Consider the following 144,179-nt stretch of genomic DNA (forward strand, 5'->3'; position numbering starts at 1 on the left):
TAAACACGGATATCTACACATATAATGAATTTGTCTTGTCTGTTGTTGATGGAGTAGTTGATGGAATAATTGAAGTAGGTTAGAAGTTAAATTCATTCTTCTGCAGGATGCCAACCAAACACGCTATGCTTCCCTAGCACATTTAGCCTAAGCCATTCTGCAATGAGAATGAAGTAGAAACTCAGCTTGAAGTGGCTCGTCTACATTTCTCGCCAGAGTGTTGTGATTCTGACCATAAGGGAAAATGCAGGATAAACATGGAGTGAAAGTATGGAAAGGCAGGATTCCATAAATTATACATCAAAATGAAAGGAGCTAAAGTAGGAGAAGGAGATACAAGATGAACGATAAATAGATCATGTCTATTAGGAAAATTTTTAGGGAAATCAGGTGTAGCAAATAATTTTTTGTTTCATTTCAACAGCAATTATCTGCATAGTTATGTTGGGTCAGTTGAGGTTATTCTGCTCATTATTTTTTTCCTGATAATAGTCTTATTGAGTTTGGTTTTTGGTGGGTTTTTTGTTGGTTTTGGTTTTGGTTTGGTTTTGTTGTTGGGGTTTTTTTTGTTTTGTTTTGTTTGTTTGTTTGTTTGTTTGTTTGTGGGGTTTTTTTGTTATTTATTCCATACAGGAGAATGGCATAGACTAGAAAAAAGGAAGAAGAAAATAATGCAAACAGAAGGGATATGTCAAGTCCAGGATATACAATCTAAAATAGCAGCTGGCTGAGACAATATTTGGCAAGGAGAAGAACAATGCCAGAGATAGGCATCTCACTGCTGGGTCAGGATTACTTCATATTCAACTGCAAATCTTTTATAAATATTTTACCATTTCCTTTAAGTCAATAAGGCACTGAAAAATCATCCATCAATGCCGGAACATCTGCTATTTCTATGCAATGTCACAGCAGACAACTGAGAAAAATCTGACACTGGCAACAGTTTTGGATTTTTGTGTAGGGAAACAACCAAAGAAACATATGGAAGAATTCTTCTACTTGAGGTGAGGGGCAGCATCACCTCGAGTGCTGGGGGCAGCTTTGGGTGCCACAACACAAAAAAAACATTGAGCTGTTAGAGAGTGTCCAAAGGAGGCCATGAGGATGGTGAAGGGCCTTGGGGTGAAGCCGTGTGAGGAGTGGCTGAGGTGACTTGGTCTGTTCAGCCTGGAGGAGACTGAGGGGAGACCTCACTGCAGGTACAACTTCCTCCTGAGGAGAAGCAGAGAGACAGGCACTGATCTCTTCTCTGTGGTGACCAGTGACAGGAGAATGGCATGAAACTCTATCAGGGGAGGTTTAGGTTTGATATCAGGAAAGGTTCTTCACCCAGAGGGTGGCTGGGCACTGGAACAGGCTCCCCACAGAAGTGGTCACAGCACTAAGCTGACGGAGTTTAAGAGGGTTTGGGCAATGCTCTCAGGCACATGGTGTGATTTTGGGGGTTATTCTGTGCAGGCCTAGCAGCTGGACTTGACTATCCTTATGGATTGCTTTCAACTCATGATATTCTATAATTCTGTGAATATATTTTAGAATTACTCCATATGGCCTGAAATTCCTTAAAGGAATTTCTGTTGCAGTTAACACTACTCTGACCTATTTTCTCTCTGAATCTGCTGACTGTGTTCCCAACCCTCTTACACGCCATTATCAAATTCTCACCCAGTCACACCAGACCCAGTAAAATCTTTTCTTACATGTTTTGTATATTTCTAATTGTGCCTTCCTTTTCCTGCTTTCAGAAATCCTTCCACTTCCTTGGTTTAACCTGTGTTTGGAAAAAAATTGTGAAGTCAGCCTGTAAACTTGACAGGTTCTGAGAGTGCAAATTCCACAGCTTTTCTTAAATTGTGTGGCTTCAAATGGAGATGCAGGATTTTGGCACACATCAGTGTCAGATCACAATTGCTCTTGTTTTGTCTATTTTATCCTTGAAGTTCACAAAAATCCTTTTTAGCAAAGTCACAGTTACCTCCATGATCTCCAGTGCTCAAACTTCCACTTACATTTTATTTTTGCTGGTATAAGTAATAAGGGAAAGAACTAACTTCACATCCTTAGGTCTGGTTCTAAACTTTGCCTTTTCATGCTTCACTAATTAAAACAGATATCCAAAAGCAGTAGCTGGCAAAAAAAAACCCCAAAAAACAAACAAAAACCAAACCAAACCAAAACAACAAAACCAACCAAACTAAAAAAGCACCTTGGGATTTTGGCTGGCCAGGAGACAGCCTGCTTTGGCTAATGGAGCCATGACCATGTGAGCCTTCAGGCTTCATAACTGCAATGTACCATACCTGGCCTGAGATAATCTCCCAAAGACTGAGGCATGTGATAGCCTATTGATGTACAAATTCTGTACAGATAGAGCATCTGACTGAGTAGGTTTCTGGGTTAAACTCTAATTTTTGGTGCAGATTGTCTGAGATGTTCAATTTGGTCTCATCAATCACACAAAGGGGTGTGGGGGAAGGAGGGCTGAATAGCTTGGTCCTCATGTTGATCCAAGGCCAGCTCCCAAACCATTTTAAGTGACCAAAACATATTTCTAAAATATACCAGCTGATAGTAGCTCTGGAGGAAACATTTGCCAGCTTGGCATATCCCAGTGCAATCATGCCAGCTTGTAGTTCTTGGACTGGGATGACAAATTGTTTATAAGGATCCACCTAGATGCTAATATAAGGCTTCCTTGGAAATTAGGAAATTCTGTTCTGGTAGGTGATAAGTTTCAAACCCCTTGGTAATCCTCTCATATTGCTAAGAGTGTAGGAGATGATATAATTTCACATCTTCATTTTCCAAGCTCTCAGGAGGCTAAGTATTCTTTTTTTCTAAGGATTTTTTTTCTCATTATGTAGGCACACTGCAATAACAACCAGTATCTAGAACAGTGGAGTTGTCACAAAGTGCAGGGGCTGGTACTTGCATGATGGCCCATAAGCAGGGAACATGCTGCGAAGAGAGATTCAAATAAGTCAGCTTTCTTCTGGAGAAAAAAAAAAAATTGGAACCTGTTTCTTTGCCATTTCAAATAACAATAATATATCAAGGGAAAAGACACGAAAGAGGAGGAGAAACAGAAACAGCTGGAGAAAAGAGAAAAATAACACTAGTGTAGTACACAATACTAGTAGGACAAATACAAAGAGAATAGAATACTAGGCAAGATGTGTTATCATTGGCTACTATTATCCTCCTTATGACATATTGGAAGGAAGAAAATAAAAGATCAGAGTTGGAATCTTCACGGGTGTAAATCAACATCATTCTTCTTTGATTAGAAAAGTTATGACAATTTAGAACAGCTGTTATTTGGTCCATATTGTTTTTAGACTTTTTTTCTGGTTTTATTTTTGTAAATCACAGCAATGATCACAGGACAGAGGATGGATTGACAATACGAACTGTGGATCCCATGGGACATGACTGCTGTTTCGAGTTTTCAAAGTCTTTTGAATGTTTAATACAATGCTACTTGAATAAGTAACAAAGTTTTCTTTGGCAAAAACCCTATTTGGTATCGAGCAACTAAATGATGACTCCAAATTATAATTACCAAATTGTGTTATTGCTGGTTCATAATTGCATGTGTGAGTGTTGGGAGAGGAAAAAGTTGGTTCTGTGTTACTGACCATGTGGGGAGAACTTGTATTCCAGGTTTAGAATCCTGAGTTTGGAGAGATTTAGTTAGACTTCAGTTCAGCTTGTGCTCTTCCTCATGAAGAACAATATGTTGTTTCTTAATTAGGTTTTGATCTATTTTACCCACAGTCTTTATCTTCTTGTCAAGGGTACAAGGAATACCATAGTCTAATATGCCTTTATAAGTGTGATTCTTTTATGAATTATTTATTGCAGACAAATACTATTTAGTAGCAACAACAGAGTAGTACAGAAAAAAGAACATAAATTGTTTCTTCTTTAGTTCCCCATACTTTAAATAGGTATTCGTTAGATATCAAAGATGGCAAAGAGATAGGTAATAACAACAGTGGAAGAAAACAACAGTGAATAGAACACAGAAGAGCCAGAGGAAAATGCTGTCTGAAATAAGCTTATTTGTAACTGCCTCTATACAAGGTAAGAAAAGCAGGTTTTCCTGTGGTTCTGCCCTCTCCTCTGCGCTGGTGAGACTCCCTGGCATGCTGCATCCAGCTCTGGGGTTCCCAGCACATCTACCTGTTGGAGTGAGTCCAGTGCAAGGCCACCAGGTTGATCAGAGGGATGCAGCACCTCTCCCACATGGAAAGGCTGAGAGAATTGTGTTTATTGAGCCTGAAGGAGAGAAGACTTCAGGGTGACCTCACTACAGCCTTCCCTTACCTGTAGAGAGCCTAATGGAGAGGAATGTTTTCCAAGAACATGTATTGACAGGAGAGGGGATAATAGTTTCAGATTGAAAGAGGGCAGGTTTGGTTTAGGTGTTAGGAGGAAACTCTTTGCTGTGAGGGTGGTGAGGCACTGGAACAGGTTGCTCAAAGCAGATGAGGATGCCCTGTCCCTGGAAATGCTCAAGACTGGGCTGGATGGCCCTGAGCAACATGGTCTAGTGGGAGGTGTCCCTGCCCATGGAACAAACTAGAGGATTTCTGAGGTCCTTTCAAACCCAGCCCACTCTGTGATTCTGTAAATGTACAGAAATCAGCCTGAAACCTGATTTCATGACCTTAAAGCAGTCAGGTTAAGTCAAGATTCACAAGACATCTCCCCTTTTCCAGTAGGAATGTATAGTAATATGTAACAGTCTTTAATTCTAAATGTTAATTATGGTAAAGGAAAGCAGAATTCTCCCATGTATTTCTTTGTTCACAGAACTATTTCCAGTCTTACAGATGGAAGCTCAGGCAGACAGGTGGTTTTAGTAAGCTCTAGTAAACACAGATTTGCCAAATAAGAAGTCATGTGAATGGGAATTTTTATTCCTTATGTGAACATTAATGTTATGAGCATCTTGTCAGCAACTGAGAAGGTGGAAACTCTCAACATCTTATCACAGCAATGATCAGATGCTACAGGTGAACTGGTCTTCTTCCAGGACAAAGCAGCACCTTTACCAAAGGTGGCTGTATCCTTGTGTTGACGCTTGCGCACAAAATGCCTGTACTCAACCATCTGTGTAAAATGCTACAACTTTTGCTGTTATGTCTCTCCATATATTGAAACTCTGTTACTATTTTTACCCAAAACAGTGCCTTTGATAATGAAAAAAGTCTTCTGGGAGGTTAAGAAGGCATCACAATAAGAGTGGTCTGTAATGGGAGTAGTGTGGCCACTCCTTGCACCTTTACTTTTATAAGAACCAAAGCAGACCACTGTATATTCTCATTTGTTTAGCTAACCCAGCAAATGAACCCTCTCTTCTAAGTGAACTAAGAAGGATAAAGAACTGATGTTTACTTTCCAAGGAATAATTTCAGGACTAGTTTTAGCTGTCATTGTGTCGAGCTCTTTTCATATAGGTAGATATGCGGATAGATGTGTGTCTGTGTGCAACTGCATGTCTGCACGTGCTGCCTGAGATTCAGTGAGACAAGAGAACACCTCTTACTGCTTAGAAACACTTTGTTTTCCTCTGTGTCCCAGAGCTCCCTCCACAGACAGCTATTGTAGAGCTCTTCAATTCAGCAGAGAAGTAACAGGCCCCGATAGACTGGTCAACCCCCAAAGTTGAAGGTTTTCTGCCCTAACTTTTTAATGGGAATTTGCCTTTCTTTTAGGCCTTTATTATAGTCAGCTGGTTTACAGAGTGTTTTCTCTAGAGTGTTTTTTAATCATTATTTTAGCAATTACTTAAAGACTGTTTGAAATGTCTTGCTTTGATCTAATTCAGGAAATAGAGTCTTCTGCCAAGGGATTGACAGTAAGCACAGATTTAAACTTTCTCGAAATAGTGTTATTAATTGGGGCATCTTCAAAACAGTCAAATCAGTAGTGGTGTACTGGTTAAAGCTATCAAGTTTTTTATTAATTCACAGGGTTGCTGTGACCGGAATTCACTTCTGGCTCTTACAATAAGTTTATGGCGGTACAGATTTTGCTTGAGGCTCAAGTGAAACATAATATTTGGTCTTAATCCAAGTTAATGTGTTCCCCAGTCAGGATTTCCTCTAATGACTCATTCATATCCCTAATGAATTGAAAAGGATATGTGTAAATTGACATTGAACCTAAACTCCAAGGCTTTTGACTTTTTATCTTATCTCTGGATTGGCACCATACAACATATTTATATTCTAATCACATTTAAAAAAACAACTCTTTTTCCTTGTTTTCCTTGCCTAATGAGGTCACATCAGGAAATGCGTGTCGTATATACAGGATGGGAGAAAACTGGAGTGTAATTCTGGACAGCCAACCCCACATATTCCCAGTCTAAAACAGTAGCCAAGTAATCCCACAAAGCTCTAATGCTGTAAGATAATGCAAAAACCAGTTGGATTCAGCTGCTTTGTGGGGTCTGCTTCTGTGCATGCTCTCATCCTCTGAAGAGTGCAAATTCACCCACCCCTTAAACAGGAGCATTCCCCTAGCAAGTGATCTGGCTTCAGCATGGGAGGGAGAAGGAGCTACACCAGGGCAGTTATGGAGCAGATATGTAATCCCTTGCTTCAAATTCTGTCTTGTGGCAACTTGCTAATGCGGCCATATTCAAAGATGGTCTTGATACATAAAGCAGAGGAATAATGACACAAAAAAAATAGTAAGATTTATTATTATCTGTAATTTGTTATGAGGATCACACTTAGAAGCTTTCCAAGTTGTCAAAATTAATTTTCAGAATGAAAATCTGTGATGTCAAATATTCACAAATTCAAAGTTGTGGGCTTGTATTACTGTCAAAATATCAGGGAAGTTTTAAGAAATTCTTTATAACCTGTCCAAAACACTTTTTGAAGGGGGCTGGAAAACATACTGTAAATGATAAGATGCATACATAGATGATAAGAAAACCTATGACAATGTACAGCTTCCTATTTATATTGGGCAAAGTCAGAATCTCAAAATTCAAACAAGCTGAATGAGAAGATGGACAAAGCATACATAATTTAACAGTGAAGCCAATGATCTATTACAACTACATTGTTAGGAGTATAGTAATCAAGATTAGATCACTTTCTGAAAAATATTCTCTAGTTCAACCAGGAATTGTGGGGCTTTATGCCAGAAATCATAGTAGCTGATTATGGTAATTGTCCCTGACCTTTTGATGCAGTAATGCAATGTGCTAGCTTTCCAGCCATACATACTATGTTCAGTTCTCCGGCACAGCTGTGCCAAATGTGTGAGCGAGACCTTGGATGTCACATTGTGAAATTCTCTGTGTGATTTATCCAGCAGAATAGATCAAATAAATAAGCATTTAATAAAGCCCAGGCTTGAGTCTCCTCTCCTCCCACAATGCTGCCAACTAAATGGCCTCTTAAGATTGCAGAAAATACTTTCTGCCCAATCCCAGAAATAAAGCTTTATGCACTGGAAGATGGTTTTGAACTAATTATTTCTGGTTTTGTAAGCCTCTCTCTTCTTATGGATGAGGAACTGATCTGCATTCTTTTCAAGGCAAACTCTTGCTTTCTGAATTCTGCTGATGTGAGATTGGCCCACTGTGGGCTACCAGATCAGGTTCAGGCATTACAAGCACTGAAAACAATGCAAAAACACAGCAGAAAAACAATTGTTTTATTGCAGTCCTAGCTATGTAGTCTCAATTTTACTTCAGATGTAGCAGTTCCATGAATCTCAGATGGTCAACTTACTCATCAGCATATGTGTATATGTGTTTTTCATAATCAAGGTGAAACAGTAAGTCATTACTTCTAGCAGTCTGTGAAATATTATCACCATTTTCTCAGTCTAAAAGAATTGTGCCTATACCATTATTTGCTATATTCTTACATGCTTCTAAGAATTAATTTTTTTTTCCAAATTGAGCAAAATATTTTATATAATTATGGCAGGGTAGACTAAAGGTGGGAAAAATTAGGAATGATGCTTTTTGAGAGTTAGATGCAAGGTTGACTTGATCTGTGTCCTGTTTACATCCACTCAGAATCTGAAAGGTGAAGCTAGGAGCAATTCACCTGGTTTGGACTCACTCCTTTGAAATCAGTAGATAAATTCTGTCATGCTCCAAAAATGGTATTTGCTCTTACTGATTCTCAAAGCTAAATGTGTTTTTAATTTTTTAATTTTTTTTAAGAGAACATCTAAGTGCCCCGATGACTTCTTTGAATGACTGCGAGTCATCATGGTTCATCATTTGACCGTACTAAAGCTTGTTCTTTGTTATTTCAGGAGATACTCTTACACTGTAATTGCTAGGTTTTGCTAATATGATACTGTTGGTGATGTTCCTTGGTGGAGATATTATACACAGCAGTCCTAGGTCACCATGTGGAAGTTCACAGGCTCCCTGTATGTATTAATTGCATAAAGTCCCTAAGGTTACCAACTGTTAGAGTTACCTGTACAACACTGACTCCCAGCCTTAATGCTGTGGAAGAAATGGCAATGTACTGTATGCTGCTGGGCTCATCTCTTTCCAGGCTTCTGCCGCCTTTCTGTTCCTGTCTACTTTTTGCTTCACAAGACTGCTGCACATATCCAGGAACAAATACAGAGACAGTACCATTGGTCTTGCATAGGAATAGAAAAATCTCCTGCAGGAAATGTCTCCATGGGCTTTGTGCCTTAAGTATAATGTGGTCATGTCTTCATGAGCAGTGTCACCAAGCACCACACTTTTAAATGTCTCAAATTCATCTATTAGAAGAATTTCAAAAGTTTTGTCTTGTGTTTATTAAAGTCAATGTATGTGGCCACTGATGGATGCTGTGATTGCTGCTGACAGCCACGGGCTCTTGATGTGAGCCACAGATCAGTCTGTTCTCATGTGCATCCAGCCATACTCTGCAGTTGACACAAATACTGGCCTTGGCTTCACCATGTAGGAATACTGAGGAATACTGAGGTTCAACAAGCCTCTAAATGATCCTGCAGAGACATATTAGAAAAACAACAGGCAACATATTTTTTAATCACTTTACTCCATTGGGAATAGGATTATCAATGACAAGCTTTTCACCGTTTCAGCAAATGTTTGTATCTGCACACACAGCAAGAAGAGAGCTAACATTCTGTGATTTTATTTTAGACAAAAAATAATGAGGGGGCCATATAACTGGCAGTAAAAATCCATCCTGAAGTTCTTACAAGAACTGAAGCTGTGTATAATAATTTAAGGGTTTTTTACAGTCATACAGCCAAATCAGCACTTCTTATTTAAACTGTATTCTCAGCAATGATTTCAGAAGTACATACACAAACAGGGTTATCACTACTAATTGAGACACTAATATATAATACATACAAAGACATTTGGCAAGCTTTTATCTTACATGTTGTATTTGCATATGAATGGTATTTATAGACTCTAAATTAGAATAAGATTTTTTTTTCATCAACACTGTTTGTAAGGCAGGTCATACTCCTATATGACATTGTATTCTGGAGTTGACCTGCATTCCTTTCAAACCATTTAATCACACACAGCTGACCAACATTCCTGGATAAAACCACCTAATCAAGTGCATTACAAATACCCCAAATGGCTACTAATCTCCATATATGTACAAGTGTGAAATGTGCAGTATCCAAATATCCTTTTCCTAAAAAGGAATTACATAAAAGCAGAAGACCTGTCCAAAGCACTCCTTTCTCCACGTTCAATGTGTACAGGTGGTTAAGATACTATTGCACCACATTGTTGTCTTTACACATAAACACAAGAATCCATCACTGTAATTCATATTCAGATTTGTTTTCTACATATCTTAAAAATGTAATTTAAAAAGAAAAAAATATAACAGCTTTCCACTTCTGGGCAAGTGTGTTAAATAAACTGAAAATGCACAATGGTGCAGCTCCTAGAGAGCTCAAATAATGTATCATGGAGGACTGGACATTTCCTTTCCTGTCCAAGTTGCTGGGTTCAGATGACAAGCTTCTCAAGGTTGTTACTGTCTGATAACTTTGTCTCAGGACTAAGCAGAATGAAAAGGAGGGGAGGAGGGGAGTTTAGGCACTTTCACTAGAAATCCCTGCAGGAAGAACAGAGACCTACTTAGCTGGAGACTAGAGCATTTTCCCCATTTCCAGAGACACTCATCCAGAGCAGTGCTACGTGCTGACTGATGTGGGCATGCTTGTGGTAGTGCTGAGTGTGCTCTGTGGGCAGTAGTATTCCACAATGCAAACTAGCATAAATTCACTTATATTTCATATATGCATCTCTCGGGCTTTTGCACTCCTCACTTATCCAAGCAAATGAAATTTAAGATGTTCTGTGTTTGAAAGGTAAAAGCACACAAAAGCAGTGGAAGGTGCAAAGGTATATAAAGGGATACAATTTAAGACATAGGATGGGAAATGTGCCTATGAAAAGTAAGGTGGAAACAAAACAGGCAAAATCACAAAGAGGAAAATCCAGCCAAAAGGGTTCATTTTCTGCTCTCCTCGTGCTGCCACCAGATGCCTGGGTGGCAGGGCATTACTCGGGCTAACCTGTTTGGAGGATCCTTTCTTCGTGCACCCCTGCAGTGCCTGAGTGACAGCCGGCAGGTTTCTGTCCAGCTCATCAAGCACCTGCAGCGGCGGGGTGCAGTAGCACCTTTAGCAGCACTGTCTGAGAAAACGCTGGTTTCCTGCTAAGGCGGGTGGGACCAGCTCGAAGGGAAGGCGTACAAGGATGCCACCGCCTCTGTCCTCGTGAACCTGCGAACAAGAGTGAAGCAGCGAGGCTTTCCAGGTTTTATAGCAGATTAAAAAAAAAAATCTACCCCAAATCCACCGAGTTTTATTTTAAACAGATGCGAGCGGACCGAACGCGGCATTTTCAGGCTCGAGCTCTGCATTTCCATTATTTTTAGAGCAGCGGCGTGCCACGCGCTTCGCATTGGTCACGCCGGAGCAGCGTTTTCAGACGCCGCGGGCAATCGCTCCCGACGCGCGCAGGACCCGCGGGGCGGTGGCGGCGGCGGCGGGGCGGCGGCTCCGGGGGCAGCGCCGCGGCCGGGGGCGAGGGCCCGGGCCCGTCCCGCCGCTCCCGCCCCGGCGCGGGGTCCCGCGCAGCCCCCGCGCCCCCGCCCGCGCCGCCGGTCACGTGGCAGCGCCCCCCGCATTGTGACGCAGCGGGGCCGGGCGGGGCCGCCCCCTCCCCTCCCTCCGTCCCTCGCTCCCTCCTTCCCTCTCCCTTCCCTCTCGTCCTCCTCCTCCCGCTCCTGCCGGCCGCTACCCGGTGGCAGGGCAGGGGCGGAGGGCGGGGCGGCGGGAGCCGGGCCGCTGCCGGAGCGCTGCCTGCACCGGCGGGGAGTGGCGGGGGGCGGCAGCCGAGAGGCGGCACCTGGGTCCTTCCTCCGTCTCCATCACCCCGGCCGCCGTGGAACGGCCGCGGCCGAGCGGAGCGCAGGGGTGAGGTGAGCAGAGGGGAGCGGAGCGGAGCAGACGGGGGCTTTGTTGCCGCCGACAGCGCTGCCCCCGGGGCAGTGGGAGAGGGGGCGCGGAGCCGAGCCCGGGGAGCCCCGCGGGTGGCGCTGGAGGCGCTTCCCCCGCCGATGCGTTTCCGGGGGCGGCGGAGCGGGGCTGCCGGGCGGCGGGAGACGCGGGCGGCAGCGAGCGGTGGCGGGGGGCGAGCCCGGGCCCCCGCCAGCCCGCCCCGGGGAAGTGCTTTCCGCATGAAATCAGGGCTGAACGTGGGGGGTTTCGCTGGGGCTGAGCACATACGTGATGTCAGCCGCGCGAAGTGCCGCCGCGAAGCCCTGGTAGCGCAGTGTGAGCCGCTGACACTCGTCCCCGCCGCAGATCTGCCGCTGCTCTGCTCGGAGCCGGGCGTCCGGGCGGGCGCCCAGCCGCCAGCACCCTCCTGTCCCGCCGGGCAAGCCGAAATCTGGAAGAAAGTCAAGTAGGAGTTGCATGTTTGTAACTGTGGGGAAACAAATGCCAAGTTGTCTGGTAGAAACATGCTCCAAGGCTTGTACTTGGGTCAGTCCGAAATCGTGTTTTTGCAACAGCGGGGATCAAACCTTTTTCGTACTCGCATCCATGAGTGCTTTATGTGAGCAGATGTAATTTATACAAAGAAGAGCTCGAGGATCAGGTTCTGATGGTACTGGATGTATAAAGAACATGGTTGGCTTAAAGCCGCATCTCTTACAGAGATCAGTCATAACTGGTCCCTGAAAAGTCCCCTCACCCCAAAACCTGCCAAAAAACTGCTGGTGCTTGTGTTTTCCATGGAAAATCTTAACATCCTAGCCTGGTTTTATACCTTAGCATTCCAGTAGCAAAAGATAGCTGAAAAAATGTTTTAAAAAAATAATTCTGAAGCAAATCAGTTGACTGTTGGACCCTTTTCTGTTATTTAATTGACTGAAGAAAGATACACAATCATACCTTTGGGAAATCAAAATAATTTTATATTTTGTGCAAATAGCACTGATCCTGCAGCCAGAAATTATATTGAACAATGTGCATGCATTTAGCCTTGTGAAGCATGCTGTAGCAGACTTTTAATAGTGTCCTGCCCTTACTGAATTTAGGAGTTATGTGCACTGCATGTGCTTCCAGCAAGCCATAAAAAGCATGATCTGTTGCCTTACTGTCACCCATAAACATGAGATTCTTCACGCTAAAATCCTCTGCACCTCACTCACGTGTGAGCTCATCGTTGATAACCTTGGTAAACTACAGTCTTCATACTGCTAAGCCTGCAAATATGCCTTGTGGAATACTGTAGCCATATTTTGAAGATTTAGCAGGTAAGCTGCAAAACTGGTTGCAGGAGCAGGCTTGGGGGATTGCTCAAGAGGTAGTTCAAACGCAATGAGAAGCACTTTTCATCTGAATGAAACAATTAGAATTTGGCCTGTTCAGTAGTCAAAGAGACTTGCCTCATCACTCACTATAGCCCATTTGTGAAAAGGCCTGTAATGAAAAGGCTCCCTTTGTAAAGGGTATGTGGTATAAGACTTGACTTGTGCAGACTGGCCATTCTGCTTAATACAGTCACTTACACCGTCTTAAACTAGCAGTTCACTTATTTTTCATGTGTTTGTGATTTCTGGTCTGTGTCATTGATTCAGTGTGCTGCAGAAAGCACGCGTGTGTCTTGCAGCTTGTTGAAAAAGTGAGTAAAATAAAACTACATCAGGGTACTGGCCCAGTGTATAGTGACCTCCAAATTCAAGGAGACTGGTTAAAAAAAAAAATCTCCTTCTTTTTTGAGCAAGCAGTCCAGTGCGGGCTACTCAAAAAGTTTTTTAAGTGTCATTTTGGAACAAGGAGCTGGGCAGTCTTTCAGGTAAGGAAGTTCTGTAGAAGATAGTAGCTTACGTTAGCTAGAAGCTGCTTGGCTTAATATCTTTTTCTTTAGTGACAGCAATATGGAAAGTTAGTATGTCATTAGTTCTTTGGGGCCAGGTTCCAAGTTTACAAAGAGCTGATGTAAAATTAGTCTGCTTGGATAAGGTGACTGAAAGTACCCTTGAAGATTCAGTCCCTTCCTGGAGTACTGTGAATCAGTGATAAGTCATTTATTTCATAATTGCAAAACCACAATCCCAAATATTAGGTATTTTGTAACTGTTTCTTGACTGGGCATCAACAGAGCTTGAAAAACTCTGAAGTATCCCTCTGCTTCCCAACTGTCCATTTTTCCTGGCAGCTGAAGTCTGTTCCCAGGTGGACTCCACAGGTGCAAGAAGTGTTCATCTGACACACACCTGAGGTGGAACACCACCTGCATTGGCACAGCTCTCTTTCTCACAGTCCTCTTACAGGATGTCTCAGACCCGTACCTAATTCCACAGCAGCTCTGTCCTTGGAAACTTGTCTAATTAGGAGCAGGAAGGGGAAAGCATGACAGCCCTGCTGCAGCTGCTGTAGCTTCTGTCCTCTGAAATGGAGGCACACAAGTAGCACTGCCTCCACGTGCCAGATATGTCAGCAAGAAGGGGGGAGCAGACAGCCAGAAGCAGCTCCGTGGGGTGGCACATCTGTCACAGACAGCAGCACAAAAGTCCTGTTGGCAGTGGTGCCAAGATAATGGTCCTTGTGACATTATTTGGTGTCTTGAAGTGGTGATGCTGCACCTCATGAGCACAAATACAGTAGTTCAGCAGCCTTTGTGGGATGCAGCAAGTTATCTCCCTCATCTGGTGTTCAAATGTTTCAGCTGACTAGATGAGGTGTGTGGCAGAGCTTTATCTGCACCCTTGTCTGTCTCTGATTGTGTGTGTGAAGCTCCAGAGGCAGCCCATGAATCATGACTAAGGAGGCAGGGAACATTTTTTTTTTTCAATTTTACTAGAATAAAGCTGCATCTCTTTTCAGATAGATGTCAAGAGGAGAATATTCTCATCCTTCCTTATGCAGCCATGATAATTAGAATTAATGCCAAGTAAAATAAAGAAAAGTTTATATTTTTCATGTGCAAGTCTGTAAGTCACTATTTGCCAGTGCTTTACTGTGTGTTGCTTAGCAAATCCAGTGTTTTTTTACAGTTGAAATCTATATGATCACTGTCAAAATGAAAAGTATGTTAGAAAAATTTGAGAAACATTGGATTTTGGAAGGGCAAATAGTAATTCTTTTCAGCTCTTGTCTGAATAGGACCATAACTAAACTAAACTGAAGGAAATGGTGCTTAGATAATTGGCAGGAGGACTTGGAGTAGCATTGTGTCTGAGCTCCCTCTTTTTCTGGCAGATCTGTTATTTCTCAAAGGAGGTAGAAAAGATAGGCTTACATGAAGCAGGTGCATAGTAAACACAAGGGAATTTCTCTTTAAATGCAAATATGGTTTTACAATAGATTTACATGCACAGTGGAACCACTGGAAACAAGAAGATAGAATATATGCATCAAATACTTTATTGATTTAAGTCCCTAAGAGAGTTCTAGACTTGTGGGGGAAAATAATTAATTATTTTTTTGTGGTAGAAATATTGTCTGCTATTTACCTGTCTAAGGTGGAACTGTGATTTCATCTTCTACAACAAAGCACTAAGTGATTCAGAGGTCTGAAGGTTATCAAAGAAAAGTACAATTCAGCCTCCACAGTTTGGCTATCAGGGCAATCCTTCATTAGGTATGTTAAGGAGTGTTTACAAAGTTTTACAAAATTTACCAAAAAAAAATTTTGAATGTGACTATGCCTAATTTGCACTTCATAAAGAATTATGAAGCAGTGCTTGAAAGTGTATTTTTTCTGGTTAAAGCATAGCATTAGGTTTGTGAGGTTTGCTGTAATCATTTCCTTTTTGGTTCAATTTCCTCCTCAATTATTGTTTGCAGTCAAACTGCTGGCATTATTTTTGTTTATACCAGATAAAAAAAGCATTGTCTTACTTATCTTTTAAACTCAATACAGTGTACTACATGACCTCTTCTTATATATAAATCCTCCCCCTTCTCCCCCCTTCTGTTTTATTGTTACTGAATCTGTCTGGAGCTTTCCATTTAAAATGAAATTCTAATCAGGAACTTAGCACTTCCCTTCAACCTCCCCCATTTTAACCAACTTGTTTACATCTGGGACTGAAAATCAGGCTGTGCTGCATAGCTTTCTTGGGACAGGCTGCCCAGAGAGGTTGTGAAGCCTCCTTCCTGGACTACCCTGAACATGATCCTGTGCAACCTGCTCTGGGTGAGCCTGCTTTATCAGGGGGATTGGATTCAATGATCTCCAGAGGTCCTTTCCAATCCCTGCCATTCTGTGAATCTGTGATGTGCATGATAGGGGCATGCATGTGATTGTGATTTGGAGCTGTGGTTCTCTGTGTATTATTCATCCATGTAGTTCTTCTGCAGGGTCTTGCCATACTGACTGGCCTCTTATAGAATTAGGAAATACCTTTGACTGCTTATATGTGCCTGTACATTCCTCATGTTCTCTTTAAAGTTTGGATGTAAATATTCTGCCTTTTGAATGCTATGCTGTCAGTTCCAGTTGAGTCACAGTAGTAAATTTATGAAGATCACGTGAGCTGCTTTTGAATAGGCTGAAGATTTTAAATATTGAAGTTGTCAGCCTGTTAAGACACTTATTTGAATATTTGTAAAAGCTGTCTCCAAGATGCTTTTAAAAGCAAACAAAAAAAGGGCCAAACAAAATGAAGCAAAATGTATCTCGGGAATATATCGCACACAGAAGCAGCACAGAAGCAGAAGAGTGCTAGTAAGGTAAATAAGCTGTGTCATATTCCCTGACCCACATTTTACTGTGCTACGTGTAAGTGTACTCATTTCTCCTCTTGTTATGTGGAAAGAGTCTTCAGTTACATGTCCAAATTATATTAATATCTAGGATATTACCATTTTGCAAACTCATATGCTGAGCTCTGGATAAAGAACAATATTTGTGCTTGTTGCTAGGACATGGCCAAAAACTTACCTTGAGTTACAGAATGGAATCACCAGGAAAGTGAGTTACATCATTAATTATTTGTTTCTCATTAACATTGAAACTCTGACAGGCTTGGTGCTGTGACCTCTTCCCTGGGTGAAGAACCTTCACCCTCTGTGTGAAGAACTTTTTTCTGAAATGCAGTCTAAACTTCCTCTAACAGAACTTCAGGCCATTCCCTTGGGTCCTGTCACTGTCACCATAGAGAAGAGATCAGTGCCTGCCCCTCCTCTTTCCCTCATGAGGAAGTTGTAACTATTGTGGGGTCTCCCCTCAGTCTCCTCTTCTCCAGGCTGAACAGATCAAGTGACATCAGCCGCTCTTCACACAGCTTCACCCCAAGACCCTTCACCATCCTTGTTACCCCACTTTGGACACTCTCTAATGTCTTTCTTGTCAGCTCAATGTCTTTTTTGTGTTGTGACACCCAAAACTGCCCCAGTGCAGAGCAGAGAGGGACAATCCCCTCCCTTGCTGGTCTGGTGATGCTATCCCTGATGCACCCCAGGATGTGGGGTGTTGTTCTTTTGTTGACAAGAACTGAGAGTAGTGCTTGTGTAGTTACCAAATTCACATTTATAAGGTAAAGGAATTTGTCCAGGTGCTTGATGCACCCCAGGATATGGTTGGGCCTTTTGACTGCCAGGGCATACTGTTGACTTATAGTCAACTTGTCCTTGATCAGAACCATCAGATCCTCTTCCACAGGACCTTTCATTCCTTCTCCAGCCTTTCAGTTTGTCCCTACAGCCAGGGGTGCCCTGTCCCAGGTGCAGAACATGGCTCTTGCCCTTGTTATGCTTCATATGGATGGTGATTGCTCAGCCTTACAATTTGTCAAGATGTCTGCAGGGCATCTCTTCAATGCACTCAGTAGCTTCTCCCAGTGTAGTGGAATCTGCTGGAATTGCACTGCCTGGTGACTGGAGGTTTTGTTGTGTTTGAGCGCTGAGATGCTCCGGTCCAGACAGCTAATTGGAGCACAACTGTGCATGTGCTCAGGGTTTCCACAAAGAGACAGGCAGCAGCACAGAATGTTTATCCCTGCACCCAAAACTTTATGTATTTTACTAGCTTGCTTCTTCCCATGGTAAATTGGCCTATATGTAATCACTGCTGCTGTGATCCAATTCCTCCCAGGTCTTTAATTGTCTGAGTCAACATTAGCTCTTGTGTGTCTTTATACTCTGCTGATAAGGCAGCAAAATATGCTGAATAACTACATTCCTTCTTAACTTCTTGTTAAGTTAAGAAGCTAAGTTAAGTTAAGAAGTTAAGACAGCAAAATGCACACAAAATCTCTTCAGAGTGAATCATTCACTATGCAGTCAGTTTAAGAACACTCGTGGATCCCTTTGGTCACTTGCTGGACAAAAGATAGTAAGCCATCCTTGAGAGGATGTCGTGGCTTGTTTTTTTGTGGCCAGTCGAGGCTAGAGCCAGTAAAGTAGTTGAAGTGTTGCTGCCATGCAGCGAACCGCTGTTGGAGGAGAGGAGGTCCTGAATTTGAAGGATTTTATCAGCTCTGGATTTTCTGCATCACAGTAAGTTCTGCCCTTGTCAGCAGCACTAAGAGATAAAGGCTTTGGTGTCTTGATGTTCTTCTGAAATGACTGTCCTTGAATCAGTAGGTAGCTAATATGCCTGCTTGGGTTTGGGGTTCAGAACCCAGCATTGGCTCTGCACTGGAATGGAGAGGAATGAGTGCTGTTTACATGTCACAAGGTTTCTCCCAGCTGCCTGTAGAGTGTATGGTGTCTCTTCTGTAGATGGTAAAGCTCGGTGAATTGCTGTCCTGGAAGGTTTAGGTTAATCTGGCCTGACTCTGTGAATCCTCAAGAGAGGATTCAAGAGAGGCCAACCAGCACATGGTACAGGAGTGTAAAGGGAACACAATTCCAGCTAATGGAATTTAGCAAAATGGACCCTCTCTCCAGCATATGTTCCTCATCAGGTCCCATATGCTATACAGTATGCTTCCAGGCGTTTCGTTTTGCAAATGCAGTTTTTAGATGAACATATCTACAGTAGCACTTTTTCTGGATGTGTCTACACTGCAGTCGAGTAGTGTGATTGCAGGACATGCAGACAGCTCTGTAATTGCTTTGATCTGTATGTGGTGTGAGGACATGCCAGCCTAGACTTAAGAGAGGGCTTTCCAAGCCTTCTGGACAGATTATTAAACCATGCTGAAGTCTGCTTTCGTCTGTCTCCACTGCTATTTTTAACTGTCCTCTCTAGATCTGCACTGTTGTGGATACCAGCCTACACATGCTGACATAAACTCAGGACTGCATGCCCACTTCATGCCTCCTGCAGCATTGTTGGTGGATGCTCCGCATCTGGGTGCGAGCCCCTTATTCTTTATACTGAGGTAGTCTGCTTTTCTGTGGAGTTTAACTGACTGTCTCTCTATTTAATTCTTCTCTGTAAGGAATTGTAGAAGGGCTTTAGTGTGTCAGAGGGACTTCTGGCAAATTTGCCCTCCGAAAATTAATTTTATAGTCCTTATTCCAAATTTGATTGTTAAGTTCAGCCTTAAAGAATCATCGTATCCAGGCCATACATTTTTGCATGTGTTAAAATCCAGATGAGAGACCAGGTTAAAGAAGCAATGTTAGAAAGTGAGCTTTTTAAAGTGTTCTCTATCAAAACATTGAATCTAGAGCACATGGAGGGAAAAAAAGTGAAATTATATGAATGATAAGAAGTATTATTAATAACAGTAAGGTCACTATAATATATAAAACATAATCCAAATCTGTTAAAAGGATTTGGAATTATTTGTAAGAGAAGGAATGTGTATGTTTTTTTCAACATTTCAAGGAAGATCCTTGCACTGCTAAGAATTTCTTGTTTTGGTTTGTGGGGGTTTTATTGTTGGTTGTGGATTTTTTTTTTTCGTTGATGTAGTAAGGATTATTTTTGGTTTGTCAGGTTAATTGTTAAATTACTCAATCTGCTTGAAAATGAAGTCAGTGAACTTTCTTATTAAGGTACTATATTGTATGAGTGAAGTTTGACAACAGGTATAGTTGCGCATCAGATTTTAGTAAATTTTTATGCAGAAATTGATTTTCTTTCTACATTAAAAACAATCAACCAACCAACAAAAATACCCCAAAAAACCAACTGATCTGTAACTAATGATATAGTCTGAAAACATCTGTGAAGTGTCTAATTCTTTCACTGTGTACTTTCAATGCTATTTAACAAAGGAGAAAGCATGGCTTAAAAATTAGAACACAAAAGGATTATTTAGTGCAATTTTTTTTTAATGCTAAAAAATATTTCATATAAAATCTGTACTGTCAGACAAAGAGGAATACAAAATAGACTCTTGTTTGTTATTGTGACATGAGATGTGCTGTAGAGGAGTAAGGTGAAACTGAGCTTTTCAGCCTGGTGGAATGCTACAGCTTACTTGTCTGCCAAGAAAATATTTTGTTTCCAGATAAGTGGTTAAACTAAAATAAATAAAATATTCTCTTATCTTTCATCAAACAGTTCTTTAAAAGAAGTGTTTCTTACTCCTGTCCTTGACACCTTTCTGAGGAAAAAGAACAGCCTTAGTTCACTGGATGCTGCACAAGAATGCAAGCTAAGCCTGGTTTCTGCCACACATGGTCTTGAATAAATTATCTAATTCTTTTTGCTTATGAGAATAAAATATAGTAGAGAACTGCAAAATGACAGTAGCAACATCTTTTTGTAATGTAGCAATCAAATAGTGCCTAATATTTTTGTTATGAAAAGGATTAATACTTAATGTTGAACAGCTCCAGCACCTTCAAACTGTGAGGTTCAGAGTGTTGGCACATCCACCACTTCTCTGGGTAAGCTCTTCCAGTGCCTCACCAGTCCCTCAAATTAGGATTTGTTCCTAATACCCAAACTAAACTGGCTGGTTTTTAGGTTGAAACTATTGCCTCTGGTTTTATTTCCACAAGTCATGGTATAAAATGCCTCTCTGGCATTGTTTTAGGCCTTCTTCAGGTACCAAAGACCACAATAAGGTTTCCTCAGAGCCTTCTCCAAGCTGACCAAGCCCAATTCTCTCAGGAGACATGTTCTACCCCTTTTATCATCTTTGTGGCCCCCTTCTGGACTTGATACAGAAGTTGCTTGTCTTTCCTGTGCTGGGACCCTAGAGCTGGATACTGCAGTGGGGTCTCACCAGAGCAGAGCAGAGCAGAGGGGCAGACTCCTCTCCCTCACCCTGCTGGCCACACTGCTTTTGGTGCAGCCCAGGACACGTCTGGCTTTGTGGACTGTGAGTGCCTATGGCTGGGGCATGTCCAGCCTCTCACCCACCAGCACCCCCAAGTCCTTCTCCTTGGGGCCACTTTCAATCCCTTCATTCTCCAGCCTGGATGGGTACTGGGAATTGCCCCAGTCCAGGTGCAGCACCTTGCACTTGATCTTTCTGAACCTCATCTCAAGCCCATGTGCCCTCATCTTGACCCTGTCCAGGTCCATTTGGATGGCATCCCACCCTTCAGGAGTGTCAACTACGCTGTCAGCTTGATGTCATCAGCAGCCTTGCTGAGGAGGCAATTTATCACAGTGGCCAAGAGCTTTCATGGGTTTCTCAGAGGTTGTGGAGTTTCTCCATCCTTGGAGATCTCAAAAGCCGCATGGATGCAGACCTGGGGAACAGGCTCTAGCTGAGGCATGGGCAAGGGGTTGGACTGGGTGATCTCCAGAACTCGTTTCCATCCTCAGCTGTTTTGTAGTTCTGTGAAGCGCTGTGAAAAGAAGAAACATTGTTATAATGAATACACACAAGGTTACAGGGAATAGCCTGTGTCGCTGGCTGTGTGATGGCTTGCGCGCTGCTAAGCACAACCCAAAACATCGCATGGCTGTAGCCAGGAAAGATGTGTGCTTTCTTATTTAGTTTCTGTTCATTAAACCTTTTGGTGACGGGTATATGGGATAAGTGAACTGCAGTGAGCGTCACCTCCCACTTCTGGCAGTCATCAGTACAGTCTGGAGATGTGGACGGATACACAGGAACACCTGTGTGCTCCCATGCTTCTCCTTCTGGCCCTTCTGCTGTGGTTTTCTGTGGCTTCCTGTAAGCCCCTTTGTTTCCAGCCTCTGGATGGGGATAATAGTGCTTTTTTATCCTGTAATACTGTAAGACTGTGAATTAATTGAGGAATGTTTGCAAACACTTGGACATTACTTTTTTCCTGAGTATCCATAAAAAAAGCTGCAAGGATATCTTCCGCTTGCTATAGGGCTTCGGCAGTCTAAAATTTCAAATAAATTTAGACTAGTTAAATGCTGGATGGGGGAACACAGGAAATGAAAATGCACACCTGGTATTTCTGAGTAGTTAGGGTGTGCTCTGTGTAAGACAGATCACCTTTTGCAAAGCATTGAAGTGGGATCCTTCAGTTTAGTCCCTGCATCAAAATCAGTACAAGCAAAGAAATGTGCTCATGCATAAATTTTGTAACATTGTAGGTTTTGATGTAGTGAGGTAGTGAGGTTCATTTCTTTAACATAGTTTCATTTTTTTTAATGAAGGGTTTTAGGAATTGGAAGATGCTCCAAAATTTCAGCTTAAAATAATAGTACTACTTCTAATTGGTATTCTGCCACCTCATCCCACAATTTATTACAGCACTAATAGCTGCACAGCTGAATACTAGTGCTGGTTGTATCTGCTGCCCATAGCATTTTAAACAAATGATATTGGATAGCAGTGTTCTATGTGGAATAGCATTGTATAGCTGCAGAGCTGCAGTTGCAGAGTTGCAGTCTATTTCTCAAATGAGAAAATAATGACAGTTTCAGAAGACAGAATTCTGGTTTCAGGGGCATAGATGTCTCTCAGGAATAGTTTACCTATTTTTCATTGAATATTCCAGTTTCCACCAAACTATAATAACTATAATGGAAATAAAAGGTTCTTTTTTGACAGTGCTTAAATTTACAGTAGTTTGCACTGATTAATTTTTAAGGAGTTTTGCAAATAACATCATAGTCTATAGAATAAAGTATGAAATACTGTGCAGTTTCTCTACTGTCTTAATTTTAATTTTGTGAAAATTAAAATATTAGCATAGATGTTAGTGGTCAAGTGTCATTTCTAAGTCAGAGGAAAGTTAATGTTTCCAGTAGAAATTATAGTATTTTTAAAAATTATTTTCAATCTTTTTTGCTTTAAAAGTAAATACAGTAAAAGTAAAACCTGTAATACATGCATGTAGTATTTGTCAAATTTATTTTATTCATCAAGTAGTCTCAAATGAAAGTGGGTTGGTCTGAGTGACAGGGAGCATAAGTTCTGATTTTTTTGAGTTCAAGCTTTGGTTTGGTTCTTTTGGTCCATGGGCACCATGTGCACAGATATAGGCTCTGTGTGATGTGCCCTGCGTAAGACTGGCTCACATCCCAAATTGATGTGTAATGCTGGTTACCCACTGGTGCACCTCAGCCCTGACTGCTTGTGGAATTCAACTTGTGTCAATGGAAAATTCAGCTTTGTGATTTGGAGTATCAGAATTTGCTAGATTGTAGCTCTTAGATGTTCTAGTCAGTTTCAGGGCACAGAGGGTGGGCAGTGGAACTGACAGTCAAAAATATAGAAGGAGAGAATAAAAAAGGGTGTAGATGGAAGACTGGAACCACAGGAAGGTGGTTGCAGAGAAAACAGACCTCCCACAAGAGAGTAGGACAGTGCATAGGCTTCACACAAATGGGGGATATACTTGGTGTATTCTGACCCTTGAAGCAGAGAATCTATGTACATAGGAGTTTTCCCTTGTCTTTATAATTAAAGCTCACGTGAAGCAAAAGATCATCATGGGACTGAACGCAGGATTTTGGCAGGGAAATGTAAATAAGGCAAGTTCTAAATTTCTAACTTCAAGTACAGCATTTGAATGTTGCAAACTTAAGAGCACTGTTTGGCATTAATTATTTTCCAGGATATTTCTAGAAATAATTGAGCAGGCCACTATGGGGCTACAGGGTGTTGAAATTCTACTGGACAATTACTGAATTCAGGCTGAGTAATTTAAATGGGAAAAACAAAGATGCAAGGAAGTGTTTGAAAAATTCCTTTTACTCATCTATGTAAAAATAATAATGAGTAAAATAACCTCAAACCCTAACGTGACCTAACAGATGTTTTCAACATTAAAAGTATGTTAAACAAAGATATTTTCAATTGCTTGGTTTTATTGAAACAACACTTATAAATGAGATGTGTTCTTCAGCAAAAAGAAAATGCAGCTTAGGAAGATTTATGGGGATGATATACTGATTAAATTGGTTCCATATTTTTCTGTGATCAGTACCTGAAGAAGATAAGGTGAATAAGGATGCAAAGTACTAAGGAGAAAAACTAAGGTGAGGATTCGTATAACAAAACTTAAGTATCAAATAATATAATTTACTTTAAATTATTGCACTGAGCAAAAACTTATGAAGGATTGCTGCCCCAGTGCAACTGCCCCCAGTGCTGCTGCCACTAATTCAGAGAAGGAAGAGAAACCTCAGTTTATGGTTTGAAACAAGAATGCAGTGAGTCACATCTGCTTTATTAAAGACGTTGACACAGAATCCTCCACCTCCCCCTAAACTAAGGCATGATTTGGAAAGGCTGAGTTCTGCTATGCTTGATTTCATCCTAACATAAGTGCTGGAGCCTACATTAGCAGTGGTAGTTGCCATAAGCCCTATGTTGCTCTGTCTTACTTTGGGGCCAAGTATCTGGTTCCTTGTGGATGTGGTTACTAGGGTGTATTATTTTTGGATTTTTACATAAGAACTAGGCTACCAAAAGAAGGCATATTTTTTATTTCTGTAGTTCATGAACTCACAACAGCCCTGCAGATGTTCGATATTCATTGCCTTTGCCAAAAGACCAGAAGTTGTTTTGACAGCACAGTACTTTTCAAATTGTACCTGGAGTAAAAAGTTGTTAAATCAAAATACCGTGCATATTTTTATGTATCAGTTTCTTCTCAAGTTGATTTGGAACCAAATCGAACCATTAATTTCTTGAATGTTCTGCTTAATTCTCCTCAAATGCGCATCTCCAAAGTCTTGCTCAAGTAAGTATAAGGGCAGTGTACACACACGTTTTCTTCTATGCTGTTTATTTACTGTAGTAAAGTATTGTGCTGCTTTGCAGTGGTTCTAGGTGGCACATGTGCTTTACACTTTCAGCCACCATTTAGGATATACTGGTTGAATTTTCCTTTTTTCTGTGTATTTCCATGCAGGGCATGTAGTGGTTGATGTCTTGAGAAGTAGCATATGGTGTGTTACAAAGCCTGATAGGGAATGTAGAGATGCAGAGCAAGACGTTATCAGTATTCACAGAGTTTATTCCTTCTTATTTGACAATGAAAGTTAGTTACACATCTGTGTTTTTTGTGTGTACGTTAGCAGTGTATTAGTTGTGTAAAATACCTCAGGACTCGGTTCAGCTGATTTCCCAGTCCTTGTTTAGCAAGGACTTAAATTCAGGACTGTTGCCTCCTGAATTTAAAGGCATAAGCACTGGTTTTATTGTGGAATGCACTGTATTTGTCCCTAATATTCTTTGAAATAATGAAGAGAGCTCAAATAATCTTGACATGAAATAACACAGCATTTTATGTCTCTCAGTGTTCCAAGTGACCATGACTTGATCCATGTAAGTCTTTGGTTCAGTCTCAAATCTAGATTTAATGAAGGATTTACAGAAATGCTGGACAGCACTTGTACTTTCATATGATTGATGCAGTATTCTATATATATTTTACAGTTCTGCATTACAAATTATTTGATGTTTAAGTATAAAAAACAGATGAAAACCTACAGCTTTAATATTATGTATGCAGAGAAGATGGATACATACACATACATACTCTCTGTACTTGTGATTGTTGAACCTCTGCATATTAAAATGTATTATTCATTTCTGCCAGCAGTCATGAGTCAGTGGAAAATAATGGGTGCAATCATTTGAAAAATGCGCATTCACTATTTGCTTGTATTCATCTCAAAGTTCAGACTGCAGATGTGTAACCATTCATTTTACTGTTCTCAGTGATGCGTGTAAGCCTCCTGAGGATTCACATTTATGAACTTCCTGCATTGGCATTGGCAGAACAGAGAGGTAACATGAAATAAAATTTAGTGATATAAGAGGCAGTTATTAAAAAGAATCAACACTCAACCTGATTTTGTTAGTTCAGCTGCTGAATTTCCACTAGTAAAGTAATAAATTCAATTTGCAGTGGACTTTTCCTAGTAATTGCAAACATTGTATGTACATTTTCTCCAGGGAGTCACACTTTGGAATAGCAGTGGGGTTTTTTTCCTGAAATTTTGCAGGAAGTAGAGAAAAAAGATGAATGTCTTTTAAGATTAGTTTGTAAAGAAAGCTTTTCTGGTCAGATTTCACTTCTAAAATGACTGAAAAACAGATTTGTTAAATTCCTGATGTTCTGCTCAATCATAATTTCCCATGGAAAATTATGTCATACATAATCTCCAGATCTGTGTGTGAATGTATTATTTTAACCTGGGTTTGGTGTTAGCATTGAATTACCAGTACTCAAAGCAAATGTATTTGAAGACTCTTTGGCTAGTTGTGCTTAAGAAAATATTTTTAAAGCTCAGAGGAAGTACAATGAACTAGTTACTAGCTGCACAGTTTATACTTGAGCCTTTGTACATTTGGTGCTACAAAATATATCAATGGCAGGTTTCCCAGTGTTGTGTGTGTTCTGTTTTATTATTGGTTCTTCCAGATTCTGCTTTTGGTCTAATTTAACATTATTCATGGCTAGAGAGGATATATAATTTTTTCCCTTTGCTTCAGTTGCTTGTGTTTTGGTTTAGTCCACTCATTGATATGATATCCTTTATGGTTTTCACCATTGAAAATCAAAGGAAAAAGCCCTTTCCTAGACCCTGACAGAACTGCTTTTTACCTGTTGCTGAGATCTTGCATTTTCTGAGGTTGTGTTGATTATGGGGTAGTACAGTGTGATAAATCATAAATTCAATCATTACTGGAACCTCCATAAGAAAATATTGCACTATCAATTCATCGCTGTAATATTGGCTCTTGAAACAGTTTGGAATTCAATTTTATTTTTTTTTAAAAAGGCTTTTTTTTCTTGTTTTATTGATATTTTAAAACATTTTGAGGCTCATGATTGTGATGGGGGGGAAAGCAAAACCAATGTTTTAATTACAGGTCTGGGGTAATAAAATGTTCCCTAAGTGTATTTTAGATCTCCAACTGCAACGTGGGAAATACAAATTTCACCAGGACCAGCAGAAATAAATATTCTTTTCCCATAAATGGAGTGGTTTAATCCAATCAAGATGCTTGAAAAATTACAGCACTTGCAAAATATTTTTAAAATATTTACAGTTACAATTTTTCTAGACATGGGCTTGCAGAATGGCAATGTAATACATAAACTGTTTTGAGAGAGATGGCTTCCATAAAATTGAGAAAGTGAAAAAATATCCAGTGCTGGTATTTACATCATTGTAATTCTGCAGAGCAAAAGAAGTAACTATCTTTCTTGCATTGTAAACTAAATCTAGTGTACATTAAAAAAAGAGATAGTAATAATTGTTTTGCATCTCTCACTCAAACCCTGTGACGTACTTTAAGGTTCCCTGTCCTGGTTGATGGAAGCGGTGATGGTTTGGAGTCAGCGCAGCTGCTTATAGAGCTTCTACATCATTCACTGGTGAAAGTGAAAGGGTAATCAGTGCTTGCTCTTTTCTAGACTCAAAGGGAGCTTTTCTAATATCTGAATTGAAAAGTACATATATGTTACAAGTTCACTTAAGTTCATTTTTGGAGACTCTCTGATGCAGCAACTCGATTTCATGTAGGTGGGTGAATCTTTTACATTAAGATCAATTCCTGCATTCTTCTTCAGTGTAAATCTGAATTTTAGGTTCTGTGGTAGATTAGGTAGAGTGGGATATTCTGTAGAATTGCTTATTATATTCAGTTCTGGTTTCTATACGTACAGAAGTATACAACAGTGTATTTTCTGTCCTAGTGAGACTGCCAGCTGATTCTGAAAGATCTTGCTTAGACCTGGCTTTCCTTAAGGAAAGAGCCACTCTCCTCAGCATTAAAGGATTAAGCATTTCTTGCTTAAAAGGGCCTGCTAGGGCTTTAAAAAATTTGTACAAGCTTTAACTAACTTGCTGGCAAAAGGAAAGTGCTGTGATCTTGCAGGAAGAATGTAGCTTCCTAAGTATTTTGGTGATAGGCTCTTTGGATCTATCAGTTGAGGAAGAGATTAGTGTCTTTATCACTTGCAGTTCTACAGATGTGCCTGATCTCTTGTGGAAACTCTTTCTAAGCCGCTTAGTAGTTTCTTTGTGTGACTCTCCAGCACTTTATGGCTCTGCATGCATTTCTGCAAATCCTCAAAGAACAGTACTGCTACAAAACTCAGTTTTGCTGGTCTGCACTTGTGACGGTGCTGGATCTGTGAGTGTTTGAACAGCCAAAGAGGCTGAAATTCTTCATTAATGGTCACAACTTTGAGAACTTGGCTCTGAGGGCTGGAAACAGTTGGATCCGGGATTTCAGACAGATTGGACTCTGACAGCTGCAGACAATATACTCTTTTCTTTACCCAGCATGGTTCTGCTGGAATTGTAAGGCATCTCTCTTACCTCCTAAGAGCTTTTGAGAGAGTAACAACTGACTTTTGAATAGCAAGACTACATTTTTTCAAAGTCAGATTTGCTAGATAACAAGCAGCCTAAGGTCATATTCATCAGTAGCAGCTAACTGCTTAAGTGACATATCCGTCCAAAGTTCCTTTTCAGACTATATGGCTATGATAAGTATCAGTGAATCATCTGCGTAATTGAAACACCATATGAACATCCTGGACCACATCAGGTTCCTAACTTTGTCAGTATTCCAAAATTGTATTTCTGGGATTGGCAACACTTTCTTCTGTGTAGTAGGATATACAAAGCCGGAAATCCTTGTTCCTCTTTCTCACTAGATGTAATGCCCCTTTATCTTGCAACAAGTGAATGGAAAGGATTGGAGCTTGTTTAAAAGGAATGATCTCTTAAACAGTTGCAACTGGTGCTGATTTGCTCTGAGTAGTGTTAAAGCTGTTTTCCCTTCCTGAACTATGAGAGATCCTAACTGGTTGCTTGTTTCAGTGTATATATGCGTGAAAAAGAGGTAGTAGAAGTACTCCTCTGTTGGGAAAAAATGGAATAACAGTCTTACAACACTGCCTAGCCAACTGCATTTATTCCCAGTGAAGCGACTACACTTGTACCTTGGTCACATGCCAAGACTAATGATTTGTTTTATAGATGCTGGAAGTTACATTAATAAAACTACAAATTATAGTGTAGTATAGTAATCCACGAGCACAAGCTTTCCTAAGACAGTATTGTTTACTGGAAAACTAAACATTCTAACATTGATTCTTAGCTGTTTGTGTAGATTTTTGAACCAAGTCTAGCCAATCAGTGTTTCTGCTTACTTCTCAGATGCAGACAACTAAATACTTACTTGTCATGCTAAGCTGCTGTTTGCCAAATACTATCAATTTGGGATGGGGGGATTTCTTCTATTCCCAGTTTTTAATTTTATTTTTTTACATCCTCCTAGAACTAGGAGTAGAAATGTTGGTTGGCATAATTTTTGAGTGAAAAAACAAGATAATGTGGTATTTGGCCATATATTCTTTCAAATACCTGTCAATAGATTGTGCTAAATGAAACAGCTGTTCTTAGTGGGCCCAAGAGTCATGACTAGAAAAGGGTTTGAGAGTGTAGTTCAAGCCATCACAGTAGAGGTGGAGGACTGAGGGGGTCTGAAAATGAAGATGATAGTTCAGTGGTGAAAGATCAGTTCTTTGCTATGTATGATAAGTAGTTTGGGTGTACAGCTTATGTATTTTAAATTGCAGTCCTTCTCAGAGGTCATCCTAAGCTATATGTTTGTTTCACTTGTGAAGGCCAGCAGCTAGAAAACAGAATGGGGTATTAGGTAATATAACAAGAGATTGGAATTACCTGGTTTTGGCATGCTTTTGACATGCTTTTCTTGTTGCTGTGAGCAGAAGTCAAAAATGAGGCTACCACAGAAGAAAAAGCCTAATTTCATATCAGTCAGTAAGTAAGTGTGTCTCTGTTACTCCCTACTGGTTTACTGCATGGGCCCTATCTGATCATCTTTAGCTATTAAACATCCTAATTCACTCTTTATAGCTGAATACATGTTTTGGTAGGTTTGCAAATGACTACAGGTTTAGTGAAGTTTGAGTAGGGCATGTAAAAGACAACAAAATATGTTTTAATTTGCATAGACTATGTAAAAAGTTAATAAAATTTCTTTTAACAGTTATGATAGGCTCATCTTTAAAATGTCTTGAGGGGTTTGGGTACATTTGAAACTTTGAGGTCATTGCCCCAATTTTCCATTAATTGGCGACTGAATTTTGTAAATTCAGTTTCATATACTTTGAAATAAAGCTCTAATTAAACTGTTTCAGTAAGCTGCAAACAATTCCTGTTATCCAGCTCTGATTTTTCCTACCGTTGTCAGCCATGTCCATGTATTTTGAAGTTTTTCCAGACAACAAGGCTGCTTTTTGGCTCCTTCATATCCTTTCCATGTGTCGTTGATTAACAGTGACACCCACAGAAGTAGCTAGAGTCCTCTAGGCAGAGCACTTAAAACCTTGGGCTTTAAAGAGTAACATGTAACACAAGAGGAGAGGAGAGGAGAGGAGAGGAGAGGAGAGGAGAGGAGAGGAGAGGAGAGGAGAGGAGAGGAGAGGAGAGGAGAGGAGAGGAGAGGAGAGGAGAGGAGAGAGAGGAGAGGAGAGGAGAGGAGAGGAGAGGAGAGGAGAGGAGAGGAGAGGAGAGGAGAGGAGAGGAGAGGAGAGGAGAGGAGAGGAGAGGAGAGGAGAGGAGAGGAGAGAGAGAGGAGAGGAGAGGAGAGGAGAGGAGAGGAGAGGAGAGGAGAGGAGAGGAGAGGAGAGGAGAGGAGAGGAGAGGAGAGGAGAGGAGAGGAGAGTCTGAATAGTTTCTGGAGAATAGAGTCCTGGATGGAAAGTAACAGAAGTGCAAATGAAAAGTTTTCCTGTTTATTTTAGTAATTTATAGTGTGGAGTCAAAACCAAGAGATAAATTTAAACTTTAGTGGTAGAACATTTGTGGTCTGGTTTCCAACTGTAGTAGCAAGTCATTGTGGCCAACTAACATCCAAAAAGTTAAAAATACTAGTGCAATATTTTTGCATGTGGTGAAGGAAAGCACAGTCATTTAAAAATTAATCTTGCCATCTGATATTTCAATGTGGTGGACATTGGTTATAAGTTTCTGTATGTTCATTGAAGGTCTGACTTTTTTCTTTCTCTTCTGCATTTTCTGCAGCTATTTCTACAAATGCAGCCTAAGTATGAGCATAAAGCTGGTAAATCAGAATAGAGGAGTTCTAAATCCACTTTAGACAGATTTAGTAAATTACACAGATCAGAACTGTACCGCCCCCTTTCTTATCTGTACTGTCTTTTGAACACATAATTTCAAGTTGCACAAATTGTAAAGGTCAGTTTTGTTCCAGTGAGCAGAAGACAATGAGGCATGACTGTCCATCTGTCTGGTAAACAATTCCCAGAAAAACAACAGTTGAAAAAGAAGATGAGGCATGAGACAACATACACAGTAGTCCTGGCAGACATCTCATTGCTACTGATTCTGGTTTTGATAAAAATAGATAATTACACTAGGTGATACTGGATCACAGAGCTTTTCAGAAAGACTAATTGCTAATTGTTTCTGATTTGGAATATCAAAGAAGCTGTATTTAAAATAAAAATCTCCAAATACTTCTTGAATTTTTCTCTGGTTGCCCTGAGATTTTTTCCATGTGTATAATGTGGTCTCATTTTCTCTAACTGAATTGTCTTGTTTGATGCAAGAGGGCAAAAACTCAGTTAAGAAGTAGTGAAGAAAAAATAGTTGAGAAAACCGTTCTGTTCATTTTAGATTGTGAAGAGTGATCTACATTTTTCAAATTGTGAAGTTTATTAAAATTTTCATCAATGTCAGTGTTCTTCATCCAGAAATTTGTGACTTTTATATGTCCTTTATGGCTTATAGATATTTAGCTGAATGACAATTAGTAAGGGAGCTGTATTGGTCTGTTTATGTTCTTTTTGACATATCAGTCAATAGTAATAAAAAAAAAGAAAAAGAAAAAAGTGAGTTCAATTTCAAAACCTCTTAGCAACCACATAAAAATAGCAACTGTATTGATTTCTCTGATAATTGCCCTGGAAGAATGGTTGGAGCTTAGAGGTACAAACATAATTAAATGCATTTATCAATAGTATGTGTGTTGGATAGGCTGCATAGGAAGCCTACAGTAAGACGCTGTCAATAGGCAGTCTCATTGTAAACTTTCACAGCCTCTTCTACAGATTCATGGCAGTGCAGAAACCAAGAAAATAGGAGAGAAAATAAATATTACAGAATACCTGTTGCAGGAGGTAGACATTTGGAAGGAAAAGCAAGAGTAATGTCCTCTTCATTAATCTTGCAAGTTCCTTAAAAGGATGTGAAACACAGTCTGCTCTACATATGTTGTAGATTTTATGTAAGAGACTTTGTGAGAAATATTTTCAGAGCCTGCTGGGATATAGTCAGGATTATGGCAATTTCCCATAAGAACATGTGTTTACCAGCTACAGCTTCCTTCTGAAACACTATTAAAGAATTGCTTTCATGAAGGGTTGGGTTTTTTTCTGTTTAAACAGGCAGAACAAACAGGATATCTTGGTCATAATTAGCAGCATAATGAAATTATAAGTACAGTCTAATTGCAGCTTGTTTATGTCATGATTATGCAAACAATTATTTTGATAGGTATTTCTGTTTCTACATCTGCTAAAAAGCCTTTAAACAGCATTATCACTTCTTTGTTCTTATCTTTGCTAAGTACTTCAATATATAAAAAGGACATGAGAATGAAAAAGCATTGAAACCCTGCCAACTTGAAAAAATGCAAAATTAGTCCTCATCTCTGCTTTGGATTTAGTTCTCAGTGTTGGCTATCTTTCATTACTCACATTATGATATGCTGTGTTTGAAATATAAATTTCCTATTACTGAGTTTCACACACATTTACAAACTAGCAAAATAATAGAAAATAAATGCTTAGAGGAAGCATTTAGTCATTGTTAGTAAAAGCCACCAATACTGTTCCATACATAACTTCAGAGACCTGCTTGAAAGAATCCCATGGGTACAGTCCTGGAAAGAAGACTTGGAAAGCACTTGTTGGTCATAGAATCATAGAAAGGTCTGGGTTGGGAGGGACCTTGAGGAACGTGGGCTGTGGTGGGATACACCCCAAAATAATGAGGGAACTGGCAAAAGAACTTGCCAAATCACTCTCAATCATTTAACAGCAGTCCTGTTTTAGTGGAGAAGTTCCAGCTGACTGGAAATTAGCAAACATAGTGCCCATTTACAAGATAATCCAGAGAACTAAAGCCCTGTCACCCTGTCCCAGGTGGGAGTGGGAGCTTCAGATGAAGCTTTTTAGAGAAGCTGTCCTGTTAAATCATGAGGTGCAGAAAGGACCTCTTTGCTTTTTAAACTCCTCATAAGAGGGGCCTGAGTCCAGCTGAATCCAATCTTAGCCCCAGTCTTTTGTCAACAGTTTAAATTTGTCTCACAGTATTAAAGGTGGCACATCAGATGTATATGTATCAAATGTATTATTTATGATGACAAATGATCAGACAAAATATCTTAATCAGAATCACTTACCACACAGTGTAGAATCTAAAACTACTATTAGCATATAGTGTATGATAGGATACTGCACTATATCAAAGGAATTATAGTAAAGCTAGCAAAAAGAAACCATTATTAAGTAGAGATTGTTGTAACTCACCATACCAGTGCTTGTGGGCAGATCTCTTTCAGCCTTGAGGAGTATCCTTGAAGAGGCATTTCCTCTTCAGAGGAGGAAACTTTATATATACTGCAAGAAGGAATATGTTAGAAGAACCTAACCACATGAGAGTGGACTGGACTTTCATAGTTTAAAGTGATTGATTGATTGATTGATTGATTGATTGGAGTCACATGTCTCCAGTTGCCTCAGGATGTTAATTCGGGTTTCATGAACCAGACTGGTTTTAGCATAATTCAACCCCAAAAGCAGCACATGATTCTTCCTTTCAATCCACTGCTGAGAGCCTTGCAAATAGGGTATTGTCCAGTGGCTGAACCACATGCCAGGGTGGAGCATCCTGCTCACATCCTAACCTTGGTCCTGGGCAAGGTCATGGAAGAGATCATCCTGAGTGCTATGGCATGGCACATGCAGGACAAGCAGGGAATCAAGCCCAGCCAGCATGGAGTTACGAAATGGAGCTCCTGCTTGGCCAACCTGATTCATCTTCTAGGACAAAGTGACCTGCTTAGTAGTTGAAGGGAAAGCTGTGGACGTCATCTGTCTAGACTTCAGTAAAGCATTCTCCATCTCCCACAGCTTGGATGGGTGTATTCTTCAACGAGTGAAAAACAGGCTGGATGGCTGGGCCCAGAGAGCTGTGGTGAATGGAGCAAATCCAAGTTGACAAAGTTGTCACTTTGTCCCTAGCAGTGTTCCCCAGGGCTCAGTTTTGGGGCCAGTCCTGTTTAACATCTTTATTGATGATCTGGATGTGGGGATTGAGGGTAGTCTCAGTGATTTTGCAGATGGCACCAAATTGTGTGGGTGTGTTGATCTGCTGGAGGCTAGGAAGGCTCTACAGAGAGACCTGAACAGGCTTGGTCAGTGGTCTGAGGATACTGCAAGATGTTCAGGTGCAACCCCCATGCCAGATTCTGCAGTAAACCCCTGCAGAACCACAGACTTGGGCAGAAGAGCCTTGAAAGCTGCTCAGCAGAAAGGGACCTTGGATGCTGGTTGATCAGACAGTGTGTGCTCATCCCTGTACTCTGCAGTGATGAGGCCACACCTGGAGTTCAGTTCTGGGCCCCTCACTTTTAAAAGGACATGGAGATGCTGGAGCACAGCCAGTGACAGGCAGTGAGGATCTTGGAAGGTCTAGAAAACATGGCTTCTGAGGAACTCCTGAGGGAGATGGGTTTGTTTAGTCTTGAGGAAAAAAGGAAACATCATGGGTCTCTACAGCTCTCTGGAGGTTGAGGTGAGGTGGGCCTGGTCCCTTCCCATGCCTCCAGTGAGAGAACCAGAGGAAATTGCCTTAGACTGAGACAAAAGAGTTTTAGCTTAGGATTAGAAATATGTTTCCCTGTTAGCAGGGTCAGGCATTGGGATGAGTTGGCCAGGTCGGTGGTGCAGTCATCATCCCTGGAGGTGTTTAAGAAGGATCTGGATTAGGCACTGGATCATGTGGTTTAGTGGTTTAGGCATTACAGTGGTGGTGCAGGGTTGATGGTTGTACTTAATGATCTTAAAGCTCTCTTCCCATCTTGATGGTTCTCTGCCCCCAGTGATGGGGAGGGACAACTTTCACTATCTGAGATTCTTCCCATCCAACTAGGCCTTGAGCATTTCAGGGATGGGGCATCCACCACTTCTTTTCACAACCTGTTCTAGTGCTTCACCGCTCTCACATTGAAGAATATCTCCCTAATATCTAATCTAAGCCTACCCTCTTTCAGTTTGAAATCATTGCTCTTCTCCTGTCACTAAGTTACTAATAGTCCCTCTCCATCATTCTTGTAGGCTCCCTTCAGGAGCTAGAAGGCCACAATAAGGTGGCCTAAGCCTTCTTCTCTTCCCGGCTGCGATAGAGTGAAGAAGAGTGAGGTTCTTCTCCATGAAGACTTCTCCAGTGCATGCTGACAGAGCAAGAGGCCATTGGCACACATGAAATTCCATCTAAACACAAGGAAATGCTTTTTTGCTGTGGGGCTGGTCACACGTTGGACCAGGTTGCCCAGGGAAATTTTGGAGTGTCCATTCTTAGTGATATTCAGAAACCAGGTGGATGCAGTCCTGGATTTAAACCTGACCTTATGTCAGCAGAGGGGTTGAACTAAGTGAACTCAGGCAAACCCTTTCAGCCTTTCTCATGCTGCTTTTTTGGGTGATAATGTTGATCTGTCTGCTAGTTATTTTTGAGGATATATAAAGCTATTAAAAATGTCTTTGCTCATTTTTAATTTTCTTTCTTTGAGAAAATGAAATTTCTCTTTTATAAAAATTGATTTTTGTTGATGAAAAGTAATTTTTAATTGAGTTTTTGCTGTTACAGTTTTTTCTTGTAGGTGCAGTGTTTACCTCAAGTGTCCTCTTTGAAATATCAGGAACATTTCATTTGAGAAAATAAATTATATTTCATGGAGATGATGCTGGTCTTTTTTGTGGGAAGTGGCCATTTCATACATGAATGATAAGAATTTCACACTTTAGGTTGCTTTATTTGCAACTATTTCCTATGCCTCCGGGTGACAGGTTTTTAAATTTACAAGTAGGTAATTTCAAATGGACATTACTATTTTTCTTGTACTAGAGATTTGAGAATTGTTATTTTCTGTGCTAAGCAGAAACACTTTGTTATTTTAGAGTCATACTGTCACAAAAATGTATAATGGGAAGACTGAACAAATCCATTTTGAGAACAAATGGTAATCGAAGATAACATGACAATAAATACATATTCACAGAGCAGTATAAAGGAAGAAGCAGAAGTTCATTACTATTTAAAGACCATTTTTAAACAAGTGAAGGGAGCTGTCCTCATGTGCAAGTAGGGTCAGAGGCTGGCAGGAAGTAGTACTCCACATCTTAGGTAAGTGTCATGAAAACAGCAGTAGAAATAAGTAGAACTACAGTCTGTTTTCCATGCTTGACTAGTTTAATGGTCAATTACCAAAAAGGCTAAAAATGAATAGCACATTGTTTCATTTAATCTCCCCTCACAGGTAGAGCCTCATTTTTTAATATGGAAAATTACTGAAAAAGGAATGACATTAGTTGTTAAAGTTACTCTGTGGGCCCTGTGTGCAAGTATAACAGCATGTCACAGTGAAGAGGAGAGGATGCTGCTGCAGCACACTCTGCAAAAGCTGTACCTCTTTGTGTGGTACCTGCATAAAGCAATGCTTTTCCTACTGGCATCAGTTGACAACTAGAAAGTGGCAAAGCCAGACCCGATTCCACTTCTAGTGCAAAACTTAAGATGTTAGAAGTTGAAGTAAATTCCACCCCCTGCTTTTCTTACAGTTTGTTAGGAACTACATCCAAGGCAACAGCTGTGTGTTTCACTCCAAACACAGGATGTCCAGTGTGGCCACTGTCCCACTGGAGATCACTACCAACAGTGGTATTGTAGAAACAAGTTGTGATAATGGAGTAGCATTTATTCTTGCTCTGTCTTCTAGTGAGGTTTTTTCCCTGTCTTTCCCTGCTTTTACACATATATGTACACATATATGTACATAATTTACAAAGGGAGATGGTTTGATCTGGATTTGATCTGCATGTCAGTAAATCCTAAAACATATAGAAGGAGTTAGCTGGTCTGAAATAACTGAAAAAGTTGCCATATAAGCAAGATTGCAATGAGGTAAGTGTATTAATTTTGCATGACTGTGGGATATTTCATATTAAGAACAAATAACCATGTAGTACTTCAAAGGGAATAAAACCATAAATTAATCAACTACCGCAAATAGCAAATTAAATATTCTTGAACAGATCAGTTGATCTCTTATTTGTTTTGATCCTGTCATCAAAGTTAAGCAGACAGTGTATTAGCTTTTTTACAGTGCTTGCTGTGGCAGTTTTGAAATAAAAGCTATTAATTTTCAACTCCTAAGGTTTCTCGTTCAAGGCTAAGTGAAACAAACAACTTTATTTTTCTAAGCCTCACTCCAAAATGCTCAAGTGCATATTTCTGGCTGAATGCTTGGAGTCCTCGTTTCTTTTTGCTTGAATATTGAAGGAATATGAAAATATTGAGTGGGAAGAATGGTTTTTTATTAATAAATCTGAGGTGGTTTGCAGTGAGCAGATACCTTTCCAGTTGGGTTACAGTAAGAACAACCCTTTAGTTTATCAGATCACTCAGTAGCCTGAATATTAGTTTCTTCTTGCTAGGTTGCTTTGTTATTTTGGAAATGAAGGGATTGTTATTTTGGAAATGAAGGGATAGAATCACTCTCTTTTAATACTAATGTAGGGTTGTTGATGAGACAACTAAATGGACCATATTTTAAAGAGCCAGGAGATGCTTCCAGCAGCCAGATAGACACTCCTTGGGCTAAGGTGGGTAGTGTCTTAGGCACACAAATATCAATGGCAAAGCTTGCTTGTATGTTACTGCAGCTCAGATATCATCTTTAGGGTAATACTTGCAGGAAGTTATGTGAAGTATTATTCAGTGTGCTAAAAAAACTCCAAAAACATGAGGAACTGTATCTTAATAAGCATGCTTTATCTCCACTCTGTCTATGCTGACACACATCTTACAGATGTCAGTCTTCGTAGAAGTTAAATATATTTGATGTTAAAATGCCTGAAGTTGTCCTGAATTTTCCATTAATTTCATGGAAGTAGAAGAGTAGGTGAACCATATATTATTACCTACTTCCACATGACTTCTTCAAAATCATAGAATCATAGCTATTTTGAAAGGTCATCTAGTCTAAATCCCTTGCAGTAAGCAGGGATGTCTTCAACCAGATCAGGTTGCTGAGAGCCCAGTCCAACCTGACCTTGAATGTTGCCAGGGGTAGGTGGCAGATGACAAGTTGTTAACTTGTTCCAGTGTTATACCAGCCACATTGCAAAAAAAATTATTATTATTATTATGTTTAGTTTCAACTAACCAACTATTAGTTTTGTTCTATCTCTACAGTTCCTACTAAAAATCTGTCCCCATCTTTCTTGTAAGCCCCCTCTGAATTATTGAAAAGCTGCAGTAAGGTCTCCTTGGACCCTTCGCTTCTTCAGATTGAACACCCCTGACTCTCTTGGCCTTTCCTTGTAAGAAAGTTTTTCCCTCCCTCTTGTTATTTTCATGGCCCTCCTGCAGATCCACTACAATGGGTCCTTTTCTGTGCTGAGGATCCTAGAACTGGTCACACTATTTGAGCTGAAATCTCATGAGAGCAGAGTAGAAGAGCAGAATCTCCTTCCTTGACCTGGTGGTCACTCTGCTTTTGGTTTGGACATATTTGGCTTTCTGAGCTGCAGAAATTGTACAAATTGTGCATCTCTCTTAAGGCTCCATGTGATTGAATGATAGAATCATAGAACTGTAGAAAATCTCAAGTCAGTAGATAAACACAAGAATCATCAAAATCCAGCTCCAGGCCCTGCACAGGACAGCCCCAAGAATTGCAGCCTGTGTCTGAGAGCACTGTCTAAGCACTTCTTGAGCTCTGTCAGGCTTGCTGCTGTGACCATTTCCCTGGGGAGCCTGTTCAGTGCCCAACCACTCTCTGGTTGAAAAATCTTTTCCTGATATCGACCCTAAACCTTCTCTGGCAGAGTTTCATGCCATTCTCTCGAGTCCTGTCACTGATCACCACAGAGAAGAGAACAATGTCTGCCTCTCTGCTTCCCTCACAGGGAAACTGAAGAACTGGAATGAGGTCTTCCCTCAGTCTCCTCCAGGCTGAACACACCAAGTGACCTCAGCTGCACCTCCTATGGCTTCCTCCCAAGGGCCTTCACCATCTTCATACCTGTTCTTTGAATGCTTTCTAATAGCTTTAGATACTTCTTATATTGCGGTGCCCAAAATTGCACACAGGCCTCAAGGTGAGGTCGCCCCAGCGCGGAACAGGGTGGGACAGTCCTGCCCTTTATATGCAACCAGTGTGGAAGAACACGTGTTCTCAAGGTCTGGGTATATAACCAGGAGAAGTTCAACTGTGTTTGGCCAGGAATAAATACATTTGTTCTTATCTCAAACTAGTTCTCTGGCTTCATTAGGAACAGAACTGGGCTCAATATTTTGGACAGTTCAGGGTTGTAGGTGGATTGTTTCCATATGTCTGGAATACAGAAGTTTTCTGAAGTAAAATTTTGCAAACAGCATCTTTTGGTCTTGGAAGATTGTACTCTGCTGAGTTCTGTCTTCCTGTTCTATCTGTGTAGCTTGTGCACTGATAGTACTTGAGTGGTGATTAAAGCAGTGCTTTTATTTTTACTTGCCTTAGAGTTATCATACTATTATGAATTGCTGTTGTGAACTTTTAAACTCAGGAGTATTCCTGAATAAATATGATAAGGGATTAGGTAATCTTAGTTGCAGCATACATTCCTTCACTGAAACAAATCACATAATTTTTCAGCTTCACTGTTACTTCTTTTTTTTCCCAATTAATTGTTATTTAAAATTCATCTTAACTCTTCAATATCTCCTACCACTCCTATTGAGCCTTCCCTTTATATTTTTATGTTTAAGATCTGACTTGATAGGTAATTTCAATGACAAGCTGTAGAAAAAATGTTACATCGCATAATCAGAAAAAATCCTTTGGGAAATCTAGGGGGTAACAAAAATTGGTTGCACAATGCAGTTCAGAGTACATTATGTTATCACAAACCCTTATACAACTTGAAAATACCAAGGTAGTCTAACCATTTATCATGTTGCCATTTTATTTGAATGCATGAAGTTAAAGTAATATGCTTGCAAAGGAAATGAACCTCCATTTGCGCTTCATTGTCGCTCTTTGTATTCCTAAAATCACTGCTTAAAAATGTATTTATATCCAAGTAATTTCCCCTTTAGAGATGATGAAGATAATAGAAATATGAGTTGGAAGCTGGGTTCTTCTAAGAGTGCATATATGTACAGTATTAAATTAAACAATTACTCATACCTAGATGATCATGGTATGTCCCTTCCAACTCAGCTATTCTTTTCTGTTCTAATGAAACTGTATGCTTCCTGTGTGTTTGATGCTTTCTATGTCTTTGATGCTTTCTCCCTGACTTTGGCATTTATCACCTGCAAAGGCACCGTCTGTATTTAGTGAATAAAGATGCAGTCTACAAAGCTTCAAATGTGTCCTCTTCCAGGGCCCACTCCAGTGTATTTGCATTATGTTTATATTTAACTGGATTACTCTTGCACCACAGAGCTCTGTTAATGGACAAGGACACCAGCTATATGAAAAGCCAGACAACTGTAGAGTGACCATGCAATCCCTGTCTCAAGGAATATGTAATCTTTAAGAGGAGACAACACACAGCCAGGTATCAGGGAGCAGAAGTAGTGATGGAATAGCTAGAGAGGTGGTAGTGTAGCCCAGAGTAGCTAAGCTTTCTTGCCTTCATTCAGCAGTCCAGTTCTCACCTCTCCCAGCTGTGGCAGTGCTCGTGGACTTACTGTACTGGTTTTCTGCACATTGTGTATTAAATAGAGGTGAAAGACCAAATTAATTTTTGGTAGAACATGAGTGTTACAGTAGAATATGAGGATGGAGGAACTGAATTCAGTTTTAGGCATTTCCTAGTGCTGACATCCCTTCTTCAACAGTAGATTTTAATTGTGTGCTGGGCTTTTCATTGCATACTGAATAGATTTAACATAATGTAATGTTACACTGTTGTGTTCATTTGAAAGGGAAGAAATTTGGGGTTATGATCTTGGTATTTCTTAATGGTAGGGAACAAAAGTCAGATGCTTACCAGATTTCAAGCATTAGTTGAAACACATACTGCGTGCTTAAGTTAAAGATGTAGTGTCTTTCATTTCAACCCACAGATTTTGTTCATCTTGAGCTACTATAGCTCCTGATGCTTAGGAAATGACCATATGTTTATTTTGTTATCTGAGACCTGTAATTGAAAAATATAACCTTATCCCCTAATTAAAAAGCAACTGTCATAGCATTCTGGCATTTAAGGCCTAAATCTTTAATATTAACTGCGCTAAAGGAAACTTAGAAGTATTTTACATCTGATACACTTTATATTTGATTGAAAGTTTAAGTAAATCCTCAAATATTTTGTTAAAGTAGTTCTGACTTGTGGAAAATAAAATCCCATGTGGCATTTAGCAGTATTTCTTTGAGTTACAACTGAAATAAAGATTTAATTGACAGCAGATCTTTTATTGTTATTTGTTCTTGGTTTTTATGTATCCATAAATAATTAAAATTTTGTATTTTCAATTACATGTTTTATTTTGGCTCAGTAAAGGACATTTTCCCTGTGCCCCCTCTTGGATTTAGCCTTTCACATGCTACACTGAGTCTGCTTTTGTCTGAGGCACTGGATCAGTTTGTTTTCGAAGCTACTGAATTCACTGCAGCCTTGTGGCAAAGGCATTGCTACAAATCAGTTATGCTGTTTTGTTCCACAGTTTTGCATTGAGCAGTCAGAGCAAGAGCCTGAATCTGATGTTTGCACATATCCTGCCTCCTATGTCAGTCTCCTCACTCAGTTAATTGCCTGACAGCAGGTGCTCACCTGTAGGGCCTTGTTCTTGCCTATGAGCACTAGTATGAGTAGTGTGATGGGGCTGATCTGACTCTTAAAGCTTTCCTGCCATTCCTGCATTGGGTCTGCTTCATCCTCAAAAGACACACTGTGCCCTAGAGATTGCTGATGGTGTGGCTGTTTGTTTGAGACTGTGTGGAGAGAAAAATCCAAGGCCTGATCTACTTTAGAAACTAAATCTGTGAATAATTGTAAGCATTATATTTTGGTAATATCTACCATCAACCCAGAGTGGGTTTGTAGTATTTGCAGGAGTTGATGGATTTGTTCACTGCGTCTCATATTTCATTGCTACTATTAGCAGTAATATTAGTATTGTTCTAGAAATTGCTTTTTTTGTCCCTTTTTTCCCTAATTCATCTGATTGTACTGAATGTTAGCAACAGGATTTGAGCTCAGATGTCTTATTTTAGCTGAAAGGAAAGCAGAAGAAACCTGTTTTGAAAAAACAGTGTTTGAAAAGGAGAAGGGTGGGTTTGGTTCCAAATACTGCTACTGTCTGTTGCAATGCAACGTGTGCAATATGTTGCGTATTGCAACATATGCAATATTAACATATGCATATGTTAATATGTATTGTACTGATAATCCTAGTTTCTTTGTAGTATTGTACTGATAATCCCCATTGCTTTGTAGTAGTTTTTAGCTTGATTTCTCCTGGTGAAGTGGTTGACAAAATTGTAAAAAGATACTTTTCCCCCCAAGTACATATGGGTGATGTTTATGTGGTTTTCTTCTTTCAGTTGTGAATTCTGAGAGCCGACCGAATTTCATTAACCTGTATAAAACATACATGTGTGTGCATATGTCTCTCTGCAAGTCAAATTGCCAGACAGAAAATGCCCTTTCTGGGGTTAAAATTTTGTGGAATATTAAATTACTAGCTTCCAAAATACAGTTAGGAACATTTATAGGGTAAATGTCAGGCATTTCTGCTGACAAGTTAGAGACAGTCATCTGTGTTGCTTTGATGTTGGTACTGGAAACACATTATTCATCTCATGTCAGCTGCTGCTAGCAGCAGTAATTTTGCTTGCAGTTATTTCTACCTTGAATTTGACCAGTTGTGTTTATGATCCTCCTGTGAATCCTTTTCAGATTGTTTCTGCTTCTGGTGTTGTGCTGGATTCAGCCATCACAAAGCTCTCAAAATAGTCACAGCTCTGAGTACCATCCTTACCATATGGTTTGGATTATGCATGGTGGAGTTCTCCTGTGTTAAATTGTATCCAAAAAGTACACCTTTTGCATAAAACTCCAAGTATAATCTTGAGAAATCTTATTTAGTCATAATAATTGAATTGAGGTGCTGTTCAATTTTACTTTGTTAATAAAAAACTAAAATCTTGTAGCAAAGTGAATTCATTAACATCTTGCCCTTTCTTTTCATGTAACTGAATACTATTTTCAGAAAGCTTTCCATAGAGAAAATGTCTTTGTTTTGGTTATTAGCTTCCTCATCAGCCTTTGTGTGTTTCATAATCTTTAAGTTTTGAAGACAGAAGATAACATTTTGGGGAAGTAATGATGCAGGACTGTGGACTGCATGGGTTTTGTACATCACTAGGTGGAATGAAGTCCTTTTGTCAGCTATGTATGGATACAGCAAATTTCTTTGCTTCAATGGCTTCTTCCGATTTGGAGTGAAAAAATAAATTTGAAAGGTCGAGATATTTCTGCTCTAAATCTTGAAATATGTGGTCACCAGGAATACTAGTTACATTATTAAAGCTGAGGAGTTCTTTTTTAGTGGAATTTTTAATGAACTGAATAATTTTTTAAGTGACTAATTTTACTTTTAAAAATTATTTCAAAACTTTATTTTTAAAAAAAGCTTGCAATTTAATTTTGACTGAATGACTTCAGTTTTAGTTGAAAATAAAAACTCTGGATCATTTCTTGATTCTTCCTTACATGACATGTTTAAAGTAGCTTTATTTATCTCTTCTGTTGATAGTGGGTGGGCAGATTTTAATCCGTTTAATTCCAGTGAAAAACAGAAACTCATTGAAGCTTTGGTTTGATTTCAGACTATTTCTATGGACCATGTTATATGGTCCTTATATGTTTTCAACCTTTAAACTTATATTTTAATGCTCATTTCTTTTTCATACATTTATCACCTTATGTAGTAGTAACACAGTCCTTTCATTTGTCTAGGACAGTACATACAGAATCATGCAAATATTCTGAGTTGGAAGGGGACAAAAAAAATCATAGAATCCAACTTTCTACACAGAAAGCCCCAAGAGTTACACCGTGTCTCTGAGACCTCTCTCAGTCTTGATGCTGTGACCACTTCCCTGGGAAACCTGTTCTGGTGCTCAGCCACCCTGTGGTAGCTGGCATATAGAGCCAAAATTTGTCAAATACATTTGGCATAGACAGCCAGTCTTGCTTCAAAAACTAATAATTTGGTTTGAGCTGGTGTCAGTAGTCACAGTGATAGACTGACAGCTAGTCTCTACTTCTCTGGAGGGAGGTCACAAGTCCTGCCTGCAAACTGCTTCTGCATGGTCTCCATTCTCCACATGCTCACAGGTTCTGCAAAGACCCTGCTCCAGCATGGACTTTCCATGGGATAACAGCCACCTTTGAGCTTCCAACTGCTCTGACTTGGGGTCTTCCACAGGCTCCTCCATGGGCTGCAGGGACACAGCTGCCCTGCCATGGTCTTCACCACAGGCTACAGGGGAGTTGCAGCTCTGGCACCTGGACCACCTTGTCCCACTCCTTCACTGACCTTGGTGTCTGTAGGGCTGTTGCTCTCATATTCTCACTCCTGGCTGCTGTTGCATAGTAAAACTTTTTCCCTCTCCTAAAACTGTTATCCCAGAGGTGTCACCACCATCACTGACAGGCTCAGGTCTGATCACAATGGAACTGTCTTGGAGCACTCTGTCTGGAACCGGCTCCATCAGACACAGCAGAAACTTCTATTATCTTCTCTCAGAAGCCAACCCTGTAACTCTCCCACTGCCAAAACCTTGCCTTGCCAATCACTGCAATGCACTACCAATGCACAATTTAGCTGTAATGTCTACGAAATACAGAAAAAAAATCTTTAAAAAATATACCGACACTTTGTGTTTCTGTAAAGGAAAATCTGCAGTGCAGAAGTTTGTAGACTTGAATGTGTCATGCCTTTTTACAATAGCTATTTCCTTTCATTGTCAGGCTTTTGTGTGATTTTAGTGGGTCCCTCTGAGAAGAAACTTACCATTTGGGAATGTGTGGGAAAATAAAAACTTCTGATTAATTTCACAATAGAGACACTTCTGGTTTTACCTTTCTTTAGCCTTTTCCCACTGCATCACTCAAGTCTAATAGTCACAGTGAGAGAAAATTATAGGTGGTGGTGGTGGTTGTTCTTACATGCTGCTGTCCTCCACAGTGTCACCACACAATTGCTTGGAGAGTAGAAATGAGAAAACCCTTGGGTTGAGATCAAGACAGTCTCGTAGGGAAGGGCAAAAGTTGTGCATGCAAGTAGAGCAGAACAAAGAATTCACCATTTTATATGAGCAGGCCAGCCATCTCCAGGAGAGCAGGGCCCTATCATGTGTAATGCTGACCTGGGAAGACACAAACTCCATCACTCCAAAAACCCTCCTTTTCCTTTCCTCCAGCTTTCTATGCAGATCATGATGTCATCTGCTGTGGAATATCTCATTGAGTTAGTTGGGATGTCCCAACTAGTTTTGCACCCCCAGCATGCTCACAGGTCGGGAGGGGTAAGGAGCAGAAAAGTCTTTAGCTCTATGTAATAAAAGCATCCCTGAATTATCATCTCTGTTTCCAGCACAAGTCCCAATCCCAGCCCCATACTATCTGCTGTGAAGAAAATTAACTCCGCCCTAGCCAAAACTGGAACATTCACTTAATGAGAAAATGGTGCTGATAGAGCTTCAGTAACTTGGTGAGAAACAAAAATTTGCTTTTCCATCTATTTCAGCGTATTACTGGAGTTTTGCATACTGGTTCTCTTTCTAATAGCTTCTCAAGAACAGGTGTATTAAAGTCAGCTTTGGATAGTGTATTATTAGGGAGATAAATTACTGAGATTTTGTCTGACCCTTACAGAAAAGCTATTTTTTTTCAGACACTGTATCCTAGGACATTTTTAAATGCATGTGAAAGTTTCACACAGTGATTTTATTTAGGCCTACACAGCTGATTTCATTATTCATAAACATAATTTTTGGTGGTTCTCATATGAATGAATTGGGTTTGTTTCTTTTTTTTTTCTTTAAGGTGTTTCCTTTGCTATGTACAGGTACTGGAGGATTTAATTTTCCTCTATAATACTTAATCCTTATGTGGTGACTCACGTTATTTAAAAATGCATTGTGCTTTTGTTTTTCAAAAAAACCACAAAAGCACAAATTTTTTTTTGTTTTTCCTTTTCTACTTTTACTAATGTGATACTTGTCTGTAGTGATAACAGACACCTTCATTGTAGTTAGGATTGACAATGAGGGGTTTAGTGCCTTTGGTCTTCTGATTGTTGAAGCTTCAGTTTGTTCAGATCTAGTATTGATTTTGTAGACAAATTTCTTGCTTTGGAAAAGAATTTGCTAGTCTTCCTCTTACTGTAAGAAAATGGTTAATGCCCCTGATAATTAATGCACGTGATAAAATTCTGGTATGGAATTTGTTGCCCTTCTGGGGGATGTGCATTCAGAGCCTGAGGGGTGGTAAACCCTTAATCTGTAAAGCACTGGCTGCATTGTATGTTAGTCTGCTTGTAAGCAGAGATAAGGTGTGACTTATCACACCTTTGTTGTCTGTGCACAGCAGGAATCTCAGCTCTTTTCTGCCATCTTGGGCAGAGGAAAACTACAGTAACAGGAGTTGCTGTGAGTAAATGTCTCATCCTTATGAGAAGGCACATCATTAACACAGCTATGGTTGCAAGGTCATGGGGGTGTTCAACAGCTTAGGTCTTTATACCTGTATTGAACTTCTGGAGGGACTGAGTGATGCTGAACCAAGTATTTTTTACTTCTACTTCAAGTAGCACTTAGCTGCTCTCTCAGAAAATTGGAATGTCTGCTTCACAATATGCAGAGTAGAGGTGGTAAATTGTATTTATCTTCTAAGGTTAAGTTACGAAATGCTTTACTATTCAAGTTAAAGGTTTCAGTATTCTAGCAACTATATGAAAACTCTTCTGTGCGATTTTGGCTTTCTAAAGACAACACATTTCTCTTTTCTTAATTAGGTCTTTACTAATGTGCTGACTCACCCAAAATGTCCATAAGAGAATAATGGAAGCTCCTGAATACCTTGATTTGGATGAAATAGATTTTAGTGATGATATATCGGTAAGTACAAGTCTTATTTTATTTGTTCAAGTTGAGACAACCTTCGATATCTCAGTCCTGATGTAAAAAACAATACTCTTGTTAGAAGCCGCACTTCTTTTTACTTCATTTAAGGTAATGTTTAGATAGGTTGAATCTAGAATAAAAATCAAATGTTTTGTAAAGGAAATCTCTCTAAAGAGCTTGGAATGAAAACTTGATCCTCTCCTTCAGGTAGTAAAAATTACTTGTAGACAAAATTAATAAATTAGTTTCATTTCTGGGTTGCTTCTCTCCTGTTTTGTCCTGAATGACCTGTATGTGCTGTAGTGCTGGCCTTTGACACCAACATTTTAAGTTTACTTTTTTTAATCAAATGTATTTCAGTTGTGGAAAACCCATTTCTCTCACCTTTGCCTTTTTCACAAGTAGCCATTTCCCAGTACCACTTGATTTTATCAATAGGTGTGATGTGGTAGTGCACATAAAGAGGTAGAAAGACTTCAAGGGATTCATAGGTAGCAGTGATCCTTAGTGTCACAAATCAGCCCTAATTGCAAACAAAAATACTGTGTTACTTTCTACATTTTTAGTGTTTTTATAGGAAGCACTAGTACTATATATTTATCACTCATAATACTACTCCTGCTGCCAGTGTTTCTGGTTTTTTTGCAGTGGAGTTGTTCATATGTTCAATGTTTGATAAAAAATAGACTTGAATACATAAATTAAATCACCTGTAAGAGAATTTATTAATTCAGTTTTCAGATTAAAGTATGCCACCATCTCCTTCCACATGTTTCATAGTTTTATAGTAATTTTTTTCCCCCAAAAGTCCTGGTTTTCCCGTTAGCATTTAGGACTCCTGATTCATTTTAAAACATTCCAGATGCTTTATTCACTGACAGATTCCTTTTGAAGAGAAATTTTTTTCTACCTATTGTACTTTCAATTTTTATTAAAGCAGAATATGGCAAATGCCCAAAATATTACAAGACAATGAGCCAATCTTGAGTGAATACCTTATTATGGGCAACTTTCTTTATATTACTGTTATATGCCAGATTATGTCTTGGTATCTGTTTCTATGCTCAGTTTAGTAAAACTGTAAAACATAATAGATGTAACCTTTCCATGTCCCTCCCATTGTGGCTGTTGCTGCATACTGGTGGGTTAGGTTACTCACTTCTCTGCTGAACAGCTCAGGCTGCCTGCTTTCATGGGCAGTTCTTTCAGTGGATGCTGACCATTAAATAAAAAATCATCACAAGTGATTGAGGTAGAAGTTTTACTCCATGCTTTAACAAGTAAGAGGCCAAAGGATTTGTTGCCAGAACCCAGATCAACAAGAGAATTCATGGTTACTCTAGTGCTCTACTCATATCTCATCATACTCAGTTTAGAAATACCTGACCTTCACATTTTATCATTAGCCTGCTCTGGTAAGAGCAGCTGCATAGCATCTGTACTAGCAAATTACATTATTCGTGTTAGCCCTCTGGTTCTAATCCAGTGCAGAAAAGTGACTAATAATAATGGCAGCAAGAAGGCTGTTAAAATGATGCACTTACAAATGTACCTCATTTAGAAAGCCACTGTTTGTAGTCCAGACCTTTGTCATCCATTTCAGCAAAACTGACCAAAACATAATAATCAAAAAAGATAGACAGAAAGACAGGAATTTGATTTAAAAGGCAAATATATAAGTGAGTAAGGGAAAGGTAGGGTATATGGTTCTTACTTTATTTTTCTTTGTTTTGTTTGTTTTTGTTTGGTTGGTTTTTTGTTTGTTTTGGGTTTTTTTTTTGTTGGTTTGTTCGTTTGTTTTTATGTTACATTTGTACATGAGAAAAGGAAACTATATTTCTCCAATATCATGGAATCCTAGAATTGTTTTGGTTGAAAGGGACATTGGAAGGTCATTCAGTTCCAATCTTCCTGTCATAGGCAGGGATAGCTTCCACTAGATCAGGTTGTTCCAAGGCTCATTGTGATGGGTTGACATTGACTGGTCATCAGGTGCCCACCAAGCCACTCTTGTCAGTCCTACTCCATAAAGAAACTTGTGCTTTAAGGAGAGGGACACCACTTATCAGTTAGTGTAATAGGAAAAAAAGACTCTTCTTGATGATATTAATTTATTGTCAATCAAAGAGCATAGGATGATGAGAAACAAGGACTAATCTAAAAGCATCTTTTCCCTACCCCTCCCTCTTCGCAGTCTCAAATTCACTCCTCAGTGCTTTGCCTTGCCACCTCAATAAGCACAGGGGGATGGGGGAGGATGGGGTTTCCATTCGGGTTAGGTATTAGTTTGAAAGCAAACCAGTGGGAGATCCCAAGTCAGAAATACAATTTAATAGGAAAATTAAAATAAATGCAATAATACAGCAACACTTGACAGAATCCGAATATAACCTGACACCCTGTGGGTCAGGGTGTTGGTAGCAGTCTGATTAAATGGTGGCTGCAGTCCTCTTGAAGTGATAGATGTGGTTCTGTTGAATCAGTGATCCTGTAGAAGGGCTTAATCTTCCTCCAAAGATCTCGTGGTTGTTATAGTGCTCTTGTCCTCTGGGAATTCAGTGGATAAAACTGTCTGTTGTGTTCCAAACTTATGATCATATCCAGGTAGGAATGCTTGAATCCTCCTTCTGGGTGGAGCATCTCACAATGGATGATGTAATTTTATCAGTCTTGCAGTGAGACTTGATGGCCCATTAGCAGCAGATCCTGGAGTTGTCAGGGATGACTCATCCCTGGAGTTGTCAGGGAAGAGTCATGAAGTAGATAAGGAGGACTACCTGGTTTTAACAGCTTATGAAGATGGTGGTAGAATACACTTTTGGGTACATCTTACATTGTAACCTAAGACAGGTTATCACAGAGTGTCTCTGCTGTTCCCTCCTCATCCTCTTCATGCCTGCAGCAGTGTAGGATCCCACCCACAGAAGGCAATCCTCTGTGAACTTCTCCAGTGTGAGTTCTTCCCAAGGACCAGCATTTTTCATGGACTGCACCAGCATGCATCCTTTCCATGAGATAGAATCCTTCAGGAGCAGACTGCAGCATGGGTCTCACACAGGATCACAGTTCCTGCCAGAAAACCCGCTCCAATGTGGTCTCCTCTCCACAAGAATTAGTTCCTGCCAGGACCCTGTTCCAGCACTGTCTTTCTGCTGGCTGCAGATTTCTTCAGGACACATCACACACTCCAGTGTGAGGTCCTCTGTGGACTGAAGGCTGGATATCTTGGGTATCTGCTCTACTGTGGTGTTCTCCTATGACTGCAGGGGACTGTCTGCTACAGCATCTGGAACTCTGCCTTCCCCTACTTCTTCACTGCCCTTGGTATCTCACATTTTATTGTTCCTCCCTCCCAGCTGCTTTTATGCAGCGGTTTTTACCCTTTTTTAAGTCTGTTATCCTAGAGGTGCTACCAACATCTCTGATGGTCTCAGCCTTTGCCAGCAGCCAGCCTCCGCTCTTAGTTTGCCACATAGACCAAATACAATCATGTGTAGTGGGCATCCACAACTTCTCTGGGCAACCTGTTGCAGTGTCTCACTACCCTCATTGTAAAAAATGTCCTTGTCATATTCAATCTAAATTGATGATTTTTCATTTGCCCCTTGTCCTGTCACTACAGGCCCTGGAAAACAGTCTTTCTTTATTTTTCTTATAAGCCTCCTGTGTATATTGGAAGGCTGTAAGAAAGTCTCCCTGCAGCCACCTGTTCTCCAGGATGAAGAATCCAAACTCTCTCTCAGCCTTACTTCACAGACGAGGTGGCCTAGGCACCTAGCTATTTTCATGATCTTTTTCTGGATGCACTGAACATGTCCATGTCATTTTTGTCCCAGTGGAGACAGTACTCCCAGGTGGATTCTCCCAAGAATGAAGTCCATGGGAGGATTGCCTCCCTTACTCTACTGGCCAGGATATGACTGTCCTTCTGGTCTGCAAGGGAGCATTGCCAGTTTATGTCAAATTGTTCATCCTCCAGTATGCCAAGTCCTTCTCTGCAGGGATGCTCTCAATATCCGAGTCTGTATGGATACTGGGCATTGCTCTGACACATGAACACTGGATCTTCACCTTGTTGAACTTTATGATGTTCATGGGCCCACATCACAACCTGTCCTAAGATTCCTCTGGATGGCATTCTATCCCTCCAGCAAATCAACCTCTCAGCTTGGTGTTGTGTGAAAACTTGTACCCGATCCCGTCATCCATGGCCTTGACAAAGATATTTAATGCTATTGGTTGTAGTATGCATCTTTGAGGGACACCACTCATTGTTGAGTTTCACTTGGAGACTGAGCTGCTGATTGTAACTCATTGGACATGGCCAATTCCTTGTCCATCTATCTGTCAAACCCATATCTCTCCAAATTAGAGGCAAGGAGGTTGTACTTGGATACAGTGTGCCAAAGGCATTACAGAAGCTGAGGCTCTCTCTGTAGCTCTCTCACTCCATTGTAGGAGGCCGCTATCTTAGTCAGGCACAATTTTCCCTTTGTGAAGCCATGCTGGCTGTCTCTAATCACCTCTCTACCATCCATACATGTCAGCATAACTTCCAGGAGGATTTGTTCCATGCTCTTATGGGGCACTGAGGCATGGCTGACCTACTAGTAGTTCCTGGGGGCTTTCTTTTCATCCTTTTTAAGGGAGAATGTGATATCACTTTTATCCAGTCATTGGAGACTGACTGCTATGACTGTTAAAATATCATTGAGAGTGGCTTAGCAGCTACATCCACCAACTCCATCAGGGTTCTGGAATGTAAATATGATGTTTATTTTATACACTAAGATGGTTCCATTCCTGATCTAAAGGGTATAGTGTATTTGACTGTAGTTCAGACAGCAGAACAGATTTCTGGGGCTCTTGTTTACATTAAACTAAAGTAATATTCTGTGCGCAGTAACATTAAGCAACCCAACTGAATATTTTCATTTATTTCTTCAGTAATAACTGCTCACAGAAAAGAAAGAGGGAAAAAAGGCCTTTAGGTTGCACTAAATAATAGATACATTATCAAATGTATGTTTTATGCTTTCACCTTTTGCTATTTCTCCTGATTTTGACAATTAATTTATTCGTGCTCTGAAGTTTTATGCTGTTGGTATGGTTACCTGAAGGTTTCCTAACCGTTTGGTTGGAATGCAGGATTTATATTGCACTGGCAATTGGAGGAAATTGAAACAATTTTATTTTTTAGTTTACAGAAATAGTACTAGATAACCTCATCATAACCAGAGTTCCTCATGTTAAGATTCTTGTAAACTGTTAGAGATTGAGTGTATAGATAACACTCAATCTCTAATTGATCATTCTGATCATTCTGATCGTTCTCTCATCACTCTGATCATTCTCTTAGCTCTGTATGAATGAAAGCCAGGCTCAATGGTGCCAGTGTAAGACTGCACCTGATTTAAAGGTTTGTGAAATGGCAAGTGCAGCAATTGAGTTTGAATCTAAGTAAACAGCTGTTGAATCATCAGGAATTTTGGAACAGCTTTAAAAACTTCTTCTGAGTCCTTGCCTGGCAGGGAAGACAAGTCTTTGTGTGGTCAGGAGTATGCCCAAGCTGCAAGCCTCCCATTTACTCAACAGAGGGCCCCTCCTGAGCCTGCTGCACCCTTCCTTGGCCACAGAAGAGCTGGGTCACCTCTCAGGCTCACACACAGCCAGACTTTGCCTACCCAGCCACCAGTCCTGCTGGGCTCAGTGTGTGGAGTCCTTCGTTGCTGTGCAGTCACAATCATTAGCTGCAGCATTGATTTATTTACTATCCAGCTGAAGCTCTCTCTTATATCTATTTTTTCTTCCTGTCTCCCATTCCAAAATGAAGCAAAATGCAGATGTCCACTGGGTTGTTCATAGGAAGTGTTGGTTTCAGACAGACATTTTGTACTCCTAACAGTGTTAGTAGTGTCTATATAGGTCCCCTTTTAAGCTACTATATAGTAGTGTCTATATAGGTCCCCTTTTAGCTTTTAAGCTAAAGTGAAGAATAACATATTGCCTCTATAAAATGCACAACACATAGCACAAATAACGTAACTGGTGCTCCAAAGATGTTCATCACAGCTGTAAGAAAGACATTTAGTTTGAGGAGGTGATATTTCCCACATGCACCATACCAGTCTAATCTCTTTCCTTCTCTGTTTTTTGTTTGGAAGCTGCTTAAATTGACACTAATCTTCCTACAACATGAGGCCAAGTATTATTACTTTACTTTTTCTCAATGGATCTTGCTATTTCCAAATAAATGTCTCAGAAATGTGATGACATTGTACACTTAATAAATTATTAAGAAAATGCATTGCAAATCACTAATTTAATAGGTTTTTAGTATCAATGAAACACTTTTTTCCCCACTATCACAAATCAACTGAAATGAGACTATTTACTTGGACACTTGGAAAAAAACTGCTGTAATGGAGGAAGGTGTCTGTGTTCAGTACCAAAATGAAAACAAAGAGCTGTGCATTTAGGATCAGGACGGAGTCATTGTTGGTGGTAAATTATTTGAGTTCTGATACTGCAAACAGTTGGATGTGGTCCTTCATGCTTTGGGGGAGTCATGGTTATGACAATGTGGTCTGAGAGTCACACTATGCATACAACTTTGCATTTTGACTCCATTTAGGATGCAGCAGAATGTTGAAAAGTAACTTTTGTTTCTTAATTTATTTGGGGTTTTTACTATCTTCTGTAATATTTCTCTGCTACTACTCATGATCAGTTATTTCTTCTTTCTGATACTTCTAGAACATAAGTGCATGTGCAAGTGGTGGACAAGTGGCACAGACGAGAATAGCACTATTAAAGATATTTTTTCTCATGTGTTTTGTTTAAAATTCATTCATTAAAACTTGAAAACTGTGTGAAATTTGAAAGGTTAACATTGGCATTAATTCAGATTCTGTAGTGCAGTGCTACATAATGAACAAATGTATTGTATTATAAGAGAAGTCCCGTTTTTCTCTGAATTAGTAGTGTCTGTTGGAAAAATATCTGTGAATATCTTGCATTTGCATGGGATACCTGCTACTGCTTCTTGTCTGCTATCTTGTTGATACTGCTCTTCCATCTTACAAAGTTCTTTAGGAGCTTACTAGAATTCACTATTTCGGCAGGCCTTAAATGCAGAAAAGGAACCCAGACCTCAAACAATAATCAAAAATTCCATTGCATGTGTTATCTTAGGAACAAGCTCTTAGTTTGTTACTGAATGTCACCATCAACAACAAGAGACTTTAATTAAATACCAAAGATCACAGTAAGCATTGACTAAGGAAGTAACACTGTGCTCAGCTCTTACATTGTCTGTTGTGTCCTTGGGCATGGCCCTCAGCTCTGGCTGGAGTGGTTACTCCAATGGTGAAACGTGAGTAGTGGTGTTTAATTTCGCATGCAAAAAAATTTTGAAATTATTGAATGAAGACTTGGAAGTAATTAATTTTAAATGCAGTTGAATTAGCATTAAGTCTTAAATTCTGGTCCAAGGAAGAGTTGCAATCTCAACTTTTTTTGATGTCCTATGTAACCTTGAAATTTACAGTTGAAGAAAGCATTACTGATTGTTAGATCTGGGGCTAGATATGTGAGAAATCAGTTCTAGTGGGAATGGATTGTTTTTATGGTTGGGAAAGGTCCACTTGAAAAAGTAATTTTATTTTTTTCATGGACCAAAAGCTGGTTCTTTACATTTTAACCACAAAATACAGTAGGCAGAAATGTAAATTTGCAGAAGTATTTTTGAGAACAGAGGTAAGTGGGAGGAAATCTGCTACTGAAATCAAACCAATATTATTAAAATGCATAACAAATTTATAAACATTCAATAGATTTTTGGTGGTGGGATGACTAACTGAATACATTTTAGAGCAATGTTGAAACAGAAAAAAAATCTGGTTTTCCAAGAAAGAGCAGGAAAAAGACAAAAAGAAAGATGGCTTTCTGTGTTTGAAGTTGCCTGACAAAATACATAGCAATAGAATACAAAAGGCCTCTTTCTAATTGAATTACAAACTGTGTAATAGTTTAAACTGCAACAGCTGGTCTTATGAAGCTACCATATTCCTTAGAGACATGCTCCTTGGATTCTTTTAAGAATCTTACTAGACCAGTTCAACATTGCATTCTAAGTCTTTGTGCTGAAATAGCAAGATGTATGGCTTAACAGCTCAGGCTTTATTAAACAATAACTAGAGTGAAGCACAGCACATGGTGTTTGTCCATGTATTAATTTGTCTTTAGTAGCATCCTTCTCCCTGTCTCAGCTCTGTTCTTTTTTGCTGTAGGCTGTCATATCCTAAAGCAGTCACAGCCTTATAGACAAACCCTTATTTAATAGGGATTGGAATCACGGGGTAGTTCTGAAGTGCTGCTACATATTTTAATTAGTAAGTTCAGTGTTGATCCTGTGAATACTTACAAGGGTTTCTTCTTGTGGTTGAGGTTTCTCAATACATCCCTGAATTAGGTTGGCAAGAGAAAAAGTAGGGCCTGGGAGGTTTTCTAGGCTTAATGAAGTAACTGCAGTCATTTGAGTAACAGTCTTAAACTTGCACCAGAAGAGTACATTACTCTGCAACTGGCAACATGAGCTTGAATTTAGATTATTTTGAAGGAGATTGCCAGCTGTGCTTTAGAAACATGTCAAACACCGAATGACAAACTGTCAGCAAAACCGAAGACAATGTATCACCATTTCTTTTTTTTGTGTGTGGAAAGTTTGTATGGTTTTATATGTAGTTGTTTTGCTTCATTGGTCAACACCACACCAACTAAAAATATCTGTTTCTTTGAAAACATATGGTGTTTTCTTAGAAAAATTTCAGTTGTGCTAATCCTAAATTTTTTTTTCTATTTAAGTTTCCAAAATACTGTTTTTATAGGGGTTTTTTTTATATAAGCAAAGTAATTGATATTTCTTTCACAAACATAATGATTTTCATTTGCTTAAGTGGAGATTCCTGTAACATTTAAGCATTTGATTAAGAAAGACTTGCTATAAAGCAACTGCATATCAGAATGTATGGTTTTATAACCCTGGATCCTATGTTTTTCTAGAGGTATTCCACAGGTTTATAAACTAAAAAATTCTGTTTAGTGAAATACCTATGGCACCTCTGTTTTTTTTTTTTTCATTTTTGAATGGTTAATCTGGAGAATAACATGCTGATTCATATTAGATGTGTATTATTCCGTAAATATTTTATTTACATCAAAATAATAGTACAAGTTTGCTTTAATAAAGCCCAGGTTAGAGAAATAAGCCTGTTGTCTGATATGTTTGTGTACACACCCCCTTCTCCGGAATAAAATCTCTGCACTGCAGATATTCTGCATCCCTTTTACATATTGGTTTGTGACAGCTTGAATTGTAATTGTTAAGCATGGTAATTGTTGCAGTGTAACACCATAAAGGTGCACAGGTAGGCAAAGTGAGACCCTTGAAGCCTGCATGTGGTCTGACCTCCGATGTATCTCACATTGTGTTTGTGCCTTGAGTAAGGGTGACCTGCAGGAAGGAGAAATCTGAGGTTAGGAGGTGCTTTGCTCTGGCTTTGAAAGTCTGTTTCATATGTGGGAGACAAAAGCAGGTGCCATTTGCTTTTCTCATGCAACCTAAGACCATCAGACTGCCAGAAGCAGCCTTAGTCTGTAGATTTAGTTAGTGTCAATGACGCTTGAACCTCTTGAAAATCTTACTTTTTGTCTTTTTTAATTATTACCTCTTTACATTTTTTCTCCTTTTATTTACAGTATTCTGTAACTTCTCTCAAGACCATCCCAGAATTATGTAGAAGGTGTGATTCACAAAATGAAGACAGATCAGGTATGATGCCCATTTTTGTCCACCCATAATATTCTAGGCTTTGTTTTAATCATGTAAAATTTGGCAACAATAACTTCTTGGCAGTGTCCTGTTGTTTTGTTTTTTCTCATTTATGTACAGTGTTCTGGAAACATGAGTTTCTCTTTTTTCAACAGATGTTAGTTCATTAGAAGGAAAGAAAGTTCCAAAAAAGGATTTGGCTGTATACAGATAAATGTAGGGCTTCATCTCAGCAGCTCCAAACCACAGTATGTGCAACAATTTACTTGAAAACCAGAGAAACCATTGGTGACAAGACGTAATAATGTAGGCGCCAATGAAAAAATGTTGGATACATTTACTACCCATATGGCCACGACCAGTCTGAGGGATGATGTTTTGCCAGGGTCTGAAACTGTATCAAGGATGCTACATGATAGAATCTACTCTAAGGCATACTGTAATAGTTAAGATTAAAGCAGAGTTTTTTAGTTTAATAGTGTAAACTAAATGAAGAATCATGGCATATAGATGAGAAACAGCTGGAGACCTTCCCCCTGCCCCCTGACAAAACATTCAGCATTGTTTTTCACTCTGTAAATCAGATAAATCCACTTTTATTTTTCTCTTCCTGATAGAGGAGAAATGAATTGGTTAAGAGAAGCATTTTTGTTGAGCTATGAAAAGTTTATTGTGCTTTTTTGATCTTTTTATTGAACTTTTGATAATGTTGTTTCATCAAGTACTTTTATAATAGAAACAGGAGATCTGAAATTGATGGGATGATACAAGGACTTAAGAACCATGCTCTACTTCAGCAACTTTTATTTCTATATTTCCTTTCAGACTTTTTAAAATTTCTACTGTGCTTAACTTAAGTGGAAACTTACTCATTACTACTTCGTCTTACAGAGTTATTAGAGACCAGGTCACCACATGCCACTGTCCTTGGCAGTAAAGAGAAGCAAAGCTCTCCTTACAATACTTACTTGCATATTACTTTCACAATACTTACTTGCCTACACAGGGCACAGCAGTGATTGCACACACAGTATTACTTGTTGCAAGCAAGAGCAGGGCAGAAGTGTAATGGGTGAAGATTCCTGATGTACCCCCCTCGAATTGCCCTATCTCCTTCTACCCCAGTCTCCCCTTCTCCTACCCCATCCTCCCTTCCATCCTCCCTTGCATACTCCCCTCTTCCCATCCTACCCCTTTACACCCTTTTATCCTTCCCCTGTCTCATCTCTATCCCTTTTCTTCTGTCTTCTTCCTTCCTTCCTCCTGGTTCTTCCCCCCTTCCTCATCCCTTCCATCCTGCCATCTTCCCTCTTTCTTACATTTCCTTCCTACTTCCTTCCTGTCTTCCTTTCTTACCCATTCTTACTCCCATTCTCCCCCTTTTCCTATTTTCACACCATTGCTCTGCACTATTCTTCTCCCACTCTTCTATCATTCCTCCTTCTCTCATGCCTCCTTCTCTCCTTCTTTCCTCATTTTCACCCACTTCTTCCCCATTCTGCTCATCCTTATTCCCTGCCATTCTCCATAGCATTTAATCCCTCATTGCCCCCCACATGCTCCCACCATTCTCTCCCATATTCCTCCTCCCATTCTTCTTTCTCCATTTAAAATTAAGGTAGTAGTCATAAAGTGAAATGTAGTCCAATAGTAAGGATGAAATACTGGTTATGAGCTCTTTCTTTAGATTTTGTGATGCTGACAGCATACTGTGTATCTCTCTTGTTCCGTGGTTGCCTCTGCAGATGGACATTTTTTAATTATAATTTTAATTACATCAGTACTCATCTATTCCCTTAAAAGGGGGTTGACAGAAGCAAATACAGGGATTGCTGGAAGACAGTAGTAGCTCTGGGGAGTCCGCCAGTAGAAGTTAATTGCAGATTGTTTAAAAGTCTTGAGTAAAAAAGAGGTCTTTTGCGCTGATAGTAGTATTGGCAAAGTGGAAACAGTACTCAAAGGTGAGTTTTCTTGCTACCTACTACTTATTTTGGTGAATACAAGATAGTACTGAAATATTTTTATTTTTACTCTGTTTATTTTCTGAGTAAATAATACAGTGCCGTACAGGAGTGTATCACTTTACATGTCTGTACAGACTTCAGTATCTCAAATATCTTGAAAAAGAGCTGGATTAGTTAACATTATATAAGGCTCCATTTGATAACTTTACACAGTTGCTTTTGACACAGTCTTTTGCCTTCCCTGTATGGTAGATGGTTAAAATAATGTTGCCAAAGTATTGATGATGTGTGATATTTTTTATGAAAATGGATTATATAGTAAATCTTTCATACTATAGCATGAAGCATGCATACTAATTTATATCTCCATTACACTATTAATTCAAGTAGTGACAAATAAAAAACACTCAGAGGTTTTACAAAGTGCTGATACAGCTTTTTACTTCATACTGACTCCTGCTTAGTTAGAGGTTGCATTTCTCCTTTAAAACAGAGAGGACTATGAAAGTAGCTATCCAATAATTCTTTTTTCAGAAGAACTAAAATTTAAGCAAATGTTGACCGTAGATAAGACATGTCATATTCTAAAAAGCAATTGTCTGTCATCTTTGTCTCAGGAAAGTATTTGGTTCACCAATACAATTAAGACAAAATTGTGGAGAAAGCAAGATTCAAATTTATACTTGAAAAATTAACTATATATATACATATACATATATACATATGTATATAGGCAACTGTTTTCACCAGCAGGATTGTTGGAACAGGTATAAACCAGACCAGTTTCTTTTTATGAAATTACAGTTTTTAACTGTATGGCTGATAACATGGAAGTGTTACTATTCATTGTTTGCAGATAAGTTTGGCAAATAGCCCTGTCTTTCCGATTTTCTTTCCCCCTTTCATGTAAACATTGAATAATAAGTTAGTAACATATGAAAGTATTTGGTTATATTATTTTCAAATTACTCCAATCATTTGGTGTTTAGAAGTCAGTGTGTCTTCTCTAGCATTTCACATAATTCCTTCAGCAGAATTTTTGTGTTTTTTTAACTATTTCTGATGGCCTGTAACTTTCGCTCAGATTACTTGTTCTTTTGGAAGGGGAGGTATTAGAAACCCCACCATCACCTCCCTTTATTGGAAAGCACTGGCAGGTGGAGTGTATTGTTGGGAAGGTCCTGTTCCTGCTTCGCTCTTTTGCAAGATGTGCATGACAGCCATGAAGCAGCTCAGGACAGTCTCTGTCCTGACTCAGAATCAAAGAATCACAGAATATTCTGAGTTGGAAGGTACCCACAAGGATCATCAAAGTCCAGCCCCTGGCCCTGCACAGGACACCCCAAGAGTCACCCCACGTGCCTGAGAGCATTGCCTAAACTGTTCTTGAACTCCGTTGGGTTAGTGCTGTGACCACTTCTATGGGGAGCCTGTTCCAGTGCCCAGCCACCCTCTGGGTGAAGAACCTTTCCTGATATCAAACCTAAACCTCCCCTGATAGAGTTTCATGCCATTCTCCTGAATCCTGTCACTGGTCACCATAGAGAAGAGATCAGTGCCTGTCTCTCTGCTTCCCCTCACAAGGAAAATGCAGAACTGGAATGAGGTCTCCCCTCAGTCTCCTCCAGGCTGAACATTACCAAGTGAACATTACCAACATTACCAACATTACCTCCAGGTCACAATACCAAGTGACCTCAGCCACTCCTCACACGGCTTCACCCCAAGGCCCTTCACCATCCTCGTGGCCTCCTTTGGACACTCTCTAACAGCTCAATGTCTTTTTCATGTTGTGGCACCCAAAGCTGCCCCCAGCACTCGAGGCCGCCCCAGAGCAGATCAGGACAATCCCCTCCCTTGCCTGGCTGGCGATGCTGTCCCTGATGCCCCCAGGACTCAGGGGCCCTCCTGGCTTCCAGGGCACTGCTGGCTCATGTTCAACTTTCCATTTTCCAGGCCCCACAGGTCCCTTTCCATGGCTCTGCTCTCCAGCCTCTCATTCCCCAGTCCGTCCATTCATGCAGGGTTATCCCATCTGAGGAGCAGAATGCATCACTTTTCCCTTCTTAAGCTTCATACAGTTGATGATTGCCCAGGCCTCTGGTTTGTCGAGGTCTTTCTGCTGGGCCTCTCTGTCTTCAGAGAGAGTGTTCAGCTCCTCCTAATTTTGTATCATCTGCAAACTTCCCTAGTATTCCTTCAAGTCCTGCATCCAAGTCCCTTATGACTTCTCTGAGTCCTTCTTGGATTTAGGAGATTCTGACTCAGGAAAGTTCCAACGGATTCTTGGAGCCAAAGTATATGTGTGTCAGTATCCCCAGATTACCAGGGGAAAGAGATGTGGTATTGGCAAAAAATTGCAGGCAAAATCATGGTTTATCCACAATAAGGTATGATTAAGGGTAATTGTTTTTTCTACAATCATGCATCAAGATAATGATCTTTAGGTAGCATAATAACCACTAAGGTGGACTTTATCTCAGCTGTTTAGAGCAAGGTGCTAATTAACTCCAAGAATGTGGGTTTAAGCCCTGTATTGGCCGTTCACTTAAGAACTGGACTCAATGATTCAGGTGGATCCCTTCCAACTCAGAATATTCTGTGATTCTGTAATTTTTTTTATCTTCAAAAATAGAAAATTAAAGAGTGTGGTTTAGAAATGGACCAAGCTAGCACATTTTTCCTGAAATGAAGTGTTAGCCAGAGTGCCCGTTGATTTCCAGCATTGTTTAATATAGATTGATGAACTGAAACAGAAATCAGTCCTTTTCGCTTTTGTTATTGAGCATGAAATTGGTTGCATTCTTTTTGGGCAAATTTTCTAAGGACACTTGAACAAATGGTTCAAGACAACAGTATTCAACAAGCTTCACTGAACCATGTCATTGTTGAAGTATATTCTGTCATCTGTGACAGCTTTCAGTTGTCATTAAATGGCTGTTTCAAATGAAGGCAATATACTACTCTAGATCTTTATTCACTGATTGGTAAAAACAAATTCACTTTTAATGTCCAGCAGTTATTCTTCTGCACAGCTTTATTCATTCCCAAAGAAACTGCCATTTGAAAAATTATTCAAAATATTAGTTTCATAATTGAGAAAAATAAATCAATGAGCAGAAAAATTCAGTCTCAATTTCTGTCTCAAGCATTTGGTAGTTTTTAGTTGTATGAGAAAATGAGGTAAAATTTGATTTGGAAGCAGTGTTAAAAACCATCAATTCCACAGACTTGTATTCTATATCCTATATACTATATTGTGTATTTGAGACCATACTCTCCAGATATCTCCCAGGTAAATATGTCTGAAACAGTAAAGTACTGATTGGCTCATTCTGTGGTAGAATACTGAAGAATTTTCTTAGTAAAAAACCAATTGTGGTAGCTACATATAAGTTTTTTTCCTACTTAATTTTTGCATCCTACCACTTCTTTTTTCACACATTTTATGCCAGAATCATCTCTTCTGGTTTTTCTTTAGAACTTTGCTTGCTATCTTCCTTTTACATCCATAGATCACTCTATACAAGAGTAAACCAAATTTATTAATTTCAACATTTTCTTTGCCTTTCCTTTATTATCTATTTGAGAATGACAGCTTTTTTATTATTCTTCCTCAAGCCAAGATAAGAAAAAATATTCATTCACGGAGACACAAAATGTTTGAATTACCTGGAAAATACGCACTGTTATTTAAAAACATTAATTATTATTTACCCTATGGACTCTTCCTTTCTTCTTTAGAGTGACTTGAAATTCCACTTAAATGGGAGTAAACCCTCTCCATTTTTATCTGTGCAGGGTTGTTCTTTAATTGAGGTTCTCATGCTATAAGAGTTTTATATGTTAAAGAACTCCAGTATGTATTCCTGGTACAGGTTATTGATATATTAAAACTGTAAAACAGTGCCACCTTCAGTCAAAATGAATTGAATTAAATATGAATTTTGTGATATTAATAAAGGAATAAATAGATACTCAGATCTGGCTCTGATGATCCACTGATTTATAAGAGACACCCCTTCCTCTGTCACATGGAGCCCATATACTTCTGTAAGTGTTGGCAATACACTGGTGATAACAAACATGAGTTTTTGGAACGTTTCCCTAGTGTAGTCAACATCTCAGCACCTGTATACAAAGTCAGAATCACAGTGCTTTATCTGGACCTGGAATTAATGCAGGTCTTATTTGATTCAAGTCGCTGCTGAAGGCATATCACAAGGAAGAAGCTCAGGCATTTCTTTCAGATGACAGTAAAACTCCAAATATGAAACTTTGTGTAGATTTGCTGCAGGTCCCCTCCTAATATTATATGAGCAATATGTTGAAATACTGCATTAAAAAAAATATGGGCAGTTGTCAATGCTATTCACAAACTTTCTTAAAGTAAAACAAGATACTGATATTTTCATTATACTCATGAGAATTTAGAGGCATTTTGATGTTTGGCATTAGACTGTAAGTATCACAGAAACTGCCTGTCACAAGTGTAAAATTTCATCTGTGCATGAGGTTATCTTGATGACTGCAGAAAACTCAGTTACACTGTAGTTCTACAGATGCTTGTATACCAGGTAAAACGCCACCTCTCACCATGCTCTGGACATAGAGATGATTGAAAAATACTCTGAAGTCAACATATGCTTCCAAATGGAAATGTGTTATAAGGATCAATTTTGATTCCTGAAAATAGAATCAGGTGGGGATTAAATTGAAGATAAGTTGCTTCCTAGTTGCCCCCTTTTCTGCTTATTTGCCCCCAGTAGTTCTAGGACATCTCTAAGTAAATAAATATGTAAGAAAGCCTATAAAGAAGCCTACAGGCCTCTGGACTCATTTGCATTTTGTCTTCCTCCAAAAAAACATAAAACACAATATATGGTGAGGAATTACATCTGCAAATTTGGCCCTTGCAGGTTTTTGTTAGATAAAGTTTTTTTTGTGCCACAGAAATACTTTGACACCTCAGGTCTATCAGGCAGCTAACACTTCTTTACCAGTGTGAAAGAAGTCTGTGATTTTTATGTTCCTTGCTCTTTTTGCCTCAGTAATGCAATAGTAGAATTATCCAAGTCTCTTATATTAATGAGTAAAAGTTTGGGAAATAATTTTGACACATAGTTGGGGAAAAAAATGTTCACCACCTTTTAGGAGTATACCAGTATTATATGTCAGATTCTGGAATCAAGCTATCTGCTTCATGTTCTAGCCCCCTGCCTTAAACTCAGGCCATCTTTTACTGTTGTTTATAAAATAATCAAACAGTATTTATTTGACCCAGACTTTTAATGGCCCCTGTCTGAGTTCATAAGTATAGAGAGATGAGCAAGAGGCTTTTCCTCTGGAGCAGCTGTTTAAGACTACTCAGCATAACTCCTATTGTGCTGGTGCTTTGGGAGCTATAGACAACATTTGCTTTTGCTTCTTCGGGGAACAAGCAACTGAAAGCAGAATGAAAGCTATGTCCTGGTCCACTCCAGGCTATGGTGCAGTGTCATGGAGAGGGAAATCATGCTCTAACTGCCTAAGGACTGATGCAGCTCTCAAGGAGTAAATGGTACAAAGAAATACTGTGTCTGCTAGTCTGACTTTCTTTTGTCCCTTCAGCTATATGGTTAAATGCTATGTTCTAATCCTTTATTAAAAACAGTGGAAATTCATCATCTCAGTTAAGTAAAGAGGATGTTTTTAAGTCAGTGAAAATATTATTAACTGGTTTTGTTGTTCTAGTCTGGTTCTCTTTCCCTGGAAACGCTGTGTATGTAAGGAGATGTTGGGGGAATAAAAAAAAGAAAAATGGAAGTACCTTACTCTGCTTTAACTTTAATGAAAGAAAGGTGAAGTACATGACTTCACAATTATCCGAGGCATGTTTGTAACAAACATCATTGCTTCTTCTCAGTGCCTGATTTTACAGTTTGGTCACCAGTGGTTTATGTAAATGCATGTTATTAAAGTTAAAAAGTGGAGAAAGTGAAGCAACAAAATAAATGTAAACTTAAATAAAGTGACGACAGACAAAATGTTGATGCCTTTTCCTCTGTCTAGACCCCTGTGTTGAAAGCAGTGTTTTCATAAAACTCAGACAGAATTCATTTCCATACTGACTGCTTAATAGTTCCTGTCAGAATAAAACAGCTGGGAAACATATGGTATCCATTTCCCTGTATCACTTGGAAAAAATTTCACATGTAAATAAAACCAACATAAAAGTGTAGGCCTTTGAACCTAGAATCTTATACAAAACATAAATAAGTCAGTACAGTGTGTTCTTTGTATTGGCCCACTAAGTTACATGCCTTTTGATTATTATTATTTTTATTTCTTCTTCAGAAATGTTTTCTTAAGCACTTCCAAAAGTATTAATGTAATTTTCAGACATCCATAACTACTAAGCCATTCTAATCTTTTGCTACAGATATTAATGTTGCACTGAAAGTGTATATATCTGTTTCCTTAGGAAGGTGTTCATGGCAAATTGTGTGTTTTGACCACAAATTAGATCCCACTGATATGCAGTTAGCAGAAGTTATAAATCTGCTTTGTTTAAACAGTATTCTTGACTTTTAAACTGCATTAACTCTTAGTGTACATTGAAAGGGTAATAGTAACTGCCTAAATGCTTTTGTGGTTTTAGTGCTGTCCCTCAACTGAAAATAACAAGAGAAAGAAAACTATTTGCCAGAATTTCACTTATTTTGAAGACCATCAATATTACCAGATGGGACTATTTCTGAAAGAGTACAAATTCAGTAGGATTGAGTTCAAGTTCAGTAGGATTAAGAGTTCAGTTGACTTGAGCTCCTTCCCTTCTCTCAAGTCAGTTTCACTGGTCAAACTATCCTGCAGTGCACTGAAATAATTGTCTGGAAGCTCCAGAGTTGTAGGTGTGAATGTGGGTGTCAGTGTACACAGGTTATACATATAATGGATGGAAAGTTTGACAGAGAAGCGCAACATAGAGAGGAGAAGTTCAGAAGGAGCATCACACCTCAATAAGTAGGCTTAATTTTTAGATTAGAGAATCACACAATTGTTTAGGTTGGCTAGAGCAGGTTAAGCCAGGTCTGTGTCCAGTTGAATTCTATCTCTAATGATGGAGATTTCGAAAAGTCTCTGGGCAACTATACCAGTGTTTGACCAGCCACACAATTTATAAAGTGTTTTCTTGTGCTCAGATAGAATTTCTTATATTTCACTTGGTGCTGTTTGCCTCTTATCTTGTCATGGAGAAGAGCCTTGTTAACTCTTAATGATGAGATTCCTCCTAACTCTTTCCTTCCCCAAGCTGAACAGTCCCAGCTCTCAGTTGATGTTAATGAATTTCTAGTTCTTATAAGAAAAATACATCTTCCAGAGGAAACAGGCCTTAAAATTGAGTTGTTGTTACTGGTGCTAAAACAAATCCACTAAAAAGCTTTGGCTAACTCTTTTTTTGCCCTCTCAGAAGATCATCCTGCTCTTATGATGCCTCTCAATGCAGAGCAGAGTACAAACAAACAGAGTTGGATAAGACCCCTGTAAATGCCACTAAGCTATTACTCATGGAATGGGTCAAATGGGTCAGGTTGGAAGGGACCACAGCAGGTTGTGTGCTCCAATCTCCCTGCTCAAGCAGGGCCATCCCAGAGCACATGGCATAGGATTGTGTCCAGGTAGTTCTTGAACATCTACAGTGAAGGAGATTTCAGAACGTCTCTGGGTAACCTGTTCCAGTACTCAGTCACCTGCACAGTAAAGGAGTTCTTTGTGTTTGGGTGGCACTTCCTGTTTATCAGTGTCTGCCCATTGCCTCTCCTGCTATTGCTGGGCACCACTAAGCAGAGCCTGGTCCCTCCTCATGAAACCCTCCCTTCAGATACTCAGAGACATTGATGAGGTCCTGCCCCAGTTATCTCTTCTCAAGGCTGAACAGGCACAGCTCCTCAGCCTTTCCTGCTAAGATAGATGGTCCTGTCTCTTACTAGTAACAGCCCTCTGCTGGACCCAGTTCAGGAATTCCATGTCTCTCTTGTACTTAGGAGCCTGGAACTGGACACAGCACTCCAGATGTGGCCTCATCTGGGCTAAGTAAAGGGTGAGGAACACCTCTACATCAGTGCTGGCAATACTTTTCCTGATGCACCCCAGAATGCCATTGGTCTTCTTGGGCACAAGCGCACATTGGTGGCTGATGGACAACTTGTATTCTTGGTTAGAACTTGATTGAACTAATTATTTGTAATTATTACATTATACATCCTTGAAGAAAGTTTCTTTTAGGGAATGTAAAATTCTTCAGTTTTGATAGAGATGCCATTAAACCTGTTTAGATATGAATCTGGCATGTTATCATATAATTCTTGTTTCCATTGTTTGGCCAGGTGTATTTTTTAAGCATGCTATCATGTCACATGTCAGGTAGCACTCACTGCTAAATCAAATTCCTTTATTTCTCTAGTTTCCAGCAGCAGCTGGAACTGTGGGGTCTCAACTCTTCTTGGAAATGCACAGAAACCAACAGGAATTGCAGATGTATGCAATAAATTCAGACCAGTGAAGAGGGTTTCTCCATTAAAGCACCAGCCAGAAAGCTCTGAGGACAATGAAAGTGATGACCAGAAGAACCAGAAGGGAGAATACCAGAAAGGCAGTGATTCTCAGTCTGCACCTCCAAATGATGACCAGAGTCCAGGAGAAGGAGAGAGTCTTAAAAGCAAAAGCACCGAGCCTGCTGTTCTGCTTGGGGAGCTGGAGCACTATGACCTGGATATGGATGAAATTTTGGATGTGCCTTATATTAAATCAAGTCAGCAACATGTTCCTTTTACAAAGGTAGCTCCTGAGAAAAAACTTTTAAGTGTGTGTTCAACTGTGAATGGTCTAAGTGTCAAGACCTGTCCTGCGGGAAGCACAGAGAGCTCGCCTGCTGGCGGGACGCAGTTCTGTGTGCTGTCTCCTGTGAAAGGCGCTCAGCTGAGAAAAACGCAGCCCATTGTCCTTGATCAGCACAAGCATTCAGCAGAAGAATTAGAGCTTTCCCAACCTTTAGTTAAGTGTAGCTCAGCCCATGAATCTGAAGCCCAAGGCAAGGGCTTCTTCAGCAGGACGCTTGCTGATCCTCTTGCTCACAAAGCTGAGAAGACTATGCCGAACTGCCATCGGAGGACTTTCCACCTGCAGACGGCAGTGGCAGAAAGCAAGCAGCTAGAGGAGCTGAGCATGAACTGGAGCAGTGCAGGGGGCCCAGAGGAGAGGAGTGAAGAGGTGAAAAAAATTAAGAGCATCTTAAACATTGTAAAGGAAGGCCAAATATCTTTACTGGTAAGTATCATCTTTTTCATAAGAAACATAGAATTAAAGTCATCTATGATGTGGTTTATTAGGCTAGCTAAGCTGATGCTCATATTTTGAACCACTTCCCTTTTTATCTTGTAGACTCCTTAGAAATTAAGCTTATGGGCTTCTAAATGGAAAGTATTAATATTTAAACAAAATATGTAGCAAAACCAAGATAATAGGTTTATATATACATGGCCAAGATTGCTGTTTTATGCAGTACACTGAAATTATAAAGAAGGCAGACATTTTAACTAATAGGATCCCTTAAATATGAAATTTAAATCCTGACTGAGTTTTGCCTTTCACATTTGTGGGTCACTTTGCTCAATTATTGCTGGTTTACCACTGTTGTTATGTAGGGGTTGATGATGGGAACAGAGAGGCTTCTGTTGTATTCTGATTATTATTCAGGAGTGTTTATGCTGTCTTGTTGCGGCAGCATTCTCAGGGAGGAGCTTTCTGTAAAGCCTTGTTGGCCTCTGACCCATATGAAGGTTTTTTTAGCAAATTCTAGCACTGTGATCAGGCACTGTCAATGATGGTTTCCAAAGTAACTGGCTGCAAGTTAGCACAATGATGCAGAGCATGTGATCTCCACATGGAACAGCTGGTGAAGGCACAATGTATGTATAAAAACTGTTTTTGTTAGATTTTTGTTTAGCTTCTCTGTTTAGCAGTCTAGCTCAAGCACAAAGGCATGCCATTAACATAGAAACAAGGACAAAGGAAGATATTCAAAACTAGACAGAGGCAGAAGAGAATATTAGATTACTCATTAAAAAATAAAAGCAAATTAAATTTGTCTGAAATAGAAATTGGGGGGATAAAAGAGGACATCCTAGGTAAGAAAATATGTATTTTTTGCAAACTACTGGAAACCTCTTCATGAAGTACACTCATGGAACAATACTCTGGCGAGACTACATAGCTCTAGGAACTTTGTTATTGCTACTTCTTGACTCTGTCTTCAATCTTCTATTTTTCTTTAGGTGTTTCTCAATCCAATTGTTTTGTCTTTAAATTAGTATTGGGAAGAAATAATGTATTACATCATAGTGGTGTTGAACTTTGAGTAAATATCTTAACAGTTTTTTTCATGGAAACAAGCTGTCCACAAGACACAAAAGTCTTCTATCATGTGCTTTAACTACATTTTAAACGGTGCTTAGCATAAGCTACCACTTTTGTGATGAGCAAAATTAATCAGGAATGTCTTTTAGAAGTCATGAATATTTTCTCTTCAATTACTTAACAATATAATGCCAATAATTTAAAAGGAGAGAAAACTCAAAATAGACAGAGATTATTAATATGTGGGTATTTTTGCAGTTACCTTGTTGATTAGACTCATGCAAAGGCTTAAAGGCACTTAAGATCTTGCACTGTTGCATGACAATTGCATGAGAAGGAGAGAAAGCTCACAATTAATCAAGCCACTGAACATCCAGCTTCTGTCCTTATGCTAATAGTACCCTGTTTCTACTAATAGTGAAGTGAAAAGCTCTGGATTTTGACTTGTAAAAGAACGTGCCTATTGGGAAACCTCCTTGTGTTCGGCTTGTGTTTGGGGCTGTGAGGATAAATGTATCTTTTTATCCTTAGTTGTAACTAACATAGGCTTTTTTTAACAGCCACATTTAGCAGCAGATAATCTGGATAAGATCCATGATGAATATGACAACAATCTGTTGCATGTAGCAGCATCAAAGGGACATGCAGAGTGCCTGCAGCATCTCACTTCTTTGATGGGTGAAGACTGTTTGAATGAACGAAACATTGAGCAGCTAACTCCAGCTGGGTTAGCAATAAAGGTAACGGGCCCTTTCTCTACTGTAAGGTGACATAAAGGTGGTTTAGTTTCCTCCTGTGATGGCAGTAAGAAATGCATCAAGCAGGATGTTATTTTTCAAGCTTTATAAGTATGGGAAAAAAACCCTGTTGGCTGGTACTATATAAGCAAAGTAAAATGGATTATTACACAAGATGTAATATCCACTGTATAACAATGACAATTTTTACATTGTTGTCAGTGCATATGCATTAATTTTTAAATCAGTCTACTGAATCTAAAGACTATTTGTTATATTTCAAGCAGCTTTTTAACTTGGATTCAGTTGTTTCGTTAGGGAGCATAACAGTTTCTTGTTTTTTTACAAATACTGGTATAATCTTGTAAGACAAGTGTGAGAACAAGTTTACAAAGCATAAAAGCACCTTGAGGTGAAAATTCCGGGTTGTCTAAAGCAGTTGATGATTTAACCATAGTGGTTCTGGTTCTTTAGTGAGAGTGAATGGTTAAATGTCATTCCTTTTATCCTCTAAATACCTTAAGGACAAAGAAGGGAAGGGGTGAAACATAATACAAGAGTTTCTGTTTCTTTGAGGGCTTTATTGTTACTTGCTTCCTGGGAAGGGTTTGGAAGCTGGTGGATTCCTACCTGCAGTTTTGCATATTTGAGGCATCATTTCAATGACCTAGGGCCATAGTGCTGGTGGCAGGGTTGGGGTTTCTTATTTTTCTGGGCCAAGCCATATGATTAGAATATTAAACTGATCCTAGTTGTACTAATGAAATGCTCTGAAATCTTGGCCTGTACCAAACTGTATATTTACAGTCTGCCAGTTTAAAGTCTCAGAAAATTTTTACAATTTTACTTTCTTGTTTAGTCAAGGTAGGTATATAATGTGTTTGTAAGCCAGTAAATTCTAATACTTGCCGCTTTTGTGGAAGAGAGGTGCACACCCCACATTGTACAACATTATGGGAGTCACAGTGGTATAAAGGAAGAGCAAGAAAAATAAATATCATTGTATAGTGTTGAAAACCACTCTGGAACTAAGAATCAAGAGCCACAAGATTTAATTAAGCCAGATGACTTAAGACTCTTACAGAACTTTGCAATGACCCAGGACAAGTCCAGTTATAGAGGTCATAATTAGAAATACTTGTGCTGGGGCACCCTCACTTACAGGAAGAGCTCCAGCACATTCACACTCTTTTCTCTGAATGACAAAGAATGCTCAAGTATTATTGGAAGTAAAGGAAACAATTGTTAAATAAGCCAGCCTTTCTTTTTCTTTTTCTTTGTTTTCTGTCTTTCTGCAGAAAAAGACAAAAGGTGTTATTGGGTTATTCTTTAAATTCTTAAACAAACTGGAAATATTTAATAATTCTGGTAAGCTTTTTGCTCTCTAGTAGATGTGTTTAGAATGGAAACAGCTGTAATTAATACTTTTTTTTTTTACTTGTTAGAATGGTCAGCTGGAGTGTGTTCGGTGGATGGTGAGCGAAACAGAAGCTATTGCAGAACTCAGTTGCTCAAAAGACCACCCAAGCCTTATTCATTATGCAGGTTGCTATGGCCAGGTATGACTTTTACTTCTTCAAACAGTTTACTTAGATGCTTGTTCAAGAATTTGAATAAAAATATGTGTGTCATTTTGTAGCTTTTAATTACAGGTGTTGTGAATTAGTTGAAGTATAGCAAGATCTTTTCTAACTTAACCTGTATAATTTTTCAGCATTTTCCCCTCTGAAGTTGTGTGTTTGTTTGATTGATTGATTGTTTTTTTGGTTGTTTGGGTTTTTTTAAGGTTTGAATAATGGCAAGAAGAAGATTAGCTGACATATTAGGTCAACCAGTAAATCCTAAGAATGTCTACAGAGATTAGCTGTCATCTAGAGGACTCATAGGATACATTCAGAAGAGCAACAACATTTTGCAATTTAAGAATTTGTTGTATTGGCAGTGCAGTATGGTGAAACTTGAACATCATCTGTATAGCTTTAGCCACTTTAGCTGAAAGCTACATACAAAAGTAAGTTGTAGATTCACAGAATATTCTGATTTGGAAGGCACCCACAAGGATCATCTAGTCCAACTCTTAAATAAATGGCCCATATGGGGCTTGATCCCATAAGCTTGCTGTTATTAGTACCATGCTCTAGCCAGCTGAGCTAATTGTAAATCAATCCTGTTTCACATCCAACTTGTCTATTAATATAAAAATGAGAGAGCACTGAAGTACAGCATTCTAGTGCTTTGCTAATATCTGGAGGAACATATATGCCACTTAGTTACGCTACATTCTCTTCCCACAATGTCTGTTTTTTCCTAAGTAGATATTGCAATAACCTATCTTCAAGGGATCTTCTCCAGGATCTACTGTGAAAGAAATAGTGATCAGTTATTCTTCTCTAATCTCTTTGGCAGATGGACCATTTTATCCCACAGTTTCTTTGACAGACATTTAAGACAAGTCATGGAATCACATGAATCACAGACTAGTTTGGGTTGGGACCGTAGAGATCATCCAGTTCCAACTCCCCAGAAATTGGCATGGACACCAAATGTCAGTGATTTTTTGCTAATGCTTTTTACCATTCTTAAGAGACAGCAAACAAAATATAACCCCTGAGAAAACCATTCTTTGCTGTGTGTGATTGTCTCATTCAATGCCATACAATTATTGTGGCATATTTCTACTGCTAACTGCTTCTGTCCAAGCATGATTTTATTGTTGGGGTAGGGAAGGAGAGGAGGCAGGTTTGGATGGCTATGGAGCTGGGAGTCTACCTTTTCTCCTGCTGTTTCCATAGGCACAGAGACACCCTTGTTTTCATGCTGAGCAAAGATCTCCTTTTTTCTGCACTTTCTTACTAAACAGATGTTACTGGTGCGAGATAGGATCCTTCTGGATATACAGATTGCTGATGTTAGCAAGTTTGCTGTAAACCCAGCACTAAAGAATAGAGAATGTGAGTCAGATCAGAACTGGATTAGAGAAAAGAGTGCTTGCTACTGGGAAGAAAAAGTTTGGAAGAGAAAGTTGCATGTGAACTTAAATTCATATCTTCACTTGATTAACCTGATTTTGTCTTCATCTCTAAAGATATTTATATAAACTAAAGCCAGTGAAGTTTTGGGGTTTTTTCAGTTTTTATGAGCTATGCTATCTACTGCCAGAAACAGATCTGGCACACTTTATCTAGATTCTTTTCAAAGCAGAACGGAAGCTCTACCACTTAAGAAACACCAGCTTCAGTCAGCCACCCATGAAATTTGAAAAGGTGATATATAAAATGCTGCCAAATTTTCTTAGATGAATGCCAAACAAAGTTCATATGTAATGCAGATGATCTTTTTTTTTGTAATCCATAAACAACCTTCAAACGTGAGGGAATATTGAGGCTGAAGGGGTGCCAGACTATCTTACCCAACTGTGTTAAGAAAAAAAAAATCATCAAGAAATTTAAATGCTTACTTGGCGGTGTCCTGGAAGCTTTAATTTATTTTACCGTTACTTACACACGAGATAATCCATGTAAGCACTGGTCTTGGAAGAATTACAAGAGTAATACTTTTACAAGGAAAACCTGTTATTGAATCCTTTTCTAAGAGAGTCAGTCCATCCATTGTTTCTTCAGGCATTAGACATGCACGCCATATTTTTCTTCAAGAATTATAATTTAGAATAGGCAGCAGAAGGGAGTTCATAGCAAAGTTCCTGTGTTAAAGGTCATCAAACTACAGTCATGGCCTGCCTCCAAGGACATGTCAGCAACATTGTATTTTTCCAGTGGGAGAGGGGACCACATAAGTTAATCTGATTGAAGAGAACAAAAGCTCAAACTCAATCCATAGCCTGGTCAGCACAGCTGCTAGCAAGGGTTTCTTTAAGCACGAGATTATTCAAAAGAAGCCGTGATGGCTGGCAGGCCTTTTCACACTGGCATAAGTCACAAGTACAGGGCATGCCAGCTGTGTCTGACCCAGTTCACCAGTCACAGGATGGTGCTGGTGCCATTCTGGGTGCATATCGTCCTAGTCCCGACTTAGAGCTTCATGAAGCTGGAATATTTTTCTGTGAGGAGAGTTGTGGTAGTATGGACTGCACAGGTAAGAGGCAGAGGATGGGAAATGCCAAGCGTTTGTGGTTTCTCAACTCCAGAGAATCTAGGGAGACTTTGGACAACCAGCCTGAAGCATGGCTGAGGATCTAGAAGGGATTCTGTGCATGCCTTGATGGTGGTACAGTTCTGGAGAGCACAGTGGGAAGGAGTGTACGACATTCAGATATGCAGATACCTAACAAAACACCTTTGTTTTACACCTCAGTATATTTGCCTTCCTGTCTAATGTCATTATTACAGAGGCAATGTGTTGTTTTCACTCACTCCTACTCCTCTACTGTGAAGAGATACTGGGAAGGCCAGCTTATTTAATTAATATCAAGTGATGGGGCTAGGATTAGCTGTAGAGTCAGTACTCTTCAGCATGCTAACCCTTCCTTTTGTAGGCCATGTAATCATTTAAGTAGTCCATGTTAGTTGTTTCTTCTCCAGAAGTCATCTGATGGAACCAAAGTCAGCAGCCTGTCCCAAATTTTCCTGAAATCTCTTTGGAGAGAGACTTTAATTATTGTAGGACTAGAATATGCGAGAGGTGTTAATAACTGCTAGAGCACGAGCATTTTAGGTCCTAAAAGTAACAGATACTGAATAATTTATCCGTATTTATCAGTTCCTACTACTTTACAAAAAAAGTGATTATTTTTCATTGTCTTCATCTGATGAATTTTCTTTCTATCTTTCCTTTGGTTCTCAATAAATTGAAGACTATAAGTCTGTTCCTGAAAACATTTTTCCTGTAAATACATATTATGAGTGTTAATAAAGTGAAATGTGGCTTATTTTGATATATGATTTTGATATATGGTTTTGTTTTCCCTAGTTTTAAGCAAAAAAAGTATTTGTTTTCTTGGGTTTTTTTTGATCAAGGATAAATTTGTTGAAAAACAAACTGTTTGAGTAGACCTATGACATTGTGCCTGTGATCACTTAGTGCACAGGTAGTCCCAAGTACAGATTATTGAATAGGGCCACCCAGCCACTTGATTTCCTTGTTGATAAGATAAATGACTAGAAAGCATAATTTGCTCCATGCTGATTGTAATCATAAAATTACAGAACATGCTTAACATTCTGGTCCCTACTACGCTCCAAAGAAATATATGATTTCAAAGCCATAGTTGTCTTCCAATTCTGCAGATAAGTTTTGCTAAAATATTTTTCTTTTAATTATTAAAACATAGGGGCAATTCGTAGGAGTAGTATAATCCTTCTTCCTTGCTGGCCAACGCTACTGGCATATTGAGAAATGCTCAAAAGTATTTTTAAAGGGATATATGATCTGTAGTCATCTCTTCATGCTGGCTGTCAGTCAGTCAAGGAGAAGTCAAAATACTTATGCCTTCACCCTGTAGTAAGAACAAAATTGCTGCTAAAGTGAAGATATGAAGAAGATAAGCATCAGACAGAGTAGCCATCTGAAGCAGTAAGCAGAGACCCAGATGCATGAATGGGCAGAATCATCCTGGAGTAGCTCTAGAAGCATCCTCTTCTTTTCATTGAGATTAAAAGATTAAAATTTCTGTAGTACTTTTACACAAAAAATGCAGGTTTACATCCAAACTTTTTAGAATTTTCTTTCTTCATTTTTATTCTTTATCTTTTCTACTAATTACTGCTCAGAGTCCTATATGTGCTTTCAGTACTCTTTTATTTAGGTCTACTTTGTTTTCCACATTTCTGATTTTGGGTGGTTACGTACTTATGTGTCACTGAAGCTACTGAGGAGCTGCAGGTTAAGTCTGTGGATCAGCTTTTGCCTCAGCAACACTAGAATCCACAAAGCCCCCTTGAACTGGAGCTCTTAAGTTGGTATAACATGATAGATATTAATGCAAGATATTAAAAAATACACATATAACTAAAAAAGTTTTATGCTAGGAAGTAATTTAGTCTTTTCACCTTTTCAGATAGAAAAACTGGGAAAGCAGCTGTAGTCATCTTTAATGGACCCCACTTTTCTATGTAATCTATAGATTTATTCTAGATTTTCAATATGCATTGTTTTCATTATGGCAAAATGAAATTTAATCTGGAGTGGCATGAAGAGTTCATAGAGATAATAATTATTTTTCCAAATAAACTCCCTGGGGAAAATAAGACATCAAAAAAGCTTAGTGCACATATGTAACTTTCCACTGTTAGAAAAGAATACCTGAATAAATGTAAATGTGTATTGCACCTACATACACACCAAAAAAATGGTACTAAAAAAAAAAAAAGTCTCTACTTCAGTTTTGGCTTCCAGACCTTCAGTGACAAGTTTTTGCAGTCCAAGTCTCCCCATTCTTCCCAACATGCAGGGCATACAAATGGTCCATGAGTCAATACATTGAGTTCTTAGGGTAGCTTTATTTTCTGGTTTTAGTTGTGTTGCTTCTTCTTTAGCACAACCATGCAGAGATGGGGAATGATTATAGAATTGAAGAATCTAACTGCTCAGCTCTGCGATCTGAGCATAATCCTATTTTAATTTTCTAAAGAAGCTTTTATGAAGTCTGACCAAATTTCTCAATGTGATTTTCAACTTGATATATGGGGGTTATTCTTCCTCAGGTTTCATCACCAACCCAGAGGCTTGCACAAGCTTCATGTACAATTTCTCAGAATGCATTACAGTACTTGTATTTTTCCTATTATTTCTTTTTATAAAATAAAGTATTTCAGCTTTTTTCCTTGGGGGTGGGCGGGGGGGGGGGGGGAAGAAAACCAAAACTCCCAAAACCAGAGTTCCATGATGCACTAAGCCTATAAAGTTAAGAGAGACTGAAAACAAGGAATTATTGGATAGTGTATATATATATATATATATATATATATATATATAATAGATGACAGCACCAGTATTCCTTTTCATTATTTCTTATCTTTTGTAACATTTCTTTGCCCTTAGGAGAAAATCCTTCTGTGGCTTCTTCAGTTTATGCAAGAACAAGGGATTTCGCTGGATGAAGTTGACCAGGATGGAAATACTGCTGTTCACGTAGCTGCTCAACATGGCTATCTAGGATGCATACAGGTAGAGCGATAGCTATAGCAGAAACCTCTAAACTTCAAGCTTGAGTGACAAAAAAAAAAAAAAAAAATCAAAAATCTAAGTGGGAACAATTATTGATCCATTAAAATATGTCAGAAGAACTTTAAACCAGTAAGAGTCAGACTAAAACACTGTAAAGCTCCAGGTTTTGATTCTGTTCTTGAGTATGCTGTTGTAAGCCTAAACTAACTTGTATTGCAAGATGAAAGCATGATTATATTGTTTCTATATAAGCAGCTAGTGTGTATGTTTTTGTGTTACAAAAGGGCAGCCAGTGCAGATATGCATACTTTTCTCATTCCTCTGATATTTTCCTTCTGTTTATTTTTCCATTGAAAAAGGATAGTTGTAGCTATCCAGCTCAGGGGAAGTATAAAAGATAGGTTTGTTGAACGATTTACACCTTGAATAAACCATTCTTCTCAGACTTACCATCCTGGAATGCATCTGTGCTAGACAATGAAGAGTGATGCTGATTTCTAATTAATTTTCAGTAAATCATCTTGGCCACTGAAAACAATATAGTTCTGTTTATAGAAGTGCTAAAGATGGTAATTTGTCCAGCTGAGAAGGCATACATATCTACAGTACTTACAGGAGCCAGAATAAACTAGTTTGGATACCTGTGTTCAGTGCAGATGTACCAAAAAAGTCATGGAGTTGAACTGGATGGCAGGTCACAGTGTCATAGAACCATTGGATCGTTAAGGCTGGAAAAGACCTCAAAGTCTGACCAAACTAGCACCACCACCATGTTCACCATTAAAGCATGTCTTCAAATGCCATATCTACATTGGTCTTTTTGTCCACTTCCAGGAACAATGACTCCACCACTTCAACTGGTCAATCTGTTCCAGTGCTTAACAACCCTTTCTGTGAAAATTTTTTTCCTAATAGCTGATCTAAACTTCTCCTGGCACAACTTGAAGCTACTTCTTCTCATCCCATTAACTTGTTACCTGCAAGAAAAGGCCAATTCCTTCATGTTTATAACCTCTTATCAGGCAATTGTAGAGAGCAGTGTCCCACCTCAGTGCCCTTTTCTCCAGGCTAAACAACCCCAGCTCCCTCAGTCTCACAGGGCTTTTGCTCCAGACTCTTTCCCAGCTCTGCTGCACTTCCCTGGATTTGCTCCAGCACCTCAATGTCCTCCTTGTTGTGAGGGGCCCAGAGCTGGTCACAGGGCTTAAGGTGTGGCCTCACCAGTGCCCACTACAGAGGTATGGTCACTGCCCTGCAGCCACACTATTGTGAACACAGGCCAGGATGCCCTTGGCCTTCTTGGCCACCTGGGCACAGTTGGCTCTTGTTCAACCGCTGTCAACCATCACGTCTAGGTGCTTTTCTGCCAGGCAGCTTTCCAGTCACTCTGCTCCAAGCCCGTTGTGCTGCTTGAGGTGGTCCAAGTGCAGCTGAATCTCATCTAGTTGCCCTTTGATCTAGTCTGTGCAGATCTCTCTGGAGTGCTTTCCTGCCCTCCAGCAGATCAACACTCCTGCCCAACTTGACATATCTGTGACTTTACTGATGATGCACTTGATCCCCTTGTCCATGTTGTTGATTATATTTAACAGGACTGGCCCCAGCCCTGAGCCCTGGGGGACACCACCACTGACCAGCCACAATCTGGAGTTAAATACACTCACCACTGCTCTCAGACCTCTCAGAACTCAGCCAGTTTTTCACTCAGTGAACACCATAGGCAGCCAGATTCTCCAGGAGAACACTGTGGGAAACCAGATCAAAGGCTTTACTAAAATCTGGGTAAACACATCCACAACCTTTTCCTCGTCCATTAGGCAGGTCACTTTGTCATAGAATGAGATCAGGTTGGTCAAGCAGAACCTGCCTTTCACAAAACCATGCTATGGGTGAGATTCCTCTGGTTGTCGTGTACTTTTTGCATGAGGATGGTCAAGATATCTGCTCTATGAACGTGCCTGGCACTGAGATCAAGGTGACAGGCCAATTCTTCCCTGAATCCTTCCTTCTTCAAACCCTTGTTATATATGGGTGCCAAGTTTGGCAGCTTCCAGTCACTGGAACCTCCCTGGCTGATCAGTGCTTCTGGTAAATTATTGAAGGTGAAGCAACTTAACTTTGTGTTAATTGCAGATGTACCCTCTGTCCATCAAATTTACTAGAACCATTAGTCACAGGAGTACATTTCAGTGTTTGTATTGTCGGCACTTTGAGCAAAAGCTTTTTGGCGAAGAAATAATAATAAAATTATTCCAGGAAATTGCAGAGTGGTATTTAATAAATAAATGAGTAATTGCAGAAGAACAGATTAAAAAAAATAAATAACCTCTTGGCAGAAAGGGAAGAAATAAAAATTAAAGTTATTAAGTCAAGTTAGGGAGGAAAACATGTCTAAGAAGGACCAATAATTCTCCAAGGACTCAGATATGTATCAGTAAACATGTTATTCCTGTAACCGCACATGAACCAATCCGCATCACTCTTCAGGCCACTGCAAATTCATAACATTCGTATTAGTTCAGCCCTAAAAGAAATAGGAGAGTTAATTTTCATTAGCTAACCTCTCCAGAGAGCTAAGTATATTTGTGCACACTGTTATGTTGGATCTACAGCTGCAGAGCTATTATTATTATTATTATTATTATTATTATTGTTATTGTTGTTGTTGTTGTTGTTATTGTTATTGTTATTACTATTATTACTATTACTATTATTATTATTATTACATTATATATTTGATCACCCAGAGGACATAACTCTGTTGAAGCCAGTTTGAGAGTATCACATAATAAAAAAAGGAAAAATCGATTGAGCTGAGTGAATAGACTTGAGAAGAAGGCAGTCAAATAGATTTGGAGGACATGACCATCTCTGCATTTTCTTGCTGAGGGAACATGTCTTTTTTCTTAAGGACTTGAGGACTGGATCCTGTAAAAACTCATACGAGAATGAAATAAACAAACCATCACATCCATGTTGAATCTAGGGGTTTACTATTGTATTGTAGCCAATTGCTAGGATCAGTTAGAAAAAATGGATAGCAGAAATGTTTATGATTTGTTGGTGGGGGGGACTGTTGTGGTAGAGGGTGTGCTTAGGGTTTCTATGGAGTGTGTGTTTAGGGTTGCTATCTCAACAGTACCTCATCAAGATGTGCAGTGCATTTGAAGGAGAAATGGATACAGATTACTTTAAACAGAGTGGTGACATCTGCAGGCTGTTTTCATGGATAAAACTCAATAAAGAAGAGACTAGCCCTGCTTTCCCTGTTAAGAACAAACTTTAATAAATGGCTTATAATTCTAAAGATTATTTTATTTTAGGTAAATATGCAATTCAACAAGTGCTTTTTGTTGAAGTGAGGCCATAAGAAGTAAGTTATGAAGATATCTAGTGGTGATAAAAATACGCAATGTCAGTAATATCACTTCACTAACACCTCACAGTCTTAAGTGTAGTTGATATTTTGGGCTGTGAAACAAAATAAGCTCTGTACCCAGTAAGCTTACAGTCTAATTTAAAATAATGTACTGTGAATAATTTGGTAAGAGGAAAGAAGTGATAAAGAAAATAGAGAAACTATAGACAGCAGCATGAAAAATGAAAAATCACAGGCTGTCAGTGATTCTCTGGCCCACTTACTCACTGTATTTATGAGCATATGGTACTCCTATCATGTTTCAAACTATATGATTACTTTCTGCAAGGTTGTAACTCTCCTTTGTTTTCTTTTTTGACAAATTAAGCCCAACCTATTGATATGAGATGCAGTGCAAGAGTTCGTAACTTTCCTTGCTGTATGGTTTTAGCCGATCAGACAGACCACCCATTCCATTTCTATCTTAGCAGATGTCGAGGTCTCTGTGTCTGCTGCTTGTGGTCAGCCAAGTCACTCCAACCCTCAGTGGTTTACCAACTCTGCTTGGATAAGTCAACCAAGAGCTCAGCCATGCAATTCCTCTTCTGCATGTGTATGCATAAAATTAATGGTGCTATAGTTTCTGGCTGTACAGGATCACAAGTTTTCCGAGCGGTTGGTATCAATGCATATCAAAGCATTGCTGAGAATATTTAGGTCCTATTTTACCTATTCCATCAATGCAAATAGCTGCTAACTCTGATTATGACAAACAGATCATAAAGAGGGAAGACTTGGTCTCAAGTCTTGCTTCAGTTATTGGATGTCTTGAGGTCAGCCAGACAGAACTTTCTTTGCACAAAGAACACTCTTTATTCTATTCTCAGAATAACTCAAATGCCATGCTTACAACCTAGGCTTCTCTGCTGGTACTGTGAGTAACACAGGGATATACATCAGAGTATAAGATCTTATTTTTCTTGAAGACTAAATGTCAACACATATTTCAGTATGTCTTCAAAAGAAAATAGTGACTAACCAAGCAAGTGCAAGGCAATGAGATTCTCCCAGCATTAAAAAGCCACAGTGACCTAAAGCCCCCTAAATTCCAACTAGATTGATAGATCCAACTAGATTCTTTATCTGCAATAAGAAATTTGGGCCTATCTGACCTAAAGTATCTGCCCTATCCTTCATATAAGCATTACTTAGTTAAGGAGTCAGGACACTGAGACTTCCCTATGGTGTGTTTTAAACATAGGGATTCTTCTGTGGTAGAAAATGGAGAGTTAAACAACAAAAGTAGTCAGCAAACACTGTAGCAATGACATTACTAAAATGAGATTCTAAGGGTGTGTTGAAATACCTTGCAGTGTGGAGATCCCAAGAAAAGACCTAGTAAGCTATTACAGCGTATCACTATCCACTATAAACCGGCTAGCAATGTGTTCATGCTGCTGCTGCTCTGGACCCAGATGCCATCTAGAACAGATGTCTTGTGTCTTGTTTTCTAGGTCTGCCATGTGTAAAGTTATCACAATGTTCTGTAATGCGTAGATAGGTACATCTGCAAAAGTTTATTGCTGTGGTGCAGGAGAGAATCAATAGGTTGCCAGACAAAAGTCCTCTGTTTTCATTTGGTAGTCCCACTCACTGTATGAATGCTACAAGTGATGCTATGCTGTACAAATGAATGAACCGAAAACAAATTAATTTAGTAGAACTTCAAGGGGAGAGGAAGGAATAACATATAAAATATAGTCTCTTTATAGCTTTTCTGAACTGCAGCTCACTCTTCTGTGTTACTTTTGCACCTGAGTGGTAGATTTTATTGGTATGTGGTTTATATTCAAGCTGCAAACAGATTTGTCAGTGACTGAATTTTAAAAATTACTGGCTTAGACTAATGCTTTTCAAGCATTTTATTCAGGAGTGCTTTTTGTCAACCATTCTTGTGCTGATCAGAGGTCACAGCAGAGATTTACACTTACAGATATCACTGTTCCCTTTTATGTTTTTACAGACATTGGTTGAATATGGAGCAAATGTCACCATGCAAAACCATGTGGGAGAGAAACCCTCTCAAAGTGCTGAGCGACACGGGCACACCATGTGTTCCCGCTACTTAGTAGTTGTGGAGACGTGTATGTCACTGGCCTCTCAGGTTGTCAAGCTGACTAAGCAGCTGAAGGAGTAAGTGTTTCATTGTTAGCAAGAGGGATTGATCTTAATTAGGATTGATTGTAATTAGGATTGATCCTAATTCATCTTCAGTTTATTAGAAGTGTCTATTTTTTTCTTCTTATATATGACATTTTAAAGTTGGATTTCTACCTTATTTTGCCACTATTTCCTGCTCTCAAGTATTTGTCCCTTCACCTTTAGCAGCTCAGTTTTTCAGCTGTTCTTTTTGTGGCAGTTTGCTGTGGACATACATGAAGGGAGTGGCAGCTGAAAAGGATATGTATGAAGAAATCCAGTCCCTTTTCACTTTGCATATCTGGCAGTCACATCATTACAGATCATCATTTCTGCTCATATAGCATGCTTTTATCTACAGGTTACAGTGCTGGGTGTTGATGTTGGGAGGAACAGTAGAGACAGTAAATGCAAGGAATTTTTTTTTGGTCTTGGAAAGTCACCAAAACCTACAAGGGCTACTCAGGAAATATCTTCTGTTCTATATTTCTTCATATGAACTTGTTTTAATATTTTGGTATGTTTTAATTAAATATTCTGTAAAGATCCTATTATTTTGAAACACAAATTATTCTAGTTGCTTGCTTTAATTGTAGATACAGTTACTGTGGCTTAACATGTCAGTATCCTCATAAAACTCTTAGAAACTATCAGCACTGACCTGACATTGTTCCGGCACAGATATGTGATCAAGATGTCAGCTATCACAGTCCGTGAAAATGACTTCTAATAACCCCATGTTTCAAGGACACCATATCATTTTATGGTGATAAACGTGTAGCTAATTGTATTTGGCATAAATTACAATACTCTGCTAGCAGGGGAGCTGCAGAGTGGTCTCAGTGAGAATGAGTGAGGGGTTTCCCTTTGCTAGACAGAACTCTCTGAAGCAGACCCACTGCAGGACACAGCTAAGCCCCACTGGTCATTCTGTGAAAACATACCTAAAAAGAGCAGAAAATGCCAGAGAGACAAAGGAAACAGAAGAGTGACAATCAGAGGGAACAGCAAGGCCAGAGGAGCTGGAGGTGCACCAAGGTGGAGAAGGCATACTCCCAAATGGTCCCTGGAGTACCCATGGTAGAACAGGTGCATCCCTTGAAAGGGCTGCAGCCCATGGACAAGCCCAGAGCCAGTGATATCCTGATTGGAATGTAGCAAGTCAAAGACCCAACCCTAGAGAACAGGAAAGGGTGGGAAGAAAAGTGCAACAGGGAGAAAGTGCTCCACATGAACCCTGATCTGTGCTGTATGTTGGCTCACTGAAAAGACTGGAGGTAACCTGCAGCAATGACAAGAGGGCAAGAGAGGTGTCTGAAGTGAAGCCTGAGAATGGTGAAGAGGAGCTAGGTGTGCAGGTGAATCTGGGAGAGAAGTTGAGCTTGGAAAAGGGGATGATAGGTGTTTTAAATGTCTATCCTTCCTTGTTTCCCATTACCTGAATCAGTAATGAAGTATTTATGCTAATAAACCATGAATTAAGTTAAATTCCCCATGTTGAATCTTGTTTGTCCATGACAGTAACAGGGAAGTGAACTCTGTCTTTATGTTTACATTTTCCCTTTGCAATATTTTCATGCTTTTACATTTATACTGTCAAAAATACAACACTAAACTGATCATTATAACATTTACCATTTTCATAATTTTATAGCCTGACAATGTTCCCTGGATATGTCAGTGTACCTGGTTGTACTTGGCCTATTTGCTGAAAAATACTAGCATCTGACCTAAAGGAGAAAAATAAACATAGGGCATTTCCCTAGAAGACAGAATTAGCAGCTGACTCCTATAATGAGTAATATAATTAAATATATTTTCTCCATAATTCAGTAGGAAAAAAAACAAAAAACCACAACCGCAAACACACAAACACACACACCAGGAAGTAGAGGTAGTAGCCACAGAATACCCATGTTTCAGTTCTTTTCTCTTCTCACCCAGTACTTGATAAAAGTTTTATCTCTCATTTGGAAAGAAAGGAGTTGTTATGTGAGTCAGCAGGCTGCTTACTCCCACAGAAATTGTCTAGTTGTGACTTTCATGACAAAAGCATTATCACTTCAGCAAGTATCCCTGTTGTCTCACAGACTACATCCATAGGAAGTAATTGAAATTATTCTTATCTGGCTCCTGAGTAGTTTCTTTGCTTGTTTCAGCTGGAGTTAAATTAAAAAAAATACCCTTCAGCAGCCTGTTTTTTAGGCTTCAGATTAGTTTCAGTGCAGCAGCAGCAGCCTTTTCTCCCTGTTCTACAGAGATATGTCTCATGTGGAACCCTGTTGCAATTTACTGAGGCAGTGAAATAATCTATTTTCTGCTTGAAGGAGCAGCTTCTGCATGGCTCTTTGGGCTGCAGGCCTCAGGTCACAAGAGGTTTTGATAAATGCAATGGACCGTGTTCAGAAGCTCATGCTCAGGAGCCAGAATGGATGGTAGAGGAAGACTCTTGCCTTGTTTTGCAGTTGTCATCCTTCTGAAAAATCCAAGGACGGTACAAAGTGCATCCATGGGGCAGCTTTTCAAGAGGGCCCTTATTCATAGCAGGAGAATTCACTGTATGCAACACCTCTGAAAATCCTGAAAGAAGTTAAGAATATCCTGAAGACATTAAACGTCAACAGATGGGAGTCAAGTTTGCTATCTAATTCTTTGAAATGTATGTAACATAGCTGTTATGTAGGAATAACTGCAACCTGGGCAGTTGAGCTGGCCTTCCTGGATTTCCACCAATACTTCTCCCAGGGTTAATGAACACTGTTCTAGAGACAGAAGAGGTATGATTGTATCATGATGGATGACCTGAACGGTCAAAACACTGAGGGCTCTTATGTGTTTCCCAGCCTTCCCTCAGCTTCCACGGGCACGAGCTGGTCATGCAATCTTCTTTTTTTTGAGAACTTTATTGATGAAATAAAGCAGCCTCATCTGGTAATACTATTTCCCCAACCTAAGAAAGACTGGAATGATTGATATTCTGCAAGAAGAGCAGTGCAGAAACTCTCTTAGACAAGTACTTATCAAGACTTATATCTTCAAAGGTTTGAAACCAAAGAAATCTGTATCATCTTCCATTCTCTTTTTATGAGTTCTTCCAGTCATCAAGCAACAAAGAGGAGTTCTAGATAGAAGTTATTCCAAGCCATCATAGTGTTTGGAGCCATTTATTAACAGAAGACATAAAATCAAAACAATAACATCATTTTTTCCAGTTTTCACATCTTTCAGCTCTTTGAACCAAAGCAGCTCAGATGACAAATACAGAGGAGTATAGAAAAATATTCTGAGCTGAGTCCAAGTCTCCATTCAGGGGTAAAATCCTTTATATTTGGAAGAAGGAAATGTGTGGAAATTACAAATGTTCCATCAAATCTTCACAAGAGGATTAGCTCAGAGTTTCCCTTAAAAGGGAAAAAACAAAGCAATTCTTTCCATAGGTAGAAAGGAAAGTGGTCCACAAAGACCTGGTATTAATGGCTTCAAAATGCAATCTTTGCTTTAAATCTCTTCCTAATTACAGAATTTTTTTTTTAATCCAGTATGACTTCCTGAGCTAAACAGAATACTTAGGACAGTCACAAAAGTTTCCTACAGAGCTATAAAAAGTAATTTGCTTTCATTTTACTTCCTGAGGTCTTCACAGGTCTTACAATCTCAGTTATTCTCTCACTGATTTCACCTGCCCAAAAAAATCCGTGGTTGCCAGTGTAGAAAATTCCTATGTGCAGTATGGAACTTGTGTTGTTTGGGCTTTCCTGGTCTGAAGAAACCATGTCAGAATTAATGACGTGAGTTCTTCTATAGACTTCTTTTGCAATGCTGCCTGAAAATGGATCTGCATTTCCATATGGTACTGTCCTACATTTATGGACCTGGATGGGCAAATCAATTAATGCGTGAGACACCTACTGATTCTTCTGATATGCTGTCAAGCCAAAATCTCTGTCAAGGTGGGGATCAAAACAAACCATGAATCAAAAGATGAAGTTGAGAAAATAATCTAATATTCTCTGTTGTAGGCACTTTTCTGTGTTATATGAAAGAAATCTATTATTTCCTGGAACATCTTAGGAGCAGCTGTAAAAATAACTGAATAAAAAATTTCTGTAGTGGTATGGTAAAGTGTGTGCAGGTTGGTTTTTGGTTGTGTGGGTTTTTTTCTGGGGTAGATCATGTTATATAGACATATAGTAAGAAACCCAATATAAACTTTGAATTGTTCATCTCTTTTTCACTTAGTTAAGCCATTTTATGTCCTGCTTTGTAGCATAGTCATTCTTGTGTTATTTGAAAAAAAAAACCAACCAAAACCGGAGAAATTAAAAAACATGCAAGGAGAGATACTCCTGCAGAGCCCAGTGCCTCAGCCTATTCCCTCTGCAGTTACTGTGCTCCCTGATTCCATAAGGAGGTATTTGGGGTCCCCAGATGTCTAACTAGACACTGAAGAGTCCTTACATATTATTTACTGGGAACACTGGCTAAGCTAACATCCCCAGAATTTGGTCATCAATTATAATAAAACGAGTATACCCTCTTACCTCTGAAGCTACAGTGATATTGTCTCCTAAATCAGTCTGGATTTAATACTTTGCACTATTGCTATTCCAAGAAATTGTGATCCCCTGTTTCCATTGTTATCTTGGAATATATATGTGCATGTTATTTATCTTTAGGGATAGCACCGGCAAGAAGTGTGGGTGGGTGTCTATGGCTTACGTACTAACTAGTTGAACTGCAAAAATGGAGTAAACTTTAACTCTTTTAGCACAATAAATTGTTTATGTGGAATGAGCATTACCTCAGGAGGTAGACATGTCATAGATCTCCACTGAAGCTAAAAACATAAAAAACTGTTAGCTGCATTATTTAGAAAAAGCAATTGAAGGAATGATAAAAGGAAAAGAAAACAGATGAATTGCATCACAACCTGAAAAGAATTTCACTGGCTCTTATAAGAGATTATCTGGGGAGCTGCAATATAACCTAATGTTGACAGATAGTAGAAGTAATTTTAAAATAGTCTAAGGAAGTGTGTAGGCCAGAGGAAGAAAGATGAAAAATTAAAGGAAGAAAGGATCTACATAAAGCATGGCTGTGTTGTAAAATGCAAGGCAGTATGTCAAGATCACACCTTTATTTCTATTTCATTTTTCAAACTCATTTTGATATATTAAAAGTAAAGCGTATTTTTTCTCTGAGCCCTGTAAGTAGAACCTCTAAAAAGTGATCTGGATTCTTTCTGGCCTTGACATTGCCAGTTATAAGGACTGCATTTGGAACACAGCTAAATCTTTTGCTGATGGCATGTGAGCTAGGAAAGTGTCCAGCTAGGAAAGTGGTAGAGAACTGCCTTAGTTCTGCAAATCCAACAAGAATAAAAGTACTAAAAACATAGCAACAGAAGCAGAACCTGGAGGAAGCAGATAAAAAGTAATTTTCCCATGGTCATTTGGTCAGGACCAGGGAGTAACAAGCTCTAAATATCTAATTTTCTAGAAGTTTTCAAATAATTCTGTCTGTGCAGTGTTTAGATGCATTGGAAATTACAGATCACTAAACAGATGTTACTTGTGGTTGTCAACAAAAAGGAGTGTTTTGATGTAAGAATGGAATGTCTGAATTGTATGGAAGCAGGAAAAAGATGATTTTGTGGCAAATTAATCTGCCATTCTTGAGGGTTTGCAGTGCTCAGCTGAGACCATCCAAGGGAAATAGGTATGTTGCAGGACAAACAGATGTGATTACAGGTGACAAATTGAAAAGTGAGTTTGTACTGTGGATATCACTCTCATTAACAATTTTTAGGTACTATTGCAATTTTTTAAGTGCTGGTCTCGAAAGTTATTTGAAAAACAGTGTAGATCACACCACCACACTGAAAGTGATACACGTGGGTAGGTATAGTACAGGGATAAGGTGGATGCAGAGCCCAGGTAGGACCTTTGAAAAGGTTGCACAACAAGCAGATGTGGTACAGACATCAAACACCCAACTCCATCCTGCAGCTGTAGTTTGGTCCAATCCTTTCCAGTGGGCAGAAACTTTTCTCTGAGTTCATTTACAAATAGAAAGGGAGAGAGCAGTTCCTTGAGCTGTTGCTCAGATGATGAAGGCCATCCACCGAATGTAGGAAGTGACTGCTTAATCTGTGTGCTTTCTATTCTTTTCCATAAACAAGTAAGAAACAAATGCCCTAAGTTTACCATATTTTTGTGTCTGTGAGTCAGTTTCAATTCACTGGTGCTTATGATCATACACTTGTCCTTACATGAAGTATAATAATTAATCTGACAAATAGGTTTTTCTCAGTTGTTCTTGTACAGTGATCACAAAATGTCAGCAGAGATTCAGACAGAAGCATAAACTCTCTATGTTCTTATTTTTAAGTTCTCTATTCAGTATATAAAGTACAGGTGAAGTGGACTTCTTTCTTTAATTCAAAGTTGAAAGGGTAGTATCAGTTTTCCTGTAACTGACTTATGCAGTTAGTTTTAAAATTTGAGATAAACAGTCTTACATTTTCTTGCAGGCAAACTGTGGAACGTGTGACATTACAAAACCAGCTCCAGCAGCTTTTAGAAGCCCAGCGGTCGGAGAGCAAGTCACTGCCCACATCCCCAAGGTAAAGTGACTGGAACTATACTGCAGCCTGTATTTGCACATTTTCATAATATATCAGTTATCAGGAGAAGCTGTGCTCTCCTGATAGTCTAAATAGTAGATGTGTTCTGTAAAGAAAATGTGGGGCTACCTTGTGGACTTGAAGCTGAGCTTCTAAAGTTTGACAGTACGTAATGCTGATAAATATTGGAAATTTCTGAGAATAAACTAAGTAGTCCCTGGTTCCCAATAGAGAGAAAGCCAATTTTACAGTGGAATGTAGTATGTTTTGAATTAGATGAACAGCAGAAGATCCTAGAAACCTTAGGGAAGATGTAAAGTTTGATGTTTTGTTGGTTTATCATACATTACTTTTAGTAGTAATTTACAAAAAGTTACCAAAAAACCCTGCTTTTGTATTAATAAGGTTCCTTATATTCATTAAATCTTTTTTACCTGCTGTAGCTTGTATAGAAAGTCAAAATTCTGGAAACTATTTTTTACGTATCCTGTCAGAAGTCACAGAAAGAAACACAAGTTTCAGATATTGAAGAGGTAGACAGAGGACTGGGTCTCTCTGACAGTGAGAGAACTGCATGGAAGCAGATGAAGCAAGCATGACTTCACTCTCACAGCAATCTGAAGGTGATTTTGAAAGAAATAAAGTAACTCACATGCAAATAGAGTTCAGTTTATCCTTATTTTTTAATCTGTTTTTGTCTCTGGAAGCCATATACAGTGCTTTTCTCTATTTCAGAGTTGTTAGGGGGATACATGTATGTGAAAATGTAAAGCCGGCATAAAAGCTTCTGCAGCCATTGACAGTCATCAGAGCTGTGGTCATCAAGTATGAACTTGTAGGGTCAGTGACTGCTCTCACAGAATCCTGAGCATTTTCCTGTACAAGTGCTCCATGGCCCTGAATTTCATGTGTCACTATTTCAGACAAGTGCAAACAGTTGCAGTTGTAGATAACAAAGACATTAGGATTAGAGGCACATTTGTGTAAAGGAACTTCAGCTAGGAAAGGGCTGTAAACTTCAAACTCCTGCTGAAGTAGAAAACCACTCTGGAAAAGGTGGGTTCACTTTTTTTTTAGGAATCTTTGTCTTCCCTCAACAGGGATGGTGGGACCAAAAGCTGTTTTCCAGCTCATTTGGTTTCTGTGATTTTTGCTGCCTGATCATTCCAAGTGGTCTCTTATCTGAGTTCTGGTGTGCACCAGGACTGTTTTACTTTCAGTATCAGATAAGATCAGGTGAAAGCAAATCGCTCATTATTCATTATTCCTATAAAAGGGTAGGCTTCCACATCATTTTGGTTAAGTCACCAAGTCTGAAAATTGCACTCTATTTATTTTATTTCATAGTTGGCTACTACTTTTCCTTCTAGTTTGACCTCACTTGTAGATATTTTCATCATTCAAGGACACAGTAGCAGATCTAAGAGAACATATCTCTTTTATTAGGAATGTGCACTGTAGATGCATGTTCTTTGGAGGGTGTAGGTTTGCCTCAGGGAAAAAAATCATAAAATTAATTGAAAATTAAGTGTTTAGTATAGGCATGTGAATTTTTTACACTGTGAGAACTATGGACTCATCAGAGTAGAAGGTGCTTGCCAACCTCACAAGAACCTAAATTTTGTCACCTTGTCCTTGCTTAGAGGAAAAGTGGTTTAAAGTAAAAGTGTGAAGTGTTACAAGCTTTAGCTTATGTCACAGGAAGAGAAAAGGTCTACTGCAATTCACATTCTTCACAAATCAGGCATTGTTGAAATTGCCGTTTCCTTCTGTAAAACCATTGGAGTTCTAAATTTTATATATTATTTTATTAGTATTGAAATACATTCATGTCACCTTTCTCTTGCTTTTCAGTATTTCATATCTGAAAAGGTTTTCAGTGCAGATTGCCCTGATTTTTTATGAAGTCTTGTATGGTTGTTATTATTAATACCAGATGCAGTTTAGATTTATGAAATCAATGCTATGCAGAGAGGTGGTACTTTCACAGGACTCAGAATTAACTACTTTTGTATTATGATGTGACTTGAATAGTAGGCATTTGGCCTTGTGGAGTTTTTTCTTGTCAACCCACACAAATAGGAGAAGTTTCTCTAGAGTTTTCCTCATAAAGTCATATTTGGTGTTTGAATAACCATTCTAAGTTTTGGTTTTAAGGAGGTTTGGTTTTGGTTTGGTTTTTTTTTGTTATTGTAAGAGAAAGTGAAGATACTCAAACTCTACACAGGAGTAGAAACAGTATTACATCCTTCTCTATGGAATATTTACTGTGGCATCACAGTAATGAATTCCATGTGAGTAGTGATGAAAAGGATAAGTAACAATAAACTGAGACAGACACATATATTGGAAATGCCACATTCACATTTTAGATATGCCTTAATTTTGCTGTGATGTTTCCTCTTTTTTTCTTTAAGCTTGCCATCATCTCCTGCTTCTTGCAAACCCCAGTGGAAACCATCTGAAGCAGATGAATTGTCTCCACCAAAAAGTAAATTGAGCACCCAAGATGGGATTCAGATTCTTGGCAGCTTGGGAACGAACATATCTACTCGTGCTCGAGCTAAAATAAAAGATGAGGACTCCGATAAAATCTTGCGACAGTTGCTGGGGAAGGAAATCTCTGAAAATGTCTGTATGCAGGAAAAGCTGACTTTGGAATTTCAGGATGCTCATGCATCCTCCAAGAACGTGAAGAAGATTTTGCCAGAGAAAAGGGAGTTGAAATTAGCCCGACTGAGGCAACTGATGCAGCGGTCTCTCAGTGAGTCTGATACAGATTCAGCTAATTCTGAGGACCACAAGAACACCCCTGTGAAAAGAGCTGACAAACCAAGACCTCAGCCTATAGTGGAGAGTGTTGAGAGCACAGAGAGTTTGAACATGATGCTTAAGAAGCACACTTCCACAGCAGGACGTCGCTTCCCTTTTGGTATCAGGGTCTCTAAGTCTGTGGACGGCCACAGTCCCTCCCCAACTTCGGAGAGCAGTGATGCGGATAATGAAGCCCCATATCAGTCTGGTACAGTACCTCAGAACCAATTCTGTGCAGACATCTCTCCATCCAGCACAGACAGTGCTACTGCCCAGAAGGTTGCCACCAGCCCAAAGAGTGCTCTCAAGTCTCCATCCTCAAAGCGCAGAACCTCTCAAAATTTGAAACTTCGAGTGACTTTCGAGGAGCCTGTGGTGCAGGTGGAGCTAGCAGAGTCAGAACTAAATGAGGAAAAGGAAAAAGACCGGAGCAAAGGAGTCGTGCGGCCTCCAGCCAGCTCTGGAGAGCATGCAGGGGATCAGCTGAAAAGGCCTTTTGGAGCTTTTCGGTCCATAATGGAGACACTGAGTGGCAACCAAAATAACAACAACAACTGTCAAATGGTAAACCACATCAAAACTTCCTCAACGCTGCCTTTTACCTCACTAGGAAGGAAGACAACAGAAAGTAAGGGAAATCCAGCAGTTGTCTCAAAAGGAAGAAACAAGCCAGTGAGTACACTGAAAGAAAGAGGGACCTTTTTTTTTCTTGTCTCATTAAGTAATGGATAAGTTTGACAGCTTCTTCTTTCTGCTTTTTTATTGCAAAATGATACACACAAATACTTTATTATATTTGATCTACAGAAAGCCCATCCACTGTTCAGAGTTGGAAGAATTTACCAAGGAGTGGCAGGTATTGCTTATGTATAGAATCTGTGCTCTTAGGGCACATGATTCTCAAATTCTGTGTTGAAAGCTTTCCACAGAGATGTGATTCACATGGAAATGATACTTGGTGCTGCAGTGAGCGACAAAACATACAATGAGAATGCCAGTCTTGAAACCATGGGTTTTCTTAGGAGTAAATAACTGAAGGACTAGCCCTGTCCTGTCCTACAAAGACTGATGAGGCCAACCAAATAAGAAAAATAACAAGGAAATGTTGCAGAAATGGTCCTTCCTGCTTCTGTGGGAGCTACAGCCAACCCTAGGTGTTGAAGCTGTCAGCAGCAAGTCTTCTTTGACCATCTTCTCAAAGCACAGAGTCTTCTTGTGTCAGAGCATATGGTTGGCCTGTCAGAAAACATACTGGGTTCAGATCTTTCCCTCTCCACAGTGAACAGTGTGCCTTTTCTGAGAACCCAAGGGAAAGAGGGATGTATGCTCTTAAAAGGCTCGTCCTTTTGCTTGAAAGATAGGAGAAAATACTTGGAGCAAATGCATCTTTCAAGGTTTTAGGTCATAGGCTGGATTCGATGATGTCAAAGGTCTTTTCCAACCTAGTTAATTCTGTGATTCCATGATTTTGTACTGAATAGAAGAGACAGATGTAGGAAATACTGTGGGTGCAGTATGTTTGTGGAGTGAAGTGCAACCACCTGGAGATACAAAAGAGATGAGTGAGAGGGAATTGTAGATGATTTAATCCTCTGTGGAAGACAGGCAGGGAGGGAGGCAGTAGATGGAAAAACATGAGGTGAAACAATAATTTGAAGATTAAAAAAACCATAAAGCATGCCGATAGGATGAGGGGCAGCAGTAGTGAATTATATACTGTAAAAAGTATGATAAATTAATGGGAGAAAATACAGGAAAATCTTAGGCAAAGAGGAGGCAAAAGAAAGAGTGGAAAGAGAGAACTGTGAAATAGTGAATAGTCCATAATAGTGGGTGCTGTTAGACCAGTAGTGCTATTGTAAACTGAAATGAAATTAAATGAAACGGAATGAAAAATTCAAAGGAAACCTAAAGGGCTAAGTAGAAGTGGGACTGCATTTCTTAAAGTCTGCTCAGAATCATAATATGAGCTACTGATTTGAGTCTTTAAAGACATGCACCATCTAGTTGAACAGCCAGTTTAACAAAGTTTTTTATAACACAATGGCTTTTTTTTTTAATGGGTGATTTATATTTCATAGTGACAGGGGAAAAGACAGTCTGTTTTCAAAGATGTTCTGATACGTTGCAAGGCCATGAGCATTTTCTGTAGTTCCCTAAGAAATTTGGAGGTTTGTATGAAGTAATTCTAACAGTATTGATGCTTGCAATATAAAATGCTTGTTCTGTGAAAAGACCGTGTTTGCATGTCACTGCTGCCAGCATCAGAACTGTGGAAAGAGTAAATTTTCATACCAACCCAAAGGACCATAGCACATAATCTCAAAGAGATTCAGGTGCAAAAAGAAATCTGTTTAAATGTTACTGTGGCTATCTGACTGCATGTTTTAGTTGATTTCCATGTTATGCATGTGGGAAGCTCTGTGCATGCTCTTAATTGTTATGATGTTGTACTTCTTTAGGATCCTTGCTTCAGCTACACCAGTCTTTCTTCTAGCACGTTGAATGAAGAGCTGTGTAACTATGCTTGGTATGTGCTTATGTGTGGTAATGGTTAGCATCTCTGTTGCCTTCTTTTCTCAAATTGTATGTGTTTGTTAACATTGTAACTGAAGCACTTGAATTGATTGATTCACAAGAGGGGAAGTAGATGAACATCTAAATTCCTAGAAAAGCAGAAATTTATGATGGATTTCTGCTGATGTCACCATTGAACTGGCTGCAGGATTTCAGTTCCAAGCAAATACAGAAAGTATTCATGCTCATAAATCCACCAGGGTGTATAGCAGACTTTGGCTGAGTATTCTGCCTCTGTTGAATAAAAGTCAAATACCAGATGAGAATGGAAATTAAATCTCCCCTCATGAGAAGAGCAAAAAGACCACGGTTCATCTCTAAAGAGAATACAGAGAACATGAAGCAGAATGCTTTACTCTAAGTCTAAGTGCTCTTCTGTTTTCACACACTTTTCTTACTTTCCCTTAGACTTTGAAGTTAAATCTGTTTTTTAACTCTTTTTAATATCAGATTAACTCTGACTGTATTCAAACTCCTTAATTTAGTCCTGTTCCATCAGTATTATTCAGGCAGATAGAAACCAGTCCCTCAATTCTATAAAGATGTGTTGGAAAAAACGACACTTGATAAAATGTTTATTTTATAAGCAAACGCTCTCTAAAAATGGCCTGTTATTTTCACTTAACTCTTAAAACTCACTCCTTTTTTCTTTTTCTGTTAAACTGAGATGTAAAGTTAGTTTGATATTAGTTATTCTGCAGTTCAAGACCCTAAGCCCTAAGTCACTTTCAAGTTAGTGTTTTCTAAATATGTAATGCATGGAGGAAGGGGGGTCCATGCACTAGTTTTCTATTGCCAGGACCTTCCCATACTTAAAGACTCAATTTCTGTAATGGAAATGTGAGTCTTGTTCGGAAGCCATTGGCACTGTGTATGTGAAACCAGGAACTGTAAGATTTCCAAGAGGTTTCATTCTCTCCTGAAAACAAAGAGCGAAACTTCTGTGCAAAAAATTGGATAGCAGCAGTCAGAGGGAGCATCAGTGGGCAGCTTCCAGTCAAAACATCCAGCTGCCTGTCCAGATCGTAGAGTAATACAAAATGATTAATCTTGTCCTTATGTTAGAGCCATCTCCTCAGTGTAGGCAGTTGTAATTTGTCACTTGCCTTGTGTAACTGCTCTTGTGTGAGAATGGCAATGTTGCATTTTCCCAGAAATGAGAGACAGGGAATGTCTGGCTGGCACTGCTGGGCTGTGGAGTCACTTGCTGGGAGGGTGATGGTTGGGCAGGAACTCCTGGCTATCCCTCCAAGCACTGCTGGTCCAGGCACTATGTCCTAAAGCTTCCCTCATTACTATGGACACTTGGAGAACCAGAGAGAAGGAAGCAAGGAACAGAGTGCAAGAATGGCGCAGCTTGAGCAGGCTGTTACAGGACCCACGAATTAGGAAGTGGGCAAACTATATGCCAAAGTCTGTGGCATGAGATTTCCAAATATCACATAAAAGTGGAAGTTGTATTTTGCTTTTCCGAAATCAGGACACAGACCTGAAGGTTCTCAGAGCTTCTAAGTTAGCCTTTGTAATGACATTTAGCATACATTGTGATTTTTGAATAGCAAAATTGGTGCCTGTCATTTGCCGACTACGTGATGTCCAGTAGTTGTGACATTTAAACCTTAAAAGAACATCACCATAGTATGCACTACAACCTCCTGAACACTGTTAGAATTTTTCCTGGATTGTCTGGGGACGCTACATAATTAGCATTTCAGAACTATTTTGAAAAAAAATAAAAAACTTTTTTGGAAAACAGGACAGTCTTCAGTGGTTAAAAACTTTACAGATTTTTACATTGGGAAGTTATATTTCTAAACACTGTCCCAAGCCCATTGTGACACTACACCCTTACAATAGGGGATTTCATTAGCATTTTCTGAGGTCATTATACAAAATCTACTTTCAGTGAGATTGTATTCCTGCCAACTAGTTTCCAGCACTTTTTCTTCAGCTTCTGTACTTTTCATTTGTTTGGTGGGGTTTTTTTTTTTTTGGTTTGTGGTTTTTTGGGGGGGTTTTTTGTTTGTTTTTTTGGGGTTTTTTTGGTGTGTTTTTTTTTTTTTTTTTATTTCATTCAAAATACCCCAAAGTACATTAAGGCTTTGTAGTTTTTTGAGTTGGTCACAGCTTAATAGTAGAAGACTGTGCTAAAGTTTTTAGTGGGCTGTTAAAATTTGATACACCCTATTTTTCTTAAAGCCTTGGAGGAAATTTTGGATGTGCAAGATGGTTTGGGATATTTTTTCCTCTTTTAGAAGGATTAGCTAGTTTTTGCATATTACAACTCCAAGCCAATATTTGTAGTATTTTTCCATCTTACCTGTATGCCAAGGAACAGTTCTTTACCGCACTTTGAATCATCTGAGATCTGCATTACAATAAAATAAGCAGTAACTCACCATATCAGTATAAAACCCTGTACATATAGGTACAGCTATGAACAGCAAACTTTGCTTCCTACATTGGGGCACTCAGCAGAATCCATCATCAGATATCTGTCAGATAGTAAAATGGGCATGCTTCTAAAACAGCAAGTGAATCTAACCTAATATGTATCCCACTGCTAGGCCTAATACTGGGTAAATTACAACTTCAAATATATTCTCCAGAAAAAGAATGCTTGTCTATATGTCCAGCAAAATAGTAACCATTAACTAATTACTTATCAGCAGCTAGTAACTATACTAGTGGAGTGTAACATGAATGTGAAAGTAACTTTGTCACAGAAGATTTACATTTGTTCTCTTGTGAACTGTTGTGATGACGTGTTGCATGAGAGGATGTATTAGTGGTGATACAGGCACTAAAATATATTAGAAATTTAATTAGAAATTTGGTTACTAATTAGCAAAATTAGTAATACATTTTGTCCAGGTCGGGAGGCACAGCTGTAAAAAGCATACCTGTTCAGTATTGTCACCTAGAGACATCTGCATTAGCCAAAAATTTTCTTCTTTGAGGTTACACTGCAACTGTAGAGCTGCCAAAGGGACTCTTTGGTGTGCGTAGTGAGCCTCTACATGGGGAACTCACCCACAGGCTCTTTCAGCACTGCAAGCCTAGGCCAATGAAGCAGGTTAGTCTTAGCCTTATAAAGCATCTTTTAGTAAGGATAATGGTTAATGCTGTGATAACAGCAATGCACGTGAAATGGCAACATGTAGGTATGGCAAAGAGTGAAGCTCCTCTTTTGCCTCCTCAGACTCAGTCCTGTAAAATCTGTCTGGCTCAATTCTGTGCCTTTTGATCTTGCTTTGGGTATGTGACAACTGTAATTTAGATGAATAAAGAGGGGTTTCAAATAGAATGATCACTCATGCACTTCTTATTCGGACCCAAAACCATGAGGTCAGCTTCTGTTAAACCTTGAAGTAACCACCAGGTTAACTAACCATCCTAAGTACAAGTTTCCTGGGAATATTTGAAAGCTATTCTGGCTTACAAGAGTCAGGCTTACGAGTTAAAGGCAAACATCTTCGTATGCACTCTTGCTCTCACTCCAGTGTCTGTTCTTTGCAGCAGCAAACCAGCTAGTCATGGTTGTATTGTAGGAGTTTTGCTTTTCATTAGTAATAACTAGAAGTGAAGCTCTTAACAGGTTTGAAAATTGCTGTGGATCGGATGCTAAGTGAACAATCAGTTGGAGGTTAATTGAAGAGAAGGGGAACATACTGGGAGCTCAGAACAAGAACCTAGGAAAGGAAGTGAAGAAAATGAATGCTACAAATATGTTGTGCTTAATTTTTCTACTCTAATTGGCAAGCTCTCATTCAGATCTCCTACACAATATATAGAGAGGTTCATTTCTCTCTCATGATTATTGATGGTCATAATTCTATTACAGGCAGAGTCAGAAACCAATAGGATATGTCTAATGTTGATTGTGGTGGACCCTTCTGTCACTGTGATACTTTCCTCTAAAGTACCAAAAATTTTTTTTGTATTCTTTGCGTTATTACCAGAACATGAGAACAGCACACTAATTAGTGCTGTGACTTAAAAAGCTCCTCGTCATCCCATTGGTTTTCAGGTTTGATTCCAGAATGAAGTTATAACTCAGAAAAAATTGACAATATTAAAAAGTATTTTGTTTAGCATATGTCTAGAAAAATAAGACCAGGGAGAAAGATTAATTCAGATTTGAATGCATTGAAGTGGAACAAAATGGGGTAAATAAACACATTGCCAACCACTTTATATTGTTAGTGTTACCACTTAGTAATTTTCTCCATTTTTTTCTCCAGGCATGATGACATCAACTGGAAAATCCAGAAATCTGACAGTGAAAAGAGTATTGAAGAGCCAGAGCTGCAGGAATTCTTCCTCTAAAACATGTCATGATGTCTCACGTTGTTTGAAATACCTGAAATATAGCCTTTTGAAACACTAATATGAGACATACCCCTCACCAGCAAAACAGCAGCTGTTAGGATGCCTTAATTTGTATCAGTTAGACCATATACAAATCTTTTTTATGATATATGTGTATATGTAACTTGTTTGTAAACTGTGCTGTGTAAAGGCATGGGTGAGCAGAAGTAACAATTTGAAAATTGTTATGACACTTGCAAACTCCAAAATGTTTGTTAGGCCACGGAACAAGTTTTGTACTTTGTGTCTTGCATGGATATATTGTCATATATCTTTATTTCCCTTTGTCAACAGCATATACTGTCAAAGTTTCATCCAGGACTCTGCCTGTGCAGCTCCTCAGTGAGATCAAGGCAAAAGCGTTGATTTTCTTTTTTTTTAGTATGTTTTGTCTGTTGTTATTTCTTTTTTTTGTAAAAAGGAAATAAAGACAGTGTTAATAGGATACACTGAGTGCAGATACTTCCTGTAATTAATTTCCTCTTTTGAGCTGTAAGGTTTCTTTTTGATGTTCATTTGATAATTAGACAACATCCATTGTCTGGATTTCAGTCAATTAGTTGCATCAAGAGTTGCTTTAATGTTTAGTAGTCCTTTATGAGCTTTAAAATGTGTAGAAATAAAAAGTGTAAATGCAGTTTTAAGTTACCAATTACTGCTACTTGCCAAGCACTGGCAGTGTGCTCATCTTTGTTGAAGTTACTGTATAATGTACTGAAACTCTAACCCACATTCTCTCAAAGCTGTCATGATCCCTTTATTGAATGTTCTTTTAACTTTACAGAGAAAATGAATTAATTTGCTTTGTTTCTGGTAAACTATGAGTACATTCTTCAAATGCATCCTACAGCACAACATCCAAAAGCAGACTACTAGGCAATCTTTATTTGTCACATTTATTTATAGCAAATATATGTGCATATATTTGCTTTATTTTGTTTTGATTATGTTGATTTATTTGTATTTGAAAACTGCTTCCATTTGCTGAGAAAGATTCAAATTTGTGAGGATTTGTTTTGCTGACTGTTCTAATATAACACAGGGAAGTCAAAGAAAGTTTGCCAAGGAAATTTTTTCTTTGTCACAAAGACAGTCAAAGAATCATGAAGTGGTTTGGACTGGACAGGACTTTCATAGATCATTTTGTTCCAACCCCCCAGTAGTGGAACATAAAAATTATGGTCTTGTGATAATTAAATTCCTGCAAATGCAGAACTAGTAACTAAAAAATGTGGGCATGTGAGGATTTTGATTAATTACAACGGAGTTGATTTCTGTGCAGTTTCTCTTGCTTTTTATTTTTTTTTTATGTTTATCTTGACTGTTGGGCTTCATTTATGGTCAGTGAGGAGAGAAAAACATCCTGATTATGATTCATTCTACCTATTAGATATGTTGTATATGCCCGGAGAATCAGCTAATCCCTTCCTGTTTTCTACAGGGGAGCTGACATAGTAAGGCTATAGGAATAGTTACTTACTATTTGGATGCCTTTAATTAGGTGTGATAACTGTCTTTTTTTGTGTCAGTCTTCAGGGGGATGTCACATTTGGCCACACAGCTTGCATGGGCCAAGATGGCTGAGTGCCCCAGGCACCTTGGGTAAGCACAGAGTACTACTGGATAAATAGAGGGCCAACTGAGACATCAGAAAAAACAGACAAACAAACAAAAACCAACCAAACAAACAAAACCCCCAAACAAAAAACAAAACCAAAACAAATGAACAAAAAACCCAATACACACATACACCAAAAAAACCCCACACAATATGAAAAAATAAAAGCCTGTACTTGCAGAAATGAAATTCAGAAATTCTTTCCACAGTTCTTATCTGCCACTTGGCAGTACTCCGATTTTTTAGCTAAAGTGATAAACCTCACACACTAGCTGACCTGTTTAAAGAAACAACCAAACCTCCAAAAATATCTGTGAGTCAGGAACAGCAATACCTCTAACTGGGCCTCCTGTCATCTGTGTGCATATGAAAAATCTGAAAGCAAAATGAGAAGAGACACATGTGCTGCAATTGCCAGAGTGGTGAAAGAGAGCTAAAAAGGAAGAAAGTCTGTGTTGGCTTAAAACAAACTGGCAATCTGCATTTTTGAGAATGTGAAGAGAGTTGACTGTGTTCATGTGAATGGCAGAAGCAGCAATCCTGCTGAATGGTCTTGACTGACTGGAGATCTGTGAAGTCTGCCACAGTCTGTTGTACCTAGCTGAAGCAGGGGATAAAACTGAATTTCAGTGAAAGGGCTTGAAGCAGACCGAGATGTAAATATTGTCAAACCCTGGAAGTAAGAAACTGCCTACTCTAGAGACTGAGGATTTAAAAGTTATCTGCTCTCCTCAATGTAGCAATTTACGAAGTATGTTCTTATACAGCATGTGGAGAATCTGCTGTATAATGCTAGTATGCTAGGATGCCAGGAGATATTTGGTATCTGTGGTTAAAGATATCCATGGCTCCTGAGCATATTGCAACAGAAAGATATTTTGGGACAAGCTAGTGCAGAAGAGGCCAGCTTGATGTAAGCATTAAAAGTAGTGTCTGGAAGGCTTAAGGTGAATTCATGTTGTATAAACTGCTGGTTTTATTGCTCCTTATTTGTAGTCTCTTTCCTACCCAGGGCCCCAAAGCTTGCTCGTGGTACAATCTGATGTCATGCCTTTTAGAGAAATGCTGATTCTGTGATCTTCAGCTGGCTGATGCTTGTGTGCTTTGCATATTTGTATCCTTAGTAGCTATAAAATCCAGGTGCTGTTACTTCTCCTGTTTAGTTTATAATCCTTGAAGCATATCCCTTCTGGCATGAGTCTAAGTCAGGATTCTGTCAGCAAAGCATAAGCATTTCCCAGAGGCAGAAGAGATGATCAAGGAATTTCCATCAAACATCTTCAGAAAATATCACCCAAAGCTTTTAGCAGGAACATAAACCCCTTATGATTGTGGCTCTTACATAAAAGATCCTCCTCCATCCATTCAGAAGTTTTTGATCCAAGAAGTCAATGATTTGCTAATGAACCAATGTGTGTCCTAGTAAAACTGTACCTGTGGACACCATAGATACAAAGAATAACTTTTCATGATCTGTCCCCCAGAAGATGTCAGAATAAGTCTCCGAGTGTTCTTCCTGCAGTTCTGTACAAAAAGTGATAAAGGGTACCAGAGAGCTGTAGTGAATTCCCAATTTCAGGTAATCTCTGACTACTTTTTTGAAAAATGAAAATAATTTGCTGAGAACCTTGTGATTTTTTCAGGGTTGACTGGTTTATATGGTTCTGGTATTTGAGACAAGCTGCATATAGACATACATGCAGCATCAAAACTGCAAGAATGGTGCTTTAATTTCATCAGCAGAATGGTAGGCTGTGCTTTGTCCTACATTAGTAAAGCAGCATTTTCATAATACTCCATTTGTCTGCCTTTCAGTGTCCAAGTGAGAGGTCAAATACATTGCTGTAGTAAGGTATTAATAACTAAACTATAGTCAGCATAGTTGTATGAAGTGAATGGAAGAGGCTAGTTAGACAGTTTAGATTTAATATTCACTTCACTGTAACTGTCACTCAGAAACCTTTTTGTAACATGAAGCTGGCATAAGATCAATGGCATAACAAAATATGACTGACAGCAAAACAGTAAAAAAAATACTCCAACATCCATTTACTTATAACAAGATGGTAACTGTCTCAGAAATATGCTTTCTGAGAGCTGATTTGTTGCATGTTTCATCACCTACCATCACAAGAAACATTAGAATATGATCATGCAACACAATCAAAACGAAAGTAAAAATGTCAGCACCATATATGCCATCGTATGCCAGGTATGAATTAATGGATTAAGGTGAGACAACTTCACATGTAGACTAAGATTCACCTCCTCATATGCTTGAAATGTTTCTTAGCCTCTTAAAAACCTAGTTAATGAAAAATCAACAGATTTGTTTTAAATGTAGTCTCTGCATTTGTAGCATCAAACTGCAAGGCTTAATTGTCTGTCATGCAATGTATTTTCAATGACATAGTAGGAATAATTTCAATGACATAGTAGGAATAATTTTCTCAAAATATATTTAATTTCCTATCTTAAGTTCTTTTGATAAGTCTTTCCCACTGCACAGCTGTGCCCAAGCATGGGCTGTTACTTAGTAAGCTTTTGTATAATTTTTTTTCTCCACATTTTGAGGTTGGAAGTAAGCAAACATTTGTGCAGGAGAAGTACAAAACATGCTTTGCAACCAAAATATCTTTCAGACATAGAACTACAGTGAGCACTCTATGCCCAAGTGCAAAATCCCAGGCAGGGAATTAACCAGAGTCCATCCTCTGCCTCTGTAGAATATCACTGCCCTATCATCTTCTTGCATGCACCAGACATATTATTCACTATTTGTACCCATTTTTTCTTCATTATAATGGCTACTCAATAGGTAACTTTGATCCAAGTATCAGAGACTTCAGACAGGAGAAATCAGGTAGGTTTTTAATATGCCACACAACCTCTTCCAAGTAAAGAAGGGTGCTGCATACACAGCACCAACCACCCGTCCTCTTTGCACACATTTAGTAATGCATGACCACTTTTCCAGATACTCCAGATTTTGTAGCATGGATGGCTTTTGTCTAACATATATGGTCAGCTGTAAATAATAGCTGTAGCCATCTGTTTCCTGGAGAACATTTTTTTGACAGCTGCAGAGTCACTTCCTTTCCCACTCTAACAGTTAGGTGTTTTGCCAGTGTGCTTACTGGCAAGCAGTGTACAGGAAGAAGGAAAATAATTATTCACGGTATATTTGGGAAACTGATAAGAAATCATGATGCTGTTAGAATACAGAGCTAGCTTTTTATCTCTCTTTTCAGAAGGCAATACTGCTCCAAGAAAAAAAAATCATGTGGGTCTGGAAGTGAAGGGAAAATGCTCAAAAGGAGTTTGCCTTCTTTCCTGTTCAAACATGAACATAGCCTTACATTTAGATAGGGTATGGAAAACTGCAGCTTAGGGACAAAGTGAGGGGCTTTGCAGTTCAAAAAAGCTGTGCAATGAAAATATTAAGACCACTGTCTTCCAGTACACAGTTAAAAAGGAGGATGGCAATAATGCCCCTCGTTGTTGGTCTGCACAATGTCTACTAGGGGCAGAACAAGAAGCAGTAAATATAGAACTGTAGAAAATGATACGGAGGTCACATGTTACCAAAATTTTCCACATGTAATGATAGCACTGGAAACAATAGCCAGGGGGAAGATGGGAGAGAGTTGTAATCAGAGGATTTTAAGAACAGGTGGGAGAAGCAACTGTCTGAAATGACATGCCAGCAACAACCATCAGAAATGCCATGAGGCAGGCAGCTGGACTTGGATGACCTCCTGAGATCCCTTTCAGGCAGCTCTCCTTTAATGGGTCTGTGATTCTACTGCAATTTTGCCTTTTAAGAATCATCTTAAAAGGGAAAACTATGAGGTCTTTACACCTTGTGACTTCTATAGCACTGTCAAGACAACCAACAATTCTGCCAGTGGTCCATGATAGGGCATTTATTTTCTGAGAGCCCTGGTCAGATAAGATTTACCTACAGGTTTGCTAAGGAATCAAATAAGCGACTTCAAGCTTTCTTGAAATTGTCTACCCAAATGTGGCAACTTCTAAAATAGTCTTCTGGTCTTTTAAGATAAAATCCTTTGTTGAGTGCAATGCTGACTTTTCACCGGGCACCAGGAGCTATAAGCAAAGCCTCATGTTTCACTGTACATGAATTGTCTGCTTTCCTAGCAATGGGAGCAAGGCCTGTGCAGAAAAGAGCTGCACTATAAAAGTGCCTGTGTGAAACAGGCTGTTCACAGTTTTTTTCCTGTTTTTCAGGGGGAATTATTTGTAATATGTCACTGGTTGAACTTGCCACAGGTACTACTAGCTCTCTTTGGTACCTCATGCAGCAGTGCACTCACATGCTGCAGTGTTCACTGTTTCCCGTTGGTGTCAGGGAGATAATTCACTGATGTTGCTCAAGAAGAACTCACTTGGCAATACACAGTAGGATGCTGATTAGATCTGTGTTTCTTCAGGTCCTTTACTTACCATGTAAAAAAGTAAATAAATCAGCCATTTCTTTTATTTCCTGGAGCATGACATCTGACAGTTGACCTAGAGGAGACAATAAACTTCCTTTTACCATGAAGACTTAAATCCCAAAAACATGTCTGAGGCAGCTGCATTTGTGTGAACTACTTTCTGAGACACAATAATTAGAAAATCCTCTGTGTACCCCTTACAGATGATGTTACAGATCACAATTGTCCTTGGATTTCCTAAAATCTTAACAGAAGAAAGAAATATCCTCAAAATCTAAAGCCTATAATTTCTGGATCCACTGGAAATGCATTTGCAATAAATAAATTTACATGCATTGCTTTTAAAATAAACAAACAGCACTGTGGCAAAAGTGCTGACTGGTCTCACCTATCTCACTTGGATACCTCAGTGTCTTGAATGTGTTTGCCTGATATGTTCTGGGTATACTCTCTGAAGTGGCTTTTCTGAAACTGTTTTCCCTCTACAGTATGGAGTAGAAAACAAACATATTCATGAGCAACTCTAATTCTGTGGTAGAAAACTGCCATCCAGTGACATTCAGTGTCAGCATTGAGGATAATTTTTGCCAGTTTTTAGTAAAACAGCAATATGTCTTCACAAATCTTTTGATACTGAAGGTAATACTGAAGGTAAAGCCTACTGCAAAGCATTAAAGGAAATTAAGAACAAAGATTACTACAAAGAAATCCCATTGCAGATATTCACCTTGAAAGCCTTTGCTGTCTTCATATAAACAGGGTAAGCATATGCTGAAACAGGGAGAAAATCCTTTTTATGCCATAGCAATTAAAAACCCCAGACCGTCTCCTAGTTTGCTTTTGTTATACTTTTAAAACTAACATTAAATAGGCACATATTTCATTAGGCAGTGTTAAAAAGAGAAAATATTCATCTGGACATCAAATGCATATGTATGTTTCAATTTAATTTGAGGTTGTGTTTGTGAAAGTCCTCTACTAGAAAAGTAGTGAACTCGCTCTTTTGGAATTTCTGGTTTTGTTGGGCATAGAAGTTTGCTACATGACAAATAGTAGGCATCTATAGGGAGCCATTTCAACGCCTATTTCAGCCTTTCTCCTGAAAGACAGGAGAGACTTGCACTTCTACATGAACACTTTAGACCAGATTCTGTGTGTTTCACATGTCAGCTATCTGTTCTGATGACCCTTTAAAGTAAAGACTGGACCATAACCAGCAGAGACTAAAGAAAAGAGAGTTTGGTGTCAATTAAAACCAAAGTAGCTAAGCCACGTGGCAGTCAAGAGGCCCCTCATGCTTCTCCTTTTGAAGCAGTTGGAATCCACCATCTTTAGGACTATTAAGTCAGGTAGGGGAAGAGAATGAATTTGACAGTAAGGAGAGTACAGAATTCCAGAAACAGGAGAAATCCATTTCTACAGAGATTGATTTTCCATTTCTACCCTTGTCGTCTTAGTATGTTGATAGATATACACTCTTTCATATGTATATTTATATGTAAATGTATAGATACACTTTAGAAGAATTTAAGACATCACACAGGTAAAACACAAAATATAACTTGACAGCTACAGTTAAACTAACAGGTTTTCTCTGGCATTTTATGATCTTCATCTAATTTATGGAGCAGAACATATGTCAGTCAAACACTGCCTATTCAGAATACCAATAACTTCGAAGAACTGAAAGTATGTTGTGTAAGGCAGTAGGGAGCTCTTTAAGAAATATTTCACATTAAGTCTTTTTAGGAGCCACAGTTCTCCTAATGATCTATTTAGAAATTGATTCAACACAGCTTGGAAAGATTTTAGATACAAAAATTTTAGGAGACAAGTTGAAACCATTTGCATTGGAATTCTATTTGAAACTCAGTAACAGCAAAATCATATGTCAGCAGTATGATTATCCAATTAGTAACTATCCTCAGAGTATTGTTTTCTGTATTCCAGATGCTTTTTTAATGCAACACTGAGTGCAACATGCTCCAGGTTTTAAAACATAAGTCTGACATTTTCTCTAGCTTCAGGCACTGAAGTATTACAGGAAGATTTTTCAGCAAACTGTTCGCAAAATGCAGGGACTAAGCTTTTAAAATAGAAGATGTGTGGGTAAGAATGCATATATTGTTTTTATGCAATAGTTTGGATTTTGAGTGGCAAATGAACAGAGTCGCGTGTGTAGACCACAGAAACACATCATGGGGATGCTGGCTGCCCTGTGGCCTCGCTGATCACCAGAGGGAGACAGAGCGTGTAACATTTTGAGATAGTGCTGAAAGTGAGCAATGCTCAAGGTAAAGGTAGCATTATGCAAGATTCCAAAACAGGGACAGATAGGAATAATGATGAGACTTCACTGCTCTTCTCTGTTTTCTTTTGGGCGGACATGCATACAACAGGAGACAGCTTAGTAACTTCGTACCAGCGCAGGACAAAATATTTCTGAATATGGGCAGACTTGCTAGTAATAATTTTGTTTTATTCTAAATTAATAAAATACATATGTAAACACAAATGGTTTAATGAAATCAGCACAGAAGCATGTGCATATGTGCTGCCTTGTTGAGAGAGAACAAAAGGGGTGTTTGAGACCCCATTTTCACACCAGAGGGAACCTGTTGTTGTTAAAAAGGACATGTCTACAATGATATTTAATTATTTGAAAACTTCTTAATATGCTGTAAATTTTGGTGGTGAGAATACTGAGAAGTACTTTCTCTTCTATAGCCACATTTCTTGTAATTAACCTGTGTTACAACAAAGCTGAAAAGACAGCAGAGATGATCTCTGCCTGACACCTGCAGAGCAGTGAGATCATCCTGTGGATGATGAACTCAAGTCTTTACTGTTTCATCAGCCAAAATAATGATTTAGAAGTCTACAGTGGCTGTAGCAATGACTGTTGGAAAAAATCTAGCAGCCAAAAATCATAGTACTGCTCCAGGCAATAGACCAGCAGGTCTCAGAGGCCTCATAATTACCTGGATGAGATGGCTTCTCACAGGTCCCATAGCTAATCAACATCCTCTGCTCTCAAGAACTTGCATTTGCTAACTGCCTATGTGGCTAAATTACTTCGTTCTGCTTTCTATCTTACTTTATTGATAGGAAAGAAAAAACTGGCAACTTAATGATTTGCAAGTAGTTGGCCTGTCAGACAGTTTTTCCCTGAAAGCCCATTCAGTGTCATTTCCCTGACATGTGTGGGAGCAAAATCATTCTGTAACGGTCAGGATAATATGGACTCTCAAGTATTCTGTCTTTCAAAACACACAGAGAAAATCTATCATTTCTGTGCACCACCCATGATTGCAGGAGGAATGGATTGCTTACACAGCACTCATTTTAAATTACCAGGTACAAACAGCTTTTATCTGTTCAAACACAGTGGTATGAAAAGTTATTTGAAGAATAGGGGAGAAGAAGGAAAGACACTGAAGATTCCAAAACACAGCAAAGTAATAAAAAATATTTTTTTTCAGATAGCTCATTTTTTTCTCATCAAAATAGCACCTTCATGTATGGCTGTGGCCTTGGCTAATTCTGGCTATTGCAACTGTTTTAAATTTAGTGTGGAAAAAATGTCCCATTTGCCAGTTCTATGAACCATTTCTTCTGTAGCACTGAAATAATACCATTTCTTGATCAGTCAGGCCAACAGGATTACCAGGTTGTTAATTGCTGGCATTTGGCTTTTCTGAAAGTTTTTCACATTTAAAAATAAGCTGAAATAGATAAGCAGACACATACTGTTCTCTTGTTCTGTTTCCTTTCAGATATGTAAAGTTTGTGCTGATTCTCACTAGCAGAATGAATTCTACAGTGGACAGAGAAAAGAAGATATCTTCTACAGGTAGGAGATGCACTCACATGAATATTACCTGAACTGGATTTTACTCTGCTAGTGCATGGTTTGCTTTAGGAAATCTCTCTGTTCATGTAAACAGAAATCTAAAACTAGGAAAAGAATTTTTTACAAAAGCAAAAGCCTAGAATTTCATCTATTTTGAGTACCCATTTTAAGATTATTTTAGAAAATATATATTACTATTGTTTTTATTTCATCATGTCTTTTCCTCCTTTATTTAGTCATTTACACAGTATCCATCATGACAAAATTTAACCATCTGTACTGTGTCACATGAGCCAAATATTCCTTCTAATGAAGTTCCTTGGGAATATTGTCATTAATTTCCAGCTAAACTGGGAATTTTTCCCAGTGTTTAAAATTAAGTAATGTCTTTCATCTCCAGAGATCTTCAGAGTTTCTCAAATGCTGTGGACCTTCCCCGAGTCGTACTTAATTCTTCAAAGAATTTGTCTCCAGTGACATGATTTAAGTTTTAGTTCAGCACATGCAGTGTTGGGTGTGTATATATAGTGTTTTTACGTCAAAAGCAAACACGTTTTGTGTGAGTGTTTGAGTCTGCACATGCACAAAGGCAGGCTGTGTGTTTTAAAGAGCCATTGTTTCATTTACTGGCAGAGCGTAACACGGGAGAGGCTGACGGAAGGCAACGGAAATATTAACTATTTTGGCACAAGAGTCAGGAAGATAACTGAGATCCAAAGAAGCAATCTGATGCTTTTTCACCATCTGCAAAAGGATTTTTCTCAGCTGGTTGGTACAAGCAGCTACAGACCGTGAGTGAGCTCATGCCTGTGTCTGTCTCATAGAGCTTCCTGCTGCAGTTGCTGGAAAGCCCATTTTCTCTCTCTGCAGTTTCAGGCAAATTTGCTAAGGAAGGACCATGACAGCATGCAAGTGGGACATATAAGAACTTCCTGTGAGAGACCAACTTCTAAAAACTAGTTTAATTTCTTTATTTGGTTCCTTTGACCTAGAAAATAAGTTACAATTTAATTGTAATAAGAAACTACTAATAGCCTTTCTTCAATATTCACAATTCTTGTTGGAATCTAAACCTCACCAGACACTAATAGCTGTTCAAATTGTACTTTACTTTTGTCTGTGTTCTTTCTCTGTTCTTCTTCTGGAGAGAAGCAAGGGTTAAGTCCACAACCTGACAGAGCAGTAATAGTTCTGCCCAAAAGACAAGTCACAACCAAACTATTTAATTGTAAGCGTCTCACTGAAGAATTGGTACACGAATGAGACATGACTTCATCCTTTAACCTACATGCTTCACTGGTCTAGGGAACCCTGGTGGGTTTGGCCCATTTTAGTCATAGTTGTCATGGGAGATCCATAATGACTTGGTAAAGTAGCTTAAAAAATCTCCATGCAGAATCCAGCATATGGTATATTTATTGGCAAATGTTAATCCCCCTAGGAACAAGTTCTGCAGTAACAAATGATGAATTATGTGGCTTCATAAGCACTCATGTCATCAAATGCACCACTGACCTTTTTACATTTTCTGGGGGATTTTCTGCTGTGTGCAGTTTCTCTGATTGGGAAGTGAAGCAGTTTAACACTGTGTCCTGAAGGAAACAGATAATCAATAATTTCAGTTTTGGTTACTGTAAAAGGTAAATGAAGCCTGTGTATTTGTTAGGCAAGTAAGCAATACAGGGTTTAACAAAGCTTAAACAGACCTAAGAGAGAACTTGAATACTCACAGTAAAAGGACACAAAGTAGACTTCCTTTACAGGAAAAAAAGAATAGGCCAAAAAGGCCAGTGTTAAAACACACTTTGTTTAACACAAAGAGTACCAGAGTTTAAAAAAAAATCATTTCAAGCATGTTTTCTGAGGGCAAGAAGCTAAACTGGGAAAATACTTCACTCCACTGAACAAGTCTGATACAAATTTTCACAGGAGATGGCTGCAAAATAGCCTGCAGCTAGCAACCAGCAACCAAGAGGATGCTAACTCCCGTTGCAGTTAATCTGGGAGATTATCTGAATCTGTTGCCTGGATCTTGGTTATAATTTTGGTCTTGGGCTTGTTTGGAGGGGGAAACTCTAGGAGCTGTACTGAGAACAGAGAAGGCCTGCTTGAAATTACCAGATTGAGAAAGGGAGCTGAAGATCAGGATGCAGTCACGTCTGGCCGATCCCATAACTTGAGACTAATCTGCCCACAAGAACAGTGCCTAAACCACCATTTCAACAAAGTAAGATTGTTGCTGAAACCAGAGCACCTTTTCCAGCAGAATGGTTTTCCAAAACTGACATTTTAGGATCTGATAGAAAGAAGCAGCTATTACGATGAGTATGGAACACACACAGATCTGTGTATACAGCATATAGTCAGTGCTGCACACAGGTACCCACTGGCTGCAGCACAGAGAGAGATTTGACAACCAAAGCTTTCTTTTTCTTATTGGCCATAAACCATGTTAATTTCAAAACTAAAGTCTTTGTTGAGTTCTTCTGTTCTTGACTTAATCACTACTACACTCTGCTTCACGCAGCAAGAGCTGGTATCAGGTAAGGCAGTCCCCATGGGAGAAATTTAACCTATATTTGGCAAGGTGCATCAGCTACCAAGTGAATCAAAGGAATCCATAGCTGCAGTGGTAATGTAGTTGGTTTTGATCCTGGCTTCTCCCTGTTGCTCTGCCTGACAGCTGAGATGAACTATCAGAGCACTGTGTTGCATGCACTCAGCTGCGGACAGACAGATAGCTGTTGGAAACACCATTTATCCCTATGGCTGAATCTGTAGAAGTAGACATATAGTTAAGTTATCTTGATTGTAAGTCACTTGTTTAGTAGATACCAGCACAGTTCTGAGGAATGACCAAAATTAGTTTATTAGTTTGTTGCACTACATGCCACTAAAATCCATGCTAGGAATCATGTAAGAGTTGCTGGCAGGACCACCACCACTGTTTCTTTCTTCTATTTTAAATCCTATGGGACTTTTCTCCATAGCTTGTCTGGGCTGCACAATGCTTCATTGTAGAAGCTGAATGGATTGCAAATGGACCTGAGCTAGAAGTGCCACCTTCTCCGTTTTTGTGAAGACTGACCATAACCACAGAAAGCAGTCCAGAAAGCCATGCAGCTCTACTGCAGCTCCACTGCTATCTTGTGCCTCAGGACACCCTTACAGATTCCCTCCAGAACATTCTGGAGGGAATGTTCACCAGAGATCTGTCAACTACCTCTCTTATTCCCAGTCAACCACCTCTCTTACCCTCAGGCCCCAAGGTAAGTAGATGCTTTGTCAGCACCACGGAAACAATCCTTGAGGTATCACTAACCCGAGAAGTATGAGGCAAACAAAGTCGACCAGCACAGGCACACTGGAAAACACAGTAATTTAAGCAGACTGAATTGCTTGGGGTTGGGGTTGCCAAGAGAATATTTGGGCCATGAGAACATTTATACATGCTGGGCCTGGGCTGCCTTCTCCATCCCATCATGACTTCCAGCCCTAATTGATTGGAACTGCCAAGCCTGGCTGCCAAGCAGAATATTTTTACAATCCTGGTTCTATTTATGCACTGAGAAATACAAAACTTGGTGTCAGAAAAGGAACTGTGAAGCAGAACTGCAGAAAAAGAATGGAGTTGGCAGAGAGGACTATGAAATGATGAACAAGGCACTGAAGGGTAGTGCCACATGTTAGTACTGTGCCTGGTGCAAGTGAGTGCTGAGAGCACTTCAAGAAACAGGCCTATGCCGGTCTCTGAAACACCCTTGGCAAGATGCTTTATTTTGAAATGTGCATTGGCCTCTGCTGGAGATGAACTTGCTTTTCTGTTTTCAATCTGATTCAGAGACAAATGACACCCAAATTTATCACCTTTATCAGAGCATTTTAAAGCATGGAACCAAACCTATTACAAAATGAAAACCACAGAGGATCTCAGTAGAAGCAGAATGTTTTTATTGCCTATGACTGAAAAGGAAACCTCTTTCTCAGGCAGCAAGACAGCCTTTTTTTAGCCATGAAAGAAAAGGCAATGTCCTGGTTTCAATTCTTCTCCTAGCCAGAAGAATTGGTGCATGCCCACTAGTTATAGAGGAATCAGTTTGGAGGACCACAATTTTCTTAAGGCTGTTTTTTTACACCAGTACCTGACAACCTGCGTATTAATTACAGCTGACCCAATCTAAAACATCTTTTCTCTTTCATTGCTACCTAAAAAAAGACACAAGAATAGTAACAACTTCTCTCACAACATCTCAGCTCTGTTTCTGCTTATGCAATGACCACAAGGCTTCACAAGCTTGTTTGTCATACTTTTAGTCAGATGGGACTGGCTCTCCAGTTACACTTGCTGTGCTTTTATGAATGCATCAGGCTTAAGTAGCACTCTTGGTAAAACCCAGAGAACATCTGGAGCAGCCCCTAGGAGATAGCGAGGTGGGGGTATTCTGTAAAGTGATGGTTTTTCTTTATCTGAGTTCAGATCCTCTCTGCTTTTGCTCTTTTGCGGTGTGATATGATGAACTTTTAACTCCTGTCCATCTCTGAGCTTCTGACAGCAACGACTGTCTGCAGCTGCCGATCAGAGTAAAAGTGAGAAGTGGGTGCATTTCCAGTATTTGGTAAGACCTTACCTGAACCCTTTTTATGGGTTTTCTGACTACAGTCATGAGCGATGAGATGCCCATGCAGAAACTGAAAGAAGATAAACTTATCAAAGGACAGTAACAAAGCAAGGAGATTCAATAAGAAGCTGTGTTACTCCTTGAGTAAATACAGCTGCTTTCACAACACTGGAGGTAGACTGGCCTAGAATTTTGTTAGTGTGGTGTCCCTTCAGTGTCCCTTCTCATGCATTAAGTAGGTGACTTGATCTTTTATGTGATCCACCAGGAGAGTTTTATAAGCAGAACTGCCATATAGTCATTTGTCACTTCAGGACTGGGAAGATGACCGTTGAGTTCTGCCCTTCTGTCTGCCTCCAGTTATGAAAATTGATTGTGTATTGATTGTATGGTATATTGACTTACTGCTAACACCACAGATGAGGACTGCAAAACTGCCTACTTTTTCATAGCAAAGAAAAGGGATTGCATATACGTGAAGAGTGCCCTAGTGTTTTCACATTCAGGCTTTTGTAGCATCAGCTACGAAGGGGGAGAAAAAATGCCCAGCCATCTCGCATGACACATCATCAGACTGAGGCACGGCCGGTACGTAGCTGCGGGCACAGGAGGTGAAAATATCCTGTGAGGTGACCTAATCACCTGTTTCTTCCCACTCAGCCGCGCAGGAAAGAAGAGATTCCGAACCTGCCTTCGGGCATCCTCCCAGCAGGTGAGACGCGAGTCTCCAGCCTCTGTCCTGAAGCAGCGCCGCCGGCCGTGTGCGGGAGCGCACGTTTCCCTGGAAGATCGTTTCCACCAGGAAAGCAGCAGAGGGGGCCCTCGGCCCGCGGAGAGGCGAGGCGGGCGGGCGGGCGGCGGCGGGGCTGTTCCCGTCCCGGGGGCGCCGGGAGCCGCAGGACCCTTCTCGCTCGCCGCCCTCTTTTGCCGCCTGCCAGAGGGGACCGGGCGAAGCGGAGGAAGGAAACAGGATTTTCAGGTGCGGTCCCTGAGTTAAAGGGTGCGCTGGAACGTTTCTGCCGTCAGACGTCCTCAGCAAAAATAAAATTATGTTTAGCAACCCAGGAGACGCATTACTGTGAGCAGCTGTCTTTTTCTGAGTCTCCCCTCAATCCTCCTTCCCTGCAACAGGCAATCTGAGAAATACGCCCAGTGACTTGTGGAAGAACATCTGGTGGTTCCACCACGTTTACTAAGGCATACTTGGGTCTTGCATGTTTATGGAATCAGCAGGCCTCAAAGAGAAAATAAGAGAAATGCAGTGAGATTTAATTGCTTCCTGTATAGCTGGGAAAACCATCCTCAAACAGTGTAATTGTCTTAGTATGATTTTTCCAGGAAAGTAATTTGTTTGCATCATCAGAAATCAAGAGTTTGAAATGAGGACTCTCCAAAATATTTGTCCTTGGCTTATCAAGTGTATTGTATGAAAAAAAGGATACAGAAAGAGCTTTCTCTAAAAAGGCAGCATTTTCTTAAATCATACATAGAATCAAAGGAAAGGCAGTGAGGGATTTATTTATCACTCATCACTAGAATTCATTTTATCTCTGAGTCTGATTCCACAGCACAGCATTAATGCCAACAGGGTAGTGCACAGAAGCACTCTAGAGGAAGCCACTGTAATGCCTACATGATACCTATGAAGTATGATCGTGATTACAGCCACCACTGCAGAACAGTTTGTTTCAGTAATTATAATTTCCTGAGATTTCATGTTCTCAACAGGAATAAAAGAGCGAAGAGTTGTTATGTAGAGTTCAAACTTGTTCCATTTGTATTTAATAAGCAAGTACTATGTACCTGATCATAAAATAAAACCAATTCCTGATGCAACAGCCCCACTACTCAGAGACAAGACAGACACAGAAAGGGAAGGAAGAATGAATGGCAACCCGCCCCACACTTTTTTTATTTGTGATGTTTAACATTTCCATGGGTTTCTACCTTGTGCAACCATATCCCTTTTGGGGGCTCTCTTCAGGTGCAATAAATTACATTTGATTCCTCAAATGAGCCGAAAGTTTTATCATGACCTGGAAAAAAATTTGTGTGGAAACTGTAAACTGCTTCCGTTTTTACCTTTTTTAAAACCATGAGGGTAATAAATAGACTGCAAGAAAAAAAGAGATAGAAGCACCAGGACACATATATTCCTATTTTAGTAATAGTTTTTATGCATAAAGGAGCTAATATTGGTTTTAAGAGTTTTGAAGTAGTCATCAGATAATTCAAAATCTATGTAGAGTGTGCATTTCTTGAGAACTTTTCTCTATAGGAAAATGTACAAGAAATGTCAACATTAGTGTACAGCTGATCTTTATGGAGTATGTCTTTTTAAGTATAAGGGAAATATCTCTATATTTAAAAAAAATTTGTGTGTGAGTAATTTTACTGTCATTCTGTTTTAAGGATTAGAAAGGTTTGGTTTCTTTGCCAAATACAGGGAGGACAGAGAGAATGATGCTGACTTTATGCTAATGATTCAAATGGAGTCCTCAAACTGTCAGAATTGTTGTTTTGTCACCACAACCTGCTTTGGATAAACAGGGAGAAGCCAGCTGGAAGATACTAGGGAGGTAAAAATGAGGAAAAATACAACTCAAGAATTTGAGATCAAAGTTACCTATCTTCTCCAGAGCTGTGCAGCAAATCCATCTCTGGGAAAGCACGAGAAGATATCACCAAGTTGAACTTGCTTATGACCAGCTGGGCCATCAGTCTGCTGCACACCACAGCACAGCATGGATATACCAATCTGCCCCTACAACATAAACTCCACAGAGATTGGGATCTAAATCTGGATTTGTGGCTCCTTGCAGCACAGGAACCCTTGCAGACCCTTGTTTATTTGCATGGTCTGCTACCTTCTGCTACTGTCAGCTCCTTCTGTAAGCATGTCTGTCCACCTTCCTCTCCTTAGGCAGAGGGTGTCTCAGCAGTCATGGCAGAAGTGGGGTCAGCAGAAGACAGAGCAGTCAGGGAAGAGGGAAGGGACTACTTTTGGAAGAGCCATGCAAGCATACTGTGAACATCGAGAGTGAAAGGTTCTCTCTCTGGCTGGAAAGACAACAGGTGAAAGTGAGGAAAAGCCAGAAACCTAGACCATTTACCTGTACCCACATGTCTCTCCAGTCTTTGGGTGACATCATGTCACCCATCTGTCAACCTGGAGCCATGGAACCATTTAATGAGCCCACATGTCAGTGGATAGCAAAAAAGCACAAGGAGGCTGGGACTAGGCTGGCAATTATCACCCAGTGATGCTGAACACTGAACAGGTTTCTAATGACCTTCATGCTCAAACTTTCTCTGAAACCAGTCAATGTTTCTAATGCTTGTCTAAACTGGGTAAAGAAGCAAAGCACTGCTGCTTTGAGTCTTCTGATAAAAGCACAGTGGCAGAGAAGGTATTTGAATCTGACAGCCCTGAAACATCACATCAGCAATGTTCCTCCTCCCAGCTCTGTGCTCAGTGCTGTACCGGGATATCACTTCTGTCACTTTCCCGTGGGCTGAACACTAGAGATGCTAATGGCTCTCTAACACTGCATATCTACCTGGAAAGAGCTAAACCTTCTTTGATATCTTATGTGTCATACATATAATCATGCTTTAGAGTTTTACTTTTCAATGGGTCCTCGTTTTACAATAAGCCCTGTCTGGGGGGAAAAAGGATTGGAATAATAAATAAGCATGAATAGGGTGCTTGAATAATGATCTGAGATCTGGTCTTTCACAGCGTTCAAGGAAGCCATCCTTTTCTGCCTTGCATTATGCTGCTGAGTTGCTGCTGCTAACCTGATACTATTTCTTGTCCATCTTGACTAAAAAGGTAGCATTTGATTTGGAAATACTACATTTTTTATTCTAAATGGAATAGAAAAAAATTGATTTTAAGCCCTAATTGCATACATGTCAAATAACATGTCACATTTAAAGGCTGTTGTGGGAGCCAACTGGTGTAATTGTATATGGACAGTGTTATCTAATTTACCCTGCTTTGTATGATTTACTGGTATGTTTTGCTGTGGGTTGCATTATTTAGTTGTTTGATAATCTCTTTTCTTTCTGTTGTGATTAATAACATAGCATTTCTGCTTGTTTTATACCAGTGTATTATTTTGTCAATCAAATTCTCTTTGCGCAATGGCAATATACAAAAAAGATAGTGGGAAACAGCCCATATGGTGTATCTAATGTTTACTTTAAACAGATTATTTATGGCAAAATATATCAGAGGAACCAATTTGCAAAGCAATGGTTAGTTATATGTAAAGAACAAATGCTGCAATCAGCACTCTATGGGTTTGCTTGTGTATGTGTTGTGGATCTGTACAGTTGTCTAAATGATTAATGGGCACAAAATGAAAACTCTTTTTTTCCATTTTGAGCCTTTGTACTTTTCCCTTCTTTTTCCTGATGGTGGAGTCATATTCTCTGTCTTTGCTGCATCACATCTCATCTTTCTAGCCTTCTCTGGGACAGAAGGAGTACATCCAGGGCCTGGCTGTTTCATTTCCCTGCTGGAGGCTGGGGAGGACCAGAGGGTTTTGTGTGGTTTGGTGGCTGTGTGCCCCTGAGGCACAGATGATGAGCAAAAAGAGGATGGAATGCATCCCAAAGGCTTGAGGCTGTGTACTCAAGAGGCTATGTAAGGAAGCCAAAGGCAAGATGTAGAATGCATTAACTGTAGTCCCCAACATCTCCTAGTGATAGGAGAATGCTAGTGCTTCATTTGACTGCTTTCTACACAATCATCAAACTTTGCAGTTCATCATATTTTAAATTTTACAAGCTCTTTACCAATCACTTACTGAGTTCTTTATTTATGAAAAGGAAATGCAAGAATTTACTGAAAAGGAAATGCAAGAATTTACTGAAATGAAATGCACTTTAGACTTGTGAAACACATGGTTTTCTGTGGACTCTCCACAAAATATGGCAGTGGAGTGACAATGTATGATACTGATACTATCATACAAAATTGAAAAAGCAATTTGTAAGTTAAAGCTTAACACAAATTTTCAATTATAGTATTTTCAATTTTATTAGAATCAATTCTACTAAGACAGGCACTCATTCAGAAAATCAACCCGAATACTAAGCAGTTGAATGATGATGCACAGGACATACAAGCAGCCTTCTTAGATAGCTGCAGAGGGCACAAAGTGTTAAATTAGTGCTGCTCAGGTTTGTACCAGTATGAATTCATGACACTGTTCCCAGCAAGAGCAAAAATCAAATTGGCTTCTGAAGACTCAAATTCACCCATGATATTAATTTACCAGTTTAAGCATTCAATTTTTTGACAGTGACCCCAGTTATTTACATATGATTTAGAAGTCAGCATGGTATAATAGGGCATTAGATGGTTACAAAGAAAACAAAAATAAATTTTATGTAGTGGGGGGGAGCAAACATGCCTGAAGTAGCTTAGGAAGGTGCAGCCTTGCTGTTGATTTCAAAGAGAATGTAGAAGAGTGCAAGGCTGAATGAAGTGTACTTATATCTGTAATACCTCTCACATATTTGTCATGGGGAAAAAGTGAATCTGTTTTTAGAAAGAAACCTTGCCAAAAAAAAAAAAAAAAGGGAGCATGAGAAAGTGCAGTTCCCACCCCAGCTGTGAACTGGTATTTCCGGGTTAAGTGACCAGAAGGCTTTATGGCCCTTCTCAGAATTACGGGTTTACATACCTTCTTTCTCTGTCTTTATCTCTGCATTCTCAGGCTCAGTGGATGCTAGGTATTTAATGAAAAGATGACAATTTATTCACATGAAACAAGAAAACTTGACAGGTCCAGATGACTTTAAAATTTACAACATAAACAAAAGCAAGACAGAAAACAAATAAATACTTCACATCAAAGCTTCTGATGAGAGTATCCTTATTTTAATAAAATATCTAGAAAGGGCATTTTTTAGGGAAATAAGAAGATAAGAGGAGTGCTGGTTTAGATGGAGGAAATAAACAGGTACTGCCTTTTGTTATATTTCCAATAAAATGCAAAAATTCAAAAATATTAACTGTGGAGGCAGTGTTCAGACTGTATATAAATCAAAGGCTTTCCTTTAATCCTTTACTAATCCCTTACTTATCTTGCCTACTGTACTTGCATTGTTAAAGAAGATACAAGCAGAGCAAAGACACACAGATATGCTAAAAGAGTTAAATTCCAGTATTTCAAATACAAAATACAATATGTCCACCACTGAAAAAGTCTTTGATTTGACCCAGGGATTCTTAGTTTTCAAGATTAATAAAACATTCTCACAGTCATTAGCAGCTCACGTATTTAGGAATTATTGAATCACTTCTTTTTTTAATTATGATAAATACAGAAAATTTGTAAAGATAAGGTATTGATCACCTTTGGGTTATACCAATGCACTAAATTCTCATTATAATTTAGGAATAAGTAAAGAAATGTATTTTAAATTTATTTATTTTTATGTGTATTTTATGAGAGAAATTTGGCTAATATATTTATCTTTGCTAGAAAAATACTTCTAATATAAGAACAGAAGTTGGTCCCTATTCCAGTCCTTTTTTGAAACTTAGTTCAAGATGAAGGTTGTTGAAAACAATATAAATTACTAGCAGTGACACTGCTAATATCTGAAGAACAGACTACTCTTGGTGATAATGAATTTGACATTTGAGTGTTTCAAAGACCTGCAGTATTTTCTTAAAGCATACAATGCAATTTTGGAGTTTCCAACATGGAATTTTTTCTGGAGTTTTCAATCTCCTGTGTTTCAACCAATTCAAAAGAGATATGACTACAGCACTGAAGCACAATTTTGCTTGACTTAACCTTGTGTTTTATTTTATTTTATGATTTACGCCAATTATTTTGATTTTGAAATTGAAGAAGAAAACCTTTCCAGATATGACTTTTATAATCAAGTGTTGTTGATTCCACGTCCTTTACTGCATATTTTAATGGCTAAATGTAAAGGAATTATCAAGTCATCAAGTACAGAGTACACAGTATCTGTGACTGTATTATTTCATCCTAGATATTTTTCTGAAAACTCTACACCACTGTACATTGTGTGTGTGATGGTGCTACTGGAGCAGGTATGAAGCAAAGTTACAAAATAAACCAAAAAAAACCAACACCCAAACAACCAAAAACCTCAACCAAAAGAACCACAACTCTTTAGAGACTGGATAAATAGTAAGAAGCATGTTTAATACAACTAATTTATAGATGAATGTGGTGCCAAGCTAGAATACATTAACAAGGTAAGGCTGCAGGGCCTCTAGGTAAGATAATATATTGCTTTCATTAAAAAGCAATCTGCATGGACCATATCCACTAACACTGGAAACTCTGCAGCTGTCACCTTTATCAGGGGAACAAGAGCAAGCCACTACATTTTAATCACTGGAGTTTGTCAGGAACGAAAAACAGCCAGCTTCCCACAAATCAACAGACATGTATCCTGATAAGGAGAGTGAATTGGAAAAGGACAGCTACACCCCACACTACACCACCTATTCTGGAGTGATCAAAGCGCTGTAATTGTAGCAGATAAATCTACTGAATTAGGCTCTGGGATGAAACGCTCGTCTTTTCACAAAACAAATGCAGGTTTACTTGAGTAATCTGTGACATATTTCATTATTTAGTTTGAGTATTCCCAGTACTTGCCACAAAGGCAACAAGAAAGAAAAATAGGATGCCTGTATCCAAAATTTAGTGGCATTTTTTCCAGAATGTCTTTTCTGGTCATTAAACAGTAATTAATATCAGAAGTGCTGATCCTGGGGTATTCTTTTGCATAACTCTGACAATAAAATTAAACGTGGCTATTTATTAATACCTGTAGCCTTTGAATTTGTCATATCTGATACGCATGAGAGCAGATACTGTTTTTCTATGGTAGATAATTATTCTTCAAAGAGAGAGCACGAAGGAATTGAAAGGGACCATGCTTGGGACAAGAAGAACTTGAAAATTCTTGTAGAAGACATATTATCAGAGTCAAGTTTTAACCTCAAATGCAATCATAGTTATATGACAGTTTTATTTTAGGCACTGATAGCAGATATGACCCCTGTAATGGATAATACAACAAGGATTTCCTGTAATGAAAGAAGTATTAAATAAAGACTTTAATGGAAAATGCTTTTGTCCAAAGGAAACGAAAAATTCTGCTTATTTGTAGAGGGAAGACTGTAACTTTTTAAGGCAGGGAGGGACTGATAGGCAAGATTTTTATTTTTTAATTTTTTTTTCAATGAACAAAAACACTGTGAAAGGAAATTACTTTTTTAGGGAGAGTTATTTTAATTTCCAAGAGCTTGGGAGTACTGATTAAAATCAATTTAATGTGACAGAGGGATCTTTTAAAAAGGAGTTCTACTACTGTGTATGCAAGGCTTGGAGGGAAGGAGATATATTAATTTCATAGGATTTGCTGTTCTGAAGTCCCCACCATGTACTAAATTTTGTAGAACTGCCCTTTTCTTTGAGCTGGTATGATCCTTCCTGGCAGTCCAGATGAGAGGGCTTAGCTAAACAGTTTCTACCATTTGTACCTGAAGTTTGAGATCTTAATCTGCAGTGAGAGGGAAATAAAATAAATACTGTCTCAGTAATAAGGTACCAGTATCAGTACTAATCTTGAAAAGTACAATGCACCAACAATCGTTACTGTGAACTGTTATTTGCTGCTCATGTTACATGTCTTCTTATTTATAGTATTTCAAAACTTTCCAGCATTCAGAAAATATTCCAAATAAATCAATTAAATTGGTGTTATTGGAGCCCTCCAAGGCAGTTTCATTAATGAGATCCATGGTCTTGTTGCATATTTACCTGCAGTTAACAATCACCAAATGTCAAAGCCAGAGATCTCAGAAATGAAACTGAGTTTGTAACTGGAAGAGTTACTGTGCGGCTGTCTGAAGAGCTAAGTTTCAGAGGGGTCATCCTGTGGTGTATTCTCCAGAGGATATGAGGACACACATCCCATCTGTGGGAATTTAGAAGGGATGTGGAGGCAGGCACCAGCAGACAGGTCACCACAGAGACTTCGGGAAGGGCCTGAGCAGATGAGGGATATGCATCCAAGCCTCCATCAGAAGCCTTGGACATGGGCAGTCTGCCTTCCACAGGCTCTGTGACAAGATAGGAGGTCTGTGGCTGTGGGTTTGCCTCTCCCCATGCCCCAGCAGGACGTGGCCACGCCAGTGCAATAAACCAGATTTCACAGGCCTGTCGGCCGTATCTCGGCGCTGCTTGTAGGCCTGGCCGGCTATCCATGAGAACAGCGAGGGCTGATTACAGCACTCACTGATGAGCAGGTAGCTAAGAAAACCAGCCCCTGCCACTTTCTCTCTGTTTTTGTTCATGCTGAAAGCTGGGGTATCCAGGCATCACCCCCAGCCTCACATGCGTAGAGAGAGCTACACACACAAACACTTCTCCTGCATGCTCAGCTGCCCCATGGAATCAATTCACAAACATGTGGTTTTCCACTATTTCACTGAGAGATTTAAATAATTAAGTAATTTCAATATCACAGCAGTTGTATACGTCTTACTGTGATAGAGATGGGGATATAAGAATCTGTTGCAATGGGTGTATGAAGCTCACTAGACAGCAAAGACACACTTACCTCTGTTTTCAGGTAGTTTAATTCTATAACTGATCTAAAAGTATCAGAAAATAATGTTGATGAATACTTCTGGAAAATAATAGGGAATTGTGTTCACATTTTCTGAATGCTTCACATGTTTATTGTATGAGAGAGAAACAAAAAAATCCAAGCTGGATTTTTTTGTATGCTTGAAACCTGTTGGTTAGCTAAAAAACAGAAAACCAAACATGAAATCTGTTTATTCTGATGTTTCACCCCTCAAAATCAATTATTTTTAATTCCTCTGCATTTCAACAGCCCTTCTAGATGTAAAATAATATCCAGAATGGCCAGAGAATCAAGGGTTTCTTTTTTGCTACCATTTGCTTCTGGAATAAAAATTTGGGCCATCCATCATCTGGAGAGCTACTGAAACAAAATCACCAATATTCTGTCAACTTTATGAAGGAAGTCCCATTGTCTTTCTGTTTTCTTCTACTTTACAAGAGAAGATCTGAGTATTTCATGTTGATTGCTTGATTGGCTGCACTGGGACTCTTTAAAAATACTAAAAAATCAACAGTCTGGTACAAATCAAACACAGGCTTCTATCAATCATGAGCCTGGGGTATTATCTGAGGTTTTTACCCAGAAACATGTCATTAAAAGTTGCAGAAATTAATTGGTGCCATTGGCTGTAATGGCTTTCCTGACACAGTTTCTCAAATGTAAAGAAAAATTATGGATAAGGCAAATTCCTCATGGGATTTTTATAGATGTCTGCTTTGTTCTGTTATTGTTTATTGCAAATGTTATTACTGTGATCTATTGCCCCATCATGCTTTGTCTATACTGCTTATACCATTTTGCAGCCTGCAACACAACTGAGGGCTTCTGTCACTGACCAAGATAGCACTTATTTTCAAATTCTATGTTTTATATATTCCTATAGTGATCTCAAGGCGTTAATTTTGTGTATTTAAAATTTCATACTTACACAGATCTTGTTCTGATTGAATAAATGTTGCCAATGATCTGCCTAGAAGAATTGTGTATCTTGTCTCAGTGTGAGCTTCTGCTGCTCTTAGTTGGTAGCTGTACAAAGCTGCAGGAGTTACTCATTTATTTCAATTGTTCTGATTTGCATATCTACAAAGCCAGTCTGCTAGATGACAGCTTTCACTCCCCTTTTTTTAACTTATTGCTAACTTATTACCATCTTATTGATTACGAGTTTTTTTACCCTGCAACCTAACCTTGCAGAAAGGTAAATATTTTAGGAGCAGAAAACTAAGAAATTGCCTATGCTTACAGCAGTGCAAAAATAGTAGTAAATGAATCCCCCAAAATAAGATTCGAGATTCAAGAAAGATTGCATACTTAATACCAACAGGTCATCTTACCACCATCATTGAAGTAAAACTAGACAATTACATGCATTTCCAATTATGCAATTATATTGCGTTTTCCATTCTGGGGCTTGAATGATCTGTTTATAGGCATTTGGGACTGTAAGTCTCTCTTAAAGAAAGAAAAACAAACAAACAAATGAACAAACTGCTGTGAATTAAATTTTAAAGTATATTTTTCTTCGTTAAACCCTCTCAGAATATTCTGTGTATAACTTATTGGACCTTAAGGTTAACACGTACAGTGTTTTCTATAAAATGCTAATAGGTTGTACATGGTACACTCTCTCAACACAACCAAAACACAATAAGCATGGGCAAAAGGAAAACTCATTGCTATATTACAATCTCAGGTGTTTCATTTTTCCCCCAAGGCTTCAGGCCCATTACACTCGTGTGGGAAGTGGTGTAAAAGGATCAACATCATTAACCATCTGCACAGGCTCCAGTCTGTAAAACAGTGATGTTTAGCCTGTCATATTGCAGTTTTAATCTCTTTGTGCTGCGCACATTAGTAGCCTGTCTCCCGCCCATACGTTTTGATTCTACCTGGTGGCGCAATGCCACTACACTCCCTAGTTCTGTATGTAATGTCAGTGTGCAGCTTCCAAACACACGCTTTATCTCTTTGTCACTGTCAGTTTGGTTTTGATTGGCTAGTTTCAGAGCTGTGCTTTCAGAGTATTTGAATTGATTATCCTGTGCTAAAGTTGTAAATCCTTTCAGAGCCCCAGAAAGAGTTCAGTGAAAACAGAAACAATGGGCTCTGTGGTCTCATGGGATCAGTAACAGAAACACAGGTTTCTTTCATAAGGGATTTTTGCTGTGTGCCTTCTCTTGTCACTGATAGCCTTATTCTACAAGATCAAGGTTTATGCAGTGATATGTACCAAAGGGTAGGTTTTTGGTGACCTATTTTACATGTCATTGTAATAGCATTGTCATAGTCAATCATCCCCATAGCAAAAACATGACCTTTTTTTTTGGACTTTTGCTATAATTTTCAGGAAAATAAGGTCTGAATTTTAATAGTACAGGTTATGGCTTTTCTTACAAAGTTTGTTTCTACAGGGCAGCACTGTTAGCCTAGAGACAAGTACCATTCTGTGATTCTTGGATCAAGGGGAAAGGCTTTCTCTAGCCTTCTTGCAAGACTACTACTCTACCTTCTTTTTTCCTTCGTGTTTATTGTTCCATCCTCATCTCTCCGTTATGGGTCATACATCCCATATCATTTAATGACACTCACTGGGGAACTGCTAAGAACAGTGTGTTCTGTGTTTGGTGTCACACCATGTCTTCATAAGATCACATCAAGGGGGTCTAAGCCGGAGCTCCCAGTGACACTGTTTCCACCTGAAATTATTTATTCTAGGACCCAAACACCCCCATCCCTTTAGCTAGGCACTTGTGGCACAGCATCTTTAAAGACTAAAGCAGCCAGGGCACATGTATTTTTGCAGTGCCCAGAAGTTAAAGCAGTGTTTAAGTCAAGAGAACTTGCCTGCTCTTGTCTGATCACCTTCCAACTCCTTGTGATGTTTTAGGTGCTCATTATGAGTATGATGCTGAAGCCTTTTAGTGACGGTGTCACACAGCATTGTCAAGCGATACAACATTTACAGCAAAATCTGTAAGTAGGCAACATGAACCTTCATTTTAAATCAACTAAATTAACCAATTATTCACCACAAAATTTAAACTACTTATTATTTTGCAAAACTGTAATCTATTCTTAAAAATCTCACAAAAAGCTTACATTTGTTTGATTGTTTTCAACAGGGAGTTCAATTCTCTGTAATTCACACCGAGAAATCTAAACTTATGTCTGAGGTCTCATAATCACTGTGTGTATTACAGAAATGAGCAGTATGTCAGGTCCTTATTCATACTTGTTTAATTTCATTGTAAGAAGAATGCTTGGACAGTATTCTGTTTCTTCTTTTTCATTCAGATAGACTTGTTGAAAGTTACTCAGAAGCAATGTATCAGAAAGTGTGTATCAGAGTGTCTATCAGAACTGCCTGTACCTAGAACATTCCCCTGGCTGCCAGCTGCCAAGGTGAGTCCCTGAGGAGATGTGAGGAGTAATCAAGAGAGGTGGACAGTTGTCTGCTTCAGTGATTTCTACCATTCCACATTACCTGCTTGTGCCTCGCAGGGTAAAGAGGCAGTATGCCCTTCCTCAGCTGTCACTTCCCTCAGCAGCTGATCAAGGGATATATAACATGAATACAAGGACACCAGCTTGCTGAATCTCAGCTATTTCCTCTGCTTCCCACCAGCTTCCAGTTGTAGTAACCAACAGGTCTCAGACCAGTCTTTCCTAATTATACCCCATGCACTGCTCTTCTGACAGTCATCCTTACAAAGAACAGCTATAAAAATCAGCTTGTCAGTGTGCTCTGGGAGTGGAGTTAGGTTTTCTTAGAGAATATGGTTCTGATTTATTGAACCTGCTGATCACTTAACTGAGTCAACAGAGATAAACCTTTATTTTCATCTGGTCACTCATGTAGCCAGGCAACGGGCCTCTGCGTGAAGGCCCTGCAGCACACAGAAGTGGGCTGTGGTGGTTCCACACACACAATAGTATTGAGGGGACTGGAGACGACCTGCTCCTACTTTCTCACGGGTGTAGTTGTGCTGCTCTCAGAGTGTAGTCAGGTTCTCTTAAAGCTGTAGAACAACAGGATCCAGACCTGACAATTTTTCAGAAACGAGTATGGGTTTGATCCCTAGTTTGTGTAAACTGGCACAGCTGTGACTTGGTTTTTAGGGAATGTAGTGACAATTTAAAACACTTGAGAGGCTGGCTTACCAAGGAAAGCAATGAAAAAAGAGACATCAACCATTAAAATGTTGATAATAGAGTTTTATATATATATATACATATATATATATATATATATATATATATATATATATATTCAGCAGGCTTGTCTTTAATCTTTGAAATTTACATAATTTGCTGTCTCTGAGACAGAACATTAAGCGTTTTTGATGTGTTTTCAAAGGTCAGGCACAAAGTCATGCTTTTTAGAGGCCTTATGGCTGTTTGTGCTTTTTTGATGTTTGTACCGTTGTGCAGACCTGATAAGTAGATGAATGACCATGATAAATGTGCATAATGAGAAAGTGATAAGAATTGCAGCATCTGACATGAGTTATGTCTCTGTTGTCCAGAAATGGAGATGCTCTACTTTTATCTTTGCTCTCTAATTTCTTAATTAAGAAGAAAGCATATTTTCCACCCATTGCACATATATTTGGCCAGATGCTGTGTAATAACAAGATATGTCAGCCAATGACCTTATTATACATACTGCTGTACTCTTTTTGCTTAAAAATGTCTCTCCTTCTTGTAGATCAGGAGACACAGGAGCAAGGTTTGTGCAGTGATATATATACCAAAAAATTCTAGACATAAAAAAAAAAAAAAGTAGGGCCCAATCTAGCAAACACTTGAAAATACTTGCTCATTTTCTCACATTTTAAGTCTGATTCAAGTTACTGAGATTAGTTTCATGAGTAATGACACACAGATGTATTTTGAAAAACCTAGCTATTGAGATCAGATTCTAATCTGAGTTGCCCAGAAAGTCTGGATCCTGGAAGCCTTTTAAGGGCAAAATTCCCTTTAATGAGATTTCTCCAATTGATAGGCCTCTTTAGAAAAACAATCAAAATGTAGCCATTGAAATAGTCCTCTAAAATTGAGCCACTGCTTGCTGTTGGAGAATTAGACTTGTGGGTTTTTTAAGAAAGTGCAGTCTGTGTTCAAGGACGTTAGCTTTGGAGAAATTAACAGAAAGGTCTGAATTAATTTACTCCTGGGACGCTTTCAAGCCAGTGATTGTTACTTGTCTTATGTCTCTACTCTGCAAAGATTCACACATTGCATGTGTTTTCATGCCAAGCATTTCCACATTTGTGGAAGCAGAGCTTAATGGATTGAAGCTACTTCTCTCAAAGTGAGTGGCAAAACTGTTCTCTTGAGTGAGAGGAAGATAAGATTAACAGCAATAAAACTATACCAAGCTAAGAAATTCTGCATGCTGTGAGCTGCAAAACTGTATTGATTTCAAAACCATAGAAAAGGAAATTAAAATTAATATCTTCTGATTATATACTGCACAGTTGTTGTAATATAGTATTTCATTCTGCCATTTAATTATTTGCATTACTTTTCTGTAATAATATGAAATTACTTGTGCTTAAAAGTTATCATGAATATTTGAAAGCAACTAACGTAACCACAAAAGCATATGTTTTTGTTTTGCTTGCATCAAAAGCCAAAGTTTATAAAATATCAGCAATACTATATGTAACAAAGAGGAGAGAAACATTTTGTGGAGGGTGTTTATTTAGATTTCTTGGTTTCCTTTCAAGCCAAGATTTGTTTACTAGAGGCATTACAATTTAGTGAGACAAATTAGGCTAAACTTTTTATCTCTAGTGGTTTGCACATGCACTGATTAAACTAGTATTTCTTCTAAAGATTGCCTGGGAAGATAAATGAACAAGAGGAGCAATTAGAGTAAGGAAAAACTAAAGATTGGCTGACATGATTTAAGTTTACCTCTAAGGCAGTTTGTCATTTTGTCTCTATAATCTCTATCAGAATTGACTAAAACCGTAAACATAAATCATTATACTAATTTATTTCACCACACTGTGGTCTGGGAGAAGAAGATTTCATTTTTTTCACATACTTTTAGGGATTCAAACATTTCCAGAACTTTTTAAATATAGTATTAAAACAAGCCAGCCTAAAGCATCATTGATTAGTATTTCAGCTTCTTAAAATCTGATTTTTTTGGTGTTAAGCCAAGAAATGTTCCTGTTACTATTGGTAAAATATCTATTAAGAATCCAGAATACACGGGCATGGATTTGATTTTTTAAGTGACTGGATAAAGCTTAATTCATGACAAAACGTAGTGCAAGGCCATCAGTTAATCCTCCACACTAGACGAGTTAATAAGCAGCCTTCTCTCCTGAGATGCATCAGAACGAAGTCTGTAGGACCATGGAATACCTTTGCGGAAGAGAAACCAGCAGATGCCTGAGGACATCCCGCAGTATAAATCTCCATGAGCTGTCACAAGGCCTGTTATAGACTCTCCAAAAATAGAGTCCTGTATATCTTCATTAGGAACTGTGCTAACAACAGTGTCCGCCTGCAATTTTATTCAGATGCCACAGTAAAGCAGGGATGATATTATGTTGTTCTTGTCAAGTGAAGTATTCCTTATCAGTGACTTTAAGGAACAGATATTCCAATGCTGTTTAAATATCTACGTCCTGCTGCCTGTTTGTGAATGGTCGCGTTTGGTTCAGTGGAGCTGCTGATGGCAGCAGGGTTGCTGCCTAAATTGTTCCTCCAGAGGGAATCTCACCAGACATTTTGCCTCCCTCATGCCTGCACTCCCACAGACCCTTGATGGCACAGGCTGTGGGTTGCCCAATTTCACCACCTGCCATCCCTACTAAAACCAAAGCAAGTGAAAGTTTATTTCTGGCAGAAAATTAGGAGAGGGAATATATCTCCAAGTCTGGGAGGGCAGTCTGCACTATGGTTAAGTATGTTCTAAATATTCTGAAACTATTTTTGAACCTGAGATAGGGGTGGCGCTTTCCTACCAAACCCTAATTTAAAAATAGATAATTTCAGGGTGACCAGAATGTTTGGAGTATGATTTCCTACAGATTTGTGTTTCCTGGTTAATTTATTAAATAGTCCAAGAAGGAAAGTATCTGGCACAGTTACCACCCCTATCAGATTTATGGTCTCTGTGCCATGTCTTGGCACCTGTTTTCATGAAACCCTAAGGAATTTAACCCAGCTTCATACCACTCTTGCTGAATCCCCCATAATTCCAAGCAATCAAGGGTTCAAATGCTGTTAAAAGGGAATACACAGATAAACACTAACATACTTACATGATTCCATAAGACATAGAAAAAGCTAAGTGAAATGCCATTCTTTCTGGCATCTGTATTTCTAGACCAGAGCTTTTACTAATTAAGTTTTGTGAACAACTCAGAGCACAAACAAAAACCTGTTACTCTGTACAAATTTACACAGAATGCAATAGCACATCAAGGCTTTTTTAAAAAAAAATTAATTTCATATATTATTTCTTGAAAGTGTGCTTTGAAAGGAGAGGTGAGTTTCTTGTCTTCACACACATAGATACAAACCCTGCTGTGATGACTGCAGTTGTCTATTAAGTCTGGAACAGTAATTTCCATAACTAATGGCAATGTGTGGGAACAAGAAACTATTCATGTCCAAAAATGTCAAAGCCTTCTGAAGGTCTTTAAAATAGTTCTATGGTTGAGATAAGCATTAATGATGTAATGAACAAGGATTAGGCTCCACTGCTGGCTCGACCCCAAAGAAAAAGATGTAATTCCAAGGAGTAAATACTTCAGTAGGTAAACCAGGTTCAGTGAAAGCCAGAAAAATTCCTGCTTAGTTGTAAACCCACTCAACCGACACAAAAGAGGCAAATAGTGCTGTCTTTCGTCTGAACAGGAACGACACGTTGAGAAAACGCTCATCCCAGCTTTGAACTCCAGAGGGCAATAGTCCACAGCACGACGGGTAGGTAAGTATGTGTTCACTAAAAAAAAAAAAAAAAAAGGACAAAACTAAACCAAACCAACAAATAAAAAAAACCAAAACCCAACAAAACAAAAAGAAAAAAAATTTAAAATATAATTTCCAATAGTTTCCTTGATACTATCAGCAGGACAGGAGTCATGTCAATAGACCCACAGCATTGGTGGATGCAGAAGGTCAGCCTAGGTTGCCAGAAGCGCAGCAGGTAACACAGTGTCTGGCTTTTTTGGGAAAAAAAGGACACTTTCTCTCTGAAAATAGTCAAATGCTAGTTCAGTGACATGACTGAGGAAAAGCAGGATAGGATGTATGCAAGGAGAAGATCGGTCAGGGTTGGGTAATTTGGATAAGTCTTGATGGGTGTTTGCTAACAGCATTAAGATGAGTGTGGCAAGTGTATAAAATCTTACTATTATTTTTTCTGATTTTACTTTTTAATATTTCACTTTTCACACGTTAAGAAAAGAGAAATTCTTTCAAGCATCATCCAGGCTGCAAAAACTCTTGCACAGTTTTGTTAATGCAACATAATGTTTGACTCTGAACTAGGAGCAAAAATACTTTAGTACCTCTAAATAGTTTAATGATGTCATTATTTTTTGAAAGGCACACTAGATGAGGCCTATGTTTTTTTAGTAAACCACTCCAGCTCTGGCTGTGTCTGGCAGTACCAGAAAGCACTCTCAAACTTCTCTCGGAAGGTCACTTCTATTGTGGCGTTTGCTACTTCCTGGAGCCCAGGAGTCATTTTAATTCCTCACCAAGATGTGTACTGCCCACCCTGTCACTGGCAGGGGGGCACTGTGCCTCTTCTCCCACTATGCAGAGAATGTTTCCCCGTTCTACTCCAGCTCTAGGCAGAAATGAACTCCCATGGGCACCATTATAAGTTTAATCATACAATCAGCAAAGCAAAGCTTGAAGAGACAGAAGGTAGATGGGGGGCAAAAACAAGAAGGAAACTGAAGCTCTCTATTTCCATGTAATTCTTCTGTGCTTCCATAAATCATATTTTTTCAATAAAGCTATGCAGCATTTATTGTTACATGCTAACACCACTTCTCTCCCTGACATCAAGGCTATACCTGCCTTCCAAACCTTTCATGGTGAGGAAAAATTGATCAGGAAGCAGTAGGAAATTAGTCAGCCACATATCTCATATTCAGAGAGGTGAGGGGTGAAAAAGTACTTCTCCACACATAGATAACTCTGAACATCTTTTTTTTTTAAATTATTCCCAAGCTGATGTTGACCAAATGCTTCTGCTCCTGTAGCTATTTGCTTACATTCTGAAACCAGCTCATTATTTGGCTTTATAATTTTAAGGTTTTCTGTGGTTTGTCTTCCCACAGTAGTTTTCAGAGTGGTTGCATACGGATGCATTTTGTTGTAGTTTAAAGAGACTTAAAGTCTAAAATGTTTCCTTTGTGCCATGCTAATATCAATGGTGTATTAAACCTCAATGTTAACTTAAGGTTCTTACATTGTATGAAAGGACAGTTCCAGGTTAGGAGTAGACATTTTGCAGATGCCTTTGGATCAAAACAGAGGTTAGCAAGTTGAGAAAGTTCCACAACAAATGTGTTACACCTTGTCTGAGGGTGTGACAATGTAGTATGCATCATTTTTAGTTCAGTTTTAGTTCATCAGCATGATATCTTTTCCAAAGGTTTCAAATCCCCTGTTGGGTAGGGTAGGATTAAATAAGGAAGAAAAAGGATGTTTTTGCCTGACTGAACAACTTGGCTTCTATATATTAAAAAACCCTAAAACACATAATACTATCACTTCAGTTTTACTTAAATATTCAATTAAAGCTGTTCTGTGTTACCAGACTTACCATTACTACTGATGTATATTAATATTGACACATGTGAAAGAAAAAGTTTTGTTCCTAGCACCAGCTTTGTTTATAGTGAAAGCTTATTTTACTTTTCAATGCCAGAAAGTCACTACTTTCATTAAAGTTTTGTTCCCTGTATATTTTATCTCCTAAATTTTTATCCTGCCTTTCTGACCTTTTGAGACATAGCCTAATACCTTTAGAGTGCTGGTTGTAAGCCACCCTGCACCTTATTCCTTGAAAAGTGTATCCTGTGAAAGAGCCTCTCCTGTGATGACCACAGAATTCCTGCACCTCAACACAGATTCCAGTTTCTGCACAGGGTCAATGAAAAAGCATTGCAGAAAAAGTAACATGGGGCTGTATTTTAAGGTGTGATCAAACCCTCATGAGCCAAAATGAGCAATGAGCTGTGTTTAAGTACTTTTATTCATTTTTCTATGAATGATTTATTTGGATACCATACTGCACAAGTTCACACCACTCAAGCAAATTTTATTCAAATACGTCTTTCAAATTGGGAGAAAAGGCATGATAGACAAAACACACGTGACTGCTAACATGAGCTCATCCAACTTTCAAAATGCAACGTGGCAGGCATCCCTTCACACTCTGGGCAAATGGCACATGGTACCAGGAGACATTAGGTTTTTAAAAGTGAAGTTAAACTGATAAATTAGACCTCATTTATTGAACAGCAGTTACAGCCAATTGCCCAGGGAGTCATTTGACACCTTTGAAGACCCTGCTAACTTAATTGGTGATAGTTTGGGGGCTGAAGGAAACATTTAAGCCTGTAGCAGCAGGACACCGTGCAGCATGAAAATGGAGAAGACAAGCATTCTCACTGACAAGGGGAGTCATATATAGATTTTTGTGTCCATTGTTTTTGCTTATTTGTGTGTGTGCTTTACTCAGTCAATCAAATATAATTGACACCACTGGGTTCTGTTGTTTTGTGGATGACAGGAGCTAATGCAAGGGAAAAAAAGCTGGGAGTAAACTTCCCCCTGAAAGGCTGTGTAAAGGTTTTTCCACTGGGCTTGTGACATTTTTTGCTCAATTGTATTAATTGATGTAGTGACAAGGCAGTTGGAAAGATGATGGATACTGATCACTACACTTTTCTTTTTTTTTCTTTTTAAGTATCTAGGCATTAACATAAACTCTTGCTTTTGTGCTAGCAGTAGGAATGCAGCCAGTAAGAATGTAAGATGAAGATTTTAGCACTTGCAGACCAAGTTTATAGGACTCAAAAGTCACAGCTGAATACCACCACAGAATGAAAAAGACATGTTGCTTTGGGACTGATTTTTACTTAGGACAACCACATTCCTACCTTGATTTTTTTCCCCTTGTGTTAGAAACTTTGATATTTTTTGTCTTGTTCCATGAATTCAAGGGGTATATTAAACAAAGACTAATCTGGCTCTTCCCTAGATTTAAAGTACCTCCAACTCAGCTTGGAAACCCAGCTGCCTGGCTGAAGTATCTGGGGAGGTCAGGTTTCCACAGACAGTCACCACAGCTGGTCACCAGCTCCCATCTCTGCACTGACAAGGGTAGGTGGTCCTTGGATTCAAATCACTACAGTGTAGAAACTACTACTCTGAGCATTTCTGTGAGAGTGCTGACATAATCATACATACATGCATTTATTATTCTTCCTCCCAGCTTTCCACAGAGGATACTACAGCTCCAGCACAAAGGAGATGCCCTCATGTGCATGTGACTAAACGCGGAGTGCAGAAAAAATGTGGTAGCACAAGCACAGCTTTGCCTTTAAATGCTTGATCTGAGTTAACACAGACATCAATCAGTCAGTTTCCTGAAGGACATCATCTCTGGAATTGTCTCAGTAGGTAAATTACATAATCAAAAGTATAGTTTTTCTGAAAAGGCTTCTAAGCCAGTTCCTTGCTTCAGGACTACATTCAGAGGAGCTGAATTAAATGGAAATTTTTAAGAGCCTAGACTTCTAAAGAAGCAAGTCTAAGGCCTTGACATAAAATGTAAATACACCTGTGAATCAACATTAGGGGGAGCATAGGCATCATCTGTGAACACACAGGTTGAACAAATACAGTATGACTGTACCAGTCATACTCTTCCATTGTCTCTGGTTATGGTTACTACACTGGGATGACAAACACATTTAATCTGTTAATCACCTAATTAGAAACTTGGTTTTGAATGTCCCACCACATGCTTCTTATTTATGACCTACATATAAGAGGGATCACTGCCTAGAGAAAGCTGTTCCCTAAGATCTCATAGAGATCCAGAATTTCATGAAGAAAATTCAGGCAAGTCCAAGAAAACCAAATATTTTTTTTCACAAATTCATTTTCCCATGAGTGTCTCATAAATATTTCTTTTAGCAAATTGATACAGGAGACTTGTGCCCAGAGATTGAGTGATCTGAATTCACTTCCTCCTCTATCAGAGATATTGTTTATGAGGGTGGCCATTTAGGGTGAGAGGCACAAAACAAGCAAAAAGAAGTATGTGGATCAGAAAGACTCAGCTCTGATCTGAGGGCCACCTCTTTTAGCCAGACCTTTAGCCACGTGCAACCTCTTTCCTCTAGATTTCTGAGCTGGTTCTTCTCACACCATGTGTGTCATAGGGACAGTTGATCACAACAAATGGTGTCTGGCTATGGGGTCATGGCTTACCTGCCCTTCTCTGTCTGATATGGAGCAACATTTCATATCTGGACTTGGGGAGGTGTCATGACACCAGATCTCAGTAAGACACCAGATGGATGTGATTCCATTTACTTGCCGAAGCTGTTTTAGGACAGGGAGATCCAGCCAGCATGAAGCCTGACTTTTTCTACTGATGCCTGTGAGCACCTTTCTGAACTATGAACAGTTTGGTGTCAGAGCTTGTCTGGTTGTGCAGCAGCACAACAACTTTACGGGCAGACATGTAAGAATCTGGACGCTGTCTCTTTTTGCATTTAAAAATGGCAAATTTTTTTTATCCCTATTTCCCCAAATTCTCAAGAAAAGTACAACAAAGAAAATCCATTGTTTGCCTCTGATTTCAAGCTTCAAAGCTTTCCCCTTTGGATGGCTTGGTGAGCCTGATCATAATGCAAAGTGTGCAATATCTGAAACAGCTGGGTCTCCTTCAAGGGCAGATACCTCCAGAAAAAAAATGTGTAAACATTTGCAATTTAAGTGGCGGATAACCATACGCAGATACTAAAACAAAGTAAACTATGCCAGTGTAGAATTATCTTCATAGTTCAGTCAAAGATTAATAAATTCTTTCTTATTGTTGCTTTGGTGCATATTGATACAGCTTGCTTATTTGGAAAAGTGGAGATTCATCAGCACAAAGTTGTGATCATTTTAAAGTATTAGGCTGTTATCATTTCTGGCCTCAGTCATAAACCAGGAATAAGCTGCATATAATTAGATTGTATAGATGTTTGCATTGTGTATTATATTGCACAGGCTGACAGGAATGGAAAAGCTGGTTAGACATTAGCCGATTAGCTGATTAGTTTGAAGAAAGCCAAGTAGCAACAAAGGGAAAGCCATAAGTTTCACACTTTATTGAAGAATAGAGTTTTCTACTTACCAGAGTAGACTCCTGATATAAATATTGGTATGTTTGTGTACCTGTGGAGGAGAAATTTTTTTTATTAGGAGGACTAAGGTCAAATAAGATCATTAGAAGGCACTTTCTTCACGCAACTTTAGCATAAAGAGATGAATTAGTGTTGTAGATTTCTCAGCTTTGTCTATTGTAAGTGTAATATTTCTAACTGATTTTTTGTTTTATGGACAATTACTAAGCTTAGCCTGCTTTGATTAGTGGGTTAAATTAACTAGAAGACAACACGATACTCCTCTTCCAAGGATGTGGTAAGGCTATAAAAAAGGCTCAGAGACACCTGAAATATTTCATTTTCTCAGCACATCCTCCACACTTTCAGCAAAGGGTCTCAGGCCCCTCTTGGAGCCATGGGAGTTTAAGGCCTCAGGCCCCTCTTGGAGCTATGGGAGTTTAGGGCCATGGGAGAATGGGCAACACCAGGATCAGTGGAGATGTGTTTCAGCAGTGGCAGCTGAGGGCACTGAGGGTTTTTAACATGCAACAAACCACTAAGATATAATTCTAAGCCTGTAGGCACACAAAAGATGTGTCACATTAGAGAAAAAGGGATTTTCCAGCTCATGTAGGAGCCTGTGAATGATGAGGAAGAAAAAGCTCAGTATCTTGAAAGAAGGCATGAAAGTTGATCTCCCAACTAAACAGAAACCGCCTGATGATACTTTCAATTTTGATGTCAAGTTGCTATAAATTACTCGAATTCCATTAATTTCATTAAACTTTCAGTCACACACTTGTGATGTTTTAAAATATAAAAATGCCCTCCATGTTCATGTGGAGCATGACACAGGTGATTTCCCTGAGATGATACACACAGCAAACTGCTGAACCAAATATGGGACACTGTTCTTCTGAAACCAGTGTAAAGCCTTGTCTTTTGAAAGGTACTCTTACTTCAAATGGCTAATCCCATGAGAGAAATAGTATATTACTGTCCTTGTAGTTTAGCAGGTAGCTTCTAAAGTGTTTAAATGGAACCAGCTGTTTTCTGCTGCCAGAGAAAATACCACCTGCCTGGAATTGAGGATTTCTTACAAGGCACCAAATAACTGGTCACACATGCTCCAAAGTCCCCTGCAGGCCCATCAATACCAGTCTGTCAAAGACAAGGACCTCCACAGAGAGGGTAATTTGGAGATATTCTGGTAAAAAAGGGTCTAAATAATTTCTATAATCTTTACTCTTTTTTCCCTCTACTTCACTTCCAGATACTTCAGGGATTATTGGTGTCAACTGGAGTTGACCTTAAAATCAACAATTCAGAAGTTTGATCACATACGTATCAATTTATGTTTCCATCATGCGTTGTATTACTTTTTACACAGAGTAAAAGCATGGCATGGAATCACTGAAAAAATCTGTCAGTGAATGCTTTATTCCATTCCTATGGAAAAAGAGTCTATACAGCTCTCATAGGAAGATAGAGGGAGCTCTTTTCAGACATTCCTGAAACTTAAATAACTCCATAGTCTTAGTACAAACTGTATGAAACAAATGTATAGAGTCTTCTCCCTGCAGATGTGTTGGGGTTCTTTTCTCATTAATTCTCCCAGTGTAATTATGGTAGCTTGTAAAACATTGGCAACAAATGTGAGCCAGTAGTCAGCATATTTTTTGTGTTACATTATGAAGTTGCAATACTTTTCTGTGGTGGGAGGATAAAATTCAGTACAGCTTGGGAGCTGTGTTTCTAGAATCTGCTATGTCTTCATAGTGGAATGAGTTTTACTTTCAGTCAAATCCCTAGGGAAAAAAAGGCAATTATTGGTATTTCTTCTTGAGGTGGTGAACTTCCTTACTTCATTGCTACTTTTGTTTTTTCCACCGCTTATTCTCTGTTTGTTTGTATGGTCATTAGGTAAGTCCATAAGAAAAAAGGCAAGTGAAAATCATTATACTAAAAATAATCATTATACTAAAAATTGTAAAGAGGAGTAAATTCATTCAAAGCAAGATGTTTCCTAAAATATCCCATAACCTGTCATTTGTGGAAACCATGATACTGTTAGGAGCTCTCACTAATGCAAGGAACAGCTCATCATTCAATTCACCACATACTGAAAAAAAATCCATGCATTGTTATTTATTATTCTTCATTATGTATACTGATTGCTTTGCAGAAGACATGGGAAAATGTGCCATTTATTCATGGGCCTTTCAATGTTTCAGCTGTATCACTGTAATAGTGACAAAAGTAGAGGCTGCAGTGGATACATCCTAGTATAAACAAATGCAGGTGTGATTCTTCATGGTAGTATTGAGGAATGCAATCTCATGCTGCTGTTGGTCCCTTCATGCTTAGCCATATACGCTGAAGTTTCTGTACAAAAACACTTTTCACCTCCAAACAGCCAATTTCATGCTCCTTGATATTATCTTTTGGATGCACATAATTTTTATGCCATGCCAATGTGAAGACAGATGTTGGTTCATGCCAGATAACCATAAATGTCTTGACAATTTTATTTCAGTTTTGCTTTATCTATTAGTGCAAGTGTGTGTTTGGTTTTTGTGCCAAGCCAGCTAGCCAGGTTTTCAGGAATGGAAAGGCTGCAGTTGTGTTTTAGACAGACTTGATTAGGCTGTATCGTGTGTGGCATATTCAGAGACCAGATCCCCCATGGGCAGAGCTGATCCTGATTGACGAGCATGTGCCAAATTTACTCACAGTATTTTGTACTACCTCTTTAAGGTCTTCAATAGGTACATTTCATCTTAAGATACAACGTGATCCTAAGTATTGTCCACTGAAATTGTGGATGTAAAACAAGGGTTTATGTCAAGATAGAGAATGATGGAACAGCTGAGCCATGTGTGCCCATTGGATCTTAAACACCTTACGGCATACCAAGGTTGTGGCAAGGTTGTTCTCATCCACAGGTCCTAGGCTCCATTCTGTTGTAGTAAGCAGTATGGGAGCTGGCTTTTTAAATATACCCACTACTGAGCTGCCTCTGTTTTGAGACTTTTCTAATAGAATTGATCTGCAAGCACTTCCCCTTCTACTTCATAATTAACATCTACACTATGTCAGTTAGCTCAAATTTTTAGTAAAGCTTCTAAGCATCTAGGTCTGGGGAGTGCATCAAGGAAGAATAAAAATATTTTAAAGGGTGGCATGTATAAAACATTATGTGCACTTGGAGAATATAATGAAAGTGTATTACTTCTGATAATGTTTTGAGTTAGACTGTCAACATTTTATTGCATTCTAAGATAAGCATACCTGCAGTATAAAATTCTTTGATTCGTGGAATTTAAATACCAAAACCCTACAAAGCATTTTAAATTTCTGGTTTCTAACTCATAGCCAAGTCAGGTGCTTGGATATATATCGAAATATGTTAATATGGCTTACATGAATGCAGGCAGTTGCCAAAATCCATTACAAAACCAAAACCTTCTTTAGTAAATAAATGAAAAAACAGCTTTCATATAAATATCTTTGCACTTTTTTGCTAAACCTATTCTAAAAAAAAAAGTGACTTGTTCAGAAGAACGAAATAGTAGTGATATCATAGAAACAGATGAAGGTCAGGAAACATACAATGAAATTGAGACTTTCATTGGGTAGTCTTATCTCGCTGTTTCTGCTGAAGTTACGACAATGTCATGTAAGTCTAAACTTTGTTTAATCACCATGTTCACATATAAACTTGCATTGGCCATGCAGGATGACTTTTCCATCTGATTTAAGCCAGCATATTGGATCAATGCTGCTGATGTTTCACATCAGTGGGGAATAATGTCTGTACTATGCAGCGGGCATGCTATGAGAAAAAAAGCCAGGTTTTTCTTCAACTCACTATCCTCCTTGCCACAGTGGGAAGCAGAAATGTAGGGTACATCTGCCTCAACACAGTCATAGCTGAACGTGGTGTGCAAGAAATATTGCACTTAAAAAAGATGTGTTTGGGGTCATGTAATACACAATATTTGTAAAGGTTCATTGACACCTGCTCTTCACCTATCAAGTATTATCATGCTTCCATAATGGAATTAAGCTCACAGGATTCTTGCAGGCTCCCTAGGGCCTTGTGTTTTTATTTTACCCAGAAAAACAAGCAAAGCAAACTGTTGGTTTGTTTATCCAAAGTTCATTTTCTCTTTCTCTTCATTGTCCTGCAATAATTTCTTCATCTCTTTCTATTGATCTAGAGAAGGGAAGCTTAGTATTGTGCCACAGTCACCTGTTCCTTGGGGAAAGAATAAATAATCCCAGAAAAAGAAGGGGAAGAAAAAAAAAAAGCCCTGAAGATTGACTGGGGGCCCTGGTGTATTCCTTCTTACACCAGAGCATCATTTAAGTCTATGTTCTTCCATCTACCTTGTTTGCAGTAAATAGCTGCCCATTATGTCAGGTCAGGCAAGCGCTGTGGCGTCACAGCCCAGCAGCTGTGATCAGCTTGCCAAGCCGCAGGACAGCCCCCAGGGAGCAGCCGCATGTGTCAGGCTCTTGAGCTGTCAAGGCTCAAAGCGACAGTTTATCTCAAGGCTTTAAAACATCCTTGCAAAGTTTCCCCTTCTTCCCTTCCCCCCTCCTCTTGTTGACAATCTGCTTGAAAGAAGACAGATGCTGGAGTAGTTTTCTTTAGACTTGTGTAATTCCACAAGGCCCAGTGCACCAAATACAATTCCACCCGTCTTTTAAGAGGCCAAGTTGAGGAGGCAGACATGTTGTTGTGGGGAGGACAAGGGATCCCTTATGCTAATACAAATATTTCCAGATGAATTTGATGCTGTCAGTGTGCCATCCTTATGTTCTTTGCCCACAATAAACAAACTGCTTTACAAGTTCCTAGATAAACCAAGGAAAATTGTCTGGGGTTGCATTTTTCAAGACACCTACCTTTCAACTGTATTTAGCTGAATATTTTATACTCTTTTAAAAGAGCACAGACTTACCAATATGACACATAATTTCCCCTTGCATCACTTTAGCCTTAGAACACAACAGTGTTCTCTGTAGATTTGTTTGCATGAAAATAAGATTTATCTTGTAAACAGAACTAAATGACTTATGAGAACTTATCTTAAAATGCCAGTTTTATGTCACTGCCACCTTTGCAGGCTGATTCTATTCACGGTGCAAATCCACAGCCATTTGTCATAGATATTATGTCCAATAGAGTACATTTTAAAAATATAACCTCTAAATAAACCATAAATTGTGATGTCCTCTCTGTGTACTTTGTCATCCTGTAATCACAAGGAATCACATTTTCACTCAGGGCCAACCTTTTCTGATCCTAACTGCCTTTTGTCACAAATGACAGATAATTTCTGTATTCACTTCCTAAATTACACCTGCACCAGGAGAAAGGAAGTACCCTTTCACAATATCTTCTCTCTTCCTGCTGTTCTTACTTTCTGTCTTTTATAAACATAGTGCAGCCACTCAGTATTAGAAAATCTTCCTTTGAGATGATCCTGCCCTTGGCCCTCTCCATAAGGAAAAAAAAAGTGATAAAACTAGTGAAGAAACACTAAAATCTTCCTCACCCACCACCACTTTTATCATGCCTGATCTCCTCAAATAGTTGCTTTATTTCATGAGAAGTTGCAGAATTTAGAATGGTGAGAGGCATGTTTTAAACCACTGAGTTGACAGAAAAGGGAGTTTATTCTTATGCTTTCTTCATTTTTCAGACCAGTCAGGGAGGGCCCTTGAGCTGTCTGCATGCACAAGTAATCAAATGCTTTGGGGGTCACACGTGTATCCTCAAGCTGGCCTGCATGGCATTCTCCCTTCTCTGTATGGTTCCCACCATGTCCACATTATGGAGCTCATCCTTGCTTTAAGAGGCAATCAGTCAGGTTTGGAGTCAGCATCACAGCTCTCTGGCTGTTCTATTTGATTTGCATCTTCCAAAAGCATGTCTGGAAAGCCTCTTCTCACAGAAGCCATCTGGCTAACCAGAGAGGTTTGTTACAGCATCAATCCATCCTTGGGTATCTGTTTCTTCAGAAGGGAGATGCTCACCACGAGCACATTTGCAAAAGACATCAGCTAATGACTGAACCTATTCTTAGATGCTCATTGCTAAATGTCCCTAGGTGGCCATTGTATTTTCAACTGATTCCTGTTATTTAATTCTAATTTCCACACAAATTCAGATAAATGAAATATATACAGACCCTCATAGCACCAGCAATGACATTAAGTGTTTTTCTCTGGTCTAGTTTCCCATGCCTCTCGCAAATTTCTTGAATATCTTATGTTAGATGTTGCATCCAAACCTGAATTGACAAGTCAGTTACTGCCAGTAGGCACACTGAATCTTATCCAGGTACATCACAGAATGATTTACAGCAGCACTAAACTTCACACACACGGCCTGCACCCCACTGAACTCAGCATGCACAGCTAGAAATGAAGAAAAGGAAGCTCTGTCACTATGGCACAAGTGATTTTTCTTTTCCCATACTCTCAGCAGAGTGTTAAGGTTATTTTTGACCTTAAAATTGTCATGGTTTATTTACTTATTTATTGTTCTGCAAATCAAATCCTTCTGAGTCACCCCCTCTGTTTTGCCTGGCTGCATACCATCCAGGCAAAATAGTTGATGAGCACTATGGGATCTTTCAGATCTGTAAACTAAGCCTGGGTATCATGGTACAGAGATGCCACAATATAAAGCCACTGATTTTTTTAATTTCCACAATTAAAAAAAAAGTGAGCTTCTCAGCCAGTAAAATTTTATTAGCAGTACAAGTACATACCATAACTTTTAGGCTCCTCAAGCCTATGGTTAGCACAGCACAGGCTCAGTGGAGTACCAAGTTTTGAAGTGAAGATTAAAAATGACATGTGGGTGTGGGAAATCCAGGCCATGCTCTGTGCTGCTTGGGCAACCTAGTTCCTTTGTGGGACTACTTCACAAGAACAGCACAAGCTGGCTTTCCAGACTAAACCCACACTATTTTCAGCCCCAGCCACAGCCTCTCTTATCTGTGCTGCTGCACAACCAAGTGTCAATGACTGGACTGTGAATCCATCCTAAATCTTTTCTTGCACTTTCTGAGGAAGGCTGAAGTAAATATAATAAGTACTCTAACTATGTTAGAGTACTCTACTTAATACCACTAAATACTCTACTACTAAATACTACTCTAACTTATGTTAGAGTTTCTTTACATCCTTTGCATAACCTGGTAAATTACAGTAATGTTCAAGAGGCAATTAACGTTTTTTAATGCAATAGAGGGTGTAAGAAATGTATCCTAA

General features: G+C 39.1%; 1 protein-coding gene across 5 annotated transcripts; it reads left to right on the forward strand.

Moving 5' to 3' along the window:
* The first annotated feature begins 11,230 nt into the window (after positions 1 to 11,230).
* LOC119695508 (synuclein alpha interacting protein) lies at positions 11,231 to 99,736 on the forward strand. 5 transcript variants are annotated; one of them, XM_038124172.1, is made up of 13 exons: positions 11,231 to 11,483; positions 45,767 to 45,883; positions 47,189 to 47,291; positions 57,057 to 57,129; positions 67,537 to 68,399; positions 70,049 to 70,228; positions 71,671 to 71,784; positions 77,222 to 77,347; positions 82,729 to 82,898; positions 89,437 to 89,529; positions 91,947 to 93,015; positions 93,151 to 93,199; positions 99,165 to 99,736. In XM_038124172.1, exons 3-13 carry the CDS (start codon positions 47,235 to 47,237, stop codon positions 99,308 to 99,310), a joined length of 2,940 nt encoding a protein of 979 aa, XP_037980100.1. In that variant the 5' UTR covers positions 11,231 to 11,483; positions 45,767 to 45,883; positions 47,189 to 47,234; the 3' UTR covers positions 99,311 to 99,736. The 5 variants fall into 5 exon arrangements, with proteins under 5 accessions (XP_037980100.1, XP_037980102.1, XP_037980099.1 ...); XM_038124174.1 differs by lacking the exon at positions 45,767 to 45,883 and adding an exon at positions 94,806 to 94,873 and having other exon boundaries at positions 99,165 to 99,301; XM_038124171.1 differs by lacking the exon at positions 45,767 to 45,883.
* The last annotated feature ends 44,443 nt before the right edge of the window (positions 99,737 to 144,179 follow it).

Source organism: Motacilla alba, chromosome Z (genome assembly GCF_015832195.1).
Source record: "Motacilla alba alba isolate MOTALB_02 chromosome Z, Motacilla_alba_V1.0_pri, whole genome shotgun sequence".
Lineage (NCBI taxonomy): Eukaryota > Metazoa > Chordata > Aves > Passeriformes > Motacillidae > Motacilla > Motacilla alba.

Excerpts from the sequence above, each read along its gene's own strand:
- LOC119695508 (XM_038124172.1), top strand. The coding sequence starts at position 47,235 with ATGGAAGCTCCTGAATACCTTGATTTGGATGAAATAGATTTTAGTGAT. Across the intron at positions 71,785-77,221 it reads ATGCAGGTTGCTATGGCCAG|GAGAAAATCCTTCTGTGGCT; the intron begins GTATGACTTTTA and ends CTTTGCCCTTAG. Across the intron at positions 89,530-91,946 it reads TCACTGCCCACATCCCCAAG|CTTGCCATCATCTCCTGCTT; the intron begins GTAAAGTGACTG and ends TTTTTCTTTAAG.